This window comes from Lonchura striata, chromosome 18, assembly GCF_050655825.1.
Source record: "Lonchura striata isolate lonStrDom1 chromosome 18, ASM5065582v1, whole genome shotgun sequence".
Classification (NCBI taxonomy): Eukaryota; Metazoa; Chordata; class Aves; order Passeriformes; family Estrildidae; genus Lonchura; species Lonchura striata.
The window spans coordinates 14,427,573-14,566,372 of record NC_140720.1 but is presented as its reverse complement, the minus strand read 5'-3'; the positions used below and the strand labels follow the sequence as shown (position 1 = coordinate 14,566,372).

The window sequence follows — 138,800 nt, the reverse complement described above, 5'->3', positions numbered from 1 at the left end:
CTGCTCCACAGGGATGCCTACACATCCATGGGGCCTCATGGCATTCATCTGAGAATTCTCAAGATGCTGCTGATGTCATGGCAAAACCTCTCAATGATTTTTGAGCAGTTTTGGGAATCTGGAAGGGTTCCAGCTGAGTGGAAGCTGGCAAATGTCCCAGTTTTCAACATCAGGGAGGAGGACCCTGGAAACCACAGGCCTGTCAGTCTCACTTCAGTGCCTGGCCAAGTCATGGAAGAGATGGTTCTGGGAAGTACTGAAAAACACCTGGAGGACAATGCAGGCATCAGTCACAGCTTCACAAAAGAAAGTCCTGTTTTTTCAATCTGATCTCCTCTTGTGACAGGTGACCCACCTCACTGACCTAGGAAACCCAGTAGATATCACCCTTTTGGACTTCAGCAAACTCTGAATATTGTCTCTCCCAGTGACCTTCTGGACAAACTGTGCAGCCCACAGCTGGTTAACCGTGTTAAATGATGGGTGAGCAACTGGCTCACAGGCTGGACACAAAGGGTGACAGTGACTGGGGTGACACCAGGCTGGCACTGGTCACTAGTGGGGTTTTGCAGGGCTCCATCGTCATCCCTGTGCTCTTCAACATTAATGACTTGGACATGGGATTGGAAGGAATATTAAGTTTGCCAAGACACTAAATTGGCAGGAGGTGTCAACCCTCTCAAGGGTAGAGAGGCCTCAACAAATCAGAGAGATGGGCAATCATCAGCCATGTGGAGTTTAACAAGGGCAAGGGCTGAATTCTGTGCTGGGGTCCAGGCACTCCTGGCTGTGTGGACAGACTGGGGAACAAGAGGCTGGAGAGCAGAGCTGTGGAAAGGGGACCTAAGGGGTTCTGCTTGGTGGCAAGCTGGATCTGAGCCAGCAGTGCTCTGGAGCCCAGAGGGCAAATCATGTCCTTGGGGCATCAGGCCCAGCATCACCAGCCAGGAAAGGGAGGGGATTGTCCTGGGGTGGCCTCACCTTCAGTGGTGGGGGCAGTTCTGGGAACCACAACATCTAACACATTAAACCACTGGAAAGCGTCCAAAGGAGGCCACGAGGATAGTGAAGGGTCTGGAGGAGAAGCTGTATGAGGAGTGGCTGAGGTCACTTGGTCTGTTCAGCCAGGAGGAGACTGAGGTCAGATCTCATTCGGGTCTTCAGCATCCTCATGAGGGACAGCAAAGGGGCAGGTACAGAGCTCTTCACTCTTGGGACCAGTGACAGGACTCAAGAAAACGCCTGGAGCTGAGTGAGGGCAGGTTTAGGTTGGATATCACAAAAACGTTTTTCACCCTGAGGGTGGCTGGACACTGGAACAGGCTCCCCAGGGCAATGGTCACAGCACTGAGGCAGTCTAAGTTCATGAAGTGTTTGGACATTGCTCTTGGGCACAAGATGGGGTTCTTGGTTTCTGTGCAGGGCCAAGAGTTGAACTCAATGATGGGTTCTTTCCAAGTGCCCATATTCCAGGATTTCATAAGACACACACTTGGAAGCACCAGCCCCAACAGCAACGTTCTCCTGCAGCAGGGTAAAATCCAAGGACTCATTTTCCACAGCTCAGTTCTTGCAGAAGCTCATTTCTTCCTTGCTCTTCCCAAAATTCTGGTGTGAGATCCACCAGTCATTCCAATAGGCCAAAAGGGCTGGTGTTCCTTTCCTCAAGTGTACAGGACAACATGTAAACATATGACAGTGTCAAAACAAGGCAGGTTTTTACATTTACCTGCTGGTTTTAAAAAGAGTTCTTTAAAAACTGACCATTGCCTTCCTTGCCAGTTCTGTGACCCATGAAATACTTGGCATGTCCTTAGCCACAGCTGGGTCATAGTGCACTCACCCGGGGTGCAGAGGGGACAAAGCATTGCACAAAGGACGCGGTCGGGGCGTTCCCCTACAGGTTATTCAGGAGCCAACCGTGGACAGCACGTAACGAAGATGTCTGGATCGAGGAAGGGTAACAAAAACTTAAGGAGTGTGAGAAATAGAAGCAGAAGGGAGTAGAACAGAGCTGGCTGGCTGCTAACAGCTTCCATCAGCAGCTGCCTCTGGGTAGGTGGTGTTATCCCTCACGGGTAGCTGCGGCCGCCACAAGATTCCCTAATCCTGTCAAAAAAAAGGTACAACTGCCTTTAAGCATTTCCCTTGTATCAGGGCACAAGATCCCAGCATGCAGATTAATCTCAGGCTTACTCTTCCTCCATTGTACAAGCAGGGTTAAGATTTTGTGTTTGGAAGCGTTTTAGCAACTAAGCCATCACACAGCTGGAACAGAACGCCCACCCACCCTCACAGAGTGAAACAATCAACATATGGGAGGAAGAACAGTGAAACCCAGAAAGCAAATGTTCTAGGCAAGGTGCTGATTTTCAATATTTAGGGTATTCATTTCAAAATGTGAATGCAAATAATTTAAAAGTGCACAGGTTTTTCAGAAGAATAGATCTGCATTGTGATCTGCATTTTTACAGCTTTCTTTTTAAACCAAGGTCTGCATTAAAGGTTTGCTCTTTCCTGCTGCTCATTCCCTGCCTGAAGTCACACTGGCTGCCAAAATGGGATACGATGATGTCATAACAAGCAAACTGTAGAAACCTCTAGGGCAAAATAAGCAGTCAGTACAGTTCTCCCCAAGCTTGAATGATGCTCTGTACTTGTAATTCAATTGTATTCAGTTATGAGCAACTGCTGCAAACAAGAGAGCAATCTGCAGGAGCACACAGGTCTTCAGGCAGTCCCCACACTGGGAAGTCAGGCTGGAATCATGCTGGAATGTGGACTTTCTCAGGTAAATTACTGCTGCACACCTTCTTTAGCAAGCCACACACTAAGCCACCACAGCACTTGCATCCATGCCAAACCTGGAGCATCCAAGAGCTCAAGAGCTGGCCAGCACTCTAATGCAGGCAGGCAGCCAATCCAGCAGCACTGGTTAACCAAGCTGCAAGGAATTTGCTTAACATTTTTGGCAAGTCTCTGCTATATGAGAAAAAATGCTTCATTTAGCAAAGAATGTTTAAGTTCTTCCCTGCAGTATACTCCCAGATTCCCAGTGTTCCACTGTTTTTAACCTGGCCTGTCCAGAGAACTGCTTTCCTCAGCAACTTTACCTTAAGCATATCTATCCTTGATTTTGCAATATTAATGTTGACTCCTTCCACACTGACTGAAACTTGCTCGAATAAATATATATATTTATGTATTTATTTATTTATTTATTTTAAATGTAAACACAGACATTTTGAATTCAGGATGAATTTTGCCTTTAACAGATAAAGCAGTGGAACAAATTGAAATTTGTTGGCAATAGAAATTGCACAAGCAGCAGTAAGAGAAACCATACAACTACTTGAAGGTTTTCTGTTTGAACAAGACAATAAAACCTGAGTCCTGCCTGATCATTCTTCATCTTTAACTGTTCACTATTCATTTGTGCTCCCTGAAGAGCAGTTTAAACATCCCACCTCTCCCATTAAACAAAGATAAAACCAAATCCTTTCATCTATTAAGAGACAACTAGGAAAAGTAATAAGATTGTTTATTAAATAAAACCCCTGTTTAAAAAAAAAAAAAGTCAATAATCTTAGTTTTCTGTTTGGAACAATTAAAATAATTCATGATGGGAAGATACCATTGGTCAACTGCTTTATGTTGTAAGGCATTAAAATAATTCATGAAGGGAAGATACCACTGGTCAACTGCTTTATGTTGTAAGGAATTAAAATAATTCATGAAGGGAAGATACCACTGGTCAACTGCTTTATTATGTAAGGAATCCCTTGCTCTCCATCCCTCTCTCCTGAGCAATCCCCTATCTGAAGTGTGCCAGCTCTCCCTCGTGTTGTCCTGTGCTTGTTTAAAACCAACAGCTGCCCTGGGTCACCTGGAGGAGCTGCGCTCTTTGCTCACGCAGTCGTCCTGGGAAGTCGTGTCCCCGTTCCCCATCATTCCGCACGTCCTCCGCTTTTTCCTGCGGTGCATCATCCCCTCTGTCTCAGAGCCAGAGTCACACTGAAGGAGAAAAAGATGAAACCACAATTCAGAGGAACCTCAACAACTGTCTGTGCTGTGCAATTCACCACAAGTTCTTTGAGCTCAGCAACCCTGAGCTCAAAGAATGTGCTGTTTTAGGATAGACACATCAAGGGAATTTTAAATCAAGCATTTAAAAGCCAGGAACACAAACATTTTTGGATTTCATCACTGGCTAAAGCTGATTTGAGCCAAGACAATGAATGTGTTTCTTTTGGTCCCGAGAAAGACCTCATCTTCCAGGAGAAGATTCTGGCTTCTGAAGGATTTAGGTGTTGACAAGAGTTCCATGTCATAACTGACCTGTTTTGGATTCTTTTCCCTCTCCCAGTATTCAGAACATTCATTTTGCAGCCATTTTCTGCAAGCTAGATGAGTGACAGTTTCATATATAATACAGACATGGATTAAACAGATTGAATCCATTTAGCAATGCAAAGAGAGGCTTCAGCAAACAGAACCTGCTAAGATCACAGGCTCCTCCAACATATAGATTGGTTTAGGTGCTTTCCATTAATTTATTCCATACGACACAAATGTAAGGATGAAGGCACATGATGAAGTATGGAAAAACAATGTAAATGCAGAATATGGATCACCTATTGCAATAAAAAGCATTACCTCTGAATCAGAGTCTGAGGAGCTGGAACTTGATGAACTGGAAGAATCACTGGAACTGTCAGAAGCAATACCAGTAGATTCCTGCAGGTCAACTGAATCAGCCAAGGCTGCCAATTCAGGATGTTCCTGCTTTAGGATCCTAAATACAGTTGAAATTTCAGGGTTAGCCTTTGAATTTTAACACTGCACATTAATGAATATTTTTAGGTTTTGTTTTCAATGGAGAATATACAAAGCAAGCTGCTAAATCTCTTACCTGTACCATTTCCGTGACAGTTTAGGTCTCCCTCTCACTGTCTTGTGCCACACCACTGGGAAGTTGGTACAGCTGGCAAAGTTTTGTGTGATGGCAATAGTTGTGTCAAGATTGAGGACTACGTGCCACCAGCCACCTAAAACACAACACCAGTGACCATTGGTGGTTGCATGGCAGAGAGCAAGTTCAAGGACAGCCAAGAACACCTTTCCCACAGTGCAGGTAGAACTGGACCTTATCTCCCAAACCCAGGTGAGTTTTCCAACCCATCATCTTTCCTGTCTTATTTCAGCTTTCACCCCAGTGCATGACATGTTCTTGTTACAGAAGGCAGCTCCACGCTCTGACCGAATTACCCAGCTCACAGCCAGGACTGAAGATGTGACCTGACAGCACCGTGCTGGCTGCTGACAGTTTATTTAACAGCAGCAGCCATTGTAACCCAGGCTGCACAGAGCCCTTTCTGTTCAGCTGGAGAGCACTTTCCACGCTGATTTTGCAAGGTTCTTGTGACTACAGACTAACCTTTCATTTAATCATAGATGCAAAATTGATTTTCCACACGGGATAAAAATAGTGGAGTTTTTACAACCCACTTAGAGGCTCAGAAAAGACTGAGGGAACAGTTTAATGGAACCCGACAGCTACAAACTCTTAACAGAAGGTACACTCAGGAGTCACTAATAAGTGCCAAGACAATCACAAGGCACCCTTCACACACCAAGTCAGCTGGATGTTAGAGACAAGCAATATGGACAGACACTGTGGGCTGTGCTGCACATAAATGATGCAAGATTCAGAGGTTAGAATCTGGTACTGAACTCATCTCACCCCCTACTTACAATGGGCACACAGTGTGCAGCCACTCAGAGGGAAGGGCATCTTTAGCAAAGCTTTATTTAGCTTTTGATTTCAAATGCAAGATGAAGCATAACCATAGAGAGGTGGGTGGAAGGTGTCAGTGCCTTTAAGTACTTTGTTTCCCACAGCTAAGAAAAATTTATATGTAAAATTCAGCCATTAATTTGCTCCAGTGTGTATAACCTCAAACATTTTTGTCCAAGAGTTACTGGGGCTCAAACACCTCTATTATTTTATGCCCTGACAGCTTTCTAGTACTGCAATTTAGTTCAGACTACATTCCTGTGATGCTGCAATTTAAATCCCACTTGTTTTACCATCTGTAGCCCATGCAATCCTCTGCCACAGGTCATACACATTTTGTGACATCCAAGAAGTAACTGAATAGTCCCAAAACGAGCTCAGTTTGTTTTGTAAGAAATAGGCCATATAAGAAAGCTGAAATGTTCCCTTCATCTCCATGACACAGGGATGTTACAAATATGCTTTTTTCTTCCAGATTTCCTTCCTGGAGAGATTTGCACATACCTGGCACAAAGACTGTCTCTCCTGGTTTCTGTAAGACTTCCAGGGGTTTGAACTCGGGGGGCCAGGTGGGAAGCTGTGTCCGAGGATAGATGACATTGAACCAGGTGATGGCCTCGTCCTGCTGGTTCCCCCCCTCTTCCCGTGTCACTTTGATCAGCTCTCTGGGAGTGCTGGTTGGGAACAGGCACCAACGCTTGTGTCCCTGGACTAAGGCATTCCACGCACTGGTTCCCAAGGGATCGATGTGAATTCCTGTTCCAGAACGAGGTGGGCCCATCACAAACCATCTGCATGGGGGGGAAAGTGCTTTAGTCACAGAGCAGGCAGGTAGCTTCCTTTCTTCATGTCAGACAGAGAATTACAGCAGCTCACTGCACATTCAGTTAGAAATTAAAGTAACTACAGGTCCTTCATTTACATTCTTGATTTTGTTAAGTTCACGCTGAAGCAAAAGGATATAACAAGAGTTTAACCTAAAAACCAATATGAACTGGGACAGGAACGACTGTTGAATAAGTAAATGAAGATGACTTTTTATGTCTTAGCTGTATTTTGTTTTAAACAGTTCTTCAATAAAATCTTTATTTTTAAGTTTATCAGCATGATTAAGTCCCAACTGCCTGTGTTGGGATTCTTCCTAGGCAGGGGGATCCTCCTATGGTTTTCTAAAATTTGCTGCTCAAATAGATCAGAACTGCAGAACAATGAGGAACAAAGGCAAAAACAAGGAACAGAGCAAGTTACACAACCCTGGCCTCTCTCTTTGCCTTCTGTTCATTCACAAGAGGCTTTTCATTCCAACACTTAACTACATGGAGCTTATTCTCCAGTGACCATTCAGGATTTGAGGTTCATATTCCCACTGCCCATTTACAAGGTTTATTTCTCCCAGTGGAGAACTTTATCTATGGTATGTGTTTAACTGCAGCAGCACCTTTAACTGCTCATTTTCCCTGGAACAGAGCAGAAAAATCAGTGTGAGGTGACTTCATACCAGGCACCAAGAGGAAAAAATGACAATAACTGTTTAACTGGTAGCAGAGAGTGCAGAAACTAAAGCACCAACACAATCCTTCCATTGTGTAGTGACAGGAGGGTGATGCCCAGCAAGAGGAATGCAAAGGTTCAGAAAATACAGCAAGTTCTCCATCTCTCCTTTCCAGTGCAGGTGCAAATCAAACTGGTTTTGAAGGATTATTTGCCAGCATCAATTGTAGGACAGTAAAGTTTGATTATCAAGTTGATTTCTTCCTGCTTTGCAAAGGAGCTGTAAATAAGCAGGTGTTTGCCATTTCTATTGCCAATTCACTCTTTAGATTTATATTATGCTTAGAGAGCTGATTAAAGTACAGGTAGAACAGTCAAGACCTTTGTTAACAAATCAAAAGAAATTATACACACGAAGGTCTGTCTGCCACACAGAGATGCACTGCTCAATACCCTTTTTCTGACAATAACCTGAATCCAGACACACAGGTTTTAAAACCCTTATTTAGCAACACTGTCATTTACCAGCACCTTCCTCCAAAGATTTAACTTGCAATGAACAAAACACAGTTTGCTCCAAGACATCAAATTTACCATTAAAAACTTCACAACTCCTAAATTCAACAGCAAATCCCAGACCCTTTCCCCAAATTAGAATAGCTGCTTCAGTAAATGGCTTCCAAAAATTACTGTCTTTAAAATGAAGAGGAACAATGCCAATAAAAATGTCCTAAACAGCACCTATTCTGCTTTTAAGGTCTACACAGTATCACACACCTCTCAATCCAGAGATCAACCTGTAGAGGTCGTATCCTCCTCATACAATTAGCATCACTTCTTGACAGATTTTCAATTATGCTCTAAAAGTACTGCACACTCATTTCTGTACCTAGATGAACCCTCTAACTCTAGGAAACATTCTGTGCTCTCGTGCATCACTCAGCTCTCAAAAAACCTCAACAGCCTGAAAAATACCAACATTTTCCAGAAGAAAATACAAGAAGCTGGATACCAAGATCAAGAGCAAGGAGCTCAGCATGTGCCTGTATGTGGCGAGGATGTGAGGGACACAGACAGCAAAATAAATGAGTCACAACCAGATTCTCTCATTTACCTCTACTTGGGTAAATGATCTCTAGAGTTCATTAAGTGTATTCAGTTTCTGTTACACCCAATGTGGTTTTGTGTTTGACCACAGTGTTGTATGTTCTTAGACGGGAATTATAAAAAGCACTGTAAAAACACCTCCTTCAGTGATCTCACATGGAATCAGCTTCTTGCTTCACTCCTGCAAAAGCACAACTGGACTGAGAGAGCACAACATGAGAGAGTGCAAAGGAAAGTGCCATTACTGATGAGCTGTTGCTCAATTTTATTTAAATAAACCACATCACAGCCTCATGTCACTCAAAGAGCAATAGGCATTGTCTGACAATTATAATGCCACTGTAAAGACTTTAATTACTTGGGAGGGTTCCAACTTAAGCTCACAGTGCTGTGAAGTATCATAGTAACATAGATAAAAATGGCTTTTTTATCTAGAAGCCCAAATACCAGATTGCTGCATTTGAATTTATGAATGAAATGTCATTTCACCCGCTCCCAAGCTGAAGCAAAAATAAAGGAAGAGTTGAAAATACTACATAGATGTGAAATATTGTTCACTCTCAAAACCATCTGAAGGGGAGCTAAGAACTGGTGCCCATATTAGATCCCAATCTAGTTTAAGATCTTTACCTTAAAAGGAGTGACTCATAATAAAACAAAATTCCACACTGTACATAAGCTACTGGTGCAAAACCCAGGAGCTGTTCCTGAAGTATTTAAAATTTGAACACTAGAAGGTACAAACAGCAAGAAATTGATCTTTATAGCTCTCAGGAGCTGTGTAATTTTTGAAAAAATCTAAGAAGTGATGTAAACTGACTTAATAGAATGGAAAAAACAAAAAACCTAAACCATAAACCTGTAGCAACACAGGTGACAGAAAGAGAAATTATTATATAAATCCGCCCTTCTCTCCCACAGGATTACAGATGTACACTCATTTCAGAGATGATGTGAAAATATCCCTTTTTTATGTGAGACAATCCCAGGTATTTAGGAACAACCAATGAGCTGGAAAATACCCAGTTTTGTCTTGCTGTCACTCTACCTGTAGGGTGGCCTTCGTTTCTCCCCTGCATACTGAAAGAGATCATCAGTGAAGAATTTGGGGACTTTGTAGTCCTCCAGGAGTTTCCTTCGCTTGGGATGCTCTCCATAGCTGCTGTCAAAGATGTACAAGGGGCTGTCATCACGCGTGGTTTCCATGTACTCGATGTAATATTTCATCTTCATCTTCACAGAGTAACCATCATTGTCCTCACCACATTTGAACTTCTGGTTCCTGTACTTGCGTTTCAGCCGCTCCAGCGTCCACTTCTCCTGGGCAGACCAGCCCACCTGAGCGTTCAGCAACACCACGGGCTTGTAAGGCTTTTCATAACGCTCAACAAACTCCTCCACTGTTAACTGGAGCGCATCTGCCCTCTCCACGTTATCCTGTGAAACCAAGGGAGGAAAGCAGGACAGATATCAGGACGCCTGTGGGGGTGCTTCACACACATCCATTGCTCCACACACCACGAGGGTATGGAACTGCCTCTGTGTTATTTTAAGCTCCCCGAGGCTGCAGCCCCATTTCTCCTGGCCCGCTCCCTGCACACATCAGTGGCACTCGCCGCCTGAAAGCCTTTGGCACAGCTCCGCAGCGAGGCAGCTCCCCGGGCGGAGAGGCCACGCTGCCCTTTCGGCTGACACATCCCTTGCAGCATCTCCCTCCCTCGGGACACAGGGCAGCGCTCCTGGGAGCGACGCGGGTTCCATCCCGGCGGGCCCCGACCTTCCCACACGCCTCGCCACGTGGAGGGAGGAAAGTCCCCTCCCTCCCCAAACCTCAGCTCCGAGGCAACCCCAGCCTCGGGAAAAGGTTCGCGCTTCCCATCAGCCGTCCCGCAGCTCCCCCTTCACCTCAGCCATCCCCAATCCCCTCGGTCGCTCCTCCATCCCCATCTCCTCACGGCTCCCCAACCCCACTCGTGCCCCCACCCCACCTCCCCTCATCCCTGTCGGACTCGCTCACTCGCGCCCCCCTCCAGTCCTCATTCCCCCTCCTCCATTCCCCATTCCTCATGCCCCTCTCCGCCCCCAGCCCGACGCACCTTGCAGGCGGTGGGGCTGAGGGGGAAGGTCTCGCAGTAGTTGTGACGGGTCCAGTCCAGCGAGTCCTTCAGCTCGGGCCGGGCGCTGCGCTTCGCCTCACGGATCCGCTTCTTGCTCTTGTGGTTCATGGCGGCGGCGCTGGGGGCCGTCACGGCCCGCGGCCCCGATCCCGGCCCCGGTCCCGGCCCCGGCCCCGCTCCGGCCGCACCTTCCAGAAATTTCACCCCGTGCCGCCGCTGTCGCCGCGGCCCCGCCCCCGCCGCGCTCCCATTGGCCGGCTGCGCCCCGGCTTCCGCCACGCCTCGGCGCTGATTGGCCGAGGCCGGGGAAGCGGCGCCCCTGCGCCGCCATGTTGAGGAAGGGCAGCGCGAGCGGCGCGCAGGCAGCGCGGCCGCCCCGGGAGCTACGGGGGTGGAACTACGGTGGGGTGCTCCTCCACCGCCGCCGCTGCCGTTCCCGCGGCGGGCCCGCGCTTGCTGCTCCCATGACAGTGTCGGCCCGACCGCCTGGCACCCGGTTTCCTCCGTTCTCCGGGAAGCAGCCCGCGGAGGCGCTCACCCCGCCCCGCCGGAGCGGCGGCGCGGGCGGACGCGGCCCGGCTTAACCGCGGCCCCGAGGGGAGCCCGCGGCGGGGCGAGCGGCTCAGCGCCATCAGTGCCCGCGGCGGCGCTCCGGTGACGTCACGCCGGGAGGAGGCGCCGATTGGCCGGCATGGCCTCCCGCCAATACGTGTCTGGCGGCGATTGGCCCGCGGCGGAGCCGCGGCGGCCGTGGGCGCGGCGGTACCGCTTCGAGGAGGGGCCGGCGGCGCTGGTCGTGGACGTGCTCGAGGTACCGGGGGCAGCCGGGCCACGGGGGTCAGCGGCAGCTCCCGGGACCCCGGCACAGCGCCTCGCCCGTGTCTTGCAGGTGCTGGACTCGCAGTACGGCCTGTACGTGTGGCCCTGCGCCGTGGTCCTGGCCCAGTACCTGTGGGCGCACAGGCGTAGCCTGCCCGGCAAGCGAGTGCTGGAGGTACCGCCCGCTCCCCGCCCGGTTCCCCCTCTCGGGACCCGCGGGTCTGGCTCCGCCCGCGGGCTCCACGAGCACGCTGTGCTTTCAGATCGGTGCCGGTGTGAGTCTCCCCGGCGTGGTGGCCGCCAGGTGCGGTGCCCAGGTGATCCTGTCGGACAGCGAGGAGCTGACCCAGTGCCTGCAGAGCTGCCGCAGCAGCTGCCTCCTGAACTGCCTGCCCTGCGTGCCCGTCCTCGGCCTCAGCTGGGGCCGCGTGTCGCCACAGCTGCTCTCTCTGGCACCCATAGACATTATTTTAGGCTCAGATGTCTTTTTTGACCCCAAAGGTATGTTAATGCTCTTGGGTATCTTTGGTTTGTGACTGCAAGGAGTTCGTGTCCAAGTACTGCTGGGAATAGTGTCAGTAGATCAGGTGACACTGTGCTACTGACCTTGTTATTCTGGGGTAATTCTAGTTTAGAGCTGTCATAAATACAGCTGAGGGTGTGGGAGTAGAAGATTAAGTAAATAACAGTCCCTTCCTACCATGCTTGGGTCTCTCTTACAGATACTCTGTGTGTGCATTAATTTGTAATTACCATTTCATACAACCAGGCAGATTTATCCACACCTGGTATTGAGACTAACCCAGACGACTGCTTTATCTCTCCAAACTATACAGACTTTGAAGATATTGTAACTACAATTTACTTCTTGTTGGAGAAGAACCCACATGCTCAATTCTGGACAACTTACCAAGTCCGGAGGTAAATTTTTACATATTTAAAACTTAAATCTTAACTACTGTCTCAGCTGTGGACAAGCTTTGACTCCTCTGTAGCAGCACCACTGACTCAAAAAAGCTATTTATTGTGAGTCAGGCTGCTATTTGCCCAGTAAACCCTACAGGTAACAAAATCTGAAAATAATCCAAGAACCACCAATTTGCTGTTAAGTAGAAAACTGATACAAACCCATCTGTGTTGTACTTGCTCGCTGAGAGGCTGCTGGAATTACTGTAGCAGTGATTACCCCGAGTTAGATTTTTATCCTTTTCCTCCCCTCAGTGCTGACTGGTCTATCGAGGCTCTGCTCTACAAATGGAACCTGAAGAGTATCCACGTTCCCCTGCATTCCTTTGGGGCAGACAAAGAGCACTTGGTCAGCTCCTCTATGCCAGGAAGACACACAATTGAAATGATGATCATCTCACTAGCACAGTCAGAGGGCACTTCACTTTATTCCACTTTAGATTTCAGTACAAGGTGATACTCAGCTGTTCACTGTAGCACAGAGCTGCAGAGAACAGTCCTGGTTACAGCAAACCTCACGGATATTTTGGGGAAGCAGCAATTCTTGAAACATGCATTGTAAAAATAAAGCTGTTTAGTTTTCCAGCTATGGCTTTCGAGAAATTTGTATTCCTCCCCCAAGTCCATGAAATAGTTCAGAACCTCAATTTCATCATGTGAGCCACAACAGTTTAACCTGGAAATCCACAAGATCCAACCTAAATCCACAGCTTCAACTATGAAAAGGTAACTGCACTCTTTTAAAATAATAAAAACTATTCCCACAAGATCTCTTTCCCAGGACTGAGAATCCTTCCCAAAGATCCACATACAAAAGCCAGCCCCTCTGTTGGGTAAATGAATGTGTGGAGACTGCACTAACCTAGAACATACAAACTCCTCAGTTTGTAGAAAAGTACTTTTAATCCTCCACAAAGCCATACTGCCAGTGTTCAGATGTTTCCATTCCCATTTAACATACATGCATAAGATAAAACAAGGCATTACAATAACCCTTGACACAGGATGTTTGAAGTTACAAGTCATTTGGTACCAAATCAAGAGAAATCATCACTGTAAAGATCAGCCCCTGTCAAGCAGCAGCCTGGTGAACCAGGGCAAGCACACAGCAATGCAATTATTAGTACTGCTCAGTGTGGACCTCCCACAACCCCATCCCAGGCTGGGTCTGTGTTGGTGGCCCGGTGTGTTACCACCTGCCACACAACACTGGGTTAGTTACAATACTAATTTAAAGTTTGCCCACAGTAATTTCAAAGCAACCCCAGTGGATAAAATTTATAAGCAGTAGAATGCATTTAGTTACTATATAGAAGTTAAACATTGACAGTATAATTGCAGAAATCTTTTCAAGCTAAAAATAAGCTGACCCAAGACATTAAGTTGAGAAAAGTTAACACAGAAAAAAATGTTTAATATTAACTACAGAGACAGTGGGTATAGTACAGAATGTCTTAAGCAAAAGATACACCAATCAGTACTTACAAAGGAATGAACCATTTCTTTGCTTAACATTACAATTCTCATATGCAAGTTCATATATGTAGTTGGTAAGTTTTACCATTCTGGAAAAAATAAGGTGTGTATATCATCAGCTAGATGTGCTCACTGTATGCTCCATTTTTTTTACGCAAGGCCCGGGTGACTGGAAGTGCAGTTGTCAGGCATTTTAATTAACTGGACAGCCATTTGTTTCTGCACGACAAGGCATCGTTACACAGGAGCAATCAGGAGACAACAGGAAACAGCCAAGCACTCTGCACTGCAACACGCCACCTTAACAGCTAACCAGCATTACTCAACTGCTACACAACTGCGCCTAGTGCACAAAAATACATAAGAGAAGAGATTAGAATTGAGTCTGATAAAACAATCCTTGCAAATATCAACTGTCACCTGAAAAGATTTCTACCAATTTGAATTTGATGATGCTATTTTAGGTCAAAGTTTTTTCTTTAAAAAAAAAAAAAAAGCATTTACAGTAAGTTTCAAGTTGAAGTTTTGCGGACTTTTAAGGAATCAAAATGAAATTGAGAGTACTTTTTGACAGTTAGTTATCAGCATATAATGGCTGCATGATTCCTCAGTATGAAACTGGAGGCAGCAAGTTTACCATCGATTTTAATTTCCAATAGAAGTCAGCACTATATAAACAAAAATGAAGTTTTACCTCAAATATCCAAGCCAATATTGAAATCGGTAGTCGTTCACTTCACTAAATTACAAGAAATTTGAATAACAGCAACAAAATGGCACATAAAATGTAAAATCTGCCACTTGAGGCGCAAATTAAACAAGTAAAAAGTTAGACAAAATGTTACAAAATAACCTTTTCAACAGCTGGTTGCTCGGCCAGGGTCTCTCCAATGGGCTGAAGACTCAAGCGATCTTTTCCCCCCAAAGGCGTCCTTTATCTGGGCTCTCATTTAGCTGAAGCATCTAGGTTTGAAGAGAGAAAAGTTCAGCCAGGTTTCTACCTTGTCTATTTTGGGTGTGGATGACTTCATGGATACTTCTAGTTGTGTTTCAACTGGCTTTGACTAATTTAATTAAGTTTTAGGAATTTCCAGTGTTCCACCTCCCCCCGTGTGTTGCTTTACTTCAGAGGCTAAATGTAAGGTTTGGTCAAAATATTTAGTTACAAAGGAGAATAAGCAGCAGGCTGTAGATTAAGCCAGACATTAACTTCACTTCAGCCTGTTCACCACTCAATTATTCAGAGTTCTATAAAAGTTACAAAACTAATACTTCTCCATAAAGACTTAACTAAGCTCTAATTAGCCTTCAAAACTGAAAATGTGACTAATTTTGCTACAATTATCTATATCCAGAGCTAGCTCAGGCCCTTTCCTTTTAAAAAACAGGACCAAACAGTTTGAAGGGTTAAAGACACACTATCCTTTCCCCACCCAGCGTATCCTTAGATGCCTCTTCAAGATGTCGACTTGAGGAAAAACTAGTTTCCGTGGTTTTCTTGTTGCAAGGAATTTACCACTTTTCTAGGACAGTTATTACCTCCAGTCAGTACAACGGCCACTGAACCGATCTTCCGTTCTAAAAGGATAGTGTATCTTTAACAGTGTAAGACAAACCTGCTCCAACACACGCCCACAGAAACTGGTCCCTGGAGGATCAGCCAAATCAGTTAAAATCTGCAATACTGGCCAATATTCTTTTAGCAAACAGGAGACCGCAGCTTTAAAGGGGAAAATGCAGATGTTGGATAAATACAGTAAGAAATAGTCATTTTCATCATAGGTTGTGTCTCATACAATATTTTATTAAAACCAAGGCATTAATCTCGCAATAAAACATTTTCTCTGTTTAAAAAAAAATTTCTCCGTAGAAAACCCTTCAGTAATTATTTCCCTAAATCAATAACAAAAAAGTCACTGCTCAAGAAAAAAAAAACCAAAACCAACAACTAACAATGTGCCCCACTAGGATTCACTTGGTTCAGGCTATTAACGCTCCAAGAACTACCCAACACCCCACCTAAGTGCTCTAATAAAGTAACATGCATCCTGTGCTGATCCCAAGGTACATTACCATGTTCCTAGGAGGATACAGCTCCTTCTTCTTCCGGAGACTTGGGAGGGCTCTTAGACCTGGATCTAGAGTTGGATTCCCTCTTTGAGGCAGGGGGAGGGCTTCTAGATCTGGACCGGGATCTTGACCTGGAGCGGGATCTGGAGACAGATGAGGACTTTGACTTGGATCTCCTGGCAGACCTGGACTTGGAGGTGGAGCGAGACCGAGAGCGTGTGCGAGACCGGGATTTAGATCGACTGTAGCGGGACCGACTGCGGGACCTAGAGCGGCTCCTGCTTCTAGATCGGCTGCGACGGCGTCTTCTAGGGCTAAAACATAGCAGAAGGAAAAAAAAAAAAGGGCGCGTTAGAAGTTGCTCACGGGTGACGCACGGAGTGGAGCGAGTGCTGCGGGACAGGGAAGGCGGAACAGGACGCACGTGGGCAAGAAAATTAGTGTTACCAGGGCGCCATTGTTCAGAGCGAGTGGCCGGGGGCTAAACCTACTACAGGGCGAACCATTCTACTCCGATGGAACCCCACGTGCCTGTGCTAGTAAACCTCCAGTAAACCCCCACACTTCCTCTTCTATGTACTTTCCCCCCGCGGCGAAACTCGCTGGGAAAAGGACATCCCAGAATCGGTCCGGTTGGAAGGGGCAACAGCGGGTCATCCGCTCCAACCCCCCTGCTTAAGCAGGATCGGCCTAGAGCACATGGCTCAACTCTGCGTCCCTACCGCGCAGTGCCGGAGCCTCGCTACCTCCCTAGGCAACCAACACGAAAACAAACGGCTCCCAGCGCACAGCTCGCTTCATCCCGCTTGCCGCCCCAACTCCGTTCGCCGTTCCGCGGCGCTCACCTGCGGCTGCGGCGGCCGTAGCCGCTGCTGCTGTAGCGGCGGGGCGGCGGCCCGCGGCGGCTGTGGTGCGAGTCGGGCGGGCGGCCGTAGCGGGCCATCTGCACGCGGAGCTCCCGCCCGTCCAGCACCGCCCCGTCCATCGCGTCCATCGCGTCCTCCGCGTCCCGCTTGTCGTGGAAGCGCACGAAGGCGAAGCCGCGGCTCTCCTTGGTGTAGCGGTCCCGGGGGATGTAAACGTCGCCCACGCGGCCGTACTTCTCAAAGACTCTCCGGAGGGTATCCGGGGAGGTGCGGTAGGTCAGGTTGTCCACCTTGAGGGACGTCATGCCCTCCACATCGGGCGGCGGGCGGCCGTAACTCATGGTGGGCAGGAGCCCCAGAGGGGCGGCGGCGGCCGACGAGAATAAACCTGAGGGGGTTCAAGGGGGTCAGCAGGCGGCGCGGCCCTGAGGGCGACGCGCCTCACGCCGCAGGGCGAGTCCAAAGAGGAGGAGAGCTAGAGCGCATAGGGGAAAGCGGCGGGGTCAGCAGGGAGCAGCACCCACCTCAGGGTCCGAGGGGCGGCCCGAGGCCGGAGCTGAGCGCCAGGAGCGGCCGCCCCGTCCCGCCGCGGCGAGGAAATGAGAGGGAACCGCCCGCGCGCGCGGCTTAACGCCACAAAATGGCCGGCGGCGCCCCGGAAGGAAACGCGGCACCGCCCCGCCCGCGCCTCCGCGGCAGCGACCCCCCGTCCCTTTTAACTACTTTTTCCCGAGGTGGTCCCGGAGCGAGCGTGGGGAATCCCTCTCTAAATTAATAATTCGCCCTGTGGTTGGAAAGTGGCTGTTAAAACGCCGCCGCCGTGACCCGGAAGGGCTCGGGGGAGGCGGGGAAATTTTTGAACAATGTGTGTTGAAAACCGTAAAAAAACCACGCCAAAATAGCAATAGCAATAAGAAGAAAATAAATTAGGGCAGAGCTGGGGGGGCGGGAGACGGGCGACAAAACCTCGCCGCGGGAAAAAATAGGCGATGGTGAAGTGAATGGCTTGTGGCGCGGGCGGGCGGGGATGGTTTAAAATGGCGGACGTGGAGGGGAGAGCCGTGAGGGGAGTGGGGCCGGGGCTCCGTGGGGAATGGGGCCGGAGTTTTGTGGGGAATGGGGCCGGGGTTTTGTGGGGAATGGGGCCGGGGTTCTGTGGGGAATGGGGCCGGGGCTCCGTGGGGAATGGGGCCGGGGTTTTGTGGGGAATGGGGCCGGGGTTCTGTGGGTAGCGGGGCCGGGGCTCCGTGGGGAATGGGGCCGGGGTTCCGTGGGGAATGGGGCCGGGGTTCTGTGGGTAGCGGGGCCGGGGCTCCGTGGGGAATGGGGCCGGGGTTCCGTGGGGAATGGGGCCGGGGTTCTGTGGGTAGCGGGGCCGGGGCTCCGCGGGGAATGGGGCCGGGGCTCCGCGGGGAATGGGGCCGGGGCTCCGTGGGGAATGGGGCCGGGGTTCTGTGGGGAATGGGGCCGGGGCTCCGTGGGGAATGGGGCCGGGGCTCCGTGGGGAATGGGGCCGGGGCTCCGTGGGGAATGGGGCCGGGGTTCCGTGGGGAATGGGGCCGGGGCTCCGTGGGGAATGGGGCCGGAGTTTTGTGGGGAATGGGGCCGGGGTTTTGTGGGGAATGGGGCCGGGGTTCCGTGGGGAATGGGGCCGGGGCTCCGTGGGGAATGGGGCCGGGGTTTTGTGGGGAATGGGGCCGGGGTTCTGTGGGGAATGGGGCCGGGGCTCCGTGGGGAATGGGGCCGGGGCTCCGTGGGGAATGGGGCCGGGGCTCCGTGGGGAATGGGGCCGGGGTTCTGTGGGGAGCCCCGCTCGCCCCGGCTTCTGCCAGAGAGATTCTCCTGAAGCAGCTGCTGTAGGAGCTCAGTGCCTTTCCCGCCTGTGAAAAATGCGTATTTTATGATTGGCTTTTCACAGATGTTACAATGAATGTTATATGTGTAATGTTAGACAGGTATGCTGTATTAATTCTCTTATGTAGTGTGTTAAATATAGTTTTAGGTTCCAATATAATGTTAAAGTAGAGATTATGTATGTGTTGTTTTTTTTTTTTTTAGCAATGAGATACTTGCTTCGAAGAACACCTAAATCTTCCAAAGAAAAGGAATTTATGGTTTTCTTATCAGAAGAAGCTAATTTCTTCAGGCCTTGCTTGAACACATGTTGCTGCTGTTACCAAAGAAATTGTTCCAGCCCAGTTTGCTGTGCAGCAGGATGGAATCTTGCACTGGCATAAGGGAGAAAATACATGAGTGGGACACTATTCCTAGAGAATCTTAAATTTATGCACTATAAAGTAATTATATTAAAAAGGAAGAAGATAGATTTTCTTGTGTTAAGACTCCTGAACTTGATATTTTAATTGCATCTTTGTAAAGCAGCCTCTGAATAATCACAGTGACTTTCCTCCAAAAATGAAAATGACATGCTGTTTTGAAAAATGCATTTAAAAAAATACAGTTTAGGAATACAGTTTAGTAAAAGAGCATGTCATGCATGTATTAAATATATGTTACTATGGCTGGGGTGCAGATTTTATTTTGCAGAGCTACAGGGTGGGTCAGGTTGGAAGGCACCACAGTGGGGTTGCCTGGTTCCCACCTCCCGGCTCCAGCAGAATCATCCTAGAGAGGGAATGGAGCATGACTGTGTCCAGATGGCTCTGGAATATCCCCAGGGAGGAGACTCCACACCCTCTCCGGACAATCTGTTCAGGGCTTGGGCACTGCACAGGGAAGAGGTTCTGCCTCATGTCCAGGTGGAATTTCCTGGGCATCACTTGGTGTCCATGGCCTCTGGTGCCATTGCTGGCCCCTGGAGCGGAGCCTGGGCCCTGCTGTGCCCTCCCTGCAGCAGGGACACACGGGGACGAGCCCCAGCACCCTCGGCCTTTCCCAGGACAGAGATGCTGCCGTCCCCAGGCCATCCTGGCGGTCTCCACAGGACCCGGAGCTCCGTGTCCCTCATCCCCAGGAGCCCAGAACCGGACACTGCTCCAGGGGAGGCCCGGCCAGGGCTGAGCAGAGGGGCAGCATCACCCCTGACCTGCTGGAAACGCTCTCCTCACGCCCCCGGGCCAGCAGCGCCCTTGTCGTGCCCTCGGGCACAGCGCTGCTCACGGACAGCTCCTGGTGCCCAGCACCCCCAGCTCCTTCCCCACAGAGCCGCTTCTCCAGCCAGCTCCTGGTGCCCAGCACCCCCAGCTCCTTCCCCACAGAGCCGCTTCTCCAGCCAGCTCCTGGTGCCCAGCACCCCCAGCTCCTTCCCCACAGAGCCGCTTCTCCAGCCAGCTCCTGGTGCCCAGCACCCCCAGCTCCTTCCCCACAGAGCCGCTTCTCCAGCCAGCTCCTGGTGCCCAGCACCCCCAGCTCCTTCCCCACAGAGCCGCTTCTCCAGCCGCCAGCTCCTGGTGCCCAGCACCCCCAGCTCCTTCCCCACAGAGCCGCTTCTCCAGCCAGCTCCTGGTGCCCAGCACCCCCAGCTCCTTCCCCACAGAGCTGCTTCTCCAGCCGTCAGCCCGGGCCGTGCTGCTGCCTGGGCTGCTCCTCCGCAGCTGAAGGACCCTGCACCAAACTCGGGGCAGCTCCTCTCTGCCCTTCTCCCCAGCCTGCCTGCTCCCTCTGAAGGGCTCACAGCACCCCCAGCTGCCCCTCCCAGCTTTGTGCCATCAGCAAACTTGCTGAGGAGGCACTGACCCCTCATCAAAGTAATTGATAAAAGGGTTAAACAACCCTGGGGGACGCCTGTGAGAGGTCTCCAAACAGACCCAGTGCCACTGATTGTGACTGGGATTTTCCAATCAGTTCTTAATCATCTCACTGCCCGCTGGTCCCATCCTGAGTTTCCCCAGGAGGGTGTTGTGAAATAGAGTGTCGAAAACCTTGCTGGAGTCAAGATGGACAGTATCCACTGTCCTCCCTCATCCATCCATGCAGTTGTTTCATCACAGAAGGTGATCAGGTTTGTCAAGCAAACCTTACCCTACTTCAGATCTAGTTTGAAATCTCTCAACGAGCTTTTCTAACTCCTTTTCTCCCTTTGAGACCTCTGTTTCTTTAAACCCTTTACTGTAGACAGCAGAAGTAAAATGTGGTGATTTGTCATTTACATCAATCAGTTCTGCATTTCCTTCTCTGTTCTTTTGGCCAGCATTAAAGTAGAACTGATTTAGTTGAATTCTCCAATCCCAGAGGCGCAACAGAACAGATGAAGGATGGTATGAGGAAGAAGCAGCCATTTGGTCAATGCCTGATCGTCTCTCAGTTTTGGTAATGTTTTAACAGAGATCTTCATGACTCGAAGATCAATGAATCTTAAATTTATTATTTAGAAATACTATGAAGTACAAGATAAATGGGATCACTTCCATCCGTGGAGGTGTTCAAGGACAGGTTGGAGTGGCCTTGGAACAACCTGGTCCAGTGGAAGGTGTCCCTGCCCATGGCAGGGGTGGGATGAGATGGGCTTAAAGGTCCCTTTCCATCAAAATTTTCACCATTCTGTGATTCCATGATTCTGTCATTGAGAGGGGTTTTTATTTTTTTGGTTTGGTTTTTGAGGTGTTTTTTAACGTGTGTTTTTAAAATATTTTTTTAATTATTATTATTTTTTCCAGGTGTTATTTAGTGGCAAGGAGCTACAATTCTCAAAAGCTGGTACAAACAACTTTATTTTAAGGACTGGGAGATTTTCACCGCATTAAATAGGAAAAGGTAGCTTTGCTAAAACTGCATTTCCCATAGTGCACAAGGGCTTTCAGGGCCGTGTCAGCTGATCGAGACACTGAAATGTTCTTTATTTCCTGTGCAGTGCATGGAAATGTGCGAGCGGCTCATCTTTCCTTCCTCAGGGGATTGAGAGGCCGGGGACCGCAATTCAGATTTCAGCAATGACGAGGGGCTGAGCCCATTCACCTGGTTTTGGGAAAGCTGCTCCTTTGGGAGAAGGGGATGCCATGGAGTAACACCCTGCAGTCAGCCCTGGTAACTTCATGGGAACAGGTAGAGAGAATCTTGGGCTTCACCTTTTCTACCAGACCTTATTTGTCAATTTTTGTTGCACATTATTTTAAAGGCTTACCAGGACTTTTGATTAATTGATATTTTCAATCAGCTAATGAGTAGCCCTAAGTAATCATTATTTTTAAAGCGTGCTTTCTTTTATTCTTTTTCCTTTATTTCCTTTTTTTTTTTTTAAACAGAGGTTAAGAGGAAACTTTTAAAAGAAAAAAGAGTTTTTCCAGACTGAAGCTAAGGACTTGGGAAAAATACACAAAATGTCTCAAGAAGGAAAAAAGCTTTTCAACATCATTATTTTGGGAGTCTCATTTATGTTTATGTTCACTGCTTTCCAATCCTGTGGAAATATTGCGGTAGGTGTGACTTTCAAAACGTGCCACGTTTCTATCTCAGTTATTTACCCTGGCTTGTCTTTTGTGTGCTCTAATGTTGTTTTGTTTGGGATTTCTTAATGTGCAAGGTACTTTGACATTTATCTTCTTTTGGTTTAGTTTTAAGTAGATTAATGTGTTTAACCAAATAATTCAGCAGGTTATCTCTTTAAGATAGCATAGCTACATATAAAACAGTCTGATTGCTTAGAAAGTAGAAAAATAATCTTGTAAAATGTTTGAGCTTTAAAATAGTGTCTGCTTTGATACTTGTGATGTTGGACAATTGAATTACAATGAGTCTTGCATATTCTATATAGTCCCTTTCAAAATATTTGCATAAGTTATTATTAACCATGCTATTATTAACTAGATTTTCATATTCTGACAAACTAGATAGAGGGGGAGTATGAGGATAACACCTAACAAATAGATTTCTGCAATTGCTAAACTGCCAAATCACCTTCCAGCTGAAGGAGTTATTTGCTGCTATTTAGTATATCTTTCCAGAGCAAAAATTGAACACAGCATAATCCAATTTTACTGTTGCTATTTAAATTTTTAGACTCCTGTTACTGCCAGGTTTAGCTCTTTAACTTCCTGAGCTGCTTTCAGTATTATTAGTTCTGCTCCTGCAGGGCAGTTAGATTTCCACATCCACTTTGAGCCCACAGGTCTTACAGCTCTTTTCTTGCATGCAAGAAGGATCCTTGCTGGATCCAGACAGATAAATGTCCTTCACTGCATTACAGAAAATTACAGAAATATTTAGACAGAATATTAGAGAATAATACAGAAATATTACAGAAATAACTACTTGGGTAGTTTTTATAAGTTCTAGTGCAGTGTAATACTTTCTGTAAGCTCTCATGTGCAGCCCAACAATCTCAGAAATTTTGCAATGAATTCAGCACCTCACCAAATTGAACTTTGTGATCATGTAATCATGTAATTCATTGTCATAAAAGTCTTTACAAGTGACTTTCAATCAGATCTGCCAGTCTCATGATCACTACAGCTGAGTCAAGGGGAAAAAAAGGAAGAGGGAAATAATGAGAAGCTGAAAAGAATGGAAACTTAACAGAGATTCATAGTTAGGTCAAGTTAAGATTATTCTGAAACTTCTTTTTTTCCCCACTTTTGAAATTAAGGTAGTCATACCTATGTATGTAAGAGAGGTCTTAAGTGAAACAAAAGTTTTGTGAAGTATTTTAGGTCTCTTATGAAATTATGATTTAATTATAAAGTTCTTCTTCAAACATAGATGTTTCCCTGCCAAGTATCTCCTGCATCTTTGTTGTGGAGGTGGTGTGAGTTGTAATTAACATTTTAGATTCTTTCAAGTACTGTGTAGTGTCTATTAATGAATAATTCTAATGTTTGCTACTGACTTCAAACCAATGAAGGTGTTCTCAAAATACAAAATAGATTCTAACATATTACAATGTATGATCCTCTCCTCACAGCAAACTGTTATCACGAATTTAAACAACACAGACTTTCATGGCAGTGGCTACACGAGGTAATTACACAGATTTTCTTCTTACTTTGCTCCTTGCAGGGCGAACTTAGTTACAGTTTCATCCAGTAGAGAGACACTCTCAAGAGATTGCAGCGTTCTGCTGACTTCACAATTTATTGACACACTTAAAGCAGTTTAAAACAGGCTTCTCACAGTTCTGCTCTGAATTATTTCCAGTTGAGCTACATATCTGGTTTGCATGTTTTCTTTGTAGGAACAAAAACCACTGTCATCACATTCTCAACATTTTACCTTAGGAGGCAAAGAAGGTGGAAGTCTAAAAATAAATAAAACTGCTAAGTCAGGCCTTGGTTGTTTGCTTTTGTACACTGTGTTTGTGTAGGACAGGTGGTGTGGATCAGCTCTCAGGAAATACAACACAAATGTGGAAGGAGCAGTCAGAAAGACAGGCAAAGCCACAAAAAGCCATTCTCTTTCTTGCACTGGCAGAGTCAAACTTGTCAGGCATGTTCAGGGACTTTTTGCATGTCAAATTAATCTGTCCTGTAGGAAAACCTCATTGCTCCTTTGAAAGGTTTTCTGTCTTAATTTAAACTAAAAATGCCACGGGCACAACATATGTCTGTAAAATTTTCTGTGGTGCATCTGGCAGAAGATGACAGATAAATGAGCTTCTGGAACATTCTCCTCTAGATGTACATGGTACAAAATACAATAACTGCTGTTCAGGCAGTTTGACAAATGCATGCTGTAAATTAAAAGACGTCATTGCCTGCAGTAGTTTGGGACTCTACTCAGCAATCCAGGGAATAATGTTCACTTCTGTGTTCCCATGTGGAGTGCCATGGGTGAAGGGAACAGAAGAAAGTAAGGAAATGAACCACTGAAGTTTTGCTGTTATGTTTGTACTTAACTGGTTATTTTGAAATCCACTGATCACTCTTAAATAATATTTTAGCCTATATTTTATTTTAAGTATTTAATAGTCTTTGTTTTTTATTTCTGTAGCATGTCCATTATTTATGGAGTATTGTCTGCATCAAATCTTATATCACCTTCACTGGTTGCAATAGTGGGACCTCAATTCTCCATGGTTGTTAGTGGTGTGTTTTATAGGTAAGCATTAATTTTGAGGTTTTGCCTGCTTCCTTGGAATATTTCTTTTAATTTTTTCACACCTAAGGCTCTTGTGCCATAGATGAAATTGTACTAAGAAAAGCCTCTCACAGAGATACTGCAGAGTATTACTGGAAACAACACATTTTTTCCACAGCATTTCCAGACTTTGCTGACTGTGGAATTGAGGTTATAGTCTCAGATTAATAACAATATAAACAAAATTCTATGTGCTTGGAAGGGTAAAAAGATTTTTCACATACAACCTGTTTTTCAACATCCCTTAGGAGAGAGCAGCTGTTTTAGAAGCACCTAAGTGAGGTATCTGATTGATAAAGAGCATTGTCCACTTTAGGTCAGTATTCAATGAACTTATCTGTTCTGTTCTAGCCTGTACATTGCAGTCTTTATCCAGCCAGCTACATGGGCTTTCTACACTGCCTCTGTGCTTATTGGCATTGCAGCTGCTGGTAAGCATTGTTCTTATTCTGCTGACTGTTTTTTTATGAGATTTGAATATGCCTTTAAAATATTTTTATTTCCTGAGCAATATATTCTGTCTGTTTCAGTCCTCTGGACAGCTCAGGGAAATTGCTTGACTGAAAATTCTGATGAAAACACCATTGGAAGGAACAGTGGAATATTTTGGGCACTCCTACAGTTCAGGTAAGCTTTATTTGTTGATTTTATTTTTTATTTTTTATTTTGTTGTGAACACATGCTGCTTTTTATATCTTTTTACAAGTGGGAGAATGCATTGAAAATGCCCTGGGACCTTGTAGTCGGTGGGAAGGAGAGATGGAAGCAATGTTTTTATTGGTGTTGTGCATTACAAAACAAGAAATGAAAGAAAGCTGACTATTGCAATCTCAGCTCTTGAGCTGCTAAAAAGATATATTTGCTAGGGGAGTATTTGAGGGATGCAACAGCAATCTTGTTGATTGTGGAGGGCTGTTCCAATTTGTGTCCTTTATTGAGGGAGAAGCTGATTCTCACTGCCAAGGTGAAGATACTGAAGTTGGACCTGGCAGTCAGAAGCCAGAAAAGAAATCTTGTTTTTGATGGCTTTCTGATAATAAACTATGAGTGCTGCTCAACTGAAAAACCAACAAAAAGCTCAGCATCAAGAAGGGCAGTGAGAACAAGGCAGGGGATGCTGTGTTGTGGCCATTAAGTGTTTTGTGCAGAGATAGTTAATGCCTCTCATGGGAGCGTAATACAATTAGGATATAGAGAAAAATAATGAAATTATACAAGAAGATAGAGCTGATGGCTTGAGGAGAGACTGAAAAGGTTGGCACTCTTTCCTGGGGAGGAACAGCAGCTGAGGAGGATTATCACCAAATTTTGGGCAGCAGGGGAGCTGAGTGTAGAACTGTTGCTCACCAAATGCTGCTGTGCTAAATTTGGGTCACTGGGTGAGAGTAAGGAGGACTGGTTTGAGACAGATCAAGTGCTTTTTTTACAGTTGGTGATTAAACTTGCAGCCTTGGGGGTCTGTAGAATTGGATGGTGTGAGCAGGATTGAAAAGGAATAAAACAAATTCATGGGAGACAGGTGCACAAATGGTTCCTGAAGAAAGATCCTTTTACCACCTCTAATGCAGTAGTTTTGAATATTCTCCCAGAATACGTATCTGGGAGATAACCAGGGGAATGAATTGCAGAAATGCTTAGGGTGCTGAGCTTGCATTGCTAGTGATGCTGTGGGATCCATGGCTGGGAGAACATCAGCCTGAACCAGCATGCATTTGTCAAACCTTGTGTTTCTAAAGTTTTCAGTTCCAGAATTAACCCCTCAGTGCGTTACCAGAGTAGCAATTTCCACAAACGCAGCTGATTGTGTGAGTGAGTAAAATATATGGGCTAATAAGAAGAAAATTGGCTCTAAAACTGCTTAAAATCTTTCATTCAGAATGACTGTATTTTGGGAAATGGTAGTTAGGGACACAGAATTTCCTTGAGCTGAGCAATACTTCAGACAAAACACATGACCCTGCAAAGGAAGTATTACAAAATCACCTCCAGAAATATGTCAGCTTTCTATCCTATACCCTTCCAAGATTAGAAGCAGCTCAGATGCAGATTTAATAATTTTTGCCACCACCTTGTGTCTTGATTGATAAAAGTGAATAGCCAGCATTTTGAAGCAGAATCCTCAAATTTGTTTGAGTTTTATATAAAAGCAGTTGACATGGAGGGTGACTCATGTCTTTATTTCTTTCAGGATTGCACAGCCTTGGGATATTTTTGTTGTTGTATAAAATAGTACTAATGTGGTGCTACAACCCTAGTTTTTTCATAGAATGTATTGTTGACCTTTGTTCTTTTTGTTTGCAGCTTGATTTTTGGAAATCTGTATATATACTTGGCTTGGCAAGGGAAAACTCACATATCAGGTGGGTACTGCTTGTTTATATGGCCAACCTTTAAATACAGTAGCATGAATTAACAGATGAAATAATGGACTCCAAAGTGGCAGGAAGCTTATACAAAAGCAGACTTACTTTTTCCTTCCAATTTATTGTAGGTAGTCTCTTCTTGGAGATTTTCCACAATAGCTACTCTGGGAATTTCCCTGTGCAGGCACATTTGTACCAAAATACACTTATTTGGGGGAAGGTGTTCTGGCTGTATGTGTAATATTGTGCACACTATCCTATTCCAAAGTAAGTTCCTGGTGTGGAGTGTTCTTCTAAATCATGTTAGAGATGAAATAAAGGAAAAACCATCTCAGTTTACTTCATTTCTGCATTAATTATGCTGGCACAAAGCAGTGTTAGAGGCAGCACTGCTGGGAGAGTGGAGTAAAAACTCTCTTCCTTTCTTGGCGTAGTTTATGAGATGAACTTCCTGATGGGATTGTAATTAATGCTGTATTTTTTTCCATTTGATGTTGTGCTTGACTGGCAAAGAGCAGGAACTGGAGAACAGTAGACTTTATCTATGTTCTTGAGCCAGACAGTGTTGAGATTCTGTTTTTAAACCAAAGATTTCTGTCAACTGTTTAGGCCAGGCAAAGTAGAGGGGTAGGAATTCACTAAGAAAAGTGGTGAAAATAGATTTTAATAACCAAAAATGAGTGCTGCTGGAAAGGCAGTGCTCTGTAAACAGGTAAGTTTGATTTTCCTGTTCTACAATTACTGATAATTTTCCTTATTTAGTTCTAATGTTGAATATCTACTAGAATGGTCCATTCTTTTAACCTTTAACAGATTATTTAATTCTGCTCTGGTCAATCAGGAATAAGATGTTGACTTTTAAACAATAATTACCAGGTTTCAGAAATAACAGAACAGAGAGAACAGTTCAATTCTTGTTTCTCTGAGCTCCATCTTTTCAGGTTCTCCACAGATACATGTTTGGTAATGACACACTAGCTAAATTTAAAGGTCATTTTCTGCATTCCTGTAATACAAGGGTTTAAGTGTAAATAATATTGGAGACACTTTGAACCTGAGGGGGTGGGTCTCAAATCCTGTGCATTCCAAACTTCACTGCTCTGCTAACTACAGAACAGAGCAATTAACTGTGAGGCAGTTCTGCTGTTACATTTCCCTCCATCCTAAATGTCTTGAGATTCATCTTTATTAGAAAATTTTATATCAAACCCTAACAGCATTTAAATTCAAATAGCATTTAAAAATCAAATCTTATTTTACTATCTATTGAGAAAATAGCAGAGTCATTTCAAGCTGTGAAGCACACCTTCTCTTTTTGGATCTGTGATCATACCCAAGTTATTTTTAGGACAAATTTGCATTTGCTGTTGAGCTAAGGGGGAAGTAAATACAAGGATAGGTGATATCTTCAGGGTCATGCATTAGTTCAGTCACAGTTGTTTGCTGTTAATGGTTTTTTTCCCTGCTTGATACTGGTAGGTGGGGGTGGCTTTTGTATTAGATGTGGCTGTGCTCTGCTGCAGTATAACCAGCCTGTTCAGCAGAGTTGCCCCCTCCAGCTGCTGTGGCAGTCACTGAGGTTTTGGTGGTTTTTATGCCTTTGTCATTTCCCCTCCTACAGTTTATGATGTCATGGTGCTCATGGTTCTGATGCTGGTCAAGAGATTCTCTTAGAAATCTGAAGGGGTTTGGGGCGTTTTGTCCAGTCTGAATTATATAAGCCTTCAAAAATGTACTTTCTTCTCCTAATAATTTATGCACTTCCTTTAATTGGCTGCTCCTTGGTCATAGCCTTTGCATGGCAGAGAATGCGAGGGACCTCTTTAATTTGCTGATATTTTATTAGCACCATAAAACTGAGACAGGAGTTTGCCAGCAGCTCCATGTGGAAGGTAAGCTAGAAAATTAGTGTGTGTTAAACCCTGTAGCATGTGTGTGCTAGTTGTTTGAAGGTAGCTGGATTGGTTTGGATCTCTTCTGCACATCTGGTTATGGCTCTTGTTTGTTTTTCCACAGAGAGCGATCGCAGAACTGTCTTCATTGCTCTGACTGTTATCAGTCTTGTGGGCACAGTTCTGTTCTTTCTGATTAGGAAACAAGAGGACACAAAAGCTCCAGGGGATGATGATTCCACTAATGAAATCCTGGGGGAGAGCTCGTAAGTGTTGAAGGCAATAATAGGTTGTCACTTCTCGTTTGTGCTCCTGCTCCACAGAGGATCATTGTGCACTCACTTCCCCTCCCTGCTGGAAACATGAATGTTATCAGCAATCTGCTGGATCACAGATTTAACAGAAAAGTGTCTGTACTTTTACAATGACAATTAATGAGAAATAATGTTCTTGATATGGCATCAAGGGTGAAGTTCAGTACTGCACATGAAATTTTTCCTTTGATAAGCAAGAGCCTTACAAAATATTCCCTTCATCTCTTCTCCACTGATTATTATTTATCTTGCCCTCATCAGCCCATTTGAAAGGCTGGAAAAAACAGAAAATACTCCTTTGTTTATAGGTTGTTTTACAAACCAGAACATGTTTTTCCTATCTTCTCTAAATATATATGCCACCCTGATGAATGCATTAGAAATGCACAGTTAGACAGATTCAGTGCAGGTTTGCCTGAGGCATCAGCTTAAATATTTTTGCTTTATTTAAAGAACAGTGAAAATGTTAGAAAAACATCAGTGAGCATGCCTGTGGAAAAAATGTTGAAAGCTAAAAATGTTCAAAAGAAAGATTCTATTAAGCAAGCATTCACCAGTGCAGGCAGCAAATAGATTTTGTGGTTACTTTAGATCTTAGAAACTTTAAAAAATACATTGAAATATTCCAATATATAGTGCAGGGCTAAAAAATGTACAGAAGTTTTGAAAAATGAAGGTGCCTTCCAGCACAGCAATAAAGTGTGGTTTTTCTCTTCCATTTTGACCAAGTAATTTGTTTACCCAGGTCTGCACGAAACAAAATGATGAAAGCAGTGGCTGCCTTCAGTAAGTACAATTTCACATGAGAGTTCCTTGCCAGCTCTCTGTGTTTGTGCTGGTGATGTGATCATGTACAAACCACTTCAATCACAGACCTGAGTGGTCCAGGGGAGATTTGGAGTGCTCCTCCTTTGATGTGATTTCAGATCCAAACTGCTTTACAACAGCATCCTTGTGCAGATGAGCACAAAAGGAGCAGGTTAATACTTGGGAAAGGCAGTGAGAATGAAAAATAAAAATCAACAAACATGTGAAGATAAAAAGAATTCAAATAGGTTGTTTGGTTTTGTCACCAGTTGATAGCAGTTAACAGTTTAGAGCTGAAGCTTCTGCAGTTCCCTTTGAAGCTTATGTGTTCTGCCAGAGACTGTTAAATTTGTACTGAGGATGTGGGGATCTTCACTGAAAATCTATTTATCCTTTCAGGAGACAGTTGCCATGAGCTGAGAGTACAAAAATACAGAGAGCAGAAAATTATCTGATAATTGAAAATTATGTATTTCTTCTTTAATATTTCCCCCACTGCATCTCTTATAAAATACAATTTTTGGAGGGCATATTTCTTCTAGATGGCAGTTAAACATCTTTTTGTTTTATTTGGCATTCTGCTGTAATAAACAGTAAATGAAACTTTAATACACAGATTGTATAATAACCAGTTTTTGCTTTAAGCAAAGAGCAAAAGTAAACGTAGATTATCTTAGTAGTATCTTCAGAAGTTTTATTAATTTTCTTTATTATTTCCTAACAGAGAAATCTATTACACTGAGCTTCACCAAAGAGATGCTGCTTCTCAGTGTTACCACAGCCTACACAGGTATGAAGCCAGCAGAGTTTCACCATGGAGCAGTGGCAAGGCATTGTTTGGAATTTTAACCCCAGACTGGAATTTTAATCCATTTCTCTGCAAACCTTATTTGGACATTTTAATTAATTTTGGGTTACTCAGAATGTTTCTGTGTCATGGTGAATGTTTCTGTACAGGAGGAGGGGTGCATCCAAACCTGCAGGTGCTGGTTCAGTGAAGTTCTGGGTCCCAAAGTGAGAGGCAAAATTTACAGAGCTGGATTTTATGGGATTTGATATTGCACTATCAATAGTTTTGAGATTGTTTAATGCAGCTGAATTGCATACATTTAATGCAGTTGTATTGCCTTTGAATTAAAGGAATGTTTGTACATCATACCTTCATTAAGGCATGGGAGATTCCCAATGCTCTTCATTTTAGTCTTGGTTCTATTTGGACCCATCTTAGTAATTTTCAACTGGTTTTATCAACAGAATTTGCTGTGGCAAGAGTTCTTTCTCTTTTTAGCAGATATCAGTTAAACTTGGTCTGCCCTCCTTGGACCAATGCAGAGTTACAAGATAAAAATTTATTTTTACCACACCAAAAAAACCCTATAAGATCCTTGAGTTGTTTCTTTTGGGGGGATTTTTTTGCTCATTATTTGGCTTCAGATGTAGTTTTGTTCATGGTCAAATTAGGTTTGACCATGAACTTTCAGAGCCTAAGCTCTGAGTCACTGTTAGGAAAAATTATTGTTATGTGAAAAGAAAAACTTAGATGTGAACAAAATATAAACATTGCAGTTTACAGCAGCTCCTGGTAGAGAAACAGCAGGAGTAGCTCTGGAGTTGGGTTGCTCCAGCCACTAATCTGAGTTACAAATTATTTCACAGCATCTCCAGTGTTGTGTCAACCCAGATTAATTCACATTAATTCCTCTGGGGATGGGAATGTGGAGCAAGATAACAAGAAAAGGGAGTCAGTCAGGTTTTGCCTGAATATCCTGAAATTTGGGGTTACAGGTGGCATAAAAATAAATCAGTCCAGACTGGGGAAAAAAATATCTGCTGCCATCTTCTGGATTTAGGTTGGTGTTGCTACATTCTGTAAGAAACCAGAAAATTCCCTAAGGCCAACAAGGGTTTTTATGCCAAAATTACTGGAATTAAGCTGCTCCAAGTGCACCCCTGTTATTGAAGCCATGCAGTCCACCAGGGAGGGCAGGGTGAGCTGTACCAGCATTTGGCTGTAGCCAAAAAGTAAAGGATATACATGAGAAAGCTTTATTTTGAGCTGTTTTTCTCTGTTTAGGAATAACATTTTGTGTTGTTTTGAGTACACTTGTTTATTGAGTTGGTATTTTTATACTAATGGTTGCTCATGGTCATGTTAGCTGGGTCAGTGCTGTCACCTTTCCTCACACTAATGGCAATAGAAAGAAAGAAAGAGGATTTAAAACAAATAGGAGTTGTTGTTTCTCAGCTTAAATTCATTATGTATGTATAAAAAAGTTCATTTTAGGATTCTTAGCTCCTTACTGGCATTTGGAGCTGCAGGGACTTCTAGGAATACCATAACTTGAAGTGGGGGAGGAAATCCTTAAATGGAATTGTGCCTTATTTCTTCAATTACTTCATGTTATTTCATGTGGCATTTTTTATTTGATAAAATTCCAGAGTTTTTGTAGAAGTATAAACTGTAGGTATATATTTGTTTAATATGAACATATATCTATATATATAGGTTTATTATAAACAAATATAAACCTATATTTTATATATTGTTTAATATAAACACTATAGGTGTTGGGTCAAGAGTAGCAGCACTGAACCTGGGTGCCTGTGACACTTCTAATGTGGTTTTGAGGAACTAGCATAGAAGAATATAATAATTACATCATTTAAAATTCCCTCTTTGCTTTTATTACCCACCTCTCATTTAAATACATGATTTGAAAGATACTTGAGGGGAAAACAGCCTTTAGACATAAAGATGTTTTCATGACTTTTACGAGAGTGCATCTATCAGTTCTGTTTGGTTTCCTTCCAAGGTCTGGTGCTGACATTCTTTTCTGGAGTGTATGGAACGTGCATTGGAGCTGTGAATAGGTTTGGCAGTGAAGAGAAAAGCCTGATTGGTCTCTCTGGCATTTTTATTGGTGTTGGAGAAATCTTGGGTGAGTCTAAACTTGCTACCTTTTGACAACAAAAAGCATTGAGGTGGTGCAGTTATTCAAAATGTTTGGTTTTTTTTTTTTGTGTTTTACTCAGGAGTGTGTTTGGAGCTTCCAGCAATAATTATGTGAACAAAAATGAAATAGTAGCAATATAATTGGCACTGTGGTTCCTTACTGCACTGTGAATTATACCTTACACTGTGTAAAGTGGATGTAGACCAATTCTAATATTCTGCATTCTCTTTGGATTAATGTGGAGGAATGCACAAACTTCAAATGTGAGAAACACTGGGCTGCAGTGTTATTAGGGAATTGAAACAATTTTGCTATTTAAGTGCTATTTTGAAATAGTATTATGTTTGCATTCTTATTAGTTTTGAGTGATATAATTTTAAAATTTTTGAATAAATGCTTACACTAAGGATTTCTTTCTTTAAAAAGTTTGCTTGTGTTAAATGAGATGTGATATTTGAATAAATTTGGATAGAGGTAATATTCATTAAATAAATATTTCTTCTTCTCTGTAGACTCAAGTACTGAGGTACTTAGCAAAAAACCACTGTTCATTAGCAGCTCAGATCCATTGAGTTGCATGTTTTTCAATTAAGAGCTGAGCACAAGGCTGTCCATTTTCACTTAGTGATGTTGAAATACTGAAGGAAACTGGCTGCTGGTTAAATACTTGCCAAAAGGTGAAATATGTTCATCAGCAACCAGCTGATCAATCTCCTGCCCCATTTCCCTGGCAAACTCCTCGGGGCTGTTTGCATGTCAGTCAATCTTCGTTATCCAATGGGGGAACGTTTGTAATTTAAATTGCCAGGATTTAAATCTCCACTTCTGATTCAATTCTCTCTTTTCTGCTCCTGCAGGGGGAGGAATCTTTGGCTTGCTGAGCAAGAAGAGTCGCTCTGGCAGGAACCCAGTGGTGATGCTGGGCATCCTTGTCCATTACATAGCCTTTTATTTAATTTTTTTCAACATGCCAAATGATGCCCCCATTGCTCCAATGGAAGGAACAGATCAAGTTGCTTACATGGTTCCAAGGTATGTTGGATTTTTTTTTGCCTTTGGCTGCTGTATCTCAGGATGTGCATAAAACAGCTTTTTTCTCAACAGAAAATTTCTTGAAGTTTTTTTTTCTGTCTAGTGACTAACTCCCTGGAAAAAGCTTTCAGGAATTCTGTTTTTATTAAAGGTAGATTTCCATCAGTGTGCACCCAATTTAGGAACTTGAATAGCTTAAGAATAAAAAGCCTGGGGATGAATAATAGCAGTTGTGTCACTTGACAACTGATGTTTCTGACATGTAGCACAAAAGAAAGACCAGCATCTATTGTAGTGGGTGTTAAGATTTCAGTTTATTTTAAAACAGTCTTGGGCTCAGTTTTACATCAGGGAGCACCAGCCTTGCCCTGTTGCACTTGTTTTTAAATCTTTCCAATGCTTACTGTCAAATTCCACTTGGTGTGACTGCAGCCTGTCCCTTACAGCACTCAGTGTTTGGGGGGAGAATACAGAAAGCTTTCTTATCTCATCATTACAACTTTCTTTTGGGCTGTATTTTTACCAATTTGTGTGAAAATCCTGTACTGTCAGTTTTACAGACACAGCTGCTAACTTTCAATTCTAACTTGTGCCTGTGCAGGTGACTGGTCTTAGCTGGAGTATTTTTCTGCCAAATAAATTGTTATTTCTCTAACATTCCTGCAGATTTTTGAACTCGCCATGTGCCTCAGCTTTTAATCACTGCTGTGTGGGTTTTGTGGCTCCAAGCACTAAAACCTTATTTGAGTGCTTCTAATTCAGTGCAGAATTGACTGCAGGTAACAGTAACAGAAGTCTTGGCGTTCAAGAAATTAAAGCTGATGAGCTGACTCCTTTTGCCAAGTCAGGCATTCCCAGTTCTTTCCTAGGGAAATTAAAAGTGTGATAACTTTCTTCCATTTACAGTTTCCAAATAAGCCTGACAGAAACAGTTTATAAATGTGTGAGCTCTTTGATTGAATGGCTTTTAAATTGGAATTGCTTTCTCCTTCAGCAAAGAGGTGGCCATGCTCTGCAGCTTCCTGCTGGGGCTGGGGGACAGCTGCTTCAACACCCAGCTCCTCAGTATTCTGGGATTCCTGTACTCAGAGGACAGTGCTCCTGCCTTTGCCATCTTTAAGTTTGTTCAGGTATTGCCTAACACAGCCTTTTGGAAGTAGGATTGTTGGGGTGTTACTGAAATACTGGGTTGGGCTTCTTAATGAGCTGAGAAAAATGTTCTGCAAATTATTTTATCCTGAATTTTGGTGTAAAATAGTTTTGTGAAGCTGGAAACAGTTTCCTGGGCTATGATCTTAAAGCTTTGTCTGTGTTGTTTCTAGACAAAGTGGTTTGAAATACCACTTTGAGATTTTGGTAGTGGTTTTGCCATTTGAAATACCAGCTTGCAATGCTACAAACACTTTGGAGTTTGGTGTTCATTTTCTGCAGTTGAACGCTGTTTAGATAACAAGTAAAAACGAAATCTGTTGTGGGACATGCTGAAACATATGTTGAGGTATAATGAAGCCTTAAGATTCTCTTTCTTCTACAAAAGCATTCTGAGAGCTTCATATTAAGCTGTGTCTATGTCAGTTTAATAATCCTTCTGTAGCAGCACCAGCCTGCAAATCTCCACTGATAATCTTTTCACTTTGTTTCTCCTCTCAGTCCATCTGTGCTGCTGTTGCCTATTTCTACAGCAACTATTTCCTGCTGCAGTGGCAGCTCCTGATCATGGTGCTGGTGGGTTTTTTTGGGACAATCACCTTCTTCATCGTGGAGTGGGGAGCAGCAGCAGCCCTTGCTGCCCGTGGCTCAGACTACAGCAGCATCTGATCCTGTGCCAGGAGGAGCAGCACAGGAATGGGTTTTGGGAAGTGGCAAAAGGTGAAGGTTGCTGCAGAGGTTGAGATGGAGGAAGCTGCTACTTCAGTCCGACAGAATGTGAAACAGAAGGGGAAAAAAATGCCACGTTTGAAAGGCTTTTATTCCTTGCTTTGGTCATCTGAGCGTGTTATTGTGTTGTTAAAAATCTGGTACTGGGAATGGAATGAAATGTAGGGACCCATGTATTGAACAATTCTCTTCTGAGATGTCCCTTTCAGAATGTAATTGCCTAATTTCACTCCGCCATGCACTACAGAATTAGTTTGGGGGTTTGTCCCTTAAATTATTTTTCCTATATTCTAGTTCTGCAGACATTTGAATTCCTTTATTGAATGAGATATTTTTATAAGGTAGATTATATTGCAGATCATGTCTGCACAGCTGAGAAATCAATTTGGCATTGAATTTTTCAACAATTAGATGTAAGGAAGTATTTCTGTGGAAAATGTTGCCTTATTCTGTATCCCTCAGCTCCTTGTTTCCCAACCATTTGTTTATTAATCTATTTCATGTGCTTAAGTTGTGAGATCCATGGGGTTGTTTTTTTTTTGTTTGGTTGGGTTTTTTTCTGTTGTTGGCTTTTTTGGGTTTGGTGTTTTTAAATTTTTTTGTAAGGAAGTCAATCAGGTTATAATGTGACATGATAGATTTTATAAGAATTTGAAGAAATCACCCTTGGCTATCTTAAGGATGGGATCCCAAGGCCCGTGAAATATTGATGGTGGAAAACAGCTTCTGGCTCAGCATCTCAGAATTGAGCTGTGTTGAGAAAGGTGCTGAACCTTCCTCAGGGCTGTGCTTTATGGGGGACCATAATCCACAGCTTCTCCCCCAAAATCCCAAATAGTTCTTTTGAGTTCAATGGCATTTTCATCAATGATGAAAATCTGTGATGGGAGCACTAAGACAACTTTAAAAAATATAAATAATCTCAGAATGTGAACTGTCAGAATCATATTGCAGTGTTTATGCCACTGCATAACCTGAAACACTCGTCCTAAGTTGTTTTATTCAGTCTGTTTTGGGAAAATTGAACTGTAGTCTTACTCCACCAAATAGGAAAGCAAGGTTAGTGGCATAATAACTAAATTTTAATCCAGAACTGTTATAGATGATGTAACAGGCAGTGACTGCAGCTCACCTTGACTTTATCTGCCTACATAATACTCTGAAGTACTTGTAGTTGTGTTTGGTGGGCAGAGAGCAGACATGGAACACTCAGAAGGTGTTTTTAGACACTCCATGGAGCTATTTTTAGAAAAGTACCATTCGCCAGCCTTCTTTTATGCCCAGTCAGAATGTTAATGCCTTGTCTTTAAAGACAAGTTAAAAAAGATTGTTTTACATGTCAGTAGCTCCCAGTGTTGTAACTGTGTAGGAGCTCCCTAGGTGAACCCTGGGGAGGGAGGGTGGCATCTCCTGTGACATTTGCTGTCACTTCTGCTCTCCAGGAGCAGTATCACAAGTGGAGCACAGACAAACAGCTGAGAGACATCTTCTCCCAGGGATAGAGAAAGGGATTTTTAAATTCACAGGGATAGAGAAAGGGATTTTTAAATTCACGGCAGGTTTTTGCTGTGAGATCAGCAAGGTGTTAATGGGGGGGATAAGAGGGCACCTGAACATCCAGCAAGCTGAGAAATCTGTGAGGACAAGCAGGAGAGAGAGGTTTGTGTGTATTCCCAGGAGATTTAATGAATGATGTAAAAAAGAATGAGGCAGAACATGGATTGGAGTGAGGGGTTACCAGAGCCATTCCAATCTGTCAGGCAGCCCGAAAAAGCATTCAGTGTTCAATCAATATGTGATTAATGGGACCAGCAGCACTGCAAAGCCTCTCTCTCACCCACTCCTGTTATCCTGCAATTTGAAGCATATGATTTTTATAGACTGAGCACTACAAAGGTGTGGATTAAAGGGTGCTGCCACTGATTAAAATTCTCTTGTTGCTACACATTTGCATTTTCTCCAGAGTACCAAAAGGGATAAAGAGGTTTTTTTCCAGATAAGGAATTGCTGAATTTTCTTTTCTTCCAAACGCTTTTGGGGCCCTGTTCTCCCCATCACATTAATGAGAGCAGAAAGACTTAAATGTTCACAAGGATCATTTTTTTTTTTTCTTACAGTGTATTTGGGGTAAGAAATGATTCTTGGATCTTGTGGTGATGAGTAACTTGTAAGTGCTTTTTAACAATGTCATTCAATTGTAAGTGGGTTATGGCTCTCATGAAGTTGCTTTTTAAATTGACCCCTTTTAATGATGTGATGTTCATATAAGAATTGTATGAACTATTTTATTAGGAATTAAAAGTACTAAGTTTATGTAGTTTCAAATACCATTTTGAAACCAACTCAGAGGGGTACTAATGAAGAAAGACTTGTGGGTTTTCAGTACCTCGGTGAATCTGATGCTTTACTTTTTTTCTTTTGCTCTGTTCTGGTCTGACTCAGTATCAGATAATCTTAGCAGGCTGCTCAGAACTATTTATAGGGTCATTAAAGGGAAGTATTATTGCTCTGTGACAAGTTTTTTCAAGAAACCATGACACTCTCCAAGCTGTATCGTGGATGGCTATTCTTTTTTACTATTAACTATATAATACTGCTTTTGACATTTGATCTGAAGAGAGAGGCCTCAGTTGTTCAGGCTGCTGATGACATATGATTGCTTTTCACTTATTCATATTTCTTTAGTATGCCAAGAGGTGAAAAATCCTCTCCAATGTACACAGCTGTTCATTTGGCTGAAATTTTTGGTGTAGCAATATAAAGAACAGTAACACTGACATCCATTATGATTCCATCTCTTAATCTGTTAATCAGCATTTACCAGCCATGAGGCTGCAGCCCCTTCATTTCACCTCTGTGGCCTTTGAACAATTTCATGTTAATCTGAATTGGGAGCTCACTGTGAAATAAAGAGGGATTTGAAAAGAAGGATTTTGCTTTTTCTGTTTGGTTTATATTAGAGATTTCATCTTTATAAGCAAAATGATACATGAAGTTGCTTTGGTTTATTAGAAAGTTCTCTTTCATTTTTCCCCCTTGTTCTTTTAAAGTGTTACTAAAGTTTAATATCTTGATTGAATATCACATCCTCATGTTTTTCAAACAAATGCTAAACAGGAAATGAAAACTGCTTTTCTTGACAACTGAGTGCCAAATAAGCTGCTACAAATTAGTCTTCAATGAATCTCATATAAACATACCTGTATTTTGTCTTGCCAGTTGGTTTTCATTTTGATACATGGATGCATGGACTGAGAATTTCCAGAACTGTGTACTTCCTTCCTAATTAATGATGTGGTTTTACTTTTGTGTAATTTAATTACTTTTGTGTTAATTTAATTAGGTACAATCTATGTTAGCAAGTTGTGATAAGGAAGAGAACCATTTATAAAATAATTTTTTTTAATAATTTAAATTTATAATTTTCTGAAGGTACTGCCAAACTCTTAAAGGGGCATTAAAAAATATCCCAAACAACCAGAACCCCCAAAAATCCTTAACCAAGGTCCCTGTCTTTGCAGAAACCCTTCTGTGGTACAGTTATGAAAAACAAGAAATCTTGTGTTGGTAAGTTCTTCGAATATTTGTGACCATTTTAAAGTATACTGGAGAGAGAACTTCCTGGTGGGATTTGCTGTGACTTTATGGAAAAATAATTCAAGCGTTGAAAGCCAAAAGTTCAGGACCACATGTCATTTAAGCAGACAAAATTCCTCTGGACCTGCTTGGAATTCCACAAATTGACTTCAGCTGATGAATGTGGTTCCCTGGACTCCAGCCTAAATGTCAGCAGTTAATGCACAAAGGGGTGTGTGAACAGAGCACTAAATTCTGTATTTTAGGGCAAACATGAATTGTTTGCTGTCAGTATAAACAGGAAATGCAATGTTCAGCATCATGCCAGGAGCCACAATACCCACCTTGGACCCAAACTGTGCAGGTGTGTTAGTCAAGGCACCACCTTTCAAGCACAACCATTAATTTTCCTGGTGAAATGTGTGTTTGAAGGCTTCATCCACACCTCTGTTTTCCTTGGAGACCCACAAATGTTAATTGAATGGCAGCAGCAGTTAATGCCATGTTTTCCTTGATCCCTGTCTAACATGCAGGTAGAAATAATAAAAGATGGGATCATTTAGAGATGGAGCTGAACTGGGAAGTTTTTGCTGCTTTACAAGGACCTTGCCCTTCTGATAGGACCGTGCAAGATTGAGACTCATGATTACCATGGATAAATTCAGAATGGTGCCTTGATAAATTCATTTTCAGAGGTTGAGTTAGTGCCACAGAGAAGCACCAATAAGAGTGGGGGCAACATCCTTAAAATGTGATAAAGAGCAAATCTGGAAGTGAGAATTAGTCTCAGTGGGCACATGAAGGGGGTGCTTTGTTCAATTGAGTTTGTGTGTTAGAAATTGAGATTTCTATTTAATTCATACTGCCTCTGTTAAGTTGGTTATCTCAGCTGTTGGAAGTCTTCTTCCAAGCTCTCCTTTCTCTTTTTATTTACATTTTGACACTGTGCAGAAGTCGATGGCAACTTTTTTACCTTTAAAAGGTGTCCTTGGGTTGGAATTGGTGGTTAATTGGGAGCAGGCTCACACAATGATTATCCCTAATGGAACTCTGATTTCAAGTGAGTGTACTGACTCTTCCTTTCATGGTCACAGGCATGCAAATAAAAGCGAATTACAGACATTGTTTTTGTTAATAGGCTCGTTAAGTTGTCAGGATTGCTCTTGTCACTGTTTTAGGAGAGGGAGACACAGGCTGAACCGATGGCTCTTGGAAGTGCTTTGTAAGAGCCAGCTGAGGGAACTGAAGTGTTTGGTTTAGGGCTAAGTAGCCCTTTGGAAATGCTTGATTTTGGTTTAGACACACCAGTGAAGTGTTTCAGAGAAATCAGTGGCTGCTTCAGCCTCAGCCTGTTCCCTTGGCCTGTTGGAGAGTGCATCTTAAGGAAACCCATGCTGTTGTTGAGAGGAGAAGGGTGTAGATGTTGGTTTGGGGGTTTTCGATTGTTTTTTTTTTCCTTTCCCAGTATCCTTTCCCAGGATTTCAGTTACTTGTCTTTTAACTCAAGTGTTGTCTGAAAGGCTCCAGAAAATCAATCAGATTCGTGGAGTGTTTGTGTCCTGTTTATCTAAATTTAAATGTGGCTGTGGAAGGCTTTGTCCAGGCTCAAAGTCAGGATTCAGTGCAGGCTCCATCCTGCAGCTGAGGGGAATGGAGGGAGCAGCAGGGAACAGCTCTGCTGCCTCTCATTTGGCTGGGTAATACATGAAATAATTCAATTTCAGAGGTGAAGATGCTCAGGGTAACAAGGAGGAGGCCAGTACAGATGAATTCTGCCTGCAGCAGTTTTCCTTTGAGAATTTAGTAAATTTGCAGATGGGCCAAAATCCACTGTGGTTTCACCAGTGTGATCTTTGAATGGCCTTGGCATTCTGATTTCTGAGGGAAAGAATCTGTATTCAATACCTGACTGTACAATCCTTTATCTGAACAAATAGAAAAGAACCTTGCAGGTTAACTTTCGCTGTGCACAGCCCTTTGAGTCTTGGATAAAAGGACATTCAGGAGTTTGCACTTCAAAGTTAGTCATGAAGGGAGGAAAAAATAGAAGGTTTGTGCCTTAAATGGAAAAAAAAAAATTAGTCATTCTGTCATATGAAAAGGAAATTGCTATTTAAGGTCACTTAGTGAAATTAACTTCAATTAAGCATCCTTTCTAAATGCAGTGCTTGTTGTCAGAGCCACTCATCTTGTGGTAATGCCTGACCTGCTGAGTTTATGATTATTAATCTGTGTAAAAAAAAAACAAACCAACCTAAAACCAAACAGGTTATTATCTGTGTAATCAGCTGTTGAAAGGAGCGTTGCCATCATACATCACTATTTGTTTTGTGCTCACAAAATTGTGACTGGCAGCATTTGTTTCCCAGAGCTGAGTGATGGTGCTGAGGAGGTGTTTCCTCAGCTGGAAATCCCTCTGAGCTGAGTGCTGGGGGCTGAAAGCAGAGGCAGTGTCCCTGCTCTGTTCCAGATGTGTGCCTGATGGAGGAAAGCACAGCAGGGAGTGCTCAGCCTTTTCCCTCGCTGAAATTTCTCCAAATGCTCGTTTAAAATTCGCAGGCCAAACTTCTTAAGCTGCCTTTCTTCCCATTATAGCCATACCTATAGAATATCTGTAAAAAGCACAGGGCTGTGGTGTCACTGTGCTCAGCCTGACAGGGGCAAACCCAGCAGGCTGAGCTGCTGCTCCCATCCCTGTGTTTTCTCTGTGTCTAGGTGACCCAGCCATGGAATTGGCTGCTCTTCCTCCCTGCAGGGCTGGGATTCAACAGGCACCTTTGCTGTAATTGGAAGTTTGGGAGAAAATGGGACACAAGTGAGCCTGGAAAATGAGTGTTCCAGTACTTGCATTCATCTGCCACCCTTACCCCGCTGCAAGTGAAAGAGAGCAGCGATCACAGGCACATCTTGATGACATTTATGAATAATTATATTAATTATACTTCATAAGAGCCTAATTCTGCTGATTCTCAGATGTGTCAGTGAGACACGAAGCGCTGCCCTTGGCAGGGAGAGGCAGGGACAGGGCTGAGCACCCACAGGCTTTCAGCAGGATCAGCGTGGGACTCCCAGTTCCACAGACACAGGTGCCTTGGTTTGAACAGACAGGTGTCTGCCAAGGAAGGCAGGAGCCTCCCCTGAAATGGAAAATGTAAACCTCCTCTCTCTGAATTATTATAATTTTGAAATTAAGGGACTCTCTGGTAAAAATATGGGAGTAGGAATAACAGTTATTTATTAGGAAAATTAAAAATACAAATGGAATAGTACAAATAAAACCAGAAAACAAACCACTGACAGAGTCAGAACATGCCCTGTCCCCTGTGTGTCAGGGAGGTGGCTCAGCCCCATCCCAGGGGGGCTCAGCCCTCCTGCAGTGCCAGCTGTGCTTCTGCTGGAGCAGGATCCTGCACAAGGGGGGAGTTTTCCTCTGGAGCTCCAGGGCTGGGGGAGATGGGCCTGGGCTCCTCTGGGAATGCAGTGGGGAAGGAAGCTGCTCCTCTGGGAATGCAGGGGGAAGGAAGCTGCTCCTCTGGGAATGCAGGGGGAAGGAAGCTGCTCCTCTGGGAATGCAGGGGGAGAAAGCTGCTCCTCTGGGAATGCAGGGGGAATGAAGATGCTCCTCTGGGAATGCAGGGGGAAGAAAGCTGCTCCTCTGGGAATGCAGGGGAAGGAAGCTGCTCCTCTGGGAATGCAGGGGGAAGGAAGCTGCTCCTCTGGGAATGCAGGGGGAAGGAAGCTGCTCCTCTGGGAATGCAGGGGGAAGGAAGCTGCTCCTCTGGGAATGCAGGGGGAAGGAAGCTGCTCCTCTGGGAATGCAGGGGGAAGGAAGCTGCTCCTCTGGGAATGCAGGGGGCAAAGGCTGCTGTGCTGTTCCCAGGTCAGATTGGATCCAGGTAGGAATGCTTGGCTCCTCCCCTGGGCAGAGCATCTCCCCATGGATGATGGAATTTTCTCAGCCATGCAGGGACACTCAGTGGACACTCAGCAGAGATCTCCTGGAGGGAGGGTTGGGTGTGGGAGAGATAAAGCAAACTGCCCAATGAGCAGCGGATACCTGCTCCTCCCTGAAAGATGATAAATTAAATATACACATATCTTACAACCCAGGGCAACAAGAAAGAAAACTACTCCAAGGGAAGGAAAGGGCATTATACACACTGGGCTTTACTTCATGCAGAAGAAAATTGGATTGTAAGTTTGCTAGCTGGTAGAAATGTTTATGATGTTGTGCAGCAAACAAATCAACCAACGGTGGTGGGAATTGTGAGGGGAGGATGGCTTAAAACGCTTCAAGGCTGAAAAGTTCATGTTCAAGACTTCTTCTTTGCTGGATAAAACACCTTTGTGCTGAGGGACATGGTGGTGTGTGTGTAATGCTGTTAGTGAAGGTGCTGGTGTGGGTGCCCTGTGCCCTTGCTGGGGGTGGCACTGCCTCGGGGTAGTAGTACACCTTGGTACCCAGGTGTGCTTGGGGAGCCCAGTGGGTCTGCTGTGGATGCAGCTCCAGGCTGATGGTGCATTCCCTGGCCTGGCACAAGACCATGGACAACCAGACACTTTTTTCTTACCCACTGTGAGCTTTTTCTTTCACCAGGCAGGGGAGGTTTTGCTTGGCATTGGTGACTGGGCTGGTGAAAGGGTTCTGAGGGCATAAACTGAGCAGTTTTACACACCCCAGTCTGAACTGTGGGTGGAAAAAAATATATATAGATGGTCTTTCTTTGCTTTCCAATACCACCTCACCACCACTGTGGGTCTGGATTCACTACAGGATCAAAGCCAAAAATTTCAGTTTGTGAGGGAGCCAAAGGTTGCAGCAACGTGTGGTCAGGGGGAGGCTGGTAACAAGCCAGGTGAGAAGCAGAGGGGAGTGCTGAAATATGTAGGAGGAAAACAAGAGGATTCTATTTCATATTCAGGCATCCAGGAGTTCTGAAATGATGATGTGTTGATAGGTAGCAACACGGAGGGATCAGCACAGCTTGGGTTCTGCTTGTCTGTGAGGATGAGCCTGTGAGGCTGCCCTGAGCAGAGCCCAGAAAGAGCTCCCTGTGTCTTCACTGCCTTTTGAACTCACAGCCTGTCGTGGTGTGGTTTGGTTTTCCTCTGTGTGAACATGTGTCACTTCATTTGGAGTGGAAAGAAAGGTCATGTTGCTTCATTAAAAATTAAACTTTTCAGCCGTGGTGAAGCTGCAAGGTGGCAGGTGCTCAGGCTGTGGAGTAAAGGAGTGGGAATACCCTGAGTACTTTTAAATAGCTGAAGGTGCAGTTTGATGGTCAATATTTTCCTGAAGGGCTGCATTTAGCAAGAATGATAATGTTCCCAAGTCATGAACTGAAACTCTCAAATGGACTTGTTTTGCTTCTGGTGGAATTAAAGATTTAGGATATTGATAATACTTAGATGTGGAAACTGGTCAATATTTCTACTGGAAACCACAGCTGGAGAATATTTGTTTTTCCTCTATTAATATATTCCTTCTCCCCAAAAAACAACTTCATAAATATTGCAGAACAGGAGGATTTTGAGGCAGAAAGGCAGTGGTTGTGCCTCGGGCAGCAAGCAGCCTCAGAGAAGGAGCTGGGATGAGCAGCTGGCTGCTCCCAGCTAATCCAGTTTGTAAATCCCCAGTCAGCACCGCTGTCCTGGGAGCTGCCTGGAGCTGTGAGCAGCCCGGGGCTCTCCAACCCAAAGCCAGTGCCCACGGCAGGTCCAGGCTGTGCCTGTGGCTGCAGAAGCTGCTCTCTGCCCGTGTGCTGCCCATTCCCACCCCCTGGCACCCTCCACGGAGACTCCCCAAGGTGCCCTTTGGATCTCGTTCCAACTGGCTCCCAATTAAATCCAGCTCAGGTCAGCTCCTGACAAGCAGCCTCCCTTGTAACTCAGGGAGGTTACCAGCCAGCAGATTCTTGAAATGCATCTTAAAAAGAGAAAGGTTTGGGCTGGGAGCCAAGATGATTTTCTGCCTTTCTTTATATATTTTTTTTTTCCTCTCTCCCCTTTCCTTCTCTCCAGCAAGTATTCTGGCAGAGCTGTGGCTCAGCTGGGAGGCTGTGGGGACCAAGAGCACGATGTTAATTAGCTGTTGTACCTTCCAGCTTGTAAAACCCTGATAGAGACCCAGCTGTCATAATTAATGACCACAGAAATAGCAGAAGGGCTCTTAGACCTTGTGCTGAGGGACGTGAGCCAATTCCTCGGTGCTGGAAACCAGGGAGAGGCTTGAGTGAAGGCAGGTTGTCCTGGGTGAGTGCAAAGGGTGTCCTGCATCCTCCTGAAGTGCTCAGAACGGGATGTTTTGTGGGATACAGCAGCTCCCAAACACGAGCTGCTCTGGGACTGCTGCCACCACCCTGACCCACAGGGGGTCAGGGCCTGTTCTGACTCTGGCAGTGTTTTTGTTGTTGTTGTTTATACTCTTGCATTTGTATTTTTAATTTTCCCAATAAAGAGCTGTTATTCCTATTCCCATATCTTTGCCTGAGAGCCTCTTAATTTCAAAATTTTACTTTTGCACCTGTGCCACACTTAATTATTACTGATATCAAACACTCAGAGCTGGTAATTGATCCTGTAAGATTGAAAACTCTTTTCCATGGACAGAGATCACAGCCAGTGTCTCTGGGGGCTCTGTCCAGGGGGTTCCTGACCCCTGCCAGGGTCCCAGACCTGCCAGGGCAGCCAGAGGGATGCCCTGGATTCCCACAGATCAGTACTTGGAGGATCAGGATCAGGGGAAAACAGGTAAAAATGGATTACTCAGACTTGCTGGCCAGCAACATGTTCTTCAATGTTCTTCAGTTTCAGTACCTTCCCTGGGCTGGGAGGGAGCCCTGCAGGAACTGCCCAGCCTCAGGCTGCAGATGGATACACTGGGGGTCACGTAGGGCTTCTAGATGTGACCCCTGGCTCCAGGCAGCCCAAATAATCAGCCTTGCACCCAGGAGGGCACCCTGTGTGTGTGCCCTGAAGGACAGCTGGGAGCAGGAGATGCTGCCTGAAGCTCTCAGTTATTTTTGGAGGCTGTCAGGTAAGCGGGGAGCATCCAGTTCCTCTCCAGAAGCTGTGCCAAAGCCTTGCCTGGCAGTCAGACCCAGCTGCAACACCTCCCTGGGGGTGTCAAACCCAATCTTTCCCCTTACACAGACACCTTAGGAGCTCCTGTCTCCTCCCCAGCCCCGGGAAGAGCTGGGAGCCTGTGCCCTGCTGCCAAGAGCAGCCAGGAGGAGTTTGGCCCTGGGGAAAGGCTGGGGATGCTGGGGACAAGCTGCACCTCCCCACAGGTGCTTTTCCCTGGCTTTTAAGGCACTTATATTTGCTGTTGTTGGCCTTTTTGGAGGCTGCTGGGTGGCTGAGGAAGGACAGCAGCATTTTCCCATTGCTGTGCTGAAAGAGCAGCTGGGAGGGAAGGAGCAGATCTGCTGGAGGAGGAAGGATGCCGAGTGCTCTCACAGGGGGTGCCTTTCAGCCTGTGTGCACATGGGAGGGAAAGTGCATTTTTGCAGGAGTAGCTTCTCCTGGCACTGCACTTCATCTTGTTAATAAATCTCTTATAATGCCTCCCCGCAGAGCCCCTCAAGGAACTGGCTAACCAGGAGAAAGTGGAGATGCAGGAAAAGCCTCCTAATCCATTATCAGCACATGCAATCAGCCTCTGCATCTGCTGTCCCAGCTCCTGCTGCCTCCTGCACAGATGTTTGGTCACCTTCCTGCCCCTCTGGGGACTCAGCCTGCTGTCCCCTCGGGTTGGTGGGCTCAGAGGCTGTGCCTGCCCTCGGGGGGAACCAGGTAAAGCTGGCAGGCTGAGGCAAGCACGCCTTGGCTGGAAAACAAGTGTGTGCTGGAGGTTTGCACAGATGAGAAGGACTGCTGGGTGCCTTCCTTGAGCTGCACTGCAGCATCAGCCTCATTGCGTGGCTGGGACAATTGAAAGGTGACAGCAGCTCACGCCTTACCAGCAGCAGCTAAATATTTCTTTGTCACAGAGCATCTTAAAAATTTATGTTTTAAGGTTTATTTGTTACAATTGTTAACAATTTATTTGTTACAGAGAGTTCATGGGCAGTCATGCATTTTGGGACCACTTTGGTTCATCTTGGCTGGGCTCTTGTGCTGCCCAAGGTGGATCCATTGAGGAGATAATTTTAATAAATCCCTGCTTTATTCCTTAGCTCTGCCCAGACTCTGCTCTGGGTCACCCTGCAGAAGGCATCAGGCTGGAAAGGACCTCTGGTGTTGCCTGGTCCAACCCCTGCTCAAGCAAGGCCACCACCAGCAGGTGGCCCAGGACTATTCCAGTGGGATTTTAGACACCTCCAAGGATGGCAAACACCACCTGTGTCCCCCCAGGGGATGGGTTCACTCCATGCACAGCCCAGCAGTGGGGCTCAGGGGGCTGGGCCACCTTTGTAGCCCAGCTGGTGGCCCTGGTTTGCCTTGGTGGCAGCACAGGGTGGTGGGATGGAGATCTGCCAGCAGAGCATCTCCCCCATGAGAGCACATTTGAGTGTGCCAACCAAGCCGTGCTTTGTCCACCAGCCCCATATTAACATTTGGGCACCTGCTAGCATTTCCTACTTTCCCTCTTTTTTCCTGTGTCCTTTGAAATATTCATTATCCAGGTTAAAAATCTGTCCCAGGTAATTTCAGGATTCAGCTGCACAAAAATGAGAAAAAGAGCCAAAGTAACAGCAGGTAAAGAATGGTTTAATTTAGTAACTAATTTTCTACAAAGTAATTATTTCTTTAAAAACCAGGGATTTGCTCAAAGTATCCCAATTACTTTTTTCATTATGGCTACAGAATGAAGTGCTTGTTTAATTAGTAAACATTTGGCATGCCTTTAAATAGTTTTTTAATTACATTAAAGGGACACTGTCAAGGTGTCTTTCATAATTTTTAATAGACCCAGATTTCTTTTTTCCTCTCGCTGTTGGATGCAACTCCTTGGGTTTGATTGGCTGTTCCAGACAAAAACTGGAGGGGCCATTTCCCTGGAAAAGATTAAAAAGAGAGCCTCATTTGTGGGTTTGGAGCTGAGCTGTGCTCCCCCCACCTCCTGTTTTTTTAACTTGCTACCAGCAGGGCTTGTAGCCTCCTCTGCAGTCCAGAGGGTGACCCTGTGCTAAACCAGCAGCTTTTACCCCCAGAATCTCCCTGTGCTGCTCCCTGGTACAGCAGATGCCTGTTCTGCACACAGCTGCTCCCAGGGGTAGTTCTGCTAATAAATCAGTGCTTGATGTGAGGTCCTGGAGGAAATTTGGCTCTGGGTGAGCCCCCAGGCTCCTGCTTGCCTTGGGACCTGCAGCCTGCTCCTTCCCTGGGCTGGGAGGTGCTGCTGGCAGTGCCAGCCCTGCTGCTGGGTGCTGCCCGTGCCCTGCCTGGCGTGGGGCACCTGGAGGTGCCCGTGCTCACAGGGACGTGGGCCAGGCTCAGAGCAGCCCTGTGGGTCTCAGATTCAGTCAAAGAAAGAAACTGAGAGTTTCTAGCTAGGCAAAAGCCTGGGAAAGAATGTAAATAATCCTTTATCTCTCTTGTTTTTCACATTGTTTATAGTTAAATTCTATCACTGTGCATCAAGCACTCTGCACCAATGCTGTGGGTTGTTTTCACTTCAGAACCAATGGATTTGGTCCTTGCAGAGCTCTGTATAAAAGAGCAGTGTATTTTGAATAAATGGGAATTTTACTCTCAGGAATTGGTCCTCACGAAGCTCTGTATAAAAGACAGGTGTATTTTGAATAAATCAGAGTTTTACTCTCACAGCCTTCTGATCAGAGTCTCTTCATTCCTGTCCTGCCTCGACAGCAACACAGCCCCCTGAGCGTGGCAGGGGACGTTTGTGTCCCCCCACTCTGCTCGCAGGAGCTGAGGCCTCTGGTGCATTTTTGGGGAAGGTTCATTAATTCAGATGGATGGGAGAGGCAGCAGGGATTGAGCAAAATCTTCTTGGGGTGCCCCCAAAGGGAAAGCAAACAGAACCAGAGGTGGGGCTGGGGTGAGTGACACAGGGGCTGCCTGGGGACACGTGCCAGTCCTTTCTGTCCCCTCTGAGCCGTGTCCCTGCTCTGCTCCACAATGTTTTACAGGCTGAACAAGCAGGCTGAAGTGCCTCTGGCTGAATTTCTGCCTGTGTTTCAGACAGCCTCGCTCTCCTCTGAGGAGCAGGAGCTGCAGGGAATGAAAATATCCAGTGTCTTTGCTTTAAGATCATTGACTTTCTCCTCTGCTGGGTCCTGGCAGGCTCCCCTGAGGCCACATCCTCCTCCAGCACTCTCTGAGCACCTCTTCTTGGTTTCCTCAAATTTTCCCGTTACTCCAATCTGTTCTCCTCCTCCCTGTCCACCTCCTGCTCCTTCTTCCTCCTGCTCTGTTGGTTCTCCACGAAGTCCTTTGCTTTTCCTGCAGTGACTGTCAGCCCCCCATGTAGCCTTGAATCCAGGCACTGATCCCTCCTGACCCCAAAGCACTGGAGATGTGGAGCACTGGGGAGGTGTGGGAATGGCCTGTGCCCTGCACAGCCTGGAGCATCCCTGGAAGGAAAGATCCTGCCTGCCACAGCTGGAGCTGGGCAGCAGGGCAGCCACAGCCTTTCATCCATCCCCCTTCCTGGAAGGAATTGCTGCACAGCTCGTCCACCCACCTTTCCCAAAGGGAAGTGATGCCCTTTCCTGCTTCCAGTTTCCAGGGAGACAGCTGCTGGGGAGGCACTGGAAGGGCTGGAGCTGGTGGGAATGCCCAGCCCACCATCATACATCTCTGCCCCAAATCTGCATCCCCCCCCATCAGGGCACAGAGGGGAGCAGCCCCTGCCCATCTGTCCTGCTCACCATCTCTGTGTGGCAGCATCCTGGGCATGGGGAATGGTGCTGTGGGAACTGACCCTGTCCCAAGTCCCTCCATGGGACACAGAGCCTCTTTGCTCTGGGGAATCAGGGCTGGGGAGGGCTGTGTGCTGGTGATGCAGGAGTGGGGAGCCCTGTGCCAGCGTGCCCTGTCCCCTCTGCCCTGGGGTGGCTGTCCCCAGCAGGCACTGGGGGATCACGCTGGGGTGGAGGGGCACAGCCCAGCCCCAGGAATGTGGCTGCCCTGATCAGCTCCGTGCCCTGTCCCCAGCGCCACAGGGAGCTGAGGTCCCTGAGCTGCAATTTCCACTCCAGCTCCCAGCACCCCTCGCTGGTGCAGATTTCTGGAAGGGAGCAAATGGTTGTAAGCATCCATGGCTTTGCAAGACTTCCATAAAATATGAATGCATGACAGCATCTGCATAAATTATTCAAGATAATCAGGATGGGGGATATTTCCCTGGTAATTTTATGGGGGCTCCTGGAGCTTGATTGCCCCACCCGTGGGGTGTGTGTCAAGGCTCCCTGAGGCAGAAATGGAAAGTCCTGAGCATCCCAGGTCTCCCTGCTCCTCCCCTCGCTCTCCACACATTGCCAACTGCTCTCCCTCCTGCCTCCTTGTGCTTTCCCCCAGCTCCCAGTGCTATTAACACCTCTAATTAGATCTGCTTATTGATGTACTGCTGTTTATCTAAGTGCAGCTGATCAAGGCAGAGAAGCTGTGGAGCTGAAGAGAATCACAGCCTCCTGCAGCCAGCACGGCATTCCCAGGGCTGGGCAGCGAGGAGAGCAAAATCCAGGCAGGAGCAAGGCTGTGGTGCCAGCCTGCTGTGGCTGGGCTGGTCCCTCCAGGTAATTCTGGCATTTTCCTGCAGGAGCATCTCTCAGGAGAAGGGTGTCCCTTGTGTCCATGCCTGCGGTCAGCGTTGTCCCACCCAGACTGCCTTGTGTCGGGAAAACCCCACTGGAACAGGGGGTTCTCCATGGAGGAGGTGTTTGCTTCTTCCTGAGGGGTCAACCAGGGCAGATCCAGGACGGATGGATGGATGAGGGATCAATGGATGGATGGATGGATGATGGATAGATGGATGGGTGGATGGTGGATGGATGATGGATGGAGGATGGATGGATAAATGGAAGGATGGATGATGGATGATGGATGGATGGATGATGGATGGATGGATGGATGGATGGATGGATGGATGGATGGATGGATGAGGGATAGATGATGGATGGATGCATGGATGGATGCATGGATGGATGCATGGATGCATGGATGATGGGTGGAGGGATGGATGGATAAATGGAAGGATAGATGATGGAGGATGGATGGATGATGGATGGATGGATAAATGGAAGGATGGATGATGGAGGATGGATGGATGATGGATGGATGGATAAATGGAAGGATGGATGATGGAGGATGGATGGATGATGGATGGATGGATAAATGGAAGGATGGATGATGGATGGATAGGTGATGGATGGATGAGTGGGTGCTCACCACAGGACACCCACAAACACAGGCACCGTGTGGGTTTGAGCATTGAGGCAGGATCCCCAAACCCTCTGGACACAGGGTTTTACCCCACACTGGGGTGCTGGGGGACACAATCCTGCTCTCTGCTCCCAGGGCAGGGACTTGGCGTCCCTGTGTGTGTTAACTCCATAAAGCCACCCCCAGTTGAGAGCAATTCCTGGTGCCAAGGCCAGCTCCAGGCACCGGCTGCTCCTGGTGGGAGCAGAGAGAGGGAGGATTAGCACAGCTCTGTGAAAACACACAAACCCCACCCCTGGACTCTGCCAGTGGCTGTGCAGTGACCTGTGTGTGCCGAGCCAGCTTTCCTGACTCCCTCGCTGGGTTTGAACCCAGCATCTCCTCCTGGGCCACCAGCACTGACAGAGGATGGTGGCACTCGGCTGCACGAGGCAGGATTTGGCTGTCCCGAAATTTTGGCAGCCCCCTGGCATCTCTAAGCAGCCATCCCAGGGATGAGAGGAGAGGCTGATGTGCACCAGGAGTGCTTCCCTTCCCCCTTGCCATCAGGGTTTATTAATTCCTCACTCGGTGAAGTCTCTATTAATAATGGCTGCAGGATCTGGCTGGGAAGCTGCGTAATGAGATCCTCTGCTGGCTGTTCCTGGGCTGCTGTGATTGTGTTTGGAGGACAAAATTCTATGTGGATTAATTAAAATGAAAAACAAAAGGAAAAAAAAAAAAAAGAAAAAAGGTTGTTTGAATTATTTACTAGTTTCCAGGAGACAAAGCAGTAATTGCAAGTGTCTTATTGCAGGTGTTTGGAGAAGGGATGCTCCCACCCCTGGGTAAGGAGCAAAGAATGGTTATTTACTGGTGTGGAGGAGACTTATCAATCCTCTTTAAGCCCAAGTGCAGCTCCAACTGCTCCTCAGTTTGCTGATTCTGATTTTCTCCTCTTCCTTTTGGAAATCCACAAGACAGAGGCTCTGAGAGAGCTTTGATGTGGGTAAATGTGGGAACAAGCTCTGCCAGCAGTGTGCTCTTCCCTCCTGAGTCAGGTAATGGAGAGAACAAACCTCAAACCATTCTTCCCCGAGGACCTGCCTGTCCTCTGTTGGCTTCTCCCCCTGCCAGGGCCCCTCTGGGTGGCACAAATGCCACCGTGTGCTCCTTGTGGTGTCACTTTCTGGATGCCTGTTGTGCCAGGGGGATGCTGAAGGAGGGGACCACCCCATCATGGGGCCAAATGCCCTTTGGGAATGAGGTCCTGTCCCTGCTGGACACACCTGGGCTAGATGCAAACCCAAGGCAAAACCACCACGAGCTGTGTCCCAGCTGTCCCAGGGCTCTGGGGTGGCTTTGGTGTCCCAGGGAAGGAGGGCTGGTGCAAAACCAGCTGTTCAAATCCTGGCTCCCTTCACAGAGCCTCTTAGCTGATGGATCAGCAGCATTTTAGGGAATTGCTCCGTGCTTTTACTGCTCTTTTACTCAAGTGCTGCTCTCCTTGATTGCCTCCGTCCGTCTCTTTTCAAGCCAGGGCCTCGGGAGCTGCCTAATTGATTTCAAAGGGAACAGGACTTGCTGGAAATTGAGTTTTGCATTCCTCCCTGCCTCTGTGACAGAGCACCTGGCAGCTCCAGCCTCGGCTCCTGCAGCAGTTCACCTTCACTGGCTTGTCTGTAGGAGAAGAACTACAGAAAATAAAGAAAAATGAGGGAAAGAGGTACAAAAAAAGTCCCATTTAGCAATATAGGGAGTGACAATTATTCCTTTGTCTCCATATTCAAATTGTGATCCTGCTGAGCAGAAGCAAGTGGAGCTGCCTTGTTGGAGATGAGAAGTTAATCTTTAAAGCCAATAAAGATTTAGGGCAGTGTAATTGCTTTAAGAATTGATGCTTAAGACTATTCAAACTTAAAATTTTTAACCAAAGGACCTGGATCCTTGGAAGGAGAGATGAGATGAGGAGCAGTGACACCTTGAGAAGGAACCTGTGGTGTTGCTGTGTGGGATGGGGACCCTCAGGAGGGACAGGGGACAGCTGGATGCTGCCTGTCCCCAAAAGCACCAGCAGTGAGTGGAGAAGGTGAGGAAGAATGGGACGGGAAGAGGAGGAAAAGGGAACCAGCCCTAATGGGGGTCACAAAGCACAGCACCCCCTTCCCTGCCCTGCTGGATGGAGGGCAGAATTAAACCCCAATCTTTTCCACTGTTGTGGTTTTACAGTGTTGTTATGGGAAGGGAGTACATAAGGGATGAGGTAGATCATTATGTGCTTATATTATCAGCACTAAAGCAAAGTCTCTTAATTCCTAATTCCACCATTGTCTGACACATTTCTTCGTGAGTTTCCTATTCATCCATATTTTTTTTCCCCCTTGGTCTCCACTAATAGAAATTGCTTTGTTGTTCAACTCAATTTCACTCCTGACTGAATTGAAATACGCTTATTTCCCTTCTAAAATAATAATAATAATAAAAATCTAAAATTATTTCCATTCATTGTATGTGAAAAGCGAACATATTTCTTCATGAACTCTCTCAGGTTTGAATGTCTGAGGGTTTCAGAGTTTTATTTTCTAACAATCTAATTGCATGATCCCAGCCTGTAGCTGGGGGCTTTCCATTTGTTTCATCATGAATTTGAATATTTCAGGACAGTTTATGATTTCTTGGATTCATTCTGAAGTCTTTTGGGAGAGGGGTGGGGCTGCAAAATGAGATTTCTCCCACTTTCAGCCTCCCGACACAGCGACAGGGCGGCGAGTGCTGTGCAGCAGCCTCGACCCTCCTGCAGTAATTAAAAGGCTGGAGACCTCTTGCTCTTCTCAGCCCTTGTCAGAATCTGAGCTATTGATGATCCTGAGATTGTAGAAAGTCTCTGTCTGTCAGCCCCGCTGCCAAAGCAGAAGCCATAATTGGTCTGTGCTGGTTTCCAGGTTGTTTATTCTGTTTATCTCTCACATGTTCTGCTGCCCTGCCCAGCTCTGTCCTGCAGGGCAGCGTGTGGGGCTCTGCCCTCAGTGGGATGTGACAAACATTAAATACCAGAAACTCCCTGGGCTGGATTGACAATAACGTGCCAATATCTGTCACCTACGTTGGACAGTGTGTCCCCAGCCTGAGCCAACAGAAAAATGCCAACACCACAGTGAGACATGGAGGGCATGAAGAAGGAGAAAAAGGACAAGGCACACCCAATTTCCTCCATCTTGTCCCCTTTGGACCCCTCATCTAGAATCCTAAAATTTTACTTTTGCACCCGTGCCACACTTAATTATTACTTATATCAAACACTCAGAGCTGGTAATTCATGCTGTAGGATTGAAAACTCTTTTCCATGGCCAGAGATCACAGCCAGTGTCTCTGGGGGCTCTGTCCAGGGGGGTTCCTGACCCCTGCCAGGGTCCCAGACCTGCCAGGGCAGCCAGAGGGAAGCCCTGGATTCCCACAACCCCTGACTTGATTTTAGTTAATTACAGCTGAAGCTTGATGTGTCTTGTCACTCTTAATTTGGCTGAACCTTCCCTGCTCACTGCAGGGACTCGCAGCTCTGGCACTCCCCAGCCCCTGGCAGGGGTGTGAGTGCCCTGCTGGGCTCATTTTGGGGTGTTGGAGTGAGCCCCGGGTCGCTGGGTAAGTCCTTGTGGATACAGGAGCCTGTCAGGGGGGGTTCAGCTCTCCCTTCTGCCTTTCTTCATCCCCACATGGAGCATTTTTCACCTTGAGCTCCACCAGGTCTCCACGCTGTGCATGGTGATGCCCCGGGGGCAGGGGATAAAATCCATCCTCATCCTCTGGGGTGTTGGGGGAGCCCCTGGACTTTCATGGGCTTGTTCCCCAGGGGATAAAATCCATCCTCATCCTCTGGGGTATCTTAGGGAGCTCTTGAACTCTCCCAGGCTTGTTCCCTAGGGAATAAAATCCATCCTCATCCCGTGGGGTGGCTTAGGGAGCTCTTGAACTCTCCCAGGCTTGTTCCTCAGGGGATAAAATCCATCCTCATCCCGTGGGATGTTGGGGGACTCCTAGACTCTCCTGGGCTTGTTCTGCAGGGAATAAAATCCATCCTCATCCTCTGGGTGGTTGGGGAGCTGCTGGACTCTCCGTCTCCGGGGAGGCAGCACTTGCTGCAGGAGCTCAGGATAACGTGCTAACAAGCCTGGGAAGCTCCTGCAGAGGATTTTTTCTTGTCCTTTCCATGCTAATCCAATGGCTGAGCAATGTATTGTCCTCCTGGGACCGCAGCGGGCTGGGAATTGTGCTCAGCTGAGTGTGACAGAGGCACGCAGGAGGGGAGGCAAAGCTGAACTGGCAGCTCTGAGATTCTGCCTGGCCAAGGGGCAGACCCAGCCCTCGGGGCTGACTCTTTCCCTGCTCTCGGGGATGTTTCGCCTCAAATAACCCCACCCAAAGGGAGGAAGGATGCCCTCTGCCCTTCAGGAGAGGTGGTTCTGCGTTTCCCACCCTGCCCTGCTGTTAGTGTTCAGGAACACACATAATCCTGGGATATGATTATCTGCAGGTGCTTTTATTGAGAGCTCTGGGAATCAGGGGTCCAGACCCAAATCTGACTCCGACACGTCTTTCGAGCTGAACGTATTTTATATTCTATCGTTATATAACTCACATATTAATTACTAAACTTATATTATTCTATTGTATACATTGACATGAGTTTCTCGTGATCTTTCTTAGGCCCCTGACCACAGTTTCTCATGATTATTCTTATGATTAAACAGTAATTTAACTACTAAACAATCATCACATCTAACAATTATATCATTTATCATGTACTAGCTACACAGGTGCACTTCTAGCAAGTACAAGTTCTTCATGTGCTTAGGGTGTTTATTTTTCCAGGGTCTACTAAGCTTATTTTTCCTTTGAACCCTAAATCCCTGTGATTTTAAAACCCTTTTACTATCACTGCTGCTCTCCTCTACCCTGGGCTCTTCCCTTCTTTACCCTGCCCTGCTGCTTTCCTCTTCCCTGGGCTCTGTGTCCCTTCTTCTGCCTCCTCCCTGCCTGGATGGAGCTGGGCAGAGCTGCCCAGGGAGGGAATTGTGCTCCCCAGGGAGGGTCAGGAGCTGCCCTTGATGCACTGCAGCCATCCCAAGGCACCTCCCTTCTCTGCTGCACACATCCTCCTCTCTCTTGAATTTTTAATTGCTGCTCATGTTTCCTCTGAGCTTCTCCCTTTGCAGCCGGGGAGCCAGGAGCCCTTTGTGACCGATAAAGCTGGTTCAGGTTTTCCTTTCACCTTTTGTGTTTGCTTCTCGGTGAAGCCGGGGTCGTTGCTGGGTTTAATTAACACAGTAAGGAAAAATGCATGAGTTTATTTAAGCAGGAGGAGAAAGGGAAATTCAGCTTCCCCGCTGCTCTCAGAACACATAATCCTATTGGGAGCTGAGGAGTCATCCCTACATCGATTCTTTTCCTCTGTTGAATTAGCGAATTAGCAGCTAATGGAAGTGAAGGATTCACAGTGCTGACAGGCTGGAAGAGCAGCAGCTCCTCAAATTCCCCTGCAAGGCACCGCTGCCTGCCCTGTGCTGCCAGGAGCTGGAGAATCCCGTGTTCCACACCTGAGCTGGAGAATCCCGTGTTCCACACCTGAGCTGGAGAATCCCGTGTTCCACACCTGAGCTGGAGAATCCCGTGTTCTCACCTGAGCTGGAGAATCCTGTGTTCCTCACCTGAGCTGGAGAATCCCTTGTTCTGTATCTGAGCTGGAGAATCCCGTGTTCTCACCTGAGCTGGAGAATCCTGTGTTCCTCACCTGAGCTGGAGAATCCCTTGTTCTGTATCTGAGCTGGAGAATCCCGTGTTCCACACCTGAGCTGGAGAATCCCGTGTTCCACACCTGAGCTGGAGAATCCCGTGTTCCTCACCTGAGCTGGAGAATCCTGTGTTCCACACCTGAGCTGGAGAATCCTGTGTTCCTCACCTGAGCTGGAGAATCCCGTGTTCCACACCTGAGCTGGAGAATCCCGTGTTCTGTATCTGAGCTGGAGAATCCTGTGTTCTCACCTGAGCTGGAGAATCCTGTGTTCCACACCTGAGCTGGAGAATCCCGTGTTCCTCACCTGAGCTGGAGAATCCCGTGTTCCTCACCTGAGCTGGAGAATCCCGTGTTCTGTATCTGAGCTGGAGAATCCCGTGTTCCACACCTGAGCTGGAGAATCCTGTGTTCCACACCTGAGCTGGAGAATCCCGTGTTCCTCACCTGAGCTGGAGAATCCCGTGTTCCACACCTGAGCTGGAGAATCCTGTGTTCTCACCTGAGCTGGAGAATCCCGTGTTCCACACCTGAGCTGGAGAATCCTGTGTTCTCCCCTGAGCTGGAGAATCCCGTGTTCTGTATCTGAGCTGGAGAATCCCATGTGCTGCCAGGAGCACACAAAATCCTGGGATATGATTCCATGCAGGTGCTTTTATTAAGAGCTCTGGGAATCAGGGGTCCAGACCCAAATCTGACTCCGACGCGGCTTTCGAGCTGAACGTATTTTATATTCTATCGTTATATAACTCACATATTAATTACTAAACTTATATTATTCTATTGTATACATTGACATGAGTTTCTCGTGATTTCTTAGGCCCCTGACCACAGTTTCTCATGATTATTCTTACAATTAAACAGTAATTATATTTAATTACTAAACAATCATCACATCTAACAATTATATAATTTATCATGTACTAGCTACACAGGTGCACTTCTAGTAAGGTACAAAATCTTCGTATACTTAGGGTATTTATTTTCTTTCAGGGCCTACTAAGCTTAATTTTCCTTTTAACCCTAAATCCCCATGATTTTAAACCCTTTTACTATCATTCTGAGGAGCAAATTTGGGTGGTGGTTTTTTTTTCTGCCCCTGGCTGGTGATGCTGCTGGCACAGGAGGTCCCTGGGGCCTTTCTGTGCTGTTGTTACAGAGATGGGCAGAGGCAGGAATGCAGCAATTGAGGCTGAGCCAGCGGTGGAGCCTGGAGTTGTTTGGTGACAATAGAAAAGCTCCCTGTCACCTGTGGGGACAGAGGAGTTATGGTGACTAATTGATCCTAATGCCCAAAGCATTTGGGCTTTGCAGCTCCTGCAATCAAATTCTCTCTCTTATCTCCAGGGCAAGGAGAACTGAAGGAAGTGGCTTGTCACAGCACATCACAGCTCCACTGTTTGCTGGCGTTCTCCCCCTCTGGGATCATTGTTTTTCCATGAAGACCCAGTAGCTTTAGGCTGGAGAGGAGGCTCCAGGATGAAACTTGGGCAGATCCAGCCCCCCAGGCTTTGGAAAGCACTGAAGGAGAGGGGAGCACTCCTGGGCTGGAGTGGGGAGGCTCTGGAGGGTCCTGGGGTGCTTTTGGAACGCCAGCACATGGGCAGTGCTGGGGATAAAAGCCCAAATAAATCCTGTCACTGTATTCTCTGGGACTTCTGAAATGCAGGAGGCTTTTTGTGTTCATCCACGCTTTTCATGGGCAGGTGACAGGGAAGGAGTCATTGCCACCCCAGGGCTGGGTGGGATCACATCAGGATGCAGAGGGATGCACAGACTGAGGATTTGCAGGAAGTGTGGTGTGTTCCTTCAGTTCTCTGGAGGTGCCCCCAGCTAAGCAGTGATGCATGTGCATCTGTGACCTTTGCAAGAATATATTTTAAGCTTTATTTCTGGTGGGTTACAGCCCCCCTGTGTTTATTACCCCTTTCCTGCAGCTGTGGTGACCCAGTCCATGACGTTCTGTGCAGGGAGCTTTGGGACTCAAGGCTGCACAGCAACCAAGGATCAATTAAAAATTCCCAAGGTTTTTTTGCCACGTGTCCCAGGGTGATTTTATGATGCTTGTATCCCCAGTTGTCTGTTCTGTTTGTGCTGGATATTAAGTTCTGCACCCTTAAGATTGATTCTGAGAGCGAAGGAGGTGAGAAGTGCGGAGTTTGTTAACAAATAACAAGATAATAACAAAGAGTGGTTTGACACTTTGTTAAGCACACTAATTATTTAATAACAGAGTTAATAACAAAGTGTGGTTTTCAGAAACTGCACTTGCTCCTCTGCATTCCTTCTCCTGGACTGTGTTGGCTGCAGCACGGACAGACAGCAGGACAGAGCTCTCCTTGGCTTTTAGTTAGTTTTTAGCTGGCTGGGGCAGGGAAGTTTCCTGGATTGGTTTTCTCTTTTTTGTGGAACTGCTCTACCTTTCTCTGCACTGAAAACCCAGAAAAACACTGCGAGCTCACACCTGTGGCCCACTGGGGTTTGGGATGCAGCAATTTCCAGCCCAGAGGGACTGATAAAGAGACTGAGAGAGCTGATCCACGCCCCATGATGAGGCATGTCTGAGTTTGCCATCTCTTCAGAACAGTGAGAGGTTCCATTGTTTGATAGGGTTCATTTTCCATCTCTGTGAGCACTTTGCTTGTTAAATAAACAGTTTTTTCCACTTCTCTCTAAGGAGGTTTATGTCTCCCAAACCAGTAGCAGGGAGGGGCTGCTTAATTTGCTTTATACAGGGACCCCATTCAGAAGTTTCCTCACAAATTTGCCCTAAACCAGAGCACTAGGCCAGTGGTGCAGGGCAAGTCCCATCTCCCAGAGGATGCTCTGGTGTTGGAGCTGGAATTTTGGCCCTGTCCCAATTACAGGCAGAGGGGAGGAGCAGCCTGGAGCCTGCTCTGGGGATGCTGCATGTCTGCCTCTGGCTGGCCAGGGGCTCTAATTGGTGCCAAACTTATTTCTTTTGGGCCACCTGGCTGCTGAGTTGGTTCTCTCCATTCCCTGCTGCTGCTGAATTTGGAATAACAAACAAAAGTGTGTGTGTGTGTGTGTGTGTGTGTGTGTGTGCAGTATAAGTTCAGCATATTGATTTTTGAGGCTATTGCTTCTCAGCTGCCGAAGAAGATAATTCACTGCTTTATTACCATCCTTGGATTTTAGATTTATCCCTCTAAACAGACAGCGAGCTGGTAGTTAATTAAGCTTTTGTTTCAAGCAGCAGCAGAGGGAAAGGACTGGCTGCTGCAGCTCTTCTCCTCAGGGATGAGGGCCCTGGGGGGTGGGGAATGCCACATTCCCATCCCTGGGGTGATGGATCCTGCATGGCTGATTCCGGTGGGAACTGGGAACTGCAGAAGTTGCTCCCTGCTGAACCCAGCACCCTGCCAGCATCTGCATGGAGATTGACAAGAGCATATTTCTATATTTTATTTTATTTTATATTTTATTTTATTTTAATTTCCTGGTCAGTGCTGCAGGAGGCACCTGGGGGAGGCCAAGATGGCTGAGCTGCCTTCTGCCTGCCCAAAAAACATCCAAACCCTTTGGGGGTGTTTTCCAGCCCAGGATCAGCTCTGGAAAGAGGAGTGGGAGGACACCATCCCTTCTCCCCTCAGTGTCACCCACCCCTAATTCTTAAATAATTAATGTGTGGTGCTTCACCACTCCCCAGGATTTTCCTGCTGGGAAGAGCTGGATTGGCACAATCCAGAGTTTGTGGGATGCACAGAAGGACCTTGGCATTATCCTTATGGAGGTCAGAGGGTCCCACCCCACAGAACTGAGCCCACATCAGCTCTGGTCCCCTCTGCTCTGCACCCCTGGCTGGGATGTTCCCTGTCCCTCACAGGCTCTCAGGAAGGCACATCTGGATCCTGGCACATGCCAGGCTGCTCCACCACCCACTCCATGCAGAATTTTTGTGCTCTAGGAAAGTTTCCAGCCCCACAGAGCTGAGCTGATTTGGAAAGCAGTTCTTGGAATGAAGGGCTCTGCCTCCTGCTGCCGGCTGGAGCCGGGCTCTGGAGGGCAGCACCACATTTTGAGGTGGTTTCATAGCTCAGGTGAGCACCGAGAATTCCTGTCAGGAGCTGGGAATGGAGTGAGAAGGCAGGAAATCAGGGTAGCAGCATCCCCACAGCACCTGCACTTCACTCCTTGCCCAATGGGCAGTGAAGAACTCCAGGTGGCTTTTCCAGAGGTGCTCCCAGCTGCACTTAAATTAGCAGGGACTGAGCACCCAGCTGGTGTCTGGGCTCTGCCCGTGCCTGGTTGTGTCCACAAGGTCCCCACAGGATGGGCTCCAGGGAAGGGTGTCCTTGCCAAGATGAACTGAGGGTTTGGCTTGGCAGGGCTGGCTGCTGCTCCTGAGCCACACTTCCTGCAAATCCTCAGCCTGTGCATCCCTCTGCATCCTGCTGGGATCCCACCCAGCCCTGGTGTGGCAGTGACTCCTTCCTGCCCACAAAACGCGTGGATGAACACAAAAACCCTCCTGCGTTTCAGAGGTCCTGGAGAATACAGTTTTACCTCTCACTTCTGCTTGAAAAAAAAAAAAATACTGTTTTATGGGGGAAAAAAAATCTGGTTTGGGGTAAATTTCCAGCTGCTATCCCTGAGCTCACTCGTGGCTGGTGCTGTTGCAGCTTTATGCTCCCTGGAGCTTTGCTGACCAAGGCCATCCCTGGTTTCCACTGGGGAGAAGGAAGCAGTGTGAGCATCTGGGGTGGCCATGGAAATGCAGTATCACAGCAGCATTTCCACCTCCTCAGCCCCATGGAAAACCCTGGGATTATGCACAAGCAGGGTCAGTTTGTAGAGGAGTGGGTGGCTGGTGCTGGGAGGGCATTGGAATTGCTCAGCACTCGAGGTGCAGATCACTAAGCCAGGCCAGGCAGGTGGGGCTGGAGGGAGTTTTCTCTCTCTGGAGGAAAATGGGATGGAGAAAGGCTGGGAAAAACCATGGGAAGAGAGCATCCCACTGTGGGGAAGGCAAAGGGACAGCTGTGCCCTGGTGTCACCCTATGCTTTACGGTACCCATGGTGGTATCCAGAGCGAAGAGGGACAGCCAGCCATGAGGGCAGTGTGGCATGAGGGGGCTCTGCTGGCACCACAGCCCCCAGACCACAGCCTGGCCCTGTCCTGTAGCCTGGCCGGGGGGGGACAATGTTGTCCTGTGCTCACCCCAGGGTGCTGCATCCTTCCCTCACCCCCAGTGGGGTGCACCCATCCTGGCTGGGGCTGGAAATGGGGAGTCTCTGGGCTCTGTGCACACTTGGCTCCTTTAAGTCCCAACTTTTGGGAGGCTTTTTGTGCTTGTCACCTTCCACAGGAGAGCTGAGAACACCTCTGCTGAGCTCAGCACTGCTTCTCCTGCCTCAGCTCTCACGTCCCTTTGTCCTCCCAAGGACACGGCCCTGGTCCTCTTGGCAGCACCCTGCACCACCCGGGGGGACTTTGGGGAGCCACATGGTGGCTGTCACCGTGCACCCAGAGAGAAAACAGCGATGGGGCCGCAGAGCTGCATCCTGCTGCTGTCGAGAGACTCCAGACCCGCCTTTCCCCACTAGGGAGGTTTGTCCTGCTCCTAAACACCCCCCCACAAATCAAACAGCACCCGGGCACGGCGCTCGGTGGCATTTCTGCTCTGACTGCCCCGCCAAAGGACCATCCCTGCCTCCCGAGGTGCCCACGCCGGGGCTGTCAGCTGCGCGGGGATGCTGCCCAAAACGCCATCCCCTGACCTCGGGGGGAGGCTGCCGCAGCCCCACATGCCCTGCCCCTGCCCGACCGCCCCTCTGCGGGCCGGGTTGCCGCTAGATGGCAAGCGGAGCCCGGCGGAGCCCGGCGGAGGCTCCGCGGGGCGGAGCGGAGCCGCAGCGCGGGGTGCGCGGAGCCGAGCGGAGCCGAGCGGAGCCGAGCGGGCCCGGCCATGGGCTGGGGCGGCAGCGGGCAGGGGCGAGGGTAGGGCTGGGGGGCCGCGTCCCCCCGGAGCCCCGCGCAGCCCCGCGCCCCGCCCGCCGAGCCCCGCTCGCCGCCGCCCTCGCTGCCGCTGGGGCGGTGCGGGGCCGCCCCCTGCCCGCAACTTCGAACGATGATCACTGTCAACGCGGATGGCAAGATAATGGTCAGAAGATGCCTCGTCACCTTGAGACCCTTTAGGTAAAGTTGGTGCTCGCTTCTGGCCGCCGCCGCCTCGCCCGGCTGCTGCGGGCGGGGGCTGCGGCTGGCCGGGCTCGGGCTCCGTGTGCGGTGTGGGGCGTGCGGATGGAGCCCGGATGGGCATGGCAGCGAGCCGGGCTGGGACCGGGCTGGGACCGGGCTGGGACCGGGCAGGGATGAGGGCAGGGATGAGGGCAGGGACCGGGCTGGGACCGGGCTGGGATGAGGGCAGGGACCGGGCTGGGACCGGGCAGGGACTGGGCAGGGACCGGGCAGGGACCGGGCAGGGACTGGGCAGGGATGAGGACAGCGATCCGGGCAGGATGCGGGCAGGGACTGGGCAGGGACCGGGCAGGGACCGGGCAGGGACCGGGCTGGGACCGGGCAGGGATGAGGGCAGGGACCGGGCAGAGATCCGGGCAGGGACCGGGCTGGGACTGGGCAGGGACCGGGCAGGGATGAGGACAGCGATCCGGGCAGGATGCGGGCAGGGATCCGGGCAGGGATCCAGGCAGGGATCCAGGCAGGGATCCGAGCAGGGACCGGGCAGAGATCCGAGCAGGGATCCGGGCAGGGATCCGAGCAGGGATCAGGGCAGGGATCCAGGCAGGGATCCGGGCAGAGATCCGAGCAGGGATCAGGGCAGGGATCCAGGCAGGGATCCGGACAGGGATCCAGGCAGGGATCCAGGCAGGGATCCGGGCAGGGATCCGAGCAGGGTTCCGGGCAGAGATCCGAGCAGGGATCCAGGCAGGGATCCAGGCAGGGATCAGGGCAGGGATCCGGACAGGATGCGGGCAGGGATCCGAGCAGGGACCGGGCAGGGACCGGGCAGGGATCAGGGCAGGGATCCGGGCAGGGATCCAGGCAGGGATCCGAGCAGGGACCGGGCAGGGACCGGGCAGGGATCAGGGCAGGGATCCGGGCAGGGATCCGGGCAGGGATCCAGGCAGGGATCCGAGCAGGGATCAGGGCAGGGATCCGGGCAGGGATCCAGGCAGCGATCCGGGCAGAGATCCGAGCAGGGATCCAGGCAGGGATCCAGGCAGGGATCCGAGCAGGGATCCGGACAGGGATCCAGGCAGGGATCCAGGCAGGGATCCAGGCAGGGATCCGAGCAGGGATCCAGGCAGGGATCCAGGCAGGGATCCGAGCAGGGATCCAGGCAGGTCTGCCCGCGGGGCAGCGTGCGGCTCCTGCAGCTCCCGCTGCCTGCCAGCTCCCGGTTCGCCCCGCCGCCGGAGGTGTCTCTGGGGTTATCGCCGGGCTGCTCGCCGCTGGATTTTTTGAGAATGGTTCTAGGAGATGTTGGTACTCCGGGGGGATTAGGTTCCTCTGGTTTAAGCCTGCTGGTGCAGCTGGGGATTTCGAAACCCACCTTGAGCTGGCAGTGGGGCTGGGGTGGATGTCCAAACCTGAACCCCTCCGGCTCCAGCACACCCGTACCCACCCATTGCTTTTTCCCCTTGCTGTAACTCCCCATTTTTGCTTCCATACATTCCCTTCCCTCTCCAGCCCCTGCTCTCCGGCTTCCTTGATTTACTGGAGATGAGCTTCTGTTGCTCCCGAGCTTGAGACACACGGGAGATGTTGGAAGTTACCTGGTTTTTCCGTGGGGAGAGGGACCAAAACCCCTTAGAGATAGAGGCGAACGTGCCGGGGGACGGAGCTCAAGGTGGGGCGAGCCCAGCCCAGCGGTTTCCAGCGCTCCTCGCTGTGTTTGGAGCTCTGGGGTCACCGCAGGGATCTGCTCGCTGCCTTTTTGCTTAGCCCGGGCTACCCCCGGCTGGGCTTGCGCCGCTCGCTCGCTCTCAGGTGTGGGCAGCTTGTCTGCCTCTCCTCGGGAGCTGCTTGCCTCTGCTTGCCTGGAGCGATTTCTGCTGCCTGCGGCTGGGGAATTTGGCCGAGGGGATGCCACAAAGCGCTGGCAGAGGTGTGAGGGCTCCCAGAGCTCAGGAGTGGAGCAGGGAGTGATGCGAGGGACGCGAGAAGGGCGCACTCACCCGGGGAATGCTCTTTGCCTGGCTGTTTGCTCTCTTCACTTTGAATTGCACAGTGAGGAAGCGACTGGCTGGAGCATCCCTGTGCCCTGGGCATCACCCCTGAGGCAGGGGAGCCCCGTGTCCAGCAGTGACCTGGAGTCAGGGTGGGAGAGCACAGGGTGATCACAAACTCCCATTAGGGATGGGGATGTGTGTGGATGAGGGGTTTGTGACGGCTGGATGGTCTCTGGAGTCCAGGTGGAGAACTTGCACTGTCCTGGCCGTGTGCCCTGGGCTGGCTTCTGCTGTCCAACCAGTCCAGACCAGTATTGGTGCCACTGGAACCAGCAGGGTTACCTCGTTGTTAACAGCCAGGCTCTCTCTGCAAGAGGAGGAATTCCCAAGACCCTTTCCTTACTGTCCCACAGTGTCCAGGACCTCTGCACCTCCTCCCTGCTGCTGTCATGCTGCATGTGACCCCCCATGCCACAGTCCTGTGTCACCTTGCTGCCAGCCCTGCGTGGGTGAGTGCTGGCACTGCCCAGCTCCAGCCTTAACCCAGTGCAAATCACCTCTTCTCCCCCAGCATCAGCACCCCGCATCCTCGGCTGCTGTGGGTCAGGGATAACTCCAGCAGTGGGAGAAGGTCCTGGCACTCAGGCTGGGTCCTGTAAATCCTCCCCTGCTGCTGGCTGGGCAAAGCCTCGCTGCCCGTGGTGCGATCCCTGCCTGATGTGGATTGCTGCCATCAGAGGTGAGGTGCCATCGGCAAACAGCACACAGGAAACCTGATCCTGTGCACCAAAACATTTCATTAACCACCCTCCAGACACGCTGAGCAAAGCAATGCAGGGCCCTGAGCTGGGAGGGAGCCTGCAGAAAGGGAGCAGATCAGTCTGGAAAAGCACAGGAATGTCCAAGGGCGGCTCTGACTTCATCCCAGCAGCAAAGAGGGTCTCATTTGCTGGATGCAGGCAAGAATTCACCGAGGAGCCCTGCTCCAGCTCGCCCAGCTCTGGGCTCCGTGGGTGTGTTTGCCAGCTGGGAGCCAAAGCCAGGCTTTCTGTGGGATGTAACAGAGGTCAGTGAGAGTTCACTCTGGTCCCTGCATGGATCACAGTGCCCGTGGCTCAGCACCGGTCTGACAGCACCACAGCCCTGTGGGGCTCTAAGCAAAAAGGGATTTAAGGAGAGGAGTCGTTCATTAACATGACCTCTGCTGGTAGGAATGGTGGCTCAGCTTTTGGGAGTTGAAGATTTGTCTGATAAAAGATGTTACCTGGCTCTTGGTTTCCCCCCCTCACCTGGGTGGGATTCTCCCTGTGGGTCCCAGCTGGGTGATGTGACACCATGGGCACAGTCCCAGTGTCACATTCCCAGTGTCACAGTCCCATCCTGCTGGGTGCTGCTGGCCTTCCTCCCCCCACCACATCCCAGCTCAGCACTCAGACCCTCCTGGTCACATCCAGCTTTCAGTTCCATGGGCCAAAATCCTCCATGACTGGGGCATCACTTCCAATTTTCATTTAAGACTTGAGGAATTTCACTTTTTTTTTTCTTTTGGGCACCAAGCCAGAGCCCAGAACTATGAACATTTCAGTTTGGGGAGGATGTGGAGAGGGACTTGACACCAGAACTGTGTCCGAGTGATTAATTAAACATGACATGGGATGACAGGCAAAGCCAGTATGCAGGATAGGTGTTATTTGGTCCTTGGAACTCCAGAGTCTTCAGGGAGTTAGGTTTGATTTTGGGAGAGAGGACCATCTGGGATCTGTTATGTTTTACCTACTTTGTGGTAAATTTATTTTCTGTATAAGGAGTTTCCACTCAGGTGAGTCTGGGCCAGGCACTTTTATTCACCTGGAGAACATCAGCAAAAGTAAGGGAGTTGGGGTTCTCAGGCTGAGAGTCCAGCCCTGCACCATCCCTGCTCCCTGGAGCACTGCTCTGGGCTGGATCCACTGATCCCCCAAAGACAGCAATTCCAGTAAGGCTCCAATTCATCTTTTTTTTTATTATTTTTTTTTTTAGGAAAAAAAGCATCTTGCATCTCCCCTACTCTCTCTGTAATCCAGTCAAAATGAAAAAGGTTTTGTTTCCTAGGGAGATGGTAGAGCACAGATCACCTTTGTATCTTTTTTCTTCCCTTCCCCTTTTTCTTTCTGCTCAGTGCTTAACGATCCCTCCTTGCCAGACTATAATTATGAAGATTAAAAAGCGTCAACAAGGTCTTGCATAATGATGAAGATATTGTCAATAGGAGGTGTGAGAGCAGGATCAGGGCCGAGTATTTATTCAGGTGATGCTTTGTTAAAGTGCCCCTTGGGGGAGGGGGTACCAGGATGGGGCCTTGGGTGGGTTTTGTAGCAGATGTGCTCCCAGGGAGGACCCTGGGGTGCAGGACCTGCCTGGGCTTTGTCCCCTTTCAGCTTGTTTCCTCTTCAGCCTGCTGCTGTGCTCTCCTGCCAGGGAAGTGCCATGGCAGACAGCTTTCCCCAAGGGCAAACTCAGCCCTCCAAAGCCAGCTGGGTGCAGCAATCCCTTCCAGGGTGTTCCCAGAGCCAGCACTGCACTGGGCTCAGCCTGTGGAAATGGCAGATAATGCACTAACGTCCCCAGATCACCCCCTCTCCAAGCTATTTATGGGACACCACGCTACTTTGCGGCATCAGGGATGCTCTGCTGCCTCCACAATCACCTCCCTGCTGGAGCTGGACCACAGCTCTCTGCAAACCCTTCTCGCAGGTCTGCCCTGGGGAGGGGCTGAGCTCTGCATCGTGCCTGTGTGCAGATCCCACAGCTCATCAGCATCTGCTGGGGAGGGGTGGCTCTGCTCCACTGCTTCCTGCCTGTGGGGCTGTGCCTGTAGCCAGCCCTTTAGGGATGGGAGCCCGGATTAGGGAGTGCACAGTGCTTTATGTGGCTTGTAGGAACTGCTTTCCACCCCTCCAGGGGCGGCTCTTTCAGAAATAAAGGGACCTGAGCTGGTCCAGGCTGCATGGGGATGTCAGGCAGTTCTAGTGATGCACTTCAGCATCCCCTCTCCCAGGTGGGTCAGCCCCCCAGGGTGGGTCAGCTCTCCCAGGTGGGTCAGCTCTCCCAGGTGGGTCAGCTCTCCCAGGTGGGTCAGCTCCCCAAGGTGGTTCAGCTCTCCCAGGTGGGTCAGCTCTCCAGGTGGGTCAGCTCTCCCAGGTGGGTCAGCTCTCCAGGTGGGTCAGCTCCCCAAGGTGGTTCAGCTCTCCCAGGTGGGTCAGCTCTCCAGGTGGGTCAGCTCTCCAGGTGGGTCAGCTCTCCCAGGTGGGTCAGCTCTCCAGGTGGGTCAGCTCTCCCAGGTGGGTCAGCTCTCCAGGTGGGTCAGCTCTCCAGGTGGGTCAGCTCCCCAAGGTGGTTCAGCTCTCCCAGCTGGTTCAGCTCTCCAGGCCAGCTCTGGCCTGGCTGTCAGGGAGGGTTTGTGCTGGTGCTGAGTGTACTGCTGGCAGAGCTCATTAGTGCTGACAAGCCCAGGGTGTTGCTTTTCCCCTTGATTAGGTGGGAGGTGAGAAGGGGATGAGGAGCTGTGCTGCTTGTCCAGAGCCCGGGGATGGGCAGGAGCTGTCTGCTGTGAGCAAGGCTGATCCTGCTCGGAGCAGGCAAAGGAAACCCTTTGTTGTTGAGCTGGCTGCCCTGGATCTGGGCTCAGGTGTGTGCTGTGTGTGTGACAGCAGTGTCAGAGCTGCCTGCATGGAGGTGTAAGTGCCATGCGTTTCCCAGGAGTCTCTCCAGGCAAGGAAAGCCTGGCTGTGCCAGCTGGGACAGTGAGGACTTGCCCTGGGAATTCTCCACTAGATCTCCCAGGGGAAGCCCAGCCCTTCTTGAGCTGCTTGACCTGGTATTTGAGCTCTCCACAACATCTCCAGTCACTAACGAGGGCTTTGAAGCAGGTCACTTTATTTGTTAGCCCTTTCCAGCAGCAGATAATTGCAGTGCTGGTGTGCTGTAGCCCAGAGTTGAAGGCTGGCTCCTACTCCTCTGCCTTTTAGCTGTGTAGGAATTCTTAGGTGGAGGGCTGGGGGCTCCTGTGCACCTGGAAAAGCCTGGGTGGCTGTGCTGTGGCTGAGCAGCTCCTGAGCAGCTCCTGAGCCCTGTGGAGGATGCTGTGAGCTTGCAAAGGAGAGCTGCAGGCTCCTGTCCTCTGTGGTTTGCTTCCCTTTGGCTCAGGGATGCTGAGAGGCAGCGATGCCAGGGCACCCCGAGCTCTCCCTCAGCTCCTGTCCCACACAGGATTTCCCTGCTGGAAGACAAACCTGTTGTTTCTCGAGGCTGGCTGGGGATTCTCTTTTCTCTTTCTCCTCCTGGAGGTTTCCCCCGGGTCTGGTGGCTGAGCTGTCCCACTGACACCTGGCAGTGCCTCTGCCAGGGCTTTTCCCGTGTGCTGCTGGAGGCTGCTGCACCTCCAGGGAGTCCTGGGGATGATGGCAGCATCTCTGAGCAGTGGAAGGAGGCCAGACATCCATCCCTTGGCACAGAGCACTCTGCTGTGCACTCCCTGGTGCACGGAGCTCTTGCCTTCAGCCCTCCCACCCCCAAAAGAGGGACTGGCCTGAATTTGGGCTGAGCAGGAGCAGTGCTGGGAGCTCCTGCCTCTCCTGGAGGTGACATCCTGCCCAGTGTGTCCCCTGGGAGCCACTTTCCTGCTGAACAAAGCAGCAATGGGGTGGCCCCAGGCCACATGAGTGCTGCCCTGCAGGTCCCTCCTTGTCCCTTGCGCACAGGGGACACAATGACAATGCCAGTGGCCAAGTTGCAGCGGAACAAAAGGCTTTGTACAAAAAACTAAAAGTGTTTTTTTTAAGATTCTTTGGGAGGAAGGGAAGGTAAAGGTCTCTCTTTACTCCTGTCTGCCAGAGGAACACAGGTATTGTTTATTGGAGTGGTTCCTGTGCTCTGGGTTGTTGGGCTGGAGCATCACAGGGCAGCTGTGGTCTGGCTCAGCTTCCCCGCTGAAGATGCAAATCCCCACTCCTCCCTGAGTGCAGTGGAGGACTCCTCAAGCCTGTCGGAGAGGCTGCAGGGATTTCAGAGGGGGTTCTCAGGCAAAGGCCCCTGCCCAGTGCCAGGGTTTGTGTCCTGGGCTCTTTGTGAAGCACACGAGGGTCTGGAGTGGCTGGGGCTGCACAGATGCTCCCTGCCAGGGCTGGGTGGGGTGTGAGCCAAAGGGATGGAGCTGGGATTGTCCCAGACACCCAAAGCCTCTCCTGCTGCTGTGCAAGGGTGTGGGAATCCAGAGCTTCCCTCTGGCTGCCCTGGCAGGTCTGGGACCCTGGCAGGGGTCAGGAACCCCCTGGACAGAGCCCCCAGAGACACTGCCTGTGATCTCTGGCCATGGAAAAGAGTTTTCAGTCTCACAGGATGAATTACCAGCTCTAAGTGGTTGATATAAGTAATAATTAAGTGTGGCACGCGTGCAAAAGTAAAATTTTAGGATTCTAGATGAGGGGTCCAAAGGGGACAAGATGGAGGAAATTGGGTGTGCCTTGTCCTTTTTCTCCTTCTTCATGCCCTCCATGTCTCACTGTGGTGTTGGCATTTTTCTGTTGGTTCAGGCTGGGGACACACTGTCCAACGTAGGTGACAGATATTGGCACGTTATTGTAAATCCAGCCCAGGGAGTTTCTGGTATTTAATGTTTGTCACATCCCACTGAGGGCAGAGCCCCACACGCTGCCCTGCAGGACAGAGCTGGGCAGGGCAGCAGAACATGTGAGAGATCAACAGAATAAACAACCTGGAAACCAGCACAGACCAATTATGGCTTCTGCTTTGGCAGGGGGCTGAGAGACAGAGACTTTTACAATCTCAGAATCATCAATAGCTCAGATTCTGACACAAGGGGATTACCCCAGGGGCACGGGGGTGGTGGAGCTGCCTCCTCATCACACCTTGCTCCAGCTCTGCTTTCTCTCCTGCAGGATTTTCGTGCTGGGCATTGGATTTTTCACCCTGTGCTTCCTGATGACATCCCTGGGAGGGCAGTTCTCAGCCAAGCGCCTGGGGGACTCCCCCTTCACCATCCGCACCGAAGGTGAGCGCGGCTCCGCGTGGGGAGCGCTGGGCTCCAGGATGGTTTGGGTGGATGGAGATGAGAGATCTCTGCAGGCTGCTCTTGGGATATCAGGTTTATTAGGGATGGAGAAAGGTCTTGCTTGGAGCTGCCAGATGCAGCACGTGGCGAGGCTTGAGAGGATGGAGGAGGGGAGAGACAAGAGGATGCTCCAGGAGAGGGTGGAAGCTCTAAGAGGGGGGAAGATCCAAGAGGGCGTCTGGCCCCTCAGAGACCCCTAATCAGGGGGCTTCAAGGTGGGCTGGAACAAGGCTGGGGCCAATGGGGTCACAGGCACTTGATGTTTCAGCAGAGGGTTACAGGTGTCGCCCTGATTATTAAGATTTTCTAAAGCCTTCCGAGTTTACATGCTGTTAGAAAACTTTCCCACACATTTTCTATTAACAACATATTGTTTTGCATTCCTTCGTGGGGGTGGAGGAAGTTGAGGTACCGGTGGTTTGTCCAATGTCTTTGGAGAGGTGGCCCATTCACTCTCCAATCCACTGTCACCTTTGGAAAAGTAGAAAGGTTGGAGTCAGAAAATAAACCTTCTTCTTTTTTACCTTGCCATCGCAGTGGCTCATGCTGTGCTTTCTCGTGTCCTGTAGTGACATACAGATGCAGGGTGAACTATATATTTTGGGGGGTGAGATAAAACAGTCCACTTGACCCCTGAAGCCATCTGTAGGTAAGGGCATTGTCCAGCCAGCAGGGAGGACTGTTCTCATCCTGGCTGTATTATTTATGAATAATTCTATTTATCCATCCTTCCCAACATTTGTGCCTGGCCTGGTTTGAACACACAGGTGTCAGCTAAGGAAGGCAGGAGCCTCCCCTGAAATGGAAAATGTAAACCCCCTCCCTCTGAATTATTACAATTTTGATGTTAAGGGCTTCTCAAGCAAAGATATGGGAATTAGAATAACAGTTCTTACTAGGAAAATTAAAAATACAAATGCAATAGAACAAAAAAGAAAAAAAACCACTGCCAGAGTCAGGGGTGCAGGTGATTAAATCAAGGTGTGTAAATGGGTTCACCCTCTTGCCTGACCCTCTTGGGCTCTGCTGAGGGCTGTGAGCACCAGCCTTGCTGGTTGGGAGAGATGCTGCCTTGCTCTGAGATGGTGCAGGTTGAATGTTGCTTCTGGTAATGCCTGACTGGTCTCATTTGAAGAAGAAAAGAAGTAAATTATGACCTAGGTCCTCTAATCTTTCAAGGTTTTGGTCTTTTAACTTTCTAAATGGGTAAGGCAAATCCTGCTTTGTTAGAAAGCTCAAAAATTCAATGCAAATCCAATTTTTTTTTCTATTTTCAGTGGCTTTGCCAAACAAACTATTGCTTCCAGATGAATTGCTGCACATTTGGCTGTTGCTGTGCTTCTTATTGGGGAAGATGAGCTTCATTCATGGCCTCACACACTGGTTTTAAACACAAAGCATCCTCTCTCCTGCCTCTGGAGGAAGGTTGTGTTCTTTGTCCCCAGACCTTGGCAGGCACAGCCTGAGAGGCTTTTTCTCACTCTTTAACTCCTGGTTCAGGTTTTGGGGTTCAGCTTTTCAGGATTCAGCCTCTCCTGTCACACTGGTCTGCAGGCACTGGCTGTGCCCCAGGGGGATGGAGCTGCTCCCAGGGGTGAGTAACCCCCCGAGCAGGGTGGGAGCAAGGCTCAGGGAATGTGGTGGCCAGGAGCTGGCCAGTGTCACCACAGACCTCCCTCTGTCACCTGGGAAAGGCTGTGGCTGCTGGGGACAGGACCTGGTGGGGGAAGAACCAGCTATCCCACCCATGGCAAAGGCAGGAAGGGTGACGGATTCCCTCCCTGGGAAATGGGGAGTCACAGCCTCTGGGGAGATGGGGAACCCCATCCCTGCAGCCTGTGAGAGCACACCCAGCTGAGTGAGGCTGTGGGCAGACTGATCCCTCTCTTTGGGGGCTGGGGAGGGCACTCAGGGCTCTCCTGGCTGAGGGGAGCTGCAGCTCACCTGGAGTGAGCATCCACTGGGGAGGGAGGGAGCAGGGCTGGGTGTGCTGCTTATTTGCCCTGTCTCCAAAGGTCTGTTTGAATAACAAACTGGCATTTAATTAGCACGTGTTCTGGATCCCAGGGAAGCCCAGGAAACATTCCTGGCAGTTATGGTGGCTGTTAAGCACACACACAGTGCTGGGCTGGAGGCGAGCTCAGAGGAGCAGGTTAATTGTGCTGGGCTGATGAGCTCTTGGTGTGATGAAGAATGGGAATCTGTTCAGGTTCATGGTCAGTGACTTGGGGAAGAGTTTCTGGGGAGTGGCCTCAGGTTTGCCATGTCCAGGCTGGAGTATTGCCTGGGAATGTGCTCCTGGTGGGGCAGGAGCCTGGTCCCTGCTCCACCTGGACTCCTGGAAGGGCCCTGTGGGAATCCAGAGCTTCCCTCTGGCTGCCCTGGCAGGTCTGGGACCCTGGCAGGGGTCAGGAACCCCCTGGACAGAGCCCCCAGAGACACTGGCTGTGATCTCTGGCCATGGAAAAGAGTTTTCAATCTTGCAGGATGAATTACAAGTTCTGAGTGTTTGATATAAGTAATAATTAAGTGTGGCACGGATGCAAAAGTAAAATTTTAGGATTCTAGATTAGGGGTTCAAAGGGGACAAGATGGAGGGAATTGGGTGTGCCTTGTCCTTTTTCTCCTCCTTCATGCCCTCCATATCTCACTGTGGTGTTGGCATTTTTCTGTTGGTTCAGGCTGGGGACACACTGTCCAACGTAGGTGACAGATATTGGCACGTTCTTGTAAATGCAGCCCAGGGAGTTTCTGGTATTTAATGTTTGTCACATCCCACTGAGGGCAGAGCCCCACACGCTGCCCTGCAGGACAGAGCTGGGCAGGGCAGCAGAACATGTGAGAGATCAACAGAATAAACAACCTGGAAACCAGCACAGACCAATTCTGGCTTCTGCTTTGGCAGTGGGGCTGACAGACAGAGACTTTCTACAATCTCAGAGTCATCAATAGCTCAGATTCCAGCAGGGCCCTTTGGGGCATCTCTCATGACCTGGTGGATGCTGCAGAAGCTGCCCACTCGCTCCTCCACGTGCCCTGGGCTGGGCTGCTCTGCAGAGGAGCTGGGCTAGAAATGGGGTGGGCTTGTGGTGAGTGAGTGTCAGCTCCTGCAGCCCTTCCTGGGGCTGATCCCAGCCCTTCCTGGGGCTGATCCCAGCCCTTCCTGGGGCTGATCCCAGCCCTTCCTGGGGCTGATCCCAGCTTTTGTGGCTCTTTGTGCTGCTCCTTGCTCCCATGTGTGTGCCAGAGCCAGCTGCCCTTCAGTGCCTGCGGGGCTGGGGTGGCTGCAGGGAGCTGGGGCATGGCAGAAAATCATTTGCTATAAAATCATCTGCATCCAAAAAATCCTTTGGGTTGTGGATGAATGCTGAAGTTCATGATCCAATGTAGGCTGGGGCTGTTCCTGTTTCTCCCTGAGTGACCTGCCCAGCCCAGCCTTGAGCCTCAGCTGCTGCAATTCGAAGGGAGACATGAAAATGCCCCAGCCCTGCCCAGAGCTTTCCTGGCTCCTGAACTGTGCGAGCAGCCAGTCATAACCAAAATAAACATAGATGTGAGGCAGGAGCATGAACAGGGGAAATGGATAATGTCACAGTCCAGAAGTTAATCCCATTTAAAATTTGATTTTTTTGTATGTGAATGCCTTTCTCGGAGGTTCTCTCCAAAAGCCAAGTTTCTTGGTGTGTGCCAGAAATCATTCCTCAGATGGATTCTCTGCTTGGTGATTCGCTGTAGCAGAGGCTTTGCATCTTAACAATAAATAAAAAAAACCCTTCTGAAATGCAAGTTATTTTATCCTAATCCACTGCTGTCAAGTAAACACAGCCAAAGGTTCCTTCATTTTGAAATGGCCACTGAGAGAATCTATTCTGCAAACAAAGATGTAGATAAAAAAGGGAAACAGAGAAGTCTATAAATTTTGAATGTGGGAGATGCTTTGGGAAGGGCTCTAGACTGAGGAGACTGAGTTTTCTGTGCCCTCTTCTCTCCTTTAATTTAGAATTTAATATGTTTGATGAGCCTTTTTTCCCCCCCAAGCATCTTTCTTGCGGTTGTTTTACTGCTGGAGTCAGGGGGCAGGAGGCTGCTGCAGAAAAAGCACCAAATTCTGCAATCCTGGTGCTGGGGAGGATTTGGCTGTGGTCCCTCAGCCCGTGGCTGTGCCCCAGGCTGGATTTGGTGGGATGTACATCCCGCTAGTGCAGCTTGCTGCTGCAGGGGATTATCCAGGGAAAACAGGTTATTAAGTGTTAAAACGTGATTAGATGTGGCTGGAGTATTGCCTGCAACTGCTGTAGCTGGCTCAAAGAATCAAAAGCCTTTGGATTCCTCTTGCTGTTGATTCCTGCAGGGTTGGGCATGAGGTGCTGGAGGAATTTGCTGCAAACCCAGGGGAGGTGTAGGACAGGTCCTGAAAGGCTGGAGCAGAGCTTTGCCCCCGTGCTGGGTGGCTGCTTCCTGCAAGAGGGGCCTGATTTGATTTCAGGTGACCTTGTTGGAGCTTTGCTAGAAGCATTTGAAGTGGCTCACAGGTATCTCTGTGCCCGGGGTCACCGCTGCAGAGTGGTGCTGGTGCTGAGGTCCTGGACTCCTGCAGCCTTTGGGAAGTGGGGGGTTTGCTGGGGGCTGGAGTTGTGTGTTTGCTGTTCCCAGAACTGTTGTTTTCAACTTGTTTTTAAGTGTTTCTTGCTGCTCAGCTGCAGAGATCAACACCTGCCTTTTCCCACCCCAGCATCTCCAGCTGGTTTCCTGGGGCTGGCCACAACTGGGCTCCTGTGCTGTGTTTCCTCCACCTCTTTGGGAGCAGGATGGGTGGGAATGGGATGAAGAAAGGACAAGGGTAGGGGAGAGATGATTTTAGAGCACAAGCTGGGAAACAGAAGCAAGGAGAGGTGAAGCTCAGCCTCTGCAAGGCTGTTGCACCTTGTCCCGGGCTGCTGAGACGTGTTTTGGGGTCTGATCTCAGGGCTGCAGGATATAGACCCTGCTGGGGTGATAAAACCCTGTGGGCTAGAAGAGAGGTTTTCCCAGTCCTACAGCACTGGGACGCTGCAGCTGGGCAATGGTAACTCATCCTGGAATCTGTCTGGAGGTGGGCACTGCAGCAGCAGGGACTTCCCGTGGTCTGTGATCCAGCAGAATTGCAGGTCACCAGAGAACAGCTTCTGCTGCAAAAAGATTTGGTCATTTACGTTCATTTTGGAGGGAATAAAAATAAATGTGGAAAATAAAAAAAAAAATGTGGAAGCCTGCCCTTGCTGGCTTGGGGTGTCGTGTGCCACATGCAGACCATGGGGAAGCTGAGCACTGAGGCTTCCTTATGGTGTCTGGTATGTCACGTTGGGCTACAGGACTCAGGAGAGATGCAGAGCCAACAGCCAAGGCATGTTGTGCTGGAGATGGTGTGTAATGTCACCTGGCAGGAATCCTGCCCTGTTCTCCTCAAATCCTCTCACTATTCCAGCTCCTGGAGTGCTCTGCCTCTCCTGCTGCTGTTGCTCGCTCCAGTTCCTGGAGTCTCACCTGCTTCAAATGATTTCTTCCATCAGTGAACACAGAAGAGGAGAGAGGGAGATGTTTAGGGCTGTGCAGCACAGCTGTGAGCTTTGATGTTTGTGGCTTCTGTGGAGCAGGGATGTTGTGGAGGGGTGGGAATTGTGCTGCAGATGATAATGCTGAAGGTTGCTCCGGGTTTTGTAGGGCATTTTCACCGTTTCAGAGCCACAGCACCGTGAAGCAAGGGGATCTCAGGTTATTTCAATGCCTTGGATTGCTCCCTGAGGAGCAGAGCAGAGAGGCCAAATAGAAATGTGAGAACCTACATGATCTCCTCAGAGGGGTCCTTTGCTCCTGCTCCCGGCTCTGCTGCTTTTCCTTCTGCTCCAGCAGCATCCTAGCTGGGTTAGCATGGCCAGGTAACATCACCATTTGTTCTCACAGAGGATGCAGAAAGGTCAGGCTTGGATTTGCTAAGGATCAGAGCGAGCTTGAGGAACTCTGTCGTCCCCCCTGGCAGTCTGCTGTGCTGGGAGGGCAGGAGGAGGAGGTCTGTCCATGATCCTGACCCCCTGTGTACTCTCTCATTGTGAGGGCTGACAGCAGAGGAGGGCACAGCTCCGTTCAGCCCCATCCTGGCTGCACTGAGATGCTGCTCAGCCCAAGAGAGCTTTAAAATAAAGCACAGATGTGTTCACCCTCCCTCTCCCTCAGGAAAGATAATTTTCAGGATCCATTTGCAAATTTGGGTCGCCGCCACTTGTGAGAGATCCCAGTCAGCTTCTGGACAGAGCACACAATTCTTCTGACAGGAGCTTGGGTTGGGCAGAATACCCAAAAGTTGCTTTGTGGCTTTGGGAATCCCCTTTTTTACCTGCTCTGGCTGGGGAGAGCACTCAGGAGTGAGGGCTTGGGCTGCTGCCTCCTTGAGACACAGCCCACAGACGTGTGGTTCCAGGGATGTTCGTGTTCCCTTTGCTTTTAAGAAGTCATGTGAGTTATAAATTTATCTTGCTGCCTGTAACGCTCAGCGGAGGCGACAGGAGAACCGGTTGTGAAGAACTCGTGTGAGCAAGTGACAGTGACAGGGGAGGGAGGGAGCCGGGCGGGCTCTGCTCAGCAAAAAGGGCACTAATTATTCCCAGTTTCTTCCTGAGTGAGTTATAACCCTCTCCCGGGCTGCTGGTGTCATGTTTTGATGTTGTCTGCTGAGCAGCCCTGGATAATGCAGCGCTCGTGAGCAGCTTGTCAGGATCCGCGGATGCTGGAGCGTGTCTCACTGATGCTGCTCCAGGAGGAGGCATGAGACTCTTCTCAGGGCCTGAAGCCAGAGATTTTTTAGGTAAAACTCCCTCAAAAGACAGCAGGTTCCCCTCTTGTGGGAAATTAATTAGTAGAAAATGTTTAGAACTTGACAGAATATTTATATAGTGTGTATTTGTATGTAAATGTTAAGATAACAGATGTTATGGAATAGGATAAATATTGTTAAGAGTATTAAGAGCAACACTATTGTTAGTGTTTTTAAAACACCTCTCAGCTACTCCATCTCTAAATAAAACCAAAAAACTTAATCCAACTCCCTCTTCCATCCCCTCTGTCACGATCTGCATGTAGCGGGGTGTTGTGGTGGTTCCTTAGCCGATCCCAAAGTGCAAAAGACAAACAGCAGGGGACTATCAGCTTAATCACAGCAAATGCACCTTTATTAGGCACCAAAAAGAATAAATGCGATAGTGGGGTCAGAAAAGATAAAAAGGATAGAGAGAGAGAGAGAGAGAGAGAGAGAAGGGGCGGATGGGAATAGCTGCCAACACAGGTGAGATCCTCACTGGTCTAGATGATGGGGATCCGTCTTGTTGCATTGGGGAGAGTCTCCAAAATCCTGCCCAACCCAGGGGTCCTGTTACAGTCCACAGAGGGAAAAGGGGGGAACAGGCAGAACAAGGCAGAACAATGAGAGTCTATTGAAATTGCTGTGGGGGGAACAGGTGTATCTACAGAAAACCATCCAGGCAGAACAAACACAATGAAGAATAAATCCACTGGAGTTACTGGAGAAGAACAGGTCAGGTCATTCTCCCCCCACTCCCTGTGGTAGGGGTCTCAGGCTCAGTCCTTGGGGAGAGGGTTCTTGATCTCTGTCACGGTGGTAATGAGGCAGATGAGTGGTCTGCAGTGAGAGACCACCAGAGTCACCCCAACATTTAATTCGGCTTAAAGGTGAGAGTGAAGTAGGAATTGCAGCAGCTGCCCTGTGCTGGGGCCATGCTGGGTCTTTGCCAAGTCCTTGCCAGGCCTTGTTGGGCACAGCTGGTGTGATGTGCAGTGGCTGCACCTGCCCTGTTGCCTCCTCCAAGCCCAAACTGCAGCAGGGGGTTTTTCCTTCTCGTGGCAATCGGCAGAGGAATGAGTGAGGGTCTTCAATGGCCTCTTACACCCTCTCTGCCCCGCTGTGGGGTTGTTATCCAGGCTGGTTTCCCAGGTGCCAGGTGTGGGTCTGAGTGTGGTGTCACCTCCTCAGCACCAGCTGGGACCTGCAGATCCTGCACGTCCCCAGTGCTTCATCTTCCTGCTGCTGCATGCAGAGCTGGATTCGACTCTCCTGGAGCCTGTGGGTGCCAGCCAGGGGGAAGCCATGTGGAGGAGCGTGCTGGGCAGCTCTTCAGAGCTTGGGGCTCCCTTCCAGCCTCTCTGCATCCTCCCCTTCCAAAGCCACTCCGTGAATCCTCGGAGGCTGGAGCAGCCAGCTGATGCTGGAAGAAGTTTTCTGGTTGGTGCCAAGTGGAGCTGGCTGGCTCTGGGAGCATCTCCTTGGTGAGGAGCTTTGCTGGGAGCTGATGGGTTTTTGATTTCTCCTGGAGCAGCAGGGTTGGCTCCTGGGCTCCCCTGGAATTGCTGAGCTCGGCACCACTCTCCTCCTTCCCTGTGCAAGCATTGGTGGGGAGAAAGGAGTCAAGGGAGGCACCAAAGGGAAGGCACAAAAAGGAGGCAGAGCCCAGCTGCAGGGTGAGGGCTTTCTGCCCCAAACGTTGCCTTTTGCCAGCTCCTGCTGGATGCTCAGCTGCCCCAAGGGCTCTTTGAGCAGTGACACAGCACCCATCAGTGCCACCATGCTGGGGTTTCACCCCCATGGCCAACTCAGGGGTGTCCTTAATCTGCAGTTTTTTGGGAGCAGGCCATTGTTTTTCGTGGGTGGAGAAAAGTTCTGGGATGGCTGCCCAGGGAGGTGGTGGAGTCACCCTCCCTGGGTGTGTTTAAACCAAACTGGATGTGGCACTTGGTGCCAGGGTTGAGTTGAGGTGTTGGGGCTGGGTTGGACCTGATGATCTTGAAGGTCTCTTCCAACCCAGTGATTCTGTGAAAATGAGGGTTGATTAAAAGCATGTGGCCTCTCCTTCTTCTGCTGGTGTCCCAAGCTCTGCATCCATCCTTAGGTGCCCTGTGCTCCCATCCTTGACCAACTAATGGAAATAGAGTTTAAAGTGGAGGTGTAAAACTTTACTGCCCTTATTAAATTAGTGTTGCAGGCAGAGAAGTGAGAGCCACTGAAATAATGAAAATAAAGGCATCCCTGGGGCTTCACGTGACACTGGATGTTCCTGCCCACTTCTGTGGGGATGTGCTGGGGGAGCAAAATGCAAAATGCAGACTTTGCAGGGCACAGAGGGGTAAAGAGAAGTGTCAGGGCTGCTGTTGTAGTGGTTAAAGCTTAATCCACCCTGGGAAAATGTCTCTTCCTGAAGAAGTGCCTGTTTCATGCAATTACTGCTCAGAATTGAATGCCTGCGGCTTAAAGAGAAGGAAAAAAATTATGCCACCAAACTTATTGGAAAATGGAAGTGTGAATTCACACATCTTGGAGTGGGGCAGCAGTGATGAGGGCCTCGGAGCAGGGATGTGTGCTGGCCCCTTCCCTGCTGGCCCTGTGGCAGAGGAGGCAGGAGCAGCTTCCTGCTGCCCTGGCACTCTGTTATCTCCATAAGCAGGGACACCCAGGGAATGATTAAATCAATTAATTGATTTTCTATAGCTCATAAGGAAGTCAAATGGCATTTCCATCAACTTGTGATGAGCCAACACCCCCCCATGGCCAGGAGGAATTTTAATGGCTCTTTATGCTTTTATTACCCCTTTTCACTCCTAAATCAAAATTCATCCTGAGCCTGGGAGGCAGCAGGTACTTCAGAAAATAAAACTAGCACAGTGGGAACCATAGCAGCCTCTGTAAAAGCTGGGTTTTCCCATTGATTTATTTGTTTCTCTGGCTTAAACGAGAGAGCAGGGCTCAGTTCAGCTTGAGAAGAGATTAGCTGAGGCTCATCCTGCAGCTCTGCCAGTGCCCCCCAGCTCTGGGGGCCCTGCTCTGGGCTCTGCTGCTGCTTGGAGGAACCAGCACCTGGGCTCGCTGGAGATTGATGGGTTTGGAGGAAGGGATGATTTATTTGCCCCTGGAAGCAAAGTGGCAGGATGCCCAGCACTGTTTGGCCAATCTTCGTGGCTGAAGGAGAAAGGGTGATGGTTTAGAAGTGTTAAATGAGTGAGTTGTGCTGTTCCTGAAGCTGCAGCTTTCGGGGCAGCTGTGAGTGTGGCTGTGGGCTGGATGTGCAGGGCTGGAGGAGTGATGGGGGGCTGAGCCTCCTGCAGCTTTCCACTGTGCAAGTGCTGGGTGCAATCCTTCCCTTCCTGCATCCATGGGGCACTGGCTCCTGGCAGGTCACTTATCCCTGGATGAGCAATGGGCAGCATCAGGAGCAGAGCCAGATCAGATAAACGCTGGTGCCCTTGGAGAAATGCCTTTTGTAAACACCAAGAACCCACACCAAGGCTGGTCCCTGGCTCGTGGGGCTGTCCCTGTCCTGTGGGACCTGTATGTGCTGCTTTTCACCTGAAACTGGGGGTCTCAGCTGCAAATCCAGGGTCTGGTTTGCCCCCAGTCCCACCAGCATCCACCCCAGTGTGGGGTGCAGCCATGCCCCAGGAGCTCTGCTGTCCTTTGGGCTTTGCTACAGCAGCTGCCCTTCATCCATCCCTGTGCTGGAGCCCTTGTGTTTTAGGAAGCAATTTAAAATCAATGTTAATCTTGTAATTTGGAAGCCTGTCCTGCAGCGTGAGGTGTTTGAAGTGCCGCAGAACAGCTTAAAATGCAATTTAAAATAGTGATGGCTGGCAATAGAGAAGCAACTAAAAACTCCCTGCTGCTGCTTTTTTAAAAGAAAAAGTGAAAGGGGGGTGAGAAGGAGGAAGAAAGATGCGTTAAAAGATATATTAAACCAAATAAAAGCTGAACTGCAGCTTGTGTTGGGGTTGTGTGTATTCATCTCTCCTTCCCCAGCTTCCCAACTCCCCCAGCCCATCTCTTGGGGCTGTGGGGGAGAGGAGATGATCCAGCTGCCTTCACCTGCAGGGGTGGCTCATGGCAGGACTGCTGGCACTGTCCCCATGTCCCAGAGGGGACATCAGCTCTCTGGTGTGTGTATGGCAGGGTAAGAAGCAATAAAGGCTGGGGAGAAGAGCCCTGGGCTCTCCCTTGCAGCAATGAAAGGCTCCTGACAGGGAGTGTGAGTGTTTGCATTGCTCATTTTCCTGCCTTTTCTTATTTGTATGGAAATAGGGAGAGGACATGTTTGGGTGGAGCTGCAAGCTGCTCCTACAGGCTTTACAGGGATGGGATGGGTGGAAAAGCATCGGGACCCTCTTGTGCAGGCTCAGTTTGGGGTCCTGCAGCTGAGGGAGGGAGGAATGAGACCCCAAAGCCAGCGGGGCTGGGACAGGGACACCTATTGTAAATGCAGGTGAACCCAATGGGAAGAAATTACAATGTCTGACTCAATCCAGAAGGCTGAATTATTTCTCCATTATAACTATGCTAAAATACATTAATAAACTATATAAAAGGAGAATACTAAAACTATATACTACTCTCTCTGACTCTAACACAATTTGTGACTCTCTCTTGAGAGTCTAGATACAGGTGGGTTGGATTTGCCACCAGGCTCAAACGATCCTCACCAGAATCCAACCAAGAAATCACCCCAGGTAAACAATTCTCCAAACACATTCCACATGGGAAAAACAAGGAGCAGAAATAGAAATTATTTTCTCTTTCATCTCTCTCTGTGCACCTCTATGAAAAAATCCTGAGAGGGAGAGAAATGTGCTTGCCACAGACAGCTCCTGGGGCATCATGCCAGCTGGAGAACCCACAGTGTAAGGGGCAGAGCTGCAGCTCGTGCTGCTGAAGCTGTTGGCCATGGATCCCAAGGATGGCCTTGCTGTTGTTGCAGATGAGTAATGAGATGGTTGGCTCTCACAATTAATGGGTAAATGTTATGTATATGTTAAGAGAAGTTTTGTAGATGTATAGTTATGTTACTGTGCTATGTGGTCCCCCTTGCACTGTTATCATGGGGTGGTAGCTGGGGCATAGTCACTGACAGGCCTCCTAGAGATATAAAAGGGGGAGCATTATTTTGAAGAGGAACACCTGGCTGGTAGGGACAGGGGCTCCCTGTGCTGTAATTTTTTTCCTTATTTAGTCTTTTTTTTGTTAAAGTTTCATGAAATCTTAAAAAGTGAGCAGTCGTTTTTCACACTGTGAGATGGGCAGAGCAGTGCCTGGCTGTAGGGGTGGCATGAGGCCTCCAGGAGAGATTTTTGGGGCTGAACTGGGTTATTTCCCACTGCTGGTGCTGCTTTGGGCAGCAGGGCACAGCTGGGTCTGGCTCTGAGCAGGGAACTCCTGCAGCTCATTTGTCCCCCGGGTACCCTGGAGCCCAGGCACTGCTGCTGCAGGGAAAAAGGGCAAGGATGCAATTGCTGCTGTCAAACAGCTGCACCTGCAGGACCTGGCTCAGGTCCTGCCTTAGGGATGTAGGGAGGGCACAGAGGGTCTGACAAGCTCTGCCTGCCCAGGGATGCAGGGAGAGGGATGGAAAACCCTGAGGTTGCACCCTGACACAGCAGTGTCAATGCATAAATCCAGGAGTAGGTGATAGCAGTGATAGCAGGCTGGTGGGACATAATCTACTTTACCAGCCAGTGACTTAAGGCTGCTTAATTTGGCTGATTACCAGGGAGCTGCTTCGCTGCTGGCACTTCCAGATCGATGGTGCAGCTGGAGCTCTGCTCAAGTGCCCAATTCAGCAGCAGCCCCTGAGCTCCTTCACGGGCACCTCCTCCCTGTGGGCCTCCTGGTGCTCTCCTCCTCTGGGGCACTGGCTAAGCTGTGTATTTTCTCTGTATAACTTAAATGAGTAAATCTGGAGCAGTTTCATGGCAGATGTGGGTGGATTTGCTGGCAGCAATAACTGGCTGGGAGCCCATGCTGGGGAATGGGTGGCCTTAAGGGGTGCAGCCACCCTGAGGGACATTGTCCATCCCTGGAGCAGCTTCCCCAAAGGGATGGAGACAGGAGGGGGACGTTGATGCAAACCTGAGCCTGGCCTTGGGCTCTCTTGTTTCCAGTTAGAGCTGGGTCTCTGGGCTGTGATTGCAATGGATTATGTGTCAGAGTTAGTCCTTGGCTAGTTGGCTCTTTGGTCTTTTAATCTGCTTGAATCAAAATCGATAGTGAAAGTAAATAGAGGAACAGCAGAGGGGCAGGCAGTCGAAGGGCTGGGGCTCTGCTCCCTGGGAACATGCCAGGGTGAGTGCCCCCACGGGAGGATGGCATCCCCAGGACAGCCCTGGGCACCACCCCGAGGTCTGGGTCTGCCTCAGCCCCACTGGAGATCCTCCAGTTTCCTCTGCACTAAATCTTTCAAGACTGTGCTGCCCTTTTGAGGGGTTTAAGTAACCTGGAGTTGTCCTTTAAAGGAGAAAACCACAGCAAATGATGCTTTAGATTGAAATTAATTCAGCTGGTATTTTCAATGGACACAGGCAATAGCTCACTCTGTCTGAGCTCCAGTACCAGCAGGGGATTTGCTGTTGTGGGATGGCCAGGGAGGGCACCAACAGCCAAGCAGCCGGGTTATGGATATTGGGAATACAGTGTGGGATTGCATTTTAAAGGAGACTCAGGAGTGACCTTATTGCTCTCTTCAACTCCCTAAAGGTGGCTGTGCTCAGGTGGGGTTGGGCTCTTTCTCCAGGAACTTACAGGACCAGAGGACACAGCTTCAAGCTGTACCAAGGGAAATACAGGTTGGATATTAGGAAAAAGTGTTTTACAGAAAGGTGATAAAGTTCTGGAATGGCTGCCCAGGGAGGTGGTGGAGTCACCATCCCTGGGTGTGTTTAAACCAGCCTGGATGTGGCACTGGGTGCCGGGGTTGGGGCTGGGTTGGACTCGATGATCTTGGAGGTCTCTTCCAACCAGTGATTCTGTGACGTCTGTAAAGGTCAGGGAGATGCTTTGGTGCTGTTCATGTGGGTCTGTGGAGATGTGGATTGAGCCTGTGCCTTGGTCTCCCCACAGGAGGGCATGGGAGGCTTTTGCTGCCCTTGAAATAACTTGGGTTTGGGTGGAAATGTGGTTTTTGCCCCCCCCATCACTGTTGCTGAGCAGTGTGGGCAGGATGGGGCTGAGTGAGCCAGGGATGGGAGCTGCCATCAGGGAGGTTTCAGTCACTCCAAGTTGCTGAAAGGATGTTGTGGTTTAAGCCCAGATGGAAATTAAGCACCACAAAGCCACTCTGTCAACCCTCCTCTCCTATCCCTGTGGAATGGGGAGGACTGGAGTAAAACTTGTATGTTGAAAAAAACAAGTTTATTAATTGCAAATGAAGTTGTGGTGGTTTCAGTGGCTCAAATATTCAGAAATATTTCTCCTGAAAATACAGAGGAAGTATTTTTCTTCTTCTGTATTTTCAGAAGTAAAATGCATTAACAATGGCAAATTATAATGATAACAAAAAGGAAACAAACAAGTGATGCACAGTGCAATTGCTCACCATGCACTGACTAATGCCAGAACCATCTTTCTCCTCCTTCCCCCACTTTATACCCTGACCATGATGCCATAGGTTGTGGAATATCCCTTTGGTCAGTTTGGATCCCCTGTCCTGGCTGTGCCACCTCCCAGCTTCCCCACCAGCCTGGCAGAGTGAAAAGCAGCAAAGGCCGTGGCTCAGTGTGAGCCCTGCTCAGCAAGAACAAAAACATCTCTGGAAAATCATCCCTGTGCTCAGCACAACTCCAAAACACAGCTCCACACTGGCCACTGGGAAAAATATTAACTCTGCCCCAGCTGGAACCAGAACAAGAGGACATGCCCCAGAGTGCTCTTTTTGTTTTCCTGGGGGGTTTAACTCCTTCTGAGCTCCTCAGCCCAAGCACCCCAGAGCCTGGGTGACAGGGTGACATCCTCTGTGCTTGGGAAGGGCAGGGTGGGGAGGGCTCCCACCGTGAGCAGTGCTGGAGGATGCTCAGGATGCCAAAACGTGGAAAACTCAAGGAAACTCCTTCCTGTCTGCTCCTTTCCCCGTGGCACAACCTGGGCTTTGCCAGCAGCACTTCACATCACCCCCGGTGGTCCCAGCCCTGTGCTGGGCTGCCCAGCAGGGTGTCCCCTGTGCTAGAGATGCTCCTTTCTCAGCTGCTCTCCACTCCTGCATGATGCAGGCACATTCTTCTCTCTCTCAGGATTTTTTCATAGAGGAGTACAGAGGAAAGAAAGAGAAAATAATTTCTATTTCTGCTCCTTGTTTTTCCCATGTGGAATGTGTTTGGAGAATTGTTTACCTGGGGTGATTTCTTGGTTGGATTCTGGTGAGGATTGTTTGAGCCTGGTGGCCAATCCAACCCACCTGGTGCTGGACTCTCAGAGAGGGTCACGAGTTGTGAGTTAGATATGGTAGTTAGAGAAAGTAGGTATGTAGTTTTATCTCCTTTAAATAGTATATTAATGTATTATAGCATAGTTATAATAAGGAAATTATTCTGCCTTCTGAACTGGAGTCAGACATCAGCATTTCTTCCCACTGGGCTCACCTGCATTTACAATACCTGCATGGTCAGAGAACCACAGAAACACAGAATATCCTGATCTGGGAGGGATCCACAAGGATCTCTGAGTTCACTGAAGTTCACCTTTGAGGGCAGGTTGGCACACAGAGCAGAGCTCCCCTGAATGCTCATCCAGGCTCCCGTTCTGGAGGTTCCAGTGGCAGGTACAGGCTGGGGGTGATGTCTGCTCATGGCTGCTTTCACTCCAAGCAGGTATTTTAAAGACAAGTGCATCATTAGTGAATTCCCTAGGGTTTCAACCCATCCAAATTTGAGCATATTGGCTGTTGACTATTGCTCAACAATACCGCTGGTTTCACAGAGAAGCTATTCCTTCTTCCATGAGACATCACCCTTAGGGGTTGCTTTCCTTTTTTCCCCTGATTTCATCCAATTACTTAGCTGTGTGCTCTTCAGAAGCCCCATAAATAATTCTCCTCCCTCTGCTGTGTTTACCAGCATGTCTCATGAAATCCGGTAAGATATGATTGATTGCAATCATTATTTCCTAGTGCTGCTATGAAAACCTCTGTCAGTTCAGTGATTGCCTGGAAAGCGTGGCTGCCACTCAGGAAAAACTGTCAAAACCCTGTCATACTTTAACAAACTCCAATTAATCTATCAGTTGGGTTTACTTGTATTTGCTGTCCCATCATTGCTGGTTATCAGGGGAAATTAGAATATTTTTCCTTTCTAATTAGCAGCTTGGTGGATCTGTTTTTTTAAAAGAAAGTGTTTTTCAGCACTGTTTAATTTTTCAGAACTGTTGTACTGGGTTTTTGTGCTGTTAAAGTGGGTTTGGGTTTATCCTGGATGTGCTGTGGGTAAAATCTCCTTGGGGATCTTCATCACTGGCTTTAGGGAGAAGCCTGAGCTCCTGGCCAGGATCTTCTCCATCCTCTGGATCCCTGTGCCTGGCTCAGGCAGCTGAGCAGCCCTGGGTGGGAGTCTGAGTCTCTTTTTCAGGTTAACAAATTAATCCTGGCTCTTGCATTTTTAAAAGAGTCGCTTCAGCACTTTTCCTCCTTTCTTCTGGTTTTAATGAGACACACTTTCCAAATGATTTAATAATCATTGCCAAAAATGTCAAGCCGTTGTTAGCTTCCTTAAGCTGCTGGAAAAACAACAACAACAACAAAAGAACAGGAAAAGAAAGAGAGAGGTGTTGATGCGGAAGAGCTTCGACTCCATCTCCGAGTGCCAGGGGAAGGATGAGGGAGATGTGTCCTGCCACAGCTCTGCTTTCTGGCAGGCTGCCCCAAAAGATAATGCAGGGAAAGCTGGGATTTTTTTTTTTTTTTTTTTTTTTACTATTTTTACTTAGTATTTGGGATTTTTTTTTTTTATTTCTCTGTTTGAGAAGGAATATCTCGGCTCACTGTTGACAGCAAAGCTCAGAGCTCTGCTCTCAAACATCCTGCAATGGCTCAAAACCAGCTGGGAATTGGATGGTGGCAGTGACAGGAGGGGAGATCTCAGGGAAATTCAGGGAATGCCAGGGGCCAGGCTGGTGCTGGGTGCAGAGCTGGAGCTGTGGTTCTTTGGGATCCACAGGGAAACGGATTTGTGCCCTGATGGGAATAAGCTCGTCCCTCATTAGTGATTTGGGAGCAGAGCTGTCTTGTCAGCTCTGCCGCTGTGATGAAGCCTTGGACTGCCAGGAAATTTCCATCTCCATTTCCCTGGCACAACCTTTGTGTGTTCCTAGCAAACCATCACAACCTGACCCCCCCAAACAAGCTGGGCTCCCAATCCCCAGGCCAGGATGGACTCCGTGGGAATCTGGGGGTGGTGGTTTCAGCCTTTCTGGCTGTAGGGGTTGGGTCAGGTCTTTTTCCTGACCTCCAGCCTCACCCACTGCAGCCCAGGAGCATCCAAGAGGGATTGGTAACCACTGTCTCATGCAAAAACTGAGTGTAAGGTCTAAGCTCTGACCTGCTGGCCATGCTGGGATGTCAGAGCAGGAGCAGATTCTGAGTAGAAATCCCCATTGGGGGGATGGTCAGCCCTGGGATGGACAGAGGGTGCTGGGGGCTGCAAGCCATGAACACAGCCCAGCTGTGGGAGGGATATCACTGGAATGGGCTCAGTCTATGGACAAATAACTAAAGTGGATTTTCTGATTTAAGCCCATGTCAGAGCTGTTCTATTTCCCTTGGCTGTGCCTCTTCCTGATTTCTCTCAGCTGTGTTTGGGGCAGTCCTTGTCAAAACTGAGCTCCAGGTTCCAAAATTCCACTTTTTTACTCCCATAGCATCTTTTAATTCCAGGCTTATTAGTGCTGCTGCTCTTCAGAGGGACAGGCTGTGACTTTGCTATCACCCAGGGGACAGGGTGACCTTCCTGGTGGGTTGGGCACTGGTGGCTCCTGCGTTCCCAAACCCACCCAGGAAGGTTTGGGGCTGCACAGGACATTGGGCACCCACTGATTGAAGCAGAAGCCACTGACTTCTTGCCATGGAACTGAGAGAATGTCTGGGGAAGACCTCCAAACACCCACACTGAGACCTCCAAACACCCACACTGAGGTCTCCAAACACCCACACCGAGACCTCCAAACACCCACACTGAGACCTCCAAACACCCACACTGAGACCTCCAAACACCCACGCTGAGGCCTCTGTGCTGTTTCACGTGCTCAGTCAGCTCCTGTGGTAAGCAGGAACCTGTGCCAGGGCTGTCCCTGGCACAATTTTGGGATGCCTGATCCATCCCACCGCCCTGGCTGTGCCAGCATAGGGAATCCCAAACTTCCCTCTGGCTTTGCAAGACTGGTTGTGCATCTGTTTGGAGGTGCATGAGGTGTCCTTAAGTCCTGATAACCACCTGATGGCCGCCCAGGACATCCAGCAGCTGTTCACCCTCCCTGTGCTGCCCCCCTGGCTCCTGCTGCTCCCTGAATTAAATATGTGCTGCCTTTTGGAAAGCACATGAGAGTGGAACGGCAGAGATAAGCTAAACGGGAGAGGTTCAGGGGATTATGCACTGATTAAGTTATTACCAACGTGAAATGAGCCGAGCTGAGATGAAACGGGAGCTTTATTTTCTGTTTCCTGGCTCCGGGCTCACTGCCTGTCACTAGATGGCAAATCGAGCTGGGAGCCAGGAGCTCCTGGATCCCCCTGTGCTTTCCATGTGGCAGCAGGTCAGGGCCATGCAAAGCCATAGGAAACAGTGTTAAACAGGGCTGGGAATTGGGGCCTTCCCTGCTGGGGGGGTTTCTGAGATGCCCATTGCAGATTTGGGCAGAAAATCTGTTCTTTTCTCTAACAGGAAAATCCTGTGCTGCTGGGAGGATGTGCTGGGGGAGCACCACCCCTTTGATTAGTGTCCCTTGTTTTTCCTTAAGCATCCTCTGCAGGCTGCTGCCAAAGGCAGGAAGGATGCTGGGCTAGGTGGAGGGTGAAAAAGAGAAGTGCCAAATGAAAGGCTGTTTGCTTGGTGCTTGGGAATCAAATCAGTTTGCAGTGAGCCCTCGGGACAGGCTGGATCAGGTGGATAAATCAGGAGTTCATGGCTGGTCCAGGCTGAGATAACCACTGAGCTGGAGGAGCCCAGCTGGATTTGGGCAGGGATTTACCCTGCTTGGTCCCTGATGGGGCTGTGGGGCAGCGAGATGGTCCTTACACCTCCGAGCCCAGCCGTGGGGTGGGGAGCACAGGAGCAGGGGTGGCTGTGGGGCTGGGGGCCCGTGGGGGCTCTGTCAGTGCCAGGCCTGTCTCAGCTCTCTCTGTGTGCTGCAGTGATGGGCGCGCTGGAGTCCCGCGGGGTGCTGCGCAGGATGAGCGACATGCTGGAGATGCTGATGAAGAGGATGGACATCCTGGCCAGGCTGGAGAACAGCACTGACTTCCATAAAGGGGATGAAGCACGATTCCCTCTGGACAGGTCAGTCAGACCCTGTGGAGCAGTGCTGGGTGTGGGGGTTTTGCAGGAGCAGAACACCCCAATGTGCTGAGCTGCTCTGAGGGTGGTGGGACCCAACGGGACATGGGGCTTGGGGAGACCTTTAGTCTCATTTGCCATGTCTGGAACCTTTTCTTTTGGGATTTCTGAGCTGACTGTGATTTTTAGGGTTAGTGGTCACACTCCCAAGCTTGTCAGAGTTCCAGAAGCATTTGCAGTATGTTCTCAGGCACACTGTGTGATTTTTGGGGATGTCCTGTGCAGGGCCAGTGATGTCCTGTGCATGGACTCAGTGATCCATGTGGGTGTTGTCTAACTTGGGATATTCTGTGATTCCATGATTTCCTGTCCCAGCTGCAGGTGTGGCAGTGTCTGCACTGCTGTGCTGAGGTGCAGCTGGAGGTGGGACTTGCTGAGCAGCACCTGGCATGTGGGATGTGCTCCCTGAGCTCAGGACACTTGCTCTGTGCCTGTACTCTGCCTGTAGTAGCTGTGGAGCTGGTGGTTGTTCGAAATCCAGGGGTGATGTGCTCAGCCTTGGAGTTGAGCAAAGTTTAAAATGTGCAGAAGGGCTTAAAATGATGTCCTGTCTCCCTGTGATGCACATTTCAGCTGGCAGCGTGAGAAATGCCATCAGCCTCCCTGTTGTGGCACACCGATTTGCTAAAGAGACATTTCCCTGTGCTCTGGGGGCTTTTAAACATTCACTGGTACTAATTTGAGTGTCAGTGCACAAATGGTAACTGGTGGTGGGGGAGCAGAGATGAAAAACCACAGGGGCAGCACTTGGGACAAATTTGGCAGTGTGGAAAACATGCCAGCGTGGATTTTGCTCAGGTGGGGCCTCGGGTGACACAGGAGAGGTGACTGGCAGGGATGTGACATGCAGGGGTCACCCCTGCCCTGTTCTGTGCTGACAGCACAGGAGCTGTGCTGCATCCTGCTGGATCCCTCATAACATTCCCACCTCCACCTCCTGCCATCACTGTGCTTTTCCCTGCTCCCATCAGCGTTTCCATCCCTCTCCCTCGCTTTCCTCACGAGCCTCTTTTGTGCCTATGACAGAAAACAGAGTCAGTGAGCCTGTAATTAAAGGCTGAGCTCTGCCACAGGACCTGCACACCTGAGTTGGAGCTGCACGGGCAGCCATGGAAAGTCTGGTTCTACCTTTTATGTAGCATCATTTCCAGCACTGAGAAAATATAATTTGCCTCAGCCATGGTAGGTGCTGGGATTTTGTTGTTCTGAGGCTGGCTGGTACCCAAGTGAGTGAAATCACAAATAATCCCAGAGAGGAGTGGACAGGACTATTACAGCCAGCCACTGGAAGGTGCTTGCTCACACTGAACAATTTTCTTGGCCAGTCTTGTGTTAAAAGAACCAGTAATTTCAGGTGATGGTTGTTTCTCTACACCAGCAGCCAAGAGAGAAACTTAAAAGCATTTCTGTGGGCTGGCAGCAATGGCTGCAGATTGGGATTTGGTGTTTCAGATCTGCTGTGAGAGCGATGGCTCTGAGGCCATCACCTGGAGAGAGGATGGAAGCTGATGGACCCACATCAAAAGAGCCTCAGGTTTTGTGTGTGTGCTCAGATGGGCCTGAGTGGTTGAGATCACAGATGTCTTAATTTGCAGGAACAGAAAGTCAGGGGCAACGAGTTTATCACCTTTTTCTCCTTATAAGTCACTCCTAAAGAGAAATAAATTCTCTTGACCTGATTCTGCATCCAAACCCCATCAGTCTCCTCTCCTTGTTGTCACCTGGCCTCTGAAGGTCCCGTTCTGGTCATGGGGTGAAGCATCTCCAGGTGAAGCAGCCACCACGGGGGAGATTCTTGTGGGTGGGATTTTGCTGTGGCAGTCCCTAATGAAGCACTGGCAGCATTTTCCAACATTTAGGAAGCATTTCCTGAGCTCTCCCTTCCTTCCCTGCAGCCCTGGGTCTGGCTGAGGGCTGTGCCAGAGGGGATGTGAGGTGTTGGAGGTGTTACAGCTGTTCTGGGTCTCAGCAGCTTTGCGTGTCTCCACCTCTGCTGCCACACGGGCTGCCTCATCCAGGGTGACCTTTCTTGGCTTGTCCTGGTCCCTGCTGCCCTTTGAGGGGTGTGTGAGGCAGCTGGAAGGGTTCAGAGCCACCCTGATCTGGCTCTGTGCTGGTCCCACAGCTCTGGATGCTCTCTGGAGCCGAGCAGAGCATCCCAGGGGAAATCCAAAAGCAGCTGTGGAGTCTGGGTGCCGAGGTCCCTGTCCCTCTGAGGGTGACCAGCTGCAGTCCTGGGGACCCCTGTGCTGAGGTGGGATTGGGCACCTCCAGCTGCACCTGGAGCCAGCAGTGACTGCTGGACCCGGATCAGCCCCACGGAGACACCCGGGTGCTGCTCCCTGTCAGGATCCCGGGATTCCACCCTGGCCTTGTCTCCTTCCCTCCCTGTCCCTGTCTCTTTGATCACCAGTGACCGACTTGAGGCTGTCAGGGTAAGATAATACAATTAAAGGGTGGTAATTTCAAAGGGATTTTAGTCTTCAAAGCATCTCCCTGCTTGGCACGGCTGCTGCCTTCGTCTCCTTCCCGCTCTGCACGGCTGCCAGCGTGGGCTTTGTGGTTCCCAAAAGTGGATTAGTTCTTGTTTTTACAAAGTGCTCTCCTGCTTAAGGCTGGATCTCCAATGGAATCAGGAGGGCTGGGTTTTGCAGAGCTCCAGCTGGGAGGAAGGAGGTGAAGGCTTTGCTGAGCTTTATGGAATAACTTGTTATTGGTGCCAGGATGCCCGACATGCGGGAGGAATGATGTCTGAACTGCAATGATTTCAGAAGGCTAAATAATCACTTTATTAAACTATATTACACTAACAAGAACTATCACTAGCTAGAAAAACCCATGACTCTCTGCTGAGAGTCCTGACACAGCTGTTGGATCCAATTGGTCCTTGAATCCAAAGCACCATCACCAAAATCCAATCAAAAAATCACCTTGGGTAAACAATCTCCAGAACACATTCCACATGGGCACAAACACAGGCACAGCTAAGAATTGTTTTCTCTTCTTCTCTCTGTGCTTCTCTAGGAAAAATCTCTGAGAGAGAATGATGTCTTTCTGTTCAGAGATAGAGAATGCCACAACCTGTGAGCACTGTACCACTCCAGCACAGGCTTGGGGTGGCTTTACCCCTTGGAAAGTGCAAGGAAAATTCTGTATATGCAGGGTGGCACTAATGGCCTGCCTTGGAAAGCCTCCCAGATTTCCAAGCTGCAAAACCTTCCTTGCTCCATTGGGGCTGTCTCATTAAATACTCCACAGGTGCCTCCATGTCCAGCCCACCAGCCCCTTGCAATGCTTTGGAAAAAACCCTTGGAAAACCCAAATATCCCACTCCAACTTTCTTCCTGTTAGAGGAGCTGCCCCAAGGTTCTGTGGGGTGTCACACAGGCTGCACCTGTGAAGCCCAGGGGTTGCTGGATCCCTTCTGCAGCCCTGCCTGGGCTCCCTGCATCCTGCCCGTGCTGGGAAGGGAGGGATGGATTCCCTAACGAGGGCGAGCAGGCTGCCAGTCAGCTGCAGGAAAATCAATACTGCTGTTAATTGAATGCAACCCTCGTATATCATCAGAGGGGAAGGAAATTAGGAGTACTTATGGAAGCCTCCTGGAGAGCTGTTTACTGGGCAAGGGAAATATTAGTTTGCAGGGGAAGTGTTGATTTCTTGCTGAAAAGTGTTTAGGAGGGAGGGGAGGAGGGGGTGGAAGTGGCTGACCCAAGCTGGCACTGTAACCCAGCAGTGCTGGGGCTTGGAGAAGCCCTTTGCCAGGAGCTGGGCTGCCCCTGCCCACCTCATCCCCCAGGGGCGTGGCAGAGGGGGAGGCTGGGGTCTGCAGCACTGGCATTCCTGGTCATCCCTCTCCCCACACGGTGGTTAGCCTGGAAAGGATGTTATTTGCTAACTCCTGATTAATCTTCAAGCTTAATTACTGCCAAGGCTCAGTTAATTTCCACACACTTTAAGTATTTGTTCTTGTAATCATTACATGACTCCATATTCCTCCAGTAATTAAAAGTCTCGCAATATGACACTAAATGGATGATGTTCCTGCATCCTGCCAGCCTGGCTCTATTAATTCCTGAATTGTTGCTGGTGGGGAGCTGGCTGCAGTGAAATCACAGCCAGTGCTGTGGTCTCCTGCTGCCCAGGTGAGCCTGGAGCAGTCCTGGAGCCCCCTGAGCATTGCCTCCCCATCTCCTGAGGGGCTCAGCGGGGGCAAAGCTGTTCAGAGCAGCCCAGGGGAGGAAAGACCTGTCCTGTGCTCCAGCCTGGCTTTGCTGGGTGTTGGTCCTGCTGAGCTGAGCTCTGGGGGTTACAAGGCCAATATAAATATCAGCTAGAGCCTCCTGAGCCACCTCCTCTGGTGCTACACCTCCTGTGTTGGGATTGTCCGTGTCAGGGGATTGGGACACAAATTTTAGAGCATCAGGCAGCCAATAGCCCTCCAGCTGCTCAAGCCTGTAGATAAATATATCTGATTTTTGCCCCAACAAAGTGGTGATCCCATAACCCTGCTTTTCATGATCCCCTGTGATCCCATAAATAAACCCACAGCTGCCCAGGCCCGTGGCTCAGCCCAGTTCTGCTCTGAGGGTCAGGAAAAAAATGAAGGTTTGGGCTTGTGGCTTCAGCTTCGTGTTCTGCTTGGGGAAGATCTCAAAGCACTTCATAGCATTGATAAAATATTTTCATTAATGGTGTTGGTTATACTTTGCTGGCTGTGCTGGTGAGCTACAGAGTTTGGTTGGAAAGCTGGTTTTCATCATTTTTTTAATGAAGTTTATTGCCAGCTTACTGAAATATCAGTGTCCCCCCCTGGGGTGTGCAGCCATGGGCTTTGGGTTAGCTCAGGGGCTCTTAGAAAAGTATTTGTGTGCGAAATATCACCCACAATTAACTGAAATGAAAATAAATGGAAGTGCTTTAGTGAGTTAAATGCTCCTGTATTTATTATGTGATTTATTATGTAACTTGGTGTTGGAGCAGTTCAGTCAGGGCTCTGCCCATGCATCATCTGGTGCTTGCTTCAAATGAGTTTGCAAGGAATGCCCCCATCCCAAGTCATGTTCTCTGGGATATTTTCCCAGGGTGAATTCCCAGTGAGCACAAACATGGCCAGAGTGAGCTCAGGTCTTTTCTCAGCTGTTTGTGCAGGGGAGACTGAGCTGTTTGTGTCACCCTGAGGTGGAAAACCTTGGGATGTAGAGAGACCCCAGAAATTACACTGGGAACAACTACTGTCCTCTGGGTTTTTTTAACAAATAATTTTATTTCCTTTTAATTTCTCATCCAGTTGACTGGCAGGAGCAGCCTGTGAGGAATAAACCCATTTCTCAGTGGCATGGGGCTTCTCACATGTGCAAAGCCAGGTGCCACATCCCTGTCCTTGTCCAGTGTCAGGAAAGGCACCTGAGTGACCTGGCAGAGCCCACTCCAGGGGGGAGCAGAGCAGCTGTGCCTCAACCTCTGCACTTTTTTCCTCCAGTATGACTCTACATTTCTACCATGCTGATCACAAGCAGAACTTTGGGCTTTTGCTCTGCTCGCTGGGGGTCTGAGCCTTTCCCAAGTGGGGCAGATGTGGGACCCTCCCTGCACTTCCCATCACAGCAGCAGCAGCTCAGTCCAAGGCCTGGCTGCTCATCCAAGCTCAGGGAACAGCACTGGAGCAATGAGGATTAAATCCAGGGTTACAAAGCCAATAAATATCAGCTATACAGCTGAGCCTCTGCTGCCTCTGGTGCTATGCTCCTGTGTTGGGATTGTCCGTGTCAGGGGATTGGGACTCAAATTTTAGAGCAATAACCCCCCTGGGTCTGTGTCCTGCCCTATCCCACACAGGCAGGACGTCTCTGGTTTCTGATTTTTGGATAGAAGCCATCTCAGAGAGGATGTGGAGATACAGACCAGGGCATGGATCTTCCAGAAATGTTTTTCCTTCAGCACGGATGAGTTTTAATTGTGTTCTCTTATATTAGTGGAGCAAAGCTTTTAATTTCTCTGTCTTCTTGGACATTTAAATGACTTTTTTCTTGCTATCCAGCACTCAGATGAGGGCTTTTCCCCACATCCCTGGGACCCCTCAGCTTTCCAGTTGGTGACTTCACAGAGCTGGGTGACTCTGAGTGTTTTCCATTGGAGGGGGCTGGGGATGAAGGGACAGATGGGTGGATGGGAAGAGCAGCCTGAGCCCTCAGGGTGACCTGCTGGAGATGCCCTTAGGGCTCATTTCTCCTGGAGATGTCCCAGCTGTTTGAACAGGCAGCACCTCACAAGCTGCAGCAGGAACCAGGAGGAGGATCCTTTTCCCTTGGCATTCCCTTTCCCTTCCCTGTGGGATTTCAGCTCCCTGTCCTGCTGTGGGGCTGGATGTGATTTGTGTCCCCAGAGCAGTGAAACAGCAGCCCCAGCCCTGCTGCTTTCTGCTCTGCTTTAGGTCTTTGGGCAAAAAAAAAAACTTAAAACAATATTTAAAGAGGCAAATGGCAGCACAGACACTGGATGTCAGCAAGTGGAAATCCTTGGGTAAACTGCTCTGTGCAAATGCTGAATTTGTTGATGTATTATCTTCAGAACATCTGCTTTTCTCCATCTGTATTGGTCTTCCTAAAGCCATGGCTTTCACAAGTTAATAGCAAGAAATATCGGCTGAGCAAGCAAATATGTTTAGGCCTTGTATTATGAAGACAACACACAAAGAGAAAGAGATTCATCTTTTCATAATGCCACTTTTATAAAAGGCAATAAAAATACAGTGGCTTGTAAAGGGATAAACAGGCTGAATCCGAGCTGGTGCTGCGGAGTTGGGGACAAGAGCAAAGTGAAGGGAACCAAATTAATGCATAAAAAAGTGACAGAAAACCCAACCTCCGGCTATATTCTATGGCAAATGATCTGTCAGTGGGGAAAGATACATCTTAATAGCAGTTTTTGAAAGGAGATGAATACTGTATACAGAGCATTATAAGGCACAGTGTGATCTGAATCTTAATCAACAGGGGGAAATATAAATCTGAAAATAATAAAGACGAAATCTATATTGATGGTTAGGAGTAAAATACTGTATTTGCTGTAGTAAACGGTTTTAAGGTCCCCGGGAAAAAATTGTTCCAGAAAAGCTGTGGTAATTTAGTGGAGTTTCAATAGCTGGCGCAGTGCCAGCACATTTCGGTGGCATTTTGCATGTCGCTATGGAAAAATTTAAAAAGCAGGAAGGGAAGAGGCACAAAGCTGCTCCCTGGGCAGTGGTGATGCTGGAAGGAGGGAGATTCTTTTTCCACTGGGCTGGCAAGGGTTGTGCTGGTATCCTGGCTTGGATACAACCACGTGGAGGGGTATTCCTGCTCTGCTGAGCTGTTGTTGAGCAGAATAAACCACTTACCTTGTCCTTCCTGCTGTCTCCAGTTACTAACAACAAGGCATCAAGCTCCTACGCTGCACACAAAACCTTTTCATGCTGGAGATGCACCTTTAAACGCCTTATTTTCTTGTCCCCTGCCTAGGTGACAAATCGCTGTGCTGATAGTTGATGTAACTTATGCTTAACCTGCTTGTCACCTCCTTAATGCCTTACACGGAATTTGCTGCTCCCGGTGATGGCCTTGTTACCCAGCAGATACAAACACTGGGATCTGTCAGTGATCTCAGCTGGGAGCCTGGCACTTCTCCCCAGGTGTGAAATCCTCGCTCAGAAAAACCTCACAAGGGTCTGGAGGCATCCAGTGTGACATGCAAGGGTGAGGAGCATGGGAGATCTGAGCCTGGTTCTGTGTTTCAATAGGACTTTTCTGCATTTCTCCTTCTCCTTTTGATGTCTCAGGTTATGGCTTTTATATTTTTCAGATTCTGTGCTGCTTTAGTGTGTGGGTCTGGGCTTCATATGAGGAGATGCTGAGCTCTCTGCACAGAGCAAGGAGACAAAACAATTCCTTCTCTAGCTGGGGACCAAGGACAAATGATCCAAATCTCAGCCCAAGAGCACAAACAACGTGGGCTGAAGAGAGAAAAACTTGATAACCTCAAGCTGTAATTTGACAATTAGCTGCAATGTGGAAATGGAGCAGAACTGATCAAAGTGAGAGCCCCTGGGAGTGCTCGTATTTTGTGAACATTTTGGTTCATCTTGGGTGCAGCCCTGGCTGGGCTTTGGTGCTGCCCAAGATGCATCCATTGGGGCCTTTGAATAAATCCCTACTTTATTCTTGAGCTCTGTCCAGCCTCTCTCCTACATCAGCCTTCACGAGGCATGACTTTCATATGTTCCAGGAGTCATGGTGGACATTTTTAGTGTCCCTTTCCAGCAATCCTCTGGGTTTTGGGGAAAGCCTTGAGGTGCTGATGCGATGCCTGGCTTCTTTGGAGGACTGGAGTGTGATGCTCAGAAATAACATTTTGCATCTAAGGGCTTTGAGGCGAAATCTTTGTGTTTGGGGAGCAGCTGTAGCTTCACAAGATCTGGGCAAGCTGGCACAGAGCCTGGGACAGCTCCCTCGCCCAGCATTGTGGCTGCCTGGCAGGACAAGGCTGAGCTGGAAGAAAGCCATTTAGTTAAGATAACGATGCTGAATTTCGTTTGAGCATTTTTGTGGCTGCCCAGTGCTCAGCCCTGGCTGAGCTGAAGTCTGGAGGTCATCAGTGAGGAGGTGGGGGCTGAGGTTGCTGTTGGTTTTAAAAGCTCACCCGGTTCCTTGGGTGTTTGGGAGCAAGTGAGGATTGGGATAGCTTCTGGGAAGAGGCAGAAGCCGGACTGTGAGCTAATCTAAGTGCTCTGAAGGGTGAGAGCAGCGCTGCCGTGGCTGTGGTCATCCTCTCTCCTTGCCATGAGTGATGGAGAAACCTGGGGAGCATCTTCACAGAGCCCAGATCCTTTTCCTGTTGAAAACAGGAGTTTGGGCTCACTGGCTCTAAATTCACTGCATCCATGTGATGTTTCCTCCTAAATTGCCCATCCAGGTGTTTACTGAGTGCTTCTGCATCACTTGTAAGGTGTGAGGCTGCTTGCTGGAGGAAAAAGAGTTGCAGAAATGGGGGTTTGCGAGCTTTCAGACCAGGCCAATTTTATCTCCTTGGAGCCATGCTGACAAGCAGAGCTTTCTCAGGTTATTTTTGTGCCCATGTTTTCCCAGGGCCTCACGAGCAGCCTCCCTGCTGCAGCGGTTCCAGCAGGATACCTGGGGTTTATTCTCTGCAAAGGTTGCAAGTGACTTGGGGGCAATGGTGTCCTCTGCATTTAATTATTATTTCTTAAAAACCCAAGATCAGTGGCTCCCTGTGGAGATATGCAGCCTGAATATTGATGGTCATAAACCATGCCAGAAGGAAAAATGTGGGCTGCTCGCTGCTGGCAAATGGACTTTAAATCAACAACCGAAGCAGTGTCGGTTCATAAAACCAGGATTTTTTTTAGCCTTGAGGACAGAGGTACTTTAAATCCCAGCCTTCGGGTTCACTGATCTGCTGGAGAACAAACATAAAACTTCACCACGAAGGACCTGACATCAGCACGTATTTTTTGTGCCACGGGTATTCAAGGTAGCCCTTTTGGTTTTGCTCGCTGCATGTGACATTCCCTTGTATTATAACGACCTCGGCGGCAGCGGGAGGGAAAACTCATGACCCAAACACTGCAAAAGGGGAAATTATTTACTGGGATATCTCGTGGAGATGTGGTGGCTGTTTGTGGTGGAAGTGGCAGGTGTCTTAGGTTGGAAATGCAAGATGTGCTGGGGGTGTGTGTTCTATTGCCATCTGTCTGAGCTGGGGCAATTATCCTCTGTTCACTGGGCAGTTTGCTTTATCTCCTCCACACCCAACCCTCCCTCCAGGAGATCTCTGCTGTTCATGGCCACTGAGTGTCCCTGCATGGCTGAGAAAATTCCATCATCCATGGGGAGATGCTCTGCCCAGGGGAGGAGCCAAGCATTCCTACCTGGATCCAATCTGACCTGGGAACAGCACAGCAGCCTTTGCCCCCTGCATTCCCAGAGGAGCAGCTTCCTTCCCCCTGCATTCCCAGAGGAGCAGCTTCCTTCCCCCTGCATTCCCAGAGGAGCAGCTTTCTTCCCCCTGCATTCCCAGAGGAGCAGCTTTCTCCCCTCTGCATTCCCAGAGGAGCCCAGGCCCATCTCCCCCAGCCCTGGAGCTCCAAGGAAAACTCCCCCCTTGTGCAGATCCTGCTCCAGCAGAAGCACAGCTGGCACTGCAGGAGGGCTGAGCCCCCCTGGGATGGGGCTGAGCCACCTCCCTGTCACACAGGGGACAGGGCCTGTTCTGACTCTGTCAAGGTTGTTATGTATTGCTACATTTTTATATATTTTAAAAATATTTTATTATTTTGTAATAAAGAACTGTTTCCCATATCTTTACCAGAGAGTCCCTTAATTTCAAAATTACAATAATTCAGAGGGAGTGGGTTTGCATTTTCCATTTCAAGGAAGGCTCCTGCCTTCCTTAGCTGACACCTGTCTGTTCAAAACAAGACACAGGAGAGGTGTTGGAGTGGGAGGGCTCGCTCCTTGTGAAGCCTGGCAGGGCTCCACTGCTGATGGATGGAATTCTCTTTGCCTTTTTCCAGCTTTCACCAGGTTTTGACACCCAGCCTCTTTACAGGGCTCTGTCTTCCTGTTCACACAGCGTGTTCCTTGGATCAGTTCAATGGGGCTGTTCACCCAGGCCGGTGTTGATTCCAGGTTTGATTCCATGGAAGCTGGTGCAGCAATCCAAGCTGGTGGGATCTGACCTCACGCCTTGCTGGAAGGTGCCTGTGGGCTTTGCTGGGGCTGCAGTGCCCAGCTCAGCCCTGGCTCCCTGTCCCTGCAAGCCCTGGCTGCTGCTCTGTGATGCCAGCCTGGTCAGGGAGAGAGAAACGGCAATCCTTTCTCTCAGTGGCTTGTGAGAATTTTTTGGGAGTTGTAGGAATGTGATAACTTGTTAGTCTAAACAATCTGCAGGTGGTGTTTTTCCACCTTGCTTTTCTGCTCCTCTCAAAGATGGTGTGTGAGAAAGATGTTTTTATTAACTAACCAATCAAATGGAATGTATCAGTCTGTTTGAGCTGAAGTTTCCTTTCCAGTAAAGCCTTCTTTTCTTCCTTTTTACGTTGCATCTCTGTTTGTTCTTGTGTCATTCTTGGCACGAGGGTGACACTGCTCCTTGCTGGAAATCCACTCACCTGCATCTCAGAATCTCTGAGGTTGGAAAACCCCTCTGATATAATTGAATCCAGCCATTAACCCAGCACTGCCAAGCCCATCACTAAACGCTAAGAACCTCAGCTGGGTATTTTTGGGGCACTTCCAGGGATGATGATTCCACTGCTTCCCTGGGCAGGCTGTTTCAATGCCTGCCCTCACTGTCAGTGAAGAAATTTTTCCTGATATCCAATTTAAACTTCTCCAGGTGCAACTTGAGGCTGTTTTGTCTTGTTCTAACACTTGTTCCTTGGGAGAAGAAGCTAATCTCCACCTTTGATGGATGGGTTGACTCAGGACATTGACGTGTCCTGTGTGTTTTCCATCACTCTGCTCCAAGCCCATAAACTTCCTCAGCCATTCTCAGTTTAACCTTCTTTTATCTGTATTTTTATTATTTTTCTCCTTTTTTTTTTTTTTTCAGCACAGCATCCTACTGCAAGGCCAATTATCACAGCAGAGGATTTTCAAACACAGCACATCTGAAATGAGAAAAAACATTTTTTTTTTGTCAGTCTATTTAATATTTTCCCCACATGAAATGCACAGGTGGATCCATGTTTAACAGCACACTTCAAAAAATGGCAGAATATATATAAAACACTGATTTAAATAGGTTTTCAATCAAACCTCCTGGAAGGCAGTGACTTCTTTGCCTGTTTAATGCTTCACCAGGCATTCCCATGTCTCATCCTGGAGCTAAGTTCAATCTGCTGGCAGCTTCCAAGGACATGGATTTTGCTTTGAGTACCTCTGAATGCCACCACTGGGAGACATCAAGTTCTCAGGGTTAATTTGGTTTCTTTCCCAGGTTCCAGCCAGCAGCTGGGTTGATGGAGAGGATCCAGGCCATAGCTCAGAACGTGTCAGACATTGCAATAAAGGTGGACCAGATTCTCCGGAACAGCCTCCTGAATGGGAAAGGTCAGTGGCCCTGGGGCTCCCCGTGCTCCAAACCCCCTGTGTGCTCTGCTCTGCCCTTGGGGAGGTCCAACCATGACAAATTTGGTGAAAGTCCCAGAAATGGAGGCTGATCTTGAGGCTGCCTTCCTTGGGAAACTCGTGCCTGCTAAGGAGAGGAGTGGTGACAAATCTGAATGGCTGTCAGGAATAAACGCTGGAGAATTAAATGCAAAATTAAAGGTGAGGAGCAGTGCCCAAGCACCTGGATATAAAAATTTGGTGGTTTGGATCTAGATTCACAGGGGCTGGCATTCAGCACCAGGAGAGACATTCCCATCCCACTGTGGCACTGTTGGGAGGGCAGCTGGGCTCTGCAGATGTTTCCCCACATGCCTGTGTGGTTCTTGGGGTTTAGGCTGGAGATCCTTCCACTGCCTCTTGCACCTCATCCTTTTCAATTATGGGCAAAGGAGAGCTTAGGAAGGGGCTGGTGGCTTTTATTGACCCAGCCATGAAGGGAGAAAAGATCCTGATGCCACTTTAACCACTTTATGGCTTATTCTGGAACTCACCCTGGGGGCTGAGTCTTCTTCCAGCAGCTCAGTGGGACAGTTTTTATTGCAACTTTACAGCACAAAGGCTGTCAAATACTTCCCTAGATCCTGCAGCTTGCTTACAAGAGTGGGGACAGGTGGAACTTGGGGTCTGGACCAGGCAGAGGGAGCAGGGAAGTTCTGGAAATGGATCTTCTGAGATTTGGGGAAAGAGAATGTTCCCAACATTGAAACAGGGTGGTTTCTTCTGTTTCTTCCTTGATTTCAGAAGTATACGCTTCACATCTTGATGTCCTGCTCCATCCATGGGATGGGGCTGTCTCCCAGCCAGCTGTGGCACCAATGAGATGCTTGGGGGATGCCAGCCCTGCCCCATCCCATCCCATCCCATCCCATCCCATCCCATCCCATCCCATCCCATCCCATCCCATCCCATCCCATCCCATCCCATCCCATCCCATCCCATCCCATCCCATCCCATCCCATCCCATCCCATCCCATCCCATCCCATCCCATCCCATCCCATCCCATCCCACCTCTTCTCCTCACAGCATTTCGAGCTGCTCCTCTGTCATGCCCCAGCTCTCCCCATGCCCCACTTTGTCTCTCTGCAGTGATGGAAGGCAGGAGAGATCAGTGTGAGGTGCCCAGGGACCCCAAGTACCCCGACTGTGCTGGGAAGGTCGAGGTGAGTCGGGGTTCCCTGTCTGGGAGGAGTCTCCAGCTGGGATGGAAGGACCCAAAGCAGCGACCCTGGGGGTTAAACTGGGAAGGGCAATGGGGAACGGGGCATTTTCCAGAATAAAATTTTTGTGAATGTTGGAAAGGTGCAGCCCATTGAAGGAGGAGGAGCAGAGCCAAAGGTGTGGAAAGCAGAGCAGGGCTGTGCTTTGAAGAGAAAACACAAGGGAAGTGTCCAACCTTCTCTGGCAGCCTTTGCTACAGAAATGGGATTGTTTCCCCCAGTAATACCCTCCCCAAATGTACCTTTAGCCAGAGTGGTACAAAGCACTGAAGCCACAGGCTGCAGCAGAATCAGCTGTGAGATCCTCCCTGCCTGCAGTTTGTGTTCAGTGCCAGGATCACAGCGAGGAGGAAGCTCTGTCACACCATCTCTGGATATCTGGAGCATTCCCTGGTGCCTGGGGAATAAGCCCAGCACTGCCCAGAGCAGCACCTCGTTCAGGTGGCCAGAACCTCCATCTCAATCAGCCCTACCTGACCCAATCTGCTCTTCATAGCAGAAAGCAGCCTGGCACTTGGCCCAGAGCATGATGGCTTTGTCAGAGAGCATATTCACATCAACTAATTAAAAACATTGCCCTTTTCCCTCCTCTTCCCAACCTGCTTCAAGCTCAGGCTTCTGCAGGGCCCAGTCTCCCTGGAAAGATGTACAAGAAAAGATGTGGAGGGTACATCCAAAGAAGGGTACAAGAAAATGATGTGGAGGGCTGGATTTTTCACTTCCAGGGGTGTTAGCCATCCTTTCCTTCCACGATTTGAGTAAACTCAGGATGTAATGCAATTGTGGAAGGCTGTAATCCCATCTCCCCTCCTGGTGATTGCTGTGCTTTACAGATTGGGCACAGCAACCTGTCCCTGAGCAGATTTGTTTTTGTAGTTGAATTAAGAAGAGGCTGGCAAGAGCCGTTGTGGGGGATGATAAATCACTGCTCTGGTCCCTGGTTACTCTCCTCCTGTGAAATCATCCCTGGGGACTGCTGGCAGATCTGTCTCCTGCCCTGCTGCTCCAGAGGCAATGAGATCAGCAGCTCCAGAGCAAAGCCAGCCAGAAGAAATCCCTGTGGCGCATCATTTCCTGGGGATTAATGGCTGTGCCCCCAGGGAAGGCTGGAAGCAGTGCCAGAAACCCAGGGAGCCCCCAGCAAACCTTCCTGGCTCTTCCTCTGCCCTGCATTCCCTGGAGGCTCCGAGTGGGTGAACACCAGCCCTTTCTCCACCCTCTGCCCTTCACTTTTATCTCCCAGACAGAGAAACGGGATGGAGAACAGAGGTTTTCCATAGCAGGGGAAGATGGCAGGGCTGGCACATCTCCTCCACGAGCCCCACGTGTCTCTTTGCCCCTTGCAGTGGATGAGGGCCCGCTGGACCTCTGACCCCTGCTACGCGTTTTTTGGCGTGGATGGCACCGAGTGCTCCTTCCTCATCTACCTCAGCGAGGTCGAGTGGTTCTGTCCCCCCCTGCCCTGGCGGAACCAGACCGTGGCCGTGCCCTCGCCGCCACCACCGCCACGGGCACAGGTAAGGGGGGTCCAGCCTGGCTCCTGCTGGGCCTGGGGTTTTTGGGGGAGGCATCAGCAGAAATAAACATTCAGTGTCGGCAGGGACACGATGCCTGAGGTGGGTTTTCACAGAGCCACAGGGTGCGTGGGGTTGGAAGGGATCTTTGTGAGCAGGGAACATTGCAGTGGAACCTGCCCGACCTGGCCTTGAATGCTTCAAGGGATGGAGCATCCACCACCTCTCTTTGCAACCTGTGCCAGTGTTTTATCACCCTCACCATGAGAAGTTTTCTCTTTTTATCAAATCTGAATCAGCTCTCTCAGTTTAAAGCCATTGCTCCTTGTCCTGTTGCAACAGGCCCTGCTAAAAATTCTGTCCCTGTCTTTTTATAAGTTCCTATAAATATTGAAAGGTTGCAAGAAGATCTCTCTGGAGCCTTCTTTTGTCCAGGCTGAACACCTCCAGCTCCCTCGGTCTGTCTCCAAGCAGAGATGCTTCATCCCTCCGATCATTTCTGTGGCCTCCTCTCCTCCACTCCAACACGTCCGTGCCTTTCCTCTGCTGAGGAATCTGGGTTCCCATGGGTGCCGTGGGATCCCTCTGGGATTTGGGGTGTGAAGTGGAGGAGCTGCCACGGCTCCAGGGGAGCAGGAAGGGCTGGGATCACCTCTGCTGAGATGGCCAAACCTCCCCCAGGCCGCGGGGCAGCTCGGGGGGCTCCTCTGGCGGCCGCTTTCCCTACACTCTCCTTCCCCAGGCAGCTTTCCGGAGGGACCTGGCCCGCCTGCTGGAGCTCATCGGCACGGGCAAGGAGTCCCTGAGCTTCATGAAGAAGAGGATCCGGCACCTGGCCCGGCAGTGGCTGCGGGCGGCGCGGCGCCTGGAGCAGAGGCTGGCGGGGCGGCAGCGGGACCAGAAACACGTACGGGGAGCAGGCGGGAGGAAAATGCACTGGTGGCAGCGTGTGGGTCTGTAGGGCTGGTCTGGTGTCCATGGACACGACCCCACAGGTGTTTGGGATGTGGCAGGACTGGTGTTGGCCGAGAGGTGGGTGGATTTTGGGTTCTGGTGGGTGGATTTTGGGTTCTGGTGGGTGGAGATGGTGTCCGGCTGCTGTTGGAGTGTGGCAGGTCTCCTCTGAGGTTCCTGGCCCTCCTGTTGGTGTTTCTGCTGGGCTTTGGCCCCTGTGTGCTGGGAAATCCAGCTCCAGCCCGTGGTTCAGACCGTGATGGACATGGAGAGCACGAGCCAGGCCCCGGGACACGGAGTGGCAGCCACAGGGCCAGGCTCTGGCCATTGGGTCTGTGCTAATTGGACATAGATCATTTGTCTGCACACCTGACTGAGCTCCCTGAGTAATTACAGCCTGCAAAGGAGCTGGAGGGAATCAAGGACCATAAGTCATTCTGGGCTGGAAAACCCAGATTGTCCCTTTCCCCAGGGCTGAGCCTTCTCCTTGTCTCTGCAGATCTTGGTCCATATTGGCTTCCTGACGGAGGAGTCGGGGGATGTTTTCAGCCCACGGGTGCTGAAGGGAGGCCCTCTGGGTGAGATGGTGCAGTGGGCTGACATCCTGGCTGCCCTCTTCATGCTGGGACACAGCCTGAGGGTCACGGTCTCCCTGAAGGAGCTGCAGAGGTGGGTGCTGGGTTGCATCGAGGTCTTGGGTGGAAGCACCAGGTCTGGAAGGTTGGGGGAGGCTCTTTGCCCACCTGCATCTCACACAGGGCTGGTGCTGTGCTGCACCACTGGTGTTGTGGCTAGGAGAGATCCCATCCTTCTACATCCCAGGAAAGTGGGAAGGACTGGTGTAAGGTGATGCTTTGCATGGAGCTGATGTGGACATATCTGGAGCAGGGCTCTGCCCTGTGGCTTCAGTGCTGGATCTGAGCAGAATGTTCCCTGCTGCCAGCACACAGCATCACCTGTGTCCCCTGACACCTGCCTGGAGCTGGCCATGGGAAAGCTCCCTTTGCCACCCCCTTCCCCAGGGATGCTCCCTGCTGGGCTGGTGGCCAGGTGGCTGCAAGATGCAGGTGTCCTGCAGGTCACTGGCTCTTCCCAACCCCTGGAGCTTTGCTGATGGTTGAGTAGTTACTGCCCTTCCCCTTCCCCTTCCCCTTCCCCTTCCCCTTCCCCTTCCCCTTCCCCTTCCCCTTCCCCTTCCCCTTCCCCTTCCCCTTCCCCTTCCCCTTCCCCTTCCCCTTCCCCTTCCCCTTCCCCTTCCCCTTCCCCTTCCCCTTCCCCTTCCCCTTCCCCTTCTCTCCACCAATATTAGATGCAAAAAGAGGGAGAAGCTAACAGCAGGCCTTGTTCCCCCCTGCTGATGCTGTTCTGTTATTACTGGGCTGACACTGCTGCCTTCTGTCACCTCATAAGGTTTGCTCCCCTCCCGAGCGAGGGCAAGTACCAGGGAAATTGCAAATTAGATGGGTTATAAATCAAGAAGAGCCTGAAGCTGCCTCGGGGACTGGGCAGGCTTTGGGAGATGCTAAGCCAGCATCGGCCACATAATGAGCCATGCTGAAAAGGGAGTGAAAAAACCCAACAATCCTAGAGAAAAACAACAAAACCCCCCAGCCCAGCCCTTGCAGCATTCAGAATTAATGGACAGAATTAAATCCCAACTAATTAACTAAAAAATAAAATCCCTGTCCTTTTGCAAGAGGCAGCATCTCCTCAAAGAGGCAGGAGTGACATGCTAAATAATACCCGTGCAGTCAAGGATGAAAGGAGTTAATGGCTGGGAGGGCTGTGTTGTTGTTGTTGTGTGGTTCTTGTTTGTGTTTGGTACTGACAAACCTCATGGTGGTTGTTCAGGGAGGGGAAGGAGCTGCTGGCTCTCACGGGGTGCTTTGCACACCCGTTTCCCTCTGCGAGTCACTCTGGCCAGAGCTGCCCTGCTGCCTCTGCCAGAAGCCTGCGAGCTTCCACGTCACTCCTCAGTGGTGAGAGCTCCTCTGAGGCAGATTTGGATTTGTCCCTTGGGACGCCTGGGAACGGCAGCTCTGTCTCTTCCCCTCAGTAGCTGGGATGGGAAGTGATGAGCCAGACTGGGGCTGCACATCTTGCCCTTCTCTGTGTCCCAGAAACTGTCCCCAGCTCCCCGAGCACATGTGCTGTGCCTGGCTTTGGTGATGCTTTAGATGCTGGGCACCACATCGAGTGCTCATTCCATGTTGATGGGCTGGGGCGAGTGGAGGCAGGAGCTGGGGATGTGACCACGTCCCCTCTGTCCCTTTGGAGACCCAGCCCAGCGATTGCAGGGCCAGCACTGACACCTTCGTGCAGCCCACCAAGAGATGGGTTAATGTGGGTGTCACGAAGGGGCAGAGGTTCTGTGCCAGGGGAGGAACGAGTGGTGTCAGCAATCGTGGTGCTGGATCCTGCAGATCTGTCATGACATCCCTGCTGCCGGGCTGCTGCCTCTAAGGAGTGCTGGGAAAAGCTTTTGCCTGACCAGGAGCGAGTGGGAGGCTTAGCAGAACGTGAGTATTGAGTCCTGAGGTGTGCTAAGAGTTAATCTTGGGCTCTTCCTTAAAGCCTGGAGGCGTTTTACCTGTAGCCACAGCTTTTTCAGGGGTTGCAGAGAGCCAGGGATGCACAAAGGGCTGGAGCTGGGCTGCAGGGATGCAGCAAAGCTAAATCCCTGTCCTGGGGAAGTTGCAACCCAGGCACTCTGATTCCTTATCCCTCCTGCCCGCTGCACCCTCCTGAAACAGCAAAGCTTTGCACCTCTGGAGGCTGAGCCTGAATTTGTCCTCTCCCATCCTGGCTGTCTCTTGCTGACCTTGCAGCAGTGCTGGGGTGGGTTTGGGGATGTTTTGCTCCAGCAGTGTGAAACGTTGAATCCATCCTTGTGTATTTTTCTTTGGCAACCCCTGCTCTTTTCATGGCTGGGAGCTGTAGCTGCTCCAGCCCAGCAAAGCCTTCACTGGAGCCCATAAATTATTCAGCACAGATTAACCTCTCTCCTGGTTTAGATTTTTTTTTTTTAGTCGGGTTGTTTTTGGTTGGTTTTTTTTTTTGTCTCTTCCAATTTCTGAGCTGATTTTTCTGCGTGTATTGATCATTGGCAAGGGATCACTGGAAGATTTGCCTGCATACACTTCAGCCAGTGGTTATCTGAGAGCTGTTCATGTTTAGCATCTGTATTGATTGCAATGCAGCAGTGCCTGGAGGTGTTCTGGAGTGGGTCAGGAATACTGAGGATCTAGAAAATGAAGGAGGAGAAGTAAGGCCCTGGTCAAAAAAGCTGGTGATGGAGGGCTGGGGGTGAAAACATGTTGGGAGTGCGGCACCCATGGGTGTGCTGGGCATTTCTCCCTGCCCAGCAGTGAGGAGCAGAGGTGTCAAATGCTTCTTCCTCTGGTTTAGGGACTGATGCTAATCTGGAACAAAGCTAAGGAGCTCAGGGAATCTGCAGGCTTCATGCCCAGCTCAGCTTGGCACTGTCCAAATGTCCCTGTGAAGTCTGAGATCACAGACTGGTTTTTCAGGGCCAGTTTATTTGGGTTATCTTTTACCCACTACAGCCTTTCAAGATCTGTGAATTCCACTGCTGAGTCCTACCAGGGACTGTTTTTTCTCCTGTAATTGAGCTAAGTGCAGGTGTTTATTCTCCTTTGAGCTCCCAGTGAATTTGTCAGCTGCTTCTGGTGCCTCTGGAGAGGCAAGGGGTGAATCATGGGGTTATCTGTTCCCTTCCAACCCAAACCATTCCATGTTTCTGTGTGCATCTTCCCAGCAGGAAAACAAACTGCTGAGCTGGAGCAGGGAGCCAGGAGCTGTTTTCTCTCTGAGATTTGTGCTGGGTGGGCAGCCAGCAACATTTTGAGCCTTGTCTTGAAGCAGGGAGGGAAGAAGCACCCCAGATCTGAACAGCAACACTTGATTCTTGCTGAAGGCCCCTGGTGCTGTGTTGGTAGCCCAAAAGTGCTTTCAGGGAGGTGAGAATCCAGGCCAGTGTTGGTGTTGTTGCTTGCTAGGGGAGGAGTGGGAAGTGCCTGAAAGCTCTGAGCTGGGTTGTTAATGAGGCAGCTCATGAGTAGATGCTGGAAAATTACAAGCAGCACTTTGGAGCAATGGCTGTGCCCACAAAAAAAAGCTTTAATAAATTGAGGCTTTTCCCTCTGGATCACCCATGCCCTGGGGTCAGGCAGGAAGGATCCTCTCAGCCTCTTTCTCTGGGAGAAGCAGCACAAGGGGCACTCCTGGATGCTCCAGCTCCCACCCTCATCCTTGAGCCATGGGAGTGGTCATCTTAGCATGTCCAGCTGCTTTTCTGGGGCTAAGGGAGAGGCTGGGGGAGAAGGGGCTGCAGAGCTGTGAGCTGCTGGGGACTTCAGAAAAGCACTGAAAGGTGATTTTCTCAATGGCCCCCTTGAAATCAACTGCTCATAAAGCAGGACAGAAAGTCGAAGGAAATGGGATTTGATGCCTCTTGGGGTCAGGGCTTTACAAAGTGATCCTGAAGCTTAATTGCTCCTGTGTCAAGATCTGGACTCTTAATTCCAGTCCTGGCAAAGTGCTGGATTTGAAGCACATGCCTGTATCCTGTGCTGGCAGCCCTTTCCTGCTGTGGCCAGCGTGTGGTTTGGGTGCTGAGCCACCCTGCCTGTGCTGGGTGGGGTGGATGGAGCCTTGGAGCTGTGGTGGGACTTGGCTCTGCTCCTGCTGCCCCCATCTCCTCCCAGTGCCTGGCACACAGCGAGAGCTGCAATTTTCCTGCTCTTTCCATGCTCACTGAGGTGTGCTCAGGCTGCAAAAAGGGCTGTTCAGATGGAAACACGATGTCCAGAAAGCACATTTCTGATTGTCTCCTGGCAGATTAAAGCCATCTCTCTGTCTTGCATCTGTTCACATAAAAACCTGCACCATGCCCAGGCTCTGGCTTCACTCCCCTCACCAGCTGGCAAAACCAGCCCTGCTGTTGTGTGGGAGAGAAAGGAACTGCCTGTGGAAACAGCCAGAAGTGGCTGGCTCCGTGTGATCCTCATGGAGCTGCATGGGAAGGCTGTGGGTTGATCAGCTCTGCACCACTGGGGAGGAACTCCAGCCTTTAATGGAGCATCAGGTGCCCCTGGTACTGGAGTCCAACCTGGCTTTGGGCACTGCCACGGAGGGGGCAGCACAGCTTCTCTGGGCAGCTTCTGCCAGGGCCTCACCACCCTCACAGGGAGAATTTCTTCCTTATTTTAGAGCTGCTGGAGTAGCTGGGACAGCAGGAGATCAGCCCATCTGTCCCAGGGTCTGCCCAGGCACTACCAGCACGAGAGTCCTCAGTTCCTGCTGCTCCCTGCAGGAATCCAAGTATTGATTTCTCCTTTCCTGGGAAGTTCCTTCATATTTGCTTATCTCTGACCAGAAAGATGTGTTTGTTCTGGCACCGTCCTGTGCATCTCCAGGTCTTGGAAATAAATAAAAGGATTACTGGACTTCCTCCCTGGATGGGTAGGGCTGTGTCATACAGGATCAATGATGGACCAGAGAAACAGCCCAGGTGCACCTTGCAGAAGTGAAAAGCAGGTGCTGAAATTGCTTGGAAATGCTCATTTCCAGGGAGTGTTTATTCCAGCAGGGCAAGAGCTGGAGGGAGAAGGCAGGTGGTAGGATGTTCATTTTGTGGACTTAGATTTGCACTTGTTGGTTGTGATGGGGTTGTCACAGACCCCTGGGAGCTGCTCAGGCCTGGCTCTGGCACCTTCCATCCCTGGCTAACATCCCTGTGCCTGCTGGGCTCTTGCAGCTGAGGGAGCAGCGAGGACAGGATCCCTGCTCTGTTCTCAGCCTTGCTGATGGCAGCAGATGTGGGCAGAGAAAATGCAATTAAATATAATACAAAATATTGGCCCGGGCTGCCAGGAGATGCCCATGAGATCCATTTAGCACTGGACTTCTCAGCACCAGGAGTGATAACACGGAAAGAAACGTTGGGTTAATTTGAAAATAGGTCAATGGGATGTAAAGATAACCCCGCAGTCATCTGACTCCAGAGCGCCTGCACCGTGCCCAGGGAGGGAATGGTCCCCTGGCTGATTGAAGTACCTCTGAGAGGAAAATAGCAGGACAAGAAGCTGCTGGAGATTTATTCTGGAGTAGGCACAGCTGGTGGAGGCAGCTGGCGGAGAGGCGAGCTCGGCATCCACTTGGATCGGAGCAGCTCCGGCTGCTCCCTCCCAGAGAGGAGCCAGGGCTCAGCCGATGCTCTGATGCAGGATTTGGGATGGGACAAACCCCTGGATCACCAGCCAGGGGTGCTGAGCTGGTCACCAGCCATGGCTGCTCTGGGAGGGGAGGTTTCCCCAGCAGATCCCTGGGCTGTGCTGGCGGCGAAGGCGGCGTTTGCGCTCATCAATTTTATTTGCGTAATTTCAAGCGCCATTAATAGTACATGGCACAAGGAAAAATCAGGGAAATTGCACTCCAACCATGAGTGAAATTGGGTTTAGTAGAAAATTAGTTGACTTAACTGGCAAATGATGAAAGCCTGAATAAAGAATGTTTAAATAAGGAGGAATAAAAAAAAAAAAATTCTCCCCCCCGCCCCCATCTAAGAGGTGCAGGCTAGATTTGCATGAGTGGAATATTAAAATCAGTGGTTATAAAGTGTTTAGGGAGGATAAGGGGGATAAATGAAGAGATGTTCTGCTCAAAGCCACTGCTCCTGCTCTCTGAGCTATTCCAGCCACGCAGCCATGGTGCAGGGAGTATAAATGGATGTGGCAAGTCCCGAGCACCTGGAGAGGGGATGTGTGGCAGACTGTGGTGCTGATGGGAGCTGGGAGAGTCAGACCCGCTCTTCTCAACTGGTGGGAACTTTTTTTGAGGCTTCAGTATGAGTTACACTAATTGCTGCCTCCTGCAGCCCCTCGTCAAGCTTGGTTAGGGCTTCCTTAAATTACAGATTATTTTATAGTGCAGTGGCTTGTGTGACACGTACCAGCTAGAGGATGGTGTGTGCTGCAAGCACAGTGTAATGGTTTGGGGATTTTTAGTTAAATACAAGGTTTATGGATTGGTTCCACCACAGTGCAGGTTGGTGTAAATCACTGTTTGTCTCATGGCTGAGGAAAAAGCAGCACTATGTGAGCAAATGTGTTGTTTAGAATTCCATCTCTACAAAATCCTGGCTTAAAAATTCCCCTTCAGCCTTCCTGGGAGGTTGAGTCTCCTTGGTGCCCTATTTATTGTGCCGAGGTGGCTGTGGGAGGTGAGAGCCTTTCTATTCCTGCCATCTTCCCAATCAGTCCTGTCGTGTAAAATTGTGCATAAAAGTGACAAAACTGCAACCTGTTCCCCCTGCGGCATCCCTGGCCAGGCTGCCCTGAGCTCGTGCTGAGATTCCTTGTGACAAGAGCAATGAAGCAGCTGCAAAAGCAGCTCTTCGTCTTAAATTGAAATTCTCTGTTTTTCCTGGCTTTGGCCAGCGAGGTTGTTCCACATTTACACATTTTCTGGTGTCTCTGTCATGGTCAGGAGTTTGGGGTGACCCTGCACTGCTGTCAGGTTGGGATGGGGCTGGAAGAAGGATCTTTATACTCAGTGCTCAAGGACTTGGAGCCACATCAGAATCATAGAAAAGTCTGAGTTCAGAGGGACCTTTTAAAGCTCTTCTGGTCCAAACCCCTGCCATGAGCAGGGGCATGTTCCACCAGGACAGGTTCAGAAGAAGAGGGAGGTGTGGCCAGCAGCCAACCGAGAGCCCTTTATCATATTTCTTATGGCCAACAAATTTCTGGCTCTGTGTGGCCCCTTCTGATGTTAGTGAGAGAGTGGAGAGCAAATCTTCGTGACAGTTGTGTTCCTTGGTCCTCCCTGGGTGGGAAAGCCATCGATTTCCCCTGGAAGCAGCCGTGGGATTGACAGGTGAAATGATGAAGGGCTTGGCAAGGGGTGAGTACCTTATGGAAGTGCTCTTCAGAGGATGGACCCTGGGGCCATGGGTCCTTTTGAGCTTCAGCTGAGGAACAGATAAACCCCAGGTAGGGCTGGAAAGGGAATTCTCAGGTTTAGAAGGGAAAATGCTGAGAAATTGAGAGAACCAGTAACAGAGGTCACAGAGAAGGAAATATTCAAAGCCTAGGAGTGTAAAGCCTGAGCAGAACTTCTGTTCCTTAAAAAAGAGAAAATACCTACAGGCATGGCTGGGATAAATTCCCATCTCCAAATAGGGGTTTGGAGTAAGTGAAGAGCCCAGAAGAAAACAAAGACAGACGTCCTGGCAGGCAGGAGCTAAGGGTGAGATTTCACAGTGTCTGAGCTCAGACTTGTGAAATAAAACAGGAATTCCTCAGCCTTGTTGGAAGGACTGAGAACGGAACGGGACAACTGCGTGGTGGGAGTGAGACAGCCTGGGTGGACCAAATCAGCTCAGCAGTTTGGTTTTCCATGAGGATGCTGCTGCTTTTTAGGTGTGAGTAGAGTTTATGAGGATGAGGAATTATCATCTTTAGGAAGAAAAACAAAATGCAAGAGCATTGAAACTGCGGAGTGAATCAGCCTCTGAGCAATTGGCACTGGGAAATCACAAGTACAAGCAACATGGGTTTTTAGAAACCTGCTGAAGCTGGAAGGTGTCACAGGAGGTTTTTTTTCTGAAAAGGAGGAAACATGGTCCAGACAAGCAGATGGGCTGTCAGGCTGACATCAGTGGTACACTTGGTGGAACAGCTTTGGAGAGAGAGATTCATCAGTTCACAGAGGTAATTGGAAATGGAAGGAGACACACCACAGGTTTACCAGCCCTGTATCTTGCTGGATTAATCACATCTCACCCTGGCAGCGAGGTAACTGATGGTCTTGATAAAGAGATTACATTCAGACAAGTTTATCTGGATTTTCATAATGCATTTTATCCACTGAAGGAGGGAAGAGGGGCCGAGTGTAGCTGTTTGTAAGGAACTGGCTGGAAACCAGTGAGACCCAGGGCCCAGCTGCCCCCTGTTTTATGGAATTATTTCATAAATGGGACCAAAAGTGAAAAATATGAATTAAATGTGCCCACATCCAAGGACAGACATTGCCAGCAGAGTCAAGGAGAAGCTGAGAGTGGTCTGGGATGTGGTGGGTAAGGACCGGAATAAGAGAGACATTCCAGGGTGTGCTGGGAGGGATGTGGAGCTGGGAACAGGGAGCTTTAGGCTCAGCTGGGAACCTTGCAGGCAGAGAGGAGAGGATAGATGTGGCTTTACAAGTCTGTCACTGGTGTGACTGCTGTGAAAGTAAACGAAATCTGGTGTCTTCAACAAGAGAGGTCCAAGGGAGGGTGTGTGGGGACTGGGATGCTGGTGAGCCCAGGCTGGGAATGCTGTGCCTCACACTCCATGTGGGAGGAGCAGGAACTCAGCTGGAGCAGCTGCAAAGATGGGGAGGGACCAGGACCCTCCAGATCTTTGGCCTGGGAAATAAAAACTGGGGTGAGAAGAATCATCTGCCTCCCCCTCCATCAAAGAGCAGCTGTTTGATGGCTCCTGCCCAATGCCCAGCAGGGAAAGGAGTGTTTGTGCTGCAGGGATTTGGGGCTGATCCCTGCTGCTTCTCCCCAGTCACTTAGGGGTGCCTCCAGGACGGGGGAACTGCCCCTTGACCAGTCCTCTGCCTTTCGACCTGATTTACACTGACTACCACGGCCTCCAGCAGATGAAGCAGCACATGGGGCTCTCCTTTAAGAAATACAGGTAAGCAAAGCCACTGCCTGCTCTTGAGCTCCATTTCATTAATTAGCAAGCAAAGAGTAATGCTAATGACCAATCTAAGGAGCCAGACCCTTTGATTTTACCTTTGATTTTTGCCTGCCTGGTGCCTTGCTGTGTCCCCTGGTGCCATGGCACAAGGCATTCTGAGCTTCAGGTATTTAGGAGAAATGCTCAGTAAAAGAGAGAGGATTGGGGAAAGACCAAATCCTGCATGTGCCTGCAGTGTGTTGATGTGTGCTTCCATTCCATTCCATTCCATTCCATTCCATTCCATTCCATTCCATTCCATTCCATTCCATTCCATTCCATTCCATTCCATTCCATTCCATTCACCATGGAGGGGAGGGTGAGCCTTGGGAATTCATAAGGAGCCCTGGCTCTGGCCCCTTGAGCAGCAAGACAAATGTCATCATCTCCTGGTACATCACCAGCCTGGAAAATCTGTGATTTAATTTAGTGCTGATAGACCTGCTATTTATTACATTTTTTCCCATCTCTTCCACTATCCTACACAATTTTATTAGAGAGAAAAATGACAAGCTGCATTATTGCTTTTATTATAAATGCATTTGCTTTTGCATTCAGCTTGTTTTGCTCTTCCCTTGCTTGTTGTTCCTCTTCTGTCCTCAGCCTTGTGCTGGTAGTGCCTGCCTCAGCATTCCCAGGATATTGGGAAAGGCATTAATAAGCTTTTGGGAGGTTCATCATTCCTGCAGCTGTCTGGGAGCTAAGGGTCCTACAAAGAGAAATTGTCCTGCGAGGAGGGAGCAGTGCTGGGAAGGGCTCCTTGAGATGCTGCTGCACCCTCTTGTCAGGAAAATTAATCCACAAACACCAGAGGTTGATGTCCAAAAAGGAGACAGAGGAGTTCTTTTACTTTATTTGAATAAAGGGAGAGGCCATGGGGCACTCCCCTGGGGTCTCTCCAATTTTTGGAGGATGCAGCCTCCTTTTTATCCCAATTTCCTTCTCTCATTCCCCATTGTCTGAGGTACTTGAGAGGTACCAGCTTCCTGAAATGCCTGATACCAGAGATTTCCCTCTAACGTATGACCCTCCCTTTTAATTCTTAATTCTTATAGAATTTACAGGGTTTTCCCATTGTTTCTTTCATCTTTCAATATCCAATCCCATTTATCAGCAAACCTAAAGGTTATTTGTAAAAGCAAATATCTTTTTCCATTCATCAATCAGTAGAATCCTCCACATTGTTTCTTTTCTCTCTCAGTGCTGTTTTTATCTACCAGCAGACCCACAGCTTGTTTGTGAAGACAAACCCCTCGTTCCTCTCTGTCCTGGTTTGAAAAGCAAAACCAGTGAGAGGCTCTAAGTCAGAAATACAATTTATTAGGAAAAAGGGAACAAAGAACCAAATGCATACAATAGCACAAAAGAAGAACCACTGACAGAGTCAGAGATACAGCCTGACACTTGCTGGCTGGGGCGGTGGTGGCAGATATGGTTCTGTCCCAGCAGTGCTCCTGCAGACTGATGGAGTTTCCCTCTGGAGGTCCAGTGTAGAGAAGGTCTCAGCTGTTCCTCTTGGAAGAGGGGATCTCCTTGCTGTCTGCACAACTCCGCTGATATCCTTGATGGCATCGTTTGGCTCAGCCCTCTGGGCGGAGCCTCTCACAATAGAACGCTGTGATCTTCTCAGCCATGTGGCTGAAAGAACAGCTCCTCCTGGAGGGACTCATCTCTGAGTCACGAGATAAGGAAAGAAAGGGATTGCAGCTCGAGGTGGTAATGGAAAACACCCCAGTATTATAACCTAGGACACTCTCACTCTGCTGGGGGTGCAGATGAGGGATGAGGCTCTTGGGGACAGCAGATGTCCTCAGGGGGGTGTGTGCCCCGCAGGTGCCGTGTCCGGGTCATCGACACGTTTGGGACGGAGCCAGCCTACAACCACGAGGAGTACGCCACGCTGCGCGGCTACCGCACCAACTGGGGCTACTGGAACCTGCAGCCCGGCCAGTTCATGACCATGTTCCGTAAGTGGTGCTGTAAACAAAAATTTGGTCAGCCAAATTAAAATGAAACAACATAAAATATTTATTTTGCAATCAAATTCTATCTAGCCAGCCACAAGGAAAGAACAGAGCCGATCACTCAAAAGCCTGGCAGAGGTTACAGCCAGGATGGATGATGGTCATGAGTTTTTTAGACAGATGTAAGTTTGGTCTTTTTGCTTATCAGGGGTTAATTACAGCTTCAGGTAATGAAGTCACATTCCCCCAGTTTGCTTCTCTCCAATTTGTTTATATATCAGAATAAATCACACAAGACTCCGTTTTCTTCATGGTGGAAAAGCCCATTCTTTATTCTTTATTCACATAACTCCTTTTTACCCAGTTCTACAGACTTCCTGTGTGACCTCCAATTGATCAGGAGCTTTCTGGCCAATTACTTTTTTGGTCAGTTACCCTGTATTGATTGGTCACTCAAATCCCCAGTGTGTACGTGCTGAAAAGTTGTTTGTGGGAGATAGTTTTCATTTTTCTAAAGGTGTAAAAACAGTTTATACAGGTGCTGGTTGTTTTTCACCCAGGAATAGATTGTTATGCCAACTAGCTGCTCACACCAGGATTGCTTTCACATGGGAACTTGCAAAGTGTCAGCTTGATGAGGCCAGCCACTGATACAACAGAGCAGGCCTGAGTTTATGAGGCCTTTTTCTTGTAATTTTTCTACCTTATTTCAACATCTATACTTTTCAGGGCCTGAGGCTGTGAAGGTGTCCTTGGTTCTCAGGCCTAGAGGGATTTTTTTTGTCTGAGCAAACTGAAGAGAGTTTACTGACACTCTCTATGGAGCTCAGAGTTATACACTACTGCACTACAGGATCTGAAAAATGTAAAAGCTAAAAACTTAAGGCATCAGTGGGGGCCTGCCAGGGTGGTTCTGGGGCTCTGAGATCCTCCACGGGGTGATGCTTGGGCAGTGTTGTCCCTGCTGGGCCACCCCTTGGGCTACAGAATAATCCAGGGAGAGAGCCCAGGCTCCTTCCACTGGTCCAGCACAGGGCACAGCCAGCAGCTTCCAGCTGGGGTGGTGTTGGTTGCACAGCCAGCAACTTCCAGCTGGGGTGGTGTTGGTTGCAGAGCCAGCTTTGCTTTCAGCTGGGATTCTGAAGCCGAGGCAGCTCAGTGGGATTTGCCTGTGGCACAGACAGGAGATGTGCACATCTGGAAGGAGCCCAGTGTCCCACTGGCTGCTGGGTGGCTCAAGCATTCCATTTTCCTGGCTGGGTAAAGCCCCTCTGGCAGCCCTAAAATGCCTCACTGTGTGAAGAGCTGCTCAAGTGGGCTCTGAAGCCTGGATTTTATCATCTGCTTGTAGGGATTCAAACTCCATTTTCCTCCATGCTCCAGCAAGGCTCTGGAGCTGGGTTCATCTCAGGCTGTATCCCCATCCCTGGGGACATCCCAAAAAATGTTTCTTCAGCCACCTGTCTCCTCCCCTTGGTGCCCACAGCTCACACCCCTGACAACTCCTTCATGGGCTTCGTGTCGGAGGAGCTCAACCAGACCGAGAGGCAGCTCATCAAGGCCAACAAAGTCAGCAGCATGGCCGTGGTGTATGGCAAGGAGGCCAGCATCTGGAAGGTGGGTGTCCTTGGGCTGCTGGGGACAAGCCAGGCAGGCAGGGGTAGGCACAGGCAGAGCTGGGAGGCAGCCCCAGCCTCTGGATCTCACCCTGAGCTGTGGAGGTGCAGATCTGGGTGTGTTTGTAGAGAACCATCCTTGTCCTGGTCCTGGGGGAGTGATGTGACACATCCAGAGCCTCCAATAAACAAGGAGATGCTGGTGAGACACCATTCCCTGCTCCTTGCTCTGGGTGGTGCTTCCTCCCAGCAGGCTCTGTGGCTGAGGATTTCATATTAATGATTTGATGTAATTAATCATAATCATTGCCACTAATTAATTGCAGTGATTGCTGCATTATGATGGGGATAATTTGTGTCTGCTTTCAAGCACTCTGTGAAAAGGGGTCGTGCTCCCCAAGCCTGGAACACCTGGGGGAGAGGGGTGGGTCCCTGCATGGGGACAGCCTCTCCAGCCCCCCAAAACACCTCCCTGCATCTCCAGAGGGGCTGTCCATCTCCCCCCATCTTATCCAGAGCTAGCAAGTTGCTTTCCCTTGCAGGGCTGTAAAAAGGAGCTAATTCTCATTGTCTGTTGATTTCTTTCTATTTTTCCCTCTGTGCACCGCCTGGGGCTGCTCCAGTTGCAGGTACTGTACCACACCAGCTGCTGCTGGGCTTTGCCTCTGCGCCTCTTCTTGGCAGAGAAAAGGTTTTTGTCAGAGTTGACTTTGCCTTGACGTGGGCTGGGTCCTCTGCAGCTGCTGGGATTGATGTGGGTTGATGCAGTGGGGGCTGTACCTCCTCCTCCCCTTCCCAGCTTTCCTGATTAGCAGCTGCTAATTAGCAGGGATGCTTGTGGTGAGCCAGGATCCAGCCATGCCACCTCCTCTTTACCCGTGTTTGTGGGTTTACCATCACTGCCCAGGTCTGAGAGAAAATCCCCCCCCTGCCTGTGCCTGGCTGGGGGCTCCCTAAAAGCCCTACTGAAACCCACAAAATCTCATTGTAGAACTGCAACATCTGTCTTATTTTTCTACCATTCCCCTGCCCCTTCTTATCCAGAAGTTTCCTTGGAGCTTAGTTAAGGTAATTTGTGAAGGCAATAAAGAGAGTTCAAACCCCAGAAAGGACATTTCCCTCCACCCAGGGTGCTACAGGCATTTGCTGTTTTAAGTCAGAACTCACAAGCATCAGTTTTCCCCAAACTGCATACTTGGGGTCATTTATTGCAGGGTGAAGGGGCTGGGGCTGGGCCTTGCTGGTTCCTTGAGGCCAGGTTGCCTGGCTTTTCTTCCCTCTATGTAATAAAAAAGGGAATAGAGGAGTTTTTCCTTATTTTGAATGATTTTGAGGTGTAGAAAGGCAAGGACCACCTCCATCTTCTGAAGCCAGGTGCTCATTTACCAGCCTTGGACCAAACACCCTCTCCAGAGCAGGATGTTTTTGACATTTAGAAACATTTCATTAAACCTCCCTTCCCTTTATTTCTCATTTCCTACCCCTCTGAACTTCTTGCCTCTGGCTCACAATAGGAGCTGAGGTTTTAATAAGCTGGGAAAGCCTCAGAGCCTTGGAGGATTCCAGGGATCCATGGCTGAGGGTAAAAATACAGCATTTGAGGAGGCTTTAAGGCAACATAGAGAGTTTTTTCAAATTCCCCATTTATAACTTCTTATTCCCCCTGGTCTTTGCTCTTTTGGGGCTGTTGCAGCACTGGAAAACCCAGCATCCAAAGGCCCTTTGTGCTTTTTTCAAGCAAAAAAAATCTGCAGTAGAGAAATTGTTAAAAAGAAAGGCTGCTTGGAGGGAAGCCTCCAAGAGAAGAAAATTGATGACCCCCTTCATTTTCCAGGTAGTGAAACAGGATTAAATCTGAATGAGAAAATCCTTGGAATTTGTTACTTAGAATAAGAGGCTATTAGCAAGCTCTGGTCTTTGCAGACTTCCTTCTGAACCCTCTGAAGCCTTTAATTCAGCAGCTCCAGAGTGGAAGCTGCCCTTGGAGGGGACGGGGAAGCAGGAGCCTGATGATCAGAGTGATGGATCCTGCAGCCATTCAGGCTCTCCAGGAACCTGGGGCAGCCCAGGATGTGTTTCCAAGGGATGAGGAGGGGCAAGTGGGGACTTTGCAATGCTCTGGGACAGCAGTTTGAGAGTTAAACCCCCGCATAACCATGGGAAGGAGGTCAGACCCATCCTTTGGTGTAGTTCACATGTCTGCCTTCCTCCCCAGGGCAAGGAGAAGTTCCTGGCCATCCTCAACAAGTACATGGAGATCCATGGCACAGTTTATTATGAGACACAGAGGCCACCCGAGGTGCCGGCGTTCGTCAAGAACCACGGGCTGCTGCCCCAGCACGAGTTCCAGCAGCTGCTGAGGAAGGCAAAGGTGGGTCAGGGCATCCCAGGACCTGTCCTGCATTATCTGTGTGAGCCTCTCAGCCCAGATAGTTAGGCAGGAACCGAGCAGAGCACATTTCAGATCAAGATATGTCTGAGGAGTTTCTCCTTGCACAGGCAAAGTTTCCTCATTAATTCATTTATTGCTGAGTGGGTGTGGTTTTGGTTTTTTTTTCCACTTTATAGCTGTGATAAAAATAAACTGGATTCTTGGAGTGTGTGGGCATGGGTGCATCCCTGTGGCCTTCAGCTGCTGCCTGGGGGAAATATTCCTGATTTACCAGCCTAAACAGCTTTGGCAAAGTAATGTTGCTCCATGCAGGGACAAAGTGATGGCTGGGATGGATGGGGGAACTTGCAGCTCCTGGACACTCCATGTCTGTGCAAAGTGGGCTGCGGTTGATGGACTGGGGGTGCTCAGCCTGGAGAAAAGGAGACTCAGGGTGACCTTATCACTCTCTACAGCTCCTGACAGGTGGCTGTGGCCAGGTGGGGTTGGGCTCTTTCTCCAGGAACTGACAGAACCAGAGGAGACAGTCTCAAGCTGCACCAAGGGAAATATAGGCTGGATATTAGGGAAAAGTTTCTTACAGAAAGGTGATAAAGTTCTGGAATGTCTTCCTGGGGAGGTGGTGGAGTCACCATCCCTGGGTGTGTTTAAACCAGCCTGGATGTGGCACTGGGTGCCAGGGTTTAGCTGAGGTGTTGGGGCTGGGCTGGACTGGATCATCTTAAAGGTTTCTTCCAACCTGGTCATTCTGTGAATTCTGTGAAAAGTGGGAATTTCCATCATAATTTATTGAACCCCATTAGAGGCTTGGTGTGCAGGAGCAGAGCAGCAGAGAGGAGACGTGCTGGGTTTATCTGGGAGGTTTCCCTGTGGGAAAGATCCCTCAGCAGTGATCTGGTTTTTTGTGCCTTGCAGCTCTTCATTGGCTTTGGGTTTCCCTACGAGGGCCCAGTCCCGCTGGAGGCCATCGCCAGTGGCTGCGTTTAGGAGATGCTGCTGGGTTTAGGAGATGCTGCTGGGTTTAGGAGGCACTGCTGGGTTTATTTGGGAGGTTTCCCTGTGGGGAAGATCCCTCAGCAGTGATCTGTGTGTTTGTGCCTTGCAGCTCTTCATTGGCTTTGGGTTCCCCTACGATGGCCCAGTCCCGCTGGAGGCCATCGCCAGTGGCTGCATTTGGGAGATGCTGCTGGGTTTAGGAGATGCTGCTGGGTTTATCTGGGAGGTTTCCCTGTGGGGAAGATCCCTCAGCAGTGATCTGTGTGTTTGTGCCTTGCAGCTCTTCATTGGCTTTGGGTTCCCCTACGATGGCCCAGTCCCGCTGGAGGCCATCGCCAACGGCTGTGTTTAGGAGATGCTGCTGGGTTTAGGAGATGCTGCTGGCTTTAAGAGATGCTGCTGGGTTTATCTGGGAGGTTTCCCTGTGGGGAAGATCCCTCAGCAGTGATCTGGTTTTTTGTGCCTTGCAGCTCTTCATTGGCTTCAGGTTCCCCTACGAGGGCCCAGTCCCGCTGGAGGCCATCGCCAATGGCTGCGTTTGGGAGATGCTGCTGGGTTTAGGAGATGCTGCTGGGTTTAGGAGGCACTGCTGGGTTTATCTGGGAGGTTTCCCTGCGGGGAAGATCCCTCAGCAGTGATCTGTGTGTTTGTGCCTTGCAGCTCTTCATTGGCTTTGGGTTTCCCTACGATGGCCCAGTCCCGCTGGAGGCCATCGCCAACGGCTGCATTTAGGAGATGCTGCTGGGTTTAGGAGATGCTGCTGGGTTTAGGAGATGCTGCTGGGTTTATCTGGGAGGTTTCCCTGCGGGGAAGATCCCTCAGCAGTGATCTGTGTGTTTGTGCCTTGCAGCTCTTCATTGGCTTCGGGTTTCCCTATGAGGGCCCGGCCCCGCTGGAGGCCATCGCCAACGGCTGCGTGTTCCTGCAGGCGCGCTTCCACCCTCCCCACAGCTCCCTCAACCACGAGTTCTTCCGCGGGAAGCCCACGTCCCGAGAGGCAAGTGTGAAAAAAACACTGTTCGCTCCCCTGCAAGTATTTAGAAGGTTTAATAAAGCTGTGAAAAATGCGTATTTTATGATTGGCTTTTAGCAGATGTTACAATGAATGTTATATGTGTAATGTTAGGAAGTTGTGCTGTATTAATTCTCTTAGGTAGTGTGCTAAATGTAGTTTTAGGTTACAACATAATGTTAATATAGAGACTATGTATGTGGGGGAAGTTTTTTTTTTTTTTTTAGGAATGAGATACTCGCTTTGAGGAACACCTAAATCTTCCAAAGGAGAGGAATTTATGGCTTCTTATCAGAAAAAGCTAATTTCTTCAGGCCTTGCTCAGACTCGAAGATTAAAGGAAACAGTTGACATACAACAGACAGAGTTCTTGTTTTAAATAGAATGTATGCATAACCATGAAGGATGTATGAATATGCAACAGTTTATTGCTTTTAAGGTTATTCCTTTGTTCACAAGGGATGCTTTTCAGGACTTAATGTCCGAGAGCATCCAGACGTCCATAATCCTTTGCCTTTTATTGTCTTGTAATTGTCCTAACTCTAAACTTTATTACTCTAATTGTATATTTTTATAATTTTATATTTTATTATTATTAAACTTTTAAAATTTTTAAAAACCAATTGATTGGCGTTTTTCACAAAATACAATAGGAGACAAAGACAATAAAGCAAAGATGCAAAGATACACAACAGCTATTTTGGAAATGCCCTTTAGAGACCATTTCTATTGCATCAGCCTGTTACATATTCATAAAGACAAGAAATATAATAGTAAAGATAAAGTAATATAAATATAATAGTAAATATAAAAGAAAATTGATATATATAAATAGTAAACTTTTCCCCAAACTGGTTACATATTCTAAGAACTGTTTAGCTCCTCCTTGGGTCTGCCTTTTTAGAACATGTGTATTCCTTGGTTAGGGTTTTAGTCCTTTTTTATCATCACTTTCAGTTTTTGGGCTTTGGTCCATACTTTCTACCACTAGTAAGTGTTGGTAGTTGGCATATCAGTAGCAGGGTCTATTCCTTGGATATTATCCCATCCAAGCAGGCATTTTAATACAAGCATATCTCTATCAGCCATTTCTAAGTTTTAGTTAACAACAGAAATAAAAACTGTATCTTTATAGCAAAGCTACTTTAAAACTACACATATAGAACCCATTTTAATATTTGCAAAAAGCCAATATTATAATATGTATCTATAACATAAGTGTGGTGTGGGGGCTGCATGGAGCCACCCCCTTTTCCCCAGGCCTTGAGCCAGCCTGGAGAAGAGCAGCTGCTAACCTGAGGTTATTTTTTTTCTGCAAGATTTCCTCTGAGGTTGCCTGCAGATGGGGTTCTTGTTTGGGATTTGCCTTGGATAGAAGGGGCTGTGCTGTACGTTTGGGGTTTCCAAGGAGAAGGTTGTGCAGGAACCTTCTGCAGACTCCCAGCTCCTTCCCCACACCCTGCTGCCAGCCCAGGGCAATGCCTCCTGCTCATCCCTTTGTCCCCCCAGAGGGACACCAGCACCTGCACAGTGTGCCAGGGCTATGAAATCCCTCCCAGGCTCCCCCAGCGCTGGGAATTCAATCTAAGTAGAGCAGGAGCTCTTTAAAAGTTAAAGGCTTGGGAAAAATGCCTCTTCTATTATTAATAAAGTGGATAATGCAGTGCAAGGCTCCCTCGCTGAGCAGGGAGAGAGCTGGGGGCTGTGCAGCTGGACTGGGCTGTCCTGCCCCCCCTGATTGCCCATGCACCCCTGAATTAGGTGTTAGCACCCATTTGGGTGGGGCTGGGGCTGTACCTCAGCCTGGAGCCGTGCTGAGGGCTGTGAAATGCCTCGGGGTGCTTCTGTGCCTGAGGGGAAGAGAAACGAGGAAGGGCAGCAATGAGGGAGATGAACCATACAGCTCTTCTCCTCCAGCTGGTAGGGGTTCAGGCCCTCCTCTGATGTTTTGTGGTGCCCCCAATACACATCCTCTGCTCAGCAACCTCTCTCTTCTCTTCCCAGAAGAGATCAGGGCTGAAAAGGCACCTCAGGGCTGAAACAAAAGAGGTAGATCCTCAAAAATCACCTAGGTGGGCAGCCCAGAGAAAAGCAAGGATGTCAGTGTGGGGTACCGGTGTGTGGGCTGCCTGTGGCATCAGGGTGATGCAGCTGCCAGCACTGCTTTCTCCCAGTGCCAGCCTTTCCCAGTCTTCAGTGGCAATGGATTTTCTCCCTGCCTGTTTCTAGAGCTGGCAAACCTGGGAGATGTGGTGCCTTCACACACCTTTCCTGGTTTGGGGTGTTTTTACCATCCAGATCCACAGATTGGCTAAGGCCAAGGTTAAATTGTTCTGTGGTACAGAGATGGAGATATTGCAGGCTGCCAAAGGAATTCAGTGATGTTGGGAATGGGGCATGCCAACCCAGTGGGAATTATAGCACATCATCCTGAGGCTGGGGAGCAGCTGGATCCAGAGGAAACCATTTTCCAGCACTCCCTGTCGCAGTGGGTCAAACCCCACTGTGCTGTGAGGCTGCTGCTCCTCTCTGCCATCCAGCTGTGAGCAGGAAGCAGCAGCCATTCCAGCAGGGATTGCAAAACCCAGCTGGCATCACTGTGTTCCAGGTGTCCTCCCAACACCCATATGCTGAGGACTTCATCGGGAAGCCCCACGTGTGGACTGTTGACTACAACAACTCCGAGGAGTTCGAAGCTGCCATCAAAACCATCATGAGGACACAGGTACAGCTCGGAGCAGTTTTGGGGTGACCTCCCCGCTGCTGGGTTTGGACAAGTGTCTTGGTTTGAACAGACAGGTGTCTGCTAAGGAAGCCTCCCTTGAAATGGAAAATGCAAACCTCCTCCTTCTGAATTATTATAAATTTGAAATTAAGGGGCTCTCAGGCAAAGATATTGGAATTGGAATAACAGTTCTTTACTTGGAAAATTTAAAATACAAATACAATAGTACAAATGAAACCAGAAAACAAACCATTGACAGAATCAGAACAGGCCCTGGCCTCCTGTGTGTCAGGGAGGTGGCTCAGCCCCATCCCAGGGGGGCTCAGCCCTCCTGCAGTGCCAGCTGTGCTTCTGCTGGAGCAGGATCCTGGGCAAGGGGGGAGTTTTCCTCTGGAGCTGCAGGGCTGGGGGAGATGGGCCTGGGCTCCTCTGGGAATGCAGGGGGAAGGAAGCTGCTCCTCTGGGAATGCAGGGGGAAGGAAGCTGCCCCTCTGGGAATGCAGGGGAAGGAAGCTGCTCCTCTGGGAATGCAGTGGGGATAAAGCTGCTCCTCTGGGAATGCAGGGGGAAGGAAGCTGCTCCTCTGGGAATGCAGTGGGGATAAAGCTGCTCCTCTGGGAATGCAGTGGGGATAAAGCTGCTCCTCTGGGAATGCAGGGGGAAGGAAGCTGCTCCTCTGGGAATGCAGGGGAAGGAAGCTGCTCCTCTGGGAATGCAGGGGGCAAAGGCTGCTGTGCTGTTCCTAGGTCAGATTGGATCCAGGTAGGAATGTTTGGCTCCTCCCCTGGGCAGAGCATTTCCCCATGGATGATGGAATTTTCTCAGCCATGCAGGGACACTCAGTGGCCATGAACAGCAGAGATCTCCTGGAGGGAGGGTTGGGTGTGGAGGAGATAAAGCAAACTGCCCAATGAACAGAGGATAATTGCCCCAGCTCTGACAGATGGCAATAGAATACACACCCCCATTTCCAACCTAAAACAAGCAGCAGCAGATGTTGAAGCCTGGCTCTCCTTTTCTTTTCCTTTCTCCTTTGGATTTTTTGATCCCTTCTTGCAGCCCCAGGGGCAGATGTTCTCCCACTTTCCTTTGGCATTGTAGGTGTTTCCCCAGGGCAGAGCTGTGCCTTTGAAGGATCCCCTGGAATTCCTGTGGGTGGGCCTGGAGCAGGGGGAGGCTGAGATAAGGTTTGGGAGCAGGAGGCTGAGGCTGTTGGAGGTGGAGAGCAGTTCTGGGAGCTGGTTGATAACAAAGATAAACCTAGAGATCTGCAGCCCCTCTGCTCCTGGCTTTTCCCCACTTCACTGGTCATTTCCTTTGGATGGAGCAAATTGATGGGAATGACTTCAGGAATTGCCTCTGTTGGGGATGTGAGGAAGGGGAGAACCCCAGGAAAGGCAGCACTCCTGCTGTGCCCACTCTGGAAACATTCCCTCATGACTATTTAGCTCCCACCCGGTGGCAGGAGCCTTTTGAGTTGTCCAGATTATTAAAGTTATTTCCTGGAGGGGAGGGAAGTGCTGGCTGCCTTTTTGCTGGCCATTTGCTTCACCTGGGATGAGCCATCCTCTCTGGAGGACAGGGATGTGCTGTGGAACCCAGGTTCTGCCTGGGGCTGGGTGAGATTTGGGGGGGACAGGGGTGATGCTGGTCAGGGAAGGGTCATCCTTGCTTTTCCCTGCATTAGGAGCTGCAGAGGTGGGTGCCTGTGGCAATCTGGGGACCTGATTCAGGTAACGTGGCCATGCCATCACCCTGTGTCTCACCTCCTCCAGGGTGATCACTGCAGCTCTTCACTCATTTTCTCTGTGAGTTTGTAAAGACTCATCAGACCTGACTTAGGAAAACAGTTGTTGTTCTGCACATTCATTCCTATGTCCCGATTAGAATTAAATTAAAAATAATGACATCCCTGTTGCTGTGCTGCCAGGCCAGCTGTCAGAGCTTGACCCTCCACCATCTGGGCTGGAGACAGCCCTGAAGTGAAGGAATTGCTGTGGGTGGGAGACTGGGAGCTATTTGGGGAGAGAGAAGGAAATTTTTCATTTTTCCAAAGAGAAGAAAGAAAATAATGAAGCCTGGTGCTGATGTTCTGTTAAAATAATTCAGGATTGGTGAGATTGAGGATGGAGGAGAGGGTTGTGCTGGTTCCTGAGCAGATGTGTTGTGCTGCTGCAGTGTTCACTGGCTGTGCACCAGGTCATTTAGGTGTTTAATGGTCTGGTTAAAGATTAAAGAACTAGAAAGGATTTCAGGGAAGGGTTTGGTGACACAATGGACACTGGGCAGGAGGAGCTGGTGTCCAGAACTGGGCACACTGGAGTCTGCAGCTGCTGTGCCCATCCTGGTGTGCCCCAAACCAAGCTCCTGAATCAGCTCTTCTTCTTATTCCCACTGTCAGGAAAATTAATCCACAAACATCAGAGGTTTATATCCAAAAAGGAGAAAGAGGAGTCCTTTTACTTTATTTGAATAAAGGGAGAGGCCATGGGGCATTCCCCTGGGGTGTCTCTAATTTTTGCAGGACGCAGCCTCTTTTTTATCCTAATTTCCCACATTTCCCTTCTCTCTTTCCCCATTGCCTGAGGTACTTGAGAGGTTCAGAATTTCCCAATACGCCTGATACCAGAGATTTCCCTCTAATGTATGACCCTCCCTTTTCATTTTCAATTCTTATGGGATTTAGGGTTTCCCCCATTGTTTCTTTCATCTTTCAATATCCAGTTTCATTTATCAACAAACCTACAGTTTGTTTGTAAAGGCAATTTTTTTTTTCCATTCATCAATAAATGGAGTTCTTCCCCTTCTCTCGGTGCTGGTTTTATCTACCAGCAGACCCACAGCTTGTTTGTAAAAACAAATCTGTCATTCCTCTCACCACTCTGGGATCAGGACCTCCACTCTGTATCGCCCTCCCATAAAGCATCCCAGCCTCTGGAATTACCCTCAGCTGCTGGAAGTCCTAAATTTACCTCAAATTAACAACTCCAGTCACTGAAGCCTCATTTACATTGCAACGCAAAGTCACTCTGGAGAGGAGGGATTCCTTCCCACCAAGGAGTTAATCCACAATTCACCTCTCTGGGGTTTTAAAGAAATTGTAGAAATCCTCCCAGAGCAGAGCAGGGAGTGAGTGTGAATAACTTACAGCAGCCTCTTTTTCCCCTCCCCACCTTTTTATCTTTTAAATAGAAAGGTCTGCTTTATTAGAGATGCTGTCAAGGCAATTAAGCCTAAAAATTGACCTTCCTTACAGGTTTAAAAGCCTTATTATGGGCTTTGGCTCCAGGAGTCCATGGGTATCTTGTCTTTAAAATACTGTTTGTTACGGCAGGAATTGAAAACAAGGGCATTAGCAGGAGGAGCAGCAGAAAGATGGTAGCTGGGCAATTTAGTGTTCCTGTTCCCAGCCAGTTACTGGAGTTCAGAGAAATTATTTTACTGACTCCTTTTTTTTTTTTCCCCCAAAGGCAAAGTGGGGTGTTCTGTTATTGGAATATCTAATAAATTTGTCTGTGTTTCAGAATAACCACCATCAATTTATTTTTTTTTTCTGTCAAAACATTTCATTTCAAAATTACTGGAATGAAATACTATGGTTTTGTTTCCCATCTGCCTGCCTTTGTTTGGAAATACCCTGCCAATTTATTGAAAGGAATGCTGGATCTGAAATGATGCATTTCCCTTTGCTTCACTAACTCAGACAGATTGAACCTGAAACACAACATTTTCCCCCTCCCTGATGAGTGAAAACATTGAAAATTGAAAACTGACCTGAAATTGATTTTATTTAGGGATTTTTTTTGTTGTCGTATGACTGAACAATCACATATCCCGCAGATGCTTTGCATCTTCTCGGCTAGAACCCAGTAAGACATTTTTGGGGACATGGCATCTTGTGGGAAAACTGGCTCTGCCATCAGCTGGAAGCTGTGCTGGGGACCAGGATGCTGGGAGCCTGTCTGAGAATTTGGGAGCTGCCTGCTGAACCTGGCAGTAATTCTGCTGTGCTCGAGCTGACAACAAGCTTTGGTCCTGGGGGGATTTGCTGATTCTCAGCAGCATTTCAGGGTCACTGCAGCACCCCAGTTTCTCCTGCTGCAGCTCGGGGCGGGCTGTGGCATCCCAGAGCTCCTGCTCTGGGCAGGCTGTGAGCAAACAGAGCTGTTGGGATGCAGCCGCCGTCCCTCCCAGCCTAGTTCTGCCTGAAAGAAACTTCTTCCTTCTGGAGGCAGAGCTGAATCATGCCTGTGTTACAGAATTTCTGAGGGAGAGAGGGCATGATTTGTGTCTGGAGTGAGAATTGAGACTGGGCCCTGATGAGTGGACTTGGTGGGGCCTTGAAGCCTTTGATGCAGTGAGAATTCAGTTGTGGTGCAGTTAGAAATTATGTTAAGGCAACTACAAAGTAATCAGCTACCCAAGCATGAATTAGAATATAGCTGAAGTGTGAAAAGCCTGACCATCTTAAGGCAAAGATAAACAATGTTAGCTTGCCAATCAGAGTGCTTTTGTAAATTGTAATGCAGAAGTGTATAAAAACTGCCATCTTCTCTCGAATAAATGGAGAATGTAGCATTAACCATATTGTTTTGACCTATGTTCATCCTGTCCAGCACCCCCTCATATTATAAGAAGTCCCTGCTTTTTGCCTGGGACGTGGCTTGGGTTTGCAATCTGTGTTTTTCCCCCCCAGAGAAGAGCCCTTGTGATGCCCTCTCTCATCCTTTCGGAGGTGACAGCCGTGCCAGGTCACCCTCCAGCTGCTGGGCAAGGTTTTTGGCAGGCTGTGTCTCTGCCATTCGTCTCACTGGGAGCAGCTCTGGGTTTCCCTGATGGTTTGCATCCCTGAACTATTTATAAGGCAAATTAAAACCAGGGAAGCACCAAACCCCTCTACTCCAGAGATCGAATCTCAGCACAGGGACAGGGGGCAGAGAGACAAGCGGTGTCCCCTTGGGAAAGGGGATGCTGGAGGCTTGTCCCAGTGATGGATTCCATCTCTTATCCTGGGGTTAGAGGCTGCAGAAGGAGAGGTTTGCAAGCACCACCATTTTGTGGGCCTTCAGCTTTTCCCATTGTCAAAACCAGTCCTCACACAAGCAATTTAATAGACCCAATATTCTGGTGTAGTGAAGGGAGAAGGCTTCATTATATTAAAGTCAAACATACAGGACCATAATGGAAAATTATACATTTCAGACTATGCCTGAAAGAGCGGCACATTAAACATCACAGTGAAAATAGCTGGTTAAAATGTTCCAGCCTGCTGTTACGTGCCAGCACAGAATTGCATTATTTTTTTACTTATTTGTCTGATGACGTTCAGATTTTTTCTGCCCCGCTTTCTTTTCCTTTTGAATGAAGGAGACTTCATCCTCCCTTCCAGCATGGTTCTCATGGTGGCCTCCCCATGGGACACCAGTAACTCCCTGCCTGGCTGATGGAGAGAGCACTGGGAAGCTCTCCCACCTGAGGAAAGGATGGCAAAGTCCATCTTACCAGCCTCTCCATTCCCTCCTGTGCCATCCTGTGCATCATTCTAGGGTGGGATGCAGTGATCCCCACCTCAGAACACCCTTCCTCCTCCTCCTCCTCCTCCTCCTCCTCCCTCCCAGGGCTCTGGGGACATCCTGAGCTCCCCAGCGTGAGGAGTGCCATTAACAACGTGGCTGTTGAGAAGGGGCCGAGCCTGTCAGATTTTAATTAAACAATTATCTTCTCGAAATTGGCATTTTCTCAGTCCTGAGTGCACCAGCTGAATCCTAACAAAAACTGGAGAGGGGAGCAGAGGGAAGTGAGAGCCTTTGGGGTCCCCCTGAGAGGGAAAGGAGCTGGAGGAGCAGGGGCTGCACTCCTGATGCCCAGGGATCCTCCAGGACCCCTGGGAGCCTGTGGAGAGGTGGGATTGCACCTGGAGCATCACCTCGGGATACATGTGCATGCACAAGGAGGGTTTGTGTGACGTGCTGTAGTGTTTTGGGGGATGAGGCAGTTCCTGGAATTATGCCTGGAAAAAGGGGGTCCTGGGAAAAGCCCCCCCATGGAAGCAGTGGTGAGATGAACCTGAGCCCTGGTGATGCTGAGCGAGGGGTGGGTTTGTCTCCTCCAAACCTCTGCCAGGCAGCCCCAGCCTGGCTCTGACACCGAGACAGGCAATTTTGCTTTCAGAGGACTCTGCCCCAGTTAGCTGAGAGCCCATCAGGAATTCAGAGGCAGGATTGGTGCCTGTCACTGTGTCAGCCCTGATTAGCGTGCACATCTGTAATTAGATGAAGCAGCTGTGATTTCCAGCCTGGCTGAGATCTCAGGTGGGATATTTACGGCAGGGAGATGCTCAGAGGGTTCTCAGCAGACTGAGCCTTTGAGCTTGGTTTTGACAGGTACTTCAAAAGGAAATAGCTATTTTGGAGGTGCAGAGCTCAGAAAATAGAAGCAGCAGTGTTTTCTGGATTAATTATCTTTGGGTGGTTTTGCTTATAATCCTTCTGAATAAAGCTCTGCAGAGATACACAAGGGGAAGGGAGGTCCTTGGACTGGCACCTCATGCAACATCTCTCTGGAAAAATAGGGAATGTGGAAAAATATGTCTTCCCAGGGCAGAAAGCTCCTTAAAAATATTTTTTTTTAAGATTGCTCCTCCCTTGCCCACAGCTGCAGAGTATTTTGTGGGCTGGAACAGTTCATGCTTTAGTTTGAAGTGACCTACTGGATGAAAACTGATTTGATTACTTACTAAATTACTGATTTGCATTACTAATTACTGGTTTGAAACTTAACTAAAAGTGGAGAAAAGGGAGATTAAAGTGGAACGGGGTGATTTCATTTTCACCAGTAGGTTGAACCCAAAGTATATATCTCTCTCTTTATCACTTTATGGCTTGTGAGGTTTCTCCAGCCCTAAGATCCTTCCCTGCTTGCTTTGGTGGACAGACACGAGTCGTGGGCTTGGGTGGGTGGGAGAGCCATGCCCAAGGTTCTGCTGGCTCAGGGGCAGGGCCAGGCTGTCCCCACCTGCTGCCCGTGCTCTGCTCTTGCCCTTCACAGGTGGACCCTTACCTGCCTTACGAGTACACTAGCGAGGGGATGCTGGAGCGGATCCACGCCTACATTCAGCACCAGGTTGGGGAGAATCCCTGTCCTCCCTGGGGAACCATCTCTGTCCTCGTGAAAAACTTTCCCTCTTCTCCCTGGGGAGCATCCCTGTTCTCCCGAGGGCATTGTGCAGCCAGTGCCCTGATTGCAGAGAGCACCAGGAGATGGGGCTGGGGGAGGTTTGTCATGGGCTAAAGGTGCTGGGGGTTGGTGGGGGACACTTGGGGGTGCTGGGGCTGGAGCTGCAGAGAGTAAGGCAGCACTGGGAGAAGAAGAGGCGAGAGAAGCAGAAGTCCATCCCCCACAGCAGGAGACCTCAACCTGAGCAAAGTCATCATCCCAAGTGCCCTCCTGTCCCACCAGTGGCCTCCCTTCCCCACTGCTAACATCTCAGGGCACTCACCCATTATCTTCTCTGCCACCAGGATTTCTGCGCCACACCATCTCTTCCTCCGTCTCCCAAGACCAAGAGTCCTGCTATGCAAAGCTCTCCGAGCCCGCTGGCCCTGTCCCCCAACTCCACCCACCTGGTGTGGTCCCCCAGCGCTGGGTGGGCGCCCCAGGCGTGGCCCCCGGTGGCCTCGCTGCAGGTGTGGGTGTCGGAGCCCCAGCACACGTGCACGGAGACGTGCCGGCGGCACGGGCTGGTCTGCGAGCCCACCTTCTTCAGGTTCCTCAACAAGGAGGAGGTGTTTCTGCAGTGAGTTGGGGCCTTCTCAGGGAGCTTGTGGGGGGCCACCAGCCAGACAGTGTTCCCTTTGCTCACCCCATCCCCTGCACCCTTTTTCCTCATGTTCCCCCATCCCAAAATCCCAGTGATGAGCTTTCATGCCCAAGGCAGTGCAGGCAGGACCCACTTCACTCTTCAGCAGGCATCCAACAGCCTTTCCAGGCAGGGTTCCGCCTCTTCCCAACCCCATTCCTCTCCACCTCCAGCATGCTCTCTCCTTTTTAATGTCTCTCTCTATAAAAGTGCATTTTGAACACACAGTGGTGAAGTTTTAATAGAGTATAAATCCACCACTGGGCTCTGTGCTGCTCTCTGGGCAATTTAAATTTCAGCGTTGCCGAAGCTGTCACGCTGGTCAGGCAGGCGCCGCGTGTCCCGCTGACATTTTTATGTGATAAATTACAGCTGGGGCCTGGCTTTCACTCTTTCCCCCTGCACGTCCTCCTCCAGACCTTAAAACGAGCTGGCTCAGGGACTCGTCACTTGAGAAGGGTTGGTGGGAGGGCAGTGCCAGTGCTGTTGCTCCACCTGGCAGGGGAGGGGTGTGAAAATCCACGCTGGGCATTTCTGCTGCTCCTCGGGGCTCTTGCTGGTGCCCACCTCAGTTTTCTGGCTAATCCCAGCTAACAGGGAGCATGTGGACATTCAGTGATCCCCTGTCCCTGCCAGGGAACGTTATCTGCAGTAGGAAGTGTCCACAGGGAGTGGACAGAGCTGTTGGTCAGCACGGGGCTGCAAGAGAGCCATTGAACTTCACGGGGCTGTAAGAGACCATTGAACTTCATGGGCTGGAAGGGACCCACAAGGACCAACGAGTCCAACTCCTCAGATTTGGGTGGGGTTTTATGGGTGATTCTGAGCCATCCGTGGGTCAGGGCGATCTCTGGGCTGCAGGGTTGAGTTGCCAGGGTCTCCCCTTCCTGCGTGGCGTGTCAGGTCGGTGACGAGCACTCACGTGTAGCCGAGGGTTGGCAAACACAGATCAGCAAAGGAACCTCCCCAGGAAGGACAAAAACCCCTCAGTGACCCTCAGGCAGACCCCTCAGCTGACCTGACCGCCTTGCCTTGGCCCCCAGGCTCAGCATCGCGTGCGACAGCACCGAGCACGAGATGAACCACCTGTACCCCGCGGTGGCCGACAGCGTCCGCGAGTGCTACCTCCAGAAGGAGCCACTGCTCTTCAGCTGCGCCGGCCACCACGCCAAGTACCGGCGCCTCTGCCCCTGCCGCGATTTCCGCCCGGGACAGGTGGCTCTGTGCAGGGACTGCTTGTGACGGGGCGTCCCCACCGCCCTGGTGACACCGGCGCCTCGTGGCTGCTCCTCCGAACTCCGCGGCGGCCGAGGAGCTGGGACGGGCCCCTCCCGGTGGGCGAGCCGGGGCTGTCCGACTCTGGGGGTTGTTTCGTCCACCAGCCAGCTGTGAATGAGCACCTCCTGAACTTTGGAGTCATTTCCTTCCCCAGAAGCATCGTCCGACCGCATCCGAACCCACCTGGGCCTGGTGGCGCTGGGATGGGGTGGTGGGGAGAGAGGGGATGGGATCACCCTTCCCCTCCTCTGGTAAAGGGACAAGCCACCAGCAGACTGCAGTTTCAGGGTTTTCATCTTCTTCAAGCATCCTAAGTTGTTTTATTTATTGATTTTTTTAACCCTCCCCCCCGACAAGTGGTAAATTAAAGGGGAATCCACACCCAGCCCTTCTGTGGGAGTTCTTGGGCAGAGCTGCATTGTGGGGGGACAGGGGTGATGCTGGTGGCTGTTGGGGAGGACAAAGCACAAGGAGAGTGGCTGGGTTAGATGGGCACGCTGGAGATTGCACCCCTGGTAGCTCCAGGAAGAGCCAGTGTGGGTTGAACAGTGGTGGGATGGGGCTGGGGTGGGCTCCTGGGAAAGCTGCCGGTCCCCAGGCAGGGCAGAGGTGCCCAAAGTGACCCCCCCAGCCTCCAGGCTGCTCTTCACCCTGCTGGGCCATGCACGGAGCTGAACATCCCCCCAGGGATGGGTGGAGGTGGTGGTGAGGGCACAGGGGCTGCTCAGGGTTCAGCTGAGCAGGCAGAGGGGAGGATGTGCTGCAGCACCTGAAAGGAATTCCTGCTGGGCACTGACTGAGGGCAGAGCAGCTGAAGAGCAACATCCTGACTCTGTGTGCCCCAGAGGTTGCCAGCACAGCAAGGGGTGAGCTCCAAGCAACAATTTTCCATAGAACTCTTTACTTCTTCAGCTTTCCTTAGTGCTGTTCCTCCTTCTTTGGGGGTGCTTTCCCCCCACTGCCAATGTGTCCCCTCCTGGCACGTCCCCTGGCTGGGTTGGTTTGTTTTTGTAGGGTTGCTCACCAGGGCAAGGTGTTGCTGTAAGGTTGGTGCTGAGCCCTGCTGCTGTTTGCAAGGTTGAATGGGGAGATTCCTTCATGCCATAAAATGTATGGCTGGAAAATCAGGGGCTGGAAACTCCTTCTCAGCCCTTCCCTGCATGGAATCGCTCCTGGCCTGGCTGGTGGGGTGGCAGCCTGGCCTGGCAGTGTCACTGCAGGATCCCTGGCAGAATTGTCCCCTCTGGCTCGCAGTGACTGATGGAGAGCAGTGGCAGGATGAGTGCAGGAGATTGCCCTGGAGCTGTGCCACACCCCTGGCACCTCCAGCCTGTCCTCCCTGTGCCAGGTTTTGGGAGAAGCTCCCATTCCTTCAGCTGCAGCCACCCTCACCGTGTCCCTGCTGTGTCACCACAGGGTTCTGTGTCCCCTGGGCACCCCCCAGGTGAGCCTGGCCACGTCCTGCCTTGGATGAGCTGGAGACACTGCCATTATCCCAATTTATCATCTTCAGCTCCAAACTGCGTGGGCAGCCTCCATCCTGCCTGTGACGCCGGCCGAGGGGAAGGATTGATTCAGTAATTTTTGTGTCTGCAACCAGCGTGTGTCGAAATAAAAGCAGCACAAGCCTCTCTTTGCAGACCTGAGCAGCAACACCTCTCCACAGCATCTTTCCTCTCAGCCTCAAAGCATCCCCTGGCACAGATTGCTGGGTGGGCAGTGCTGGGTGGGCAGGAGCCGACCTGGGAGAGGCACGGGGGTCTGCCAGCAAGAACCACCAGCAGTTCACTTCCCAGGGTTGTAAAAGCCAAATAAAAGCACATTTTATAGGTGATCTCAGCAAGTTTTAAAGACGAAGAGGTTTGGGATGCCTCATGAGGCAGCACTTGTTACACATCAGCTCCCTGGGCAGCTTTTTCCACAGTTTCTGCTCAGCTGCTTTTAAAATAGCCTTCACCTTTCAGCAGGGCAGCGCTGCCTCCCACTGCAGAGAGCCCCAATTATCCCCTGGCAGGAGAATTTTTC

General features: G+C 49.3%; 5 protein-coding genes across 14 annotated transcripts in view; 3 read left to right on the top strand and 2 right to left on the bottom strand.

Moving 5' to 3' along the window:
• The window catches only part of JMJD6 (jumonji domain containing 6, arginine demethylase and lysine hydroxylase), a 14,335-nt gene extending 3,570 nt beyond the window's left edge, over positions 1–10,765 (bottom strand). Inside the window, exons 1-8 of one of the 2 annotated variants that reach the window (XR_014949387.1) lie at positions 10,492–10,765; positions 9,444–9,832; positions 6,302–6,588; positions 4,913–5,048; positions 4,657–4,795; positions 3,887–4,014; positions 982–2,109; positions 1–267 (exon numbers count right to left, since the gene is read on the bottom strand). The exon at positions 1–267 is cut by the window's left edge and continues 3,570 nt beyond it. Coding sequence is in view for 1 of the 2 variants with exons in the window: in XM_021547001.4 (XP_021402676.1) it covers positions 2,073–2,109; positions 3,887–4,014; positions 4,657–4,795; positions 4,913–5,048; positions 6,302–6,588; positions 9,444–9,832; positions 10,492–10,620 (1,245 nt within the window). In the remaining variant the exon portion in view is untranslated. Of the gene's footprint in view, positions 2,110–3,886; positions 4,015–4,656; positions 4,796–4,912; positions 5,049–6,301; positions 6,589–9,443; positions 9,833–10,491 lie in introns of both variants that reach the window. The other variant, XM_021547001.4, reaches the window with a different exon arrangement.
• An 83-nt stretch (positions 10,766–10,848) lies between these two features.
• On the top strand, positions 10,849–12,882 carry METTL23 (methyltransferase 23, arginine). Its single transcript, XM_021547005.3, has 5 exons — positions 10,849–11,323; positions 11,402–11,506; positions 11,595–11,832; positions 12,168–12,252; positions 12,553–12,882. The coding sequence occupies exons 1-5, from the start codon at positions 11,204–11,206 to the stop codon at positions 12,752–12,754; spliced, it is 750 nt and encodes a 249-aa protein (XP_021402680.2). The 5' UTR covers positions 10,849–11,203; the 3' UTR covers positions 12,755–12,882.
• A 798-nt stretch (positions 12,883–13,680) lies between these two features.
• Positions 13,681–17,366, bottom strand: SRSF2 (serine and arginine rich splicing factor 2). Of its 7 annotated transcripts, XR_014949392.1 has the most exons (6): positions 17,234–17,366; positions 16,689–17,097; positions 15,847–16,157; positions 15,390–15,493; positions 14,627–14,736; positions 13,681–14,116 (listed from the first exon to the last, which is right to left on the bottom strand). XR_014949392.1 is itself a non-coding variant. In XM_085556967.1 (4 exons), exons 2-3 carry the CDS (start codon positions 17,048–17,050, stop codon positions 15,854–15,856), a joined length of 666 nt encoding a protein of 221 aa, XP_085413093.1. In that variant the 5' UTR covers positions 17,051–17,097; positions 17,234–17,366; the 3' UTR covers positions 13,681–15,493; positions 15,847–15,853. The 7 variants fall into 7 exon arrangements, 3 of the variants coding, with proteins under 3 accessions (XP_085413093.1, XP_021402671.1, XP_021402670.1); XR_014949390.1 differs by having other exon boundaries at positions 13,681–14,736; XR_014949391.1 differs by lacking the exon at positions 15,390–15,493.
• Positions 17,367–19,190: 1,824 nt separating this feature from the next.
• On the top strand, positions 19,191–38,905 carry MFSD11 (major facilitator superfamily domain containing 11). 3 transcript variants are annotated; one of them, XM_085556961.1, is made up of 17 exons: positions 19,191–20,670; positions 20,860–20,978; positions 21,326–21,422; positions 21,520–21,710; positions 21,911–22,081; positions 23,566–23,621; positions 24,591–24,698; positions 25,089–25,168; positions 25,268–25,364; positions 27,039–27,097; positions 29,117–29,258; positions 30,052–30,092; positions 30,838–30,903; positions 32,927–33,052; positions 33,925–34,099; positions 35,094–35,229; positions 35,750–38,905. In XM_085556961.1, the coding sequence occupies exons 5-17, from the start codon at positions 21,986–21,988 to the stop codon at positions 35,915–35,917; spliced, it is 1,350 nt and encodes a 449-aa protein (XP_085413087.1). In that variant the 5' UTR covers positions 19,191–20,670; positions 20,860–20,978; positions 21,326–21,422; positions 21,520–21,710; positions 21,911–21,985; the 3' UTR covers positions 35,918–38,905. The 3 variants fall into 3 exon arrangements, with proteins under 3 accessions (XP_085413087.1, XP_077643468.2, XP_085413088.1); XM_077787342.2 differs by having other exon boundaries at positions 19,191–20,978; positions 21,520–21,692; XM_085556962.1 differs by lacking the exons at positions 19,191–20,670; positions 20,860–20,978; positions 21,326–21,422; positions 21,520–21,710; positions 23,566–23,621 and having other exon boundaries at positions 21,929–22,081.
• A 24,719-nt stretch (positions 38,906–63,624) lies between these two features.
• On the top strand, positions 63,625–137,160 carry MGAT5B (alpha-1,6-mannosylglycoprotein 6-beta-N-acetylglucosaminyltransferase B). The gene is made up of 17 exons (XM_077787343.2): positions 63,625–63,825; positions 71,759–71,871; positions 91,122–91,266; positions 103,321–103,433; positions 104,581–104,654; positions 106,058–106,228; positions 106,968–107,132; positions 107,679–107,848; positions 116,758–116,889; positions 118,768–118,901; positions 120,385–120,515; positions 122,730–122,885; positions 124,753–124,899; positions 127,523–127,639; positions 134,687–134,761; positions 135,160–135,434; positions 136,541–137,160. The coding sequence occupies exons 1-17, from the start codon at positions 63,758–63,760 to the stop codon at positions 136,737–136,739; spliced, it is 2,385 nt and encodes a 794-aa protein (XP_077643469.2). The 5' UTR covers positions 63,625–63,757; the 3' UTR covers positions 136,740–137,160.
• Positions 137,161–138,800: the final 1,640 nt, after the last annotated feature.

Excerpts from the sequence above, each read along its gene's own strand:
- SRSF2 (XM_021546995.3), bottom strand. The coding sequence starts at position 17,050 with ATGAGTTACGGCCGCCCGCCGCCCGATGTGGAGGGCATGACGTCCCTC. Across the intron at positions 16,158-16,688 it reads TACGGCCGCCGCAGCCGCAG|CCCTAGAAGACGCCGTCGCA; the intron begins GTGAGCGCCGCG and ends GCTATGTTTTAG.
- MGAT5B (XM_077787343.2), top strand. The coding sequence starts at position 63,758 with ATGATCACTGTCAACGCGGATGGCAAGATAATGGTCAGAAGATGCCTC. Across the intron at positions 103,434-104,580 it reads CAGCCTCCTGAATGGGAAAG|TGATGGAAGGCAGGAGAGAT; the intron begins GTCAGTGGCCCT and ends GTCTCTCTGCAG. Across the intron at positions 135,435-136,540 it reads AAGGAGGAGGTGTTTCTGCA|GCTCAGCATCGCGTGCGACA; the intron begins GTGAGTTGGGGC and ends CTTGGCCCCCAG.
- METTL23 (XM_021547005.3), top strand. The coding sequence starts at position 11,204 with ATGGCCTCCCGCCAATACGTGTCTGGCGGCGATTGGCCCGCGGCGGAG. Across the intron at positions 11,324-11,401 it reads TGGTCGTGGACGTGCTCGAG|GTGCTGGACTCGCAGTACGG; the intron begins GTACCGGGGGCA and ends CGTGTCTTGCAG. Across the intron at positions 11,507-11,594 it reads CCGGCAAGCGAGTGCTGGAG|ATCGGTGCCGGTGTGAGTCT; the intron begins GTACCGCCCGCT and ends CTGTGCTTTCAG.
- MFSD11 (XM_085556961.1), top strand. The coding sequence starts at position 21,986 with ATGTCTCAAGAAGGAAAAAAGCTTTTCAACATCATTATTTTGGGAGTC. Across the intron at positions 22,082-23,565 it reads AATCCTGTGGAAATATTGCG|CAAACTGTTATCACGAATTT; the intron begins GTAGGTGTGACT and ends CTCTCCTCACAG. Across the intron at positions 30,904-32,926 it reads TGTTACCACAGCCTACACAG|GTCTGGTGCTGACATTCTTT; the intron begins GTATGAAGCCAG and ends TTTCCTTCCAAG.